At 45.0% G+C, this 144,179-nt stretch overlaps 3 protein-coding genes and 2 pseudogenes across 3 annotated transcripts; 2 read left to right on the top strand and 3 right to left on the bottom strand.

Annotated features, from left to right (window-relative positions):
* Window positions 1–32,902: 32,902 nt before the first annotated feature.
* On the bottom strand, window positions 32,903–34,951 carry LOC121441102 (PWWP domain-containing DNA repair factor 3B-like). The gene has a single exon (XM_041642230.1). The coding sequence runs from the start codon at window positions 34,949–34,951 to the stop codon at window positions 32,903–32,905; it is 2,049 nt and encodes a 682-aa protein (XP_041498164.1).
* A 21,340-nt stretch (window positions 34,952–56,291) lies between these two features.
* On the bottom strand, window positions 56,292–56,468 carry LOC121441164 (annotated as a pseudogene).
* A 4,026-nt stretch (window positions 56,469–60,494) lies between these two features.
* On the bottom strand, window positions 60,495–77,252 carry LOC121441127 (X-linked lymphocyte-regulated protein 3A-like). Its single transcript, XM_041642259.1, has 6 exons — window positions 77,099–77,252; window positions 72,989–73,106; window positions 71,093–71,105; window positions 62,132–62,230; window positions 60,636–60,731; window positions 60,495–60,551 (listed from the first exon to the last, which is right to left on the bottom strand). The coding sequence occupies exons 1-6, from the start codon at window positions 77,250–77,252 to the stop codon at window positions 60,495–60,497; spliced, it is 537 nt and encodes a 178-aa protein (XP_041498193.1).
* A 97-nt stretch (window positions 77,253–77,349) lies between these two features.
* On the top strand, window positions 77,350–93,206 carry LOC121441126 (X-linked lymphocyte-regulated protein 3C-like). The gene is made up of 6 exons (XM_041642258.1): window positions 77,350–77,455; window positions 80,589–80,706; window positions 81,565–81,661; window positions 91,471–91,569; window positions 92,970–93,065; window positions 93,150–93,206. Exons 1-6 carry the CDS (start codon window positions 77,350–77,352, stop codon window positions 93,204–93,206), a joined length of 573 nt encoding a protein of 190 aa, XP_041498192.1.
* A 4,040-nt stretch (window positions 93,207–97,246) lies between these two features.
* On the top strand, window positions 97,247–97,423 carry LOC121441163 (annotated as a pseudogene).
* The last annotated feature ends 46,756 nt before the right edge of the window (window positions 97,424–144,179 follow it).

Raw genomic sequence — 144,179 nt, 5'->3', positions numbered from 1 at the left:
TGTAGCAGAGAACAGTCATGATGGAAGGGGGATACTACATCTGAGGTTGACCACTGACCTCCACACTGACCTCACACATCTACAATGTATTTTAAGGAAACAAAGAACGCCCAGGAGCCTCCTTTTCTCACAGAGACCTTGGACAGAATTTTCTTTCTCTTTTTAATACACCTATAAATTGGGAAATACTAGGGCAGGGGGAGGCACATTCTGGCCAGGGATTTTGAAGGGACTGGACCTTCTGCTCTTTGAAGTAACCTGTCCACTGCCTGTCAGGATGGTGTGAAGAAGAAGGCAGCTGAGTGCCTGAAACGGGCGGAGACCCTCCAAGCACACTTGCCTTGATGGGGACCCTTCCTTGGATGTCAATTCCTGCACTGCCAGCCTCCTCTGCTCCTTTCCTTGGGACACGGTCGTTTTTCCCCTGCTCTTGTTACCCACAGACCTTATCAGTATTAACTGGATCAAGTATGAGAAAACCTAAGACTTCACAGCTCTGACCTGCCTGCCTCCTTGGAATCAGACTTGAACTTCTGGTCCTGCCTGTCTCTGCTTTATGTGAGTGGCATCTGGGCCACAAATCTGTCAGTTCACCCACGTAGACCCAGGGTCTGCAGCCTGTAGTCTGCACCAGACCTGGCACACTGTCTTTCTTTGTAAGACTGTCAAGATATGAGGGTTTTTTTCCTTTTTTTTTTGATATTTGCTTTTTTTTGTTTTAATGTTCATCAAGATGACAGGAGTAACTTCACAAGTTGGCACCCCACCTTACATGGCTCTCTAGATATTTTGGTGCAAGTGACTTGGAACAATCTTATTAAGAATATTAAATGTAATAAATTTATAAAATAACATTCTAAAATATGACTTTAAATTTATAGTACACATAATACACTTACCCTGAAAGAATACTGATTTATTTTAAATATTTTAGTGCCATTAAAATTGCATAATACTTGGTGATGTAGCCATTTAAGGATTTGGTTTTCTGTTCATTTATCTTTATTTTAAAACGGTGTTTCAGTTTATGAGTTGAAAGGCAGTCACAACTCAAAGATATTTCACAAAGTTTCAAAGATTTAATTAGAAACAGCCTATTATGTTTGAGTTTCTTAAATCATGCATATTTAATCCCAGTCAAAAACTGCAGGTATAACTTCTCTTTTATTTTCATATTATAATGTAATTTTACTCTCTCTCTCCCCCTTTTCTTTTCTTCAAACTTTCCCATATATCCCTTCTTCGTTGCTTTCAATCTTATGGTCTCTTTTTTTCCATTAATTGTTGCATCTGAAGTAGGTGTGTGTGTGTGTGTGTGTGTGTGTGTGTGTGATTTTTCTGAATGCAGAAGTACAACTTTACAACTTTATCGGTCTGTATAAGTGTTTCTTATGTTTCAGGGGTGACTGCTTGGTATTCGAAGCCAATTGGCGTGATATTTACTTGAGCAGAATATTTCTCCAATTCTCTGCATTCCTTAGTTTCTCATAGCTCTTTTTCTTTCCATAAATTTTTCCCATTCTGGCTCATGTTTTAGGGATTCATATTGGTATGGCTTTACAGTTGTAGCTTCTGGCATTTTAAGTAAAACTATAGTTAGTGAATTTTCTACTTCTTTGAACATTTTCATTATACTTGGCAATTTGCACTTCTACAAAGAAGTTGTTATATTTTGAGGTTCCTTATTTAGATAGATTTTGAAATATGCTTGAAATAAAGGTTCCAATGATGTTTTGTTCATGTGACAGTTTACATTATAATTGTTAGCATATATTCATCATTCAAAGGGATGGGTTTCATGTTGTTATATTATTACACAGATATTCTCTTTTTTAATTTTTTAAACATTTCTCTTTTACATTTATTAATGTATTTTATGTTTGTGAGTGTTCTATTGACTTTATTCCAGAAGAGATCAGATTCCATTATAGGTGGTTGGGAGCCACCATGTTGTTTCTGGGAATTAAACTCAGGACATCTGGAAGAGCAGCCTGTGCTCTTAACTTTTGAGCTAACACTCCAGCACCATGTAATACCTTTTGACAATGGAAAAGCTGTCTATGGTGGCACACATTTCTGATCCCAGCATTCAGGGAGTTAAAGGCAGGCAGATATGTGAATTCAAGATCAGCCTAGTCTACATAGCAAATTACAGAATAGCCAGGCCCACATTGATGTGATTGGAGCGGAGGGCTATGTTCCTGGCACCCGGCCGCCCACACAGCTAGCTTTACCTGAAATAATTACACGGAAATTGTATTCTTTTAAACACTGCCTGGCCCAGTTCTTCCAGCCTCTTAACCCATTTCTAATAATCTATGTAGCACCACGAGGTGTGTTTACCAGGAAAGATCCTAACCTGTTTCTGTCTGGAGAGGGAGAACCATGGTCACTCCCTGACTCAGCTTCTTTCTCCCAGCATTCTGTTCTGTTAACTCAACCCACCTATGTTCTAACCAATCAAATGGGCCAAGGGCGTTTCTTTATTGCTAAACCAATGAAATCGACAGATTGATATGTGACACTCCCACATCACTTACGAAAAGCAGGAAGTGATGTGGGAGTGTCATATATCAATCTGTTGATTTCATTTGTTAAGCAATAAAGAAACTGCTTGGCCCTGATAGGTTAAAACATAGGTGGGAGGAGTAAACAGAACTGATTTCTTGGAGGAAGAGTAAGTGAGCTCAGAGACTCTATGCTTCCTCTCTCGATGGGACAGACACCATGAAACAAGCTGCCAGGTCATACATGCTGAATCTTTCCCAGTAAGAATGATGCTACACAGATTACTAGAGATGGGTTGATCAGGATATAAGAATTAGCCTGTGAGTGCTAGAGATAATGGGCCAAGCAGTGTTTAAATGAATACAGTTTGAGTGTTATTTCGGGGCATAAGCAAGCCAGGTGGCCGGGGTGCTGGGGACGCAACCCTCCGCTCCAATTACAACACCACATAGTGAGATCCCATCTTTAATAAAACAAAAAGACAAACAAAAGGTGAAGTGGCACATGGCTGTATCCTTGCATAAGACAGACAGAGGCAGAAAGACCAGAAGTTCATGGCCATGGGTCATGAAGATGGCTCAGGTGTTAAAAGCACTTGTCTTGTAAGCCTAGCAACCTGAGTTCCATCACAGAATCCATGTAGCGTGGAAAAAAAACCCTCCCAAAACTTGTGCACCAACAGCACACCAATGCCTGAGCTTGCTTGTGTACGCAACGGCAATCATAAACCAAGCCCTTCCAAAAAGTTCCTCAGCCAAACCAATCAAACAGAACACCACTGTTTTCTCTATTGAAGTGAATTTTGTATTTTCAGGTTCTGGTCCCCTCAAGTGGGGTCAGTTTGGTAAACTAATGAACAAACTAAGCTTGGGCTGGACCCGGGGAAAGAAGGCCAGTCTGGCTTGAATCCTCCTGCTTTATTAAAGAAAGTACAGGCACCAGCCCCACCCAAACCAGTGAGCTAGCAGCCATGGAGGTAGAGTCCAAAAGGCTGAAACAGGAATCCTGGGAGCCAGGAGGACAGGAGAAAAGAGAGGCTGAAGATGGAGAACCTGCCCCAGCTTATCTGATCTAGGCCACAGAGCTCATCACTCAAGCGCTGCAGAAAGGGATGGCCGGTGCCTATGGCGCTGCGCTCAAGACTAACAAGATAGGGTGCCCATCCTTTTCCAGGGTGTCTCAGTGAGTATGGCAGTAAGGAAGACGGGGACAGAAGGGAAGATAGCTCGGTGTGTAAAGTGCTTGTCGTGTCAGCATGAGGGACTGAATTAGAGTGCCCAGAACCCACACAGAGGTATGCTGCAGCATGCTCAGGGACCAAGTGTTCCTATGGCAATGTCGGGCAGAGACAGAAACAGGACTGGTGAGCCAGGCATGTGTAGCAGAGAACAGTCATGATGGAAGGGGGATACTACATCTGAGGTTGACCACTGACCTCCACACTGACCTCACACATCTACAATGTATTTTAAGGAAACAAAGAACGCCCAGGAGCCTTCTTTTCTCACAGAGACCTTGGACAGAATTTTCTTTCTCTTTTTTTTTTCTTATAAAAGAAAACATTTAATTGGGCTAGTATGTTTTAGAGGTTTAGTTCATTATCACAGCAGGAAGCATGGTGGCATGCAGGCAGACATGGTGCTGGATAGGTTGCTGAGCGTTCTACATACGTATCAGCAGGCACTGGGGAGAGAGAGTGACACTGGCCCTGGCTTGAACATCTGAAACCTCAAAGCCCAGCCCCAGTAATAAATATACTTATTCCAAGCGTCATTAACAGTGCCCCTTCCTGTGAGCCTATGGGAGTCATTTTTATTCAAGTCATCACATTTGCAAAAGAGTCAACAGTCACATGAAATCTGAACTAATAACTTGATGGTTCTTTATAGAAAAACCCCCACTCTGGATTCAAACCATATGTATGAGGAAAATGCTATGCTTCTTTTTTTTTTTTTTTTCTTTTTTAAATTTATTTATTTATTTATTAAGGATTTCTGCCTCGTCCCCACAACCGCTTCCCATTTCCCTCCCCCTCCCCCCGATCAAGTCCCCCTCCCTCATCTGCTCGAAGAGCAATCAGGGTTCCCTGACCTGTGGGAAGCCCAAGGACTGCCCACCTCTATCCAGGTCTCGTAAGGTGAGCATTCAAACTGCCTAGGCTCCCACAAAGCCAGTACGTGCAGTAGGATCAAAAACCCACTGCAATTGTTCTTGAATTCTCAGTATTCCTCATTGTCCGCTATGTTCAGCTAGTCCGGATTTATCCCATGCTTTTTCAGACCTAGGCCAGCTGGCCTTGGTGAGATCCCAATAGAACATCCCCATTGTCTTAGTGTGTGGGTGCACCCCTTGTGGTCCTGAGTTCCTTGCTCGTGCTCCGTCTCCTTCTGCTCCTGATTTGGACCTTGAGATTTCTGTCTGGTGCTCCCGTGTGGGTCTCTGTCTCTGTCTCCTTTCATCGCCTGATGAAGGTTAATATTCCTGAGGATGCCTATGTGTTTGTCTTTGGATTCGCCTTATTTAGCTTCTCTAGGAACATGAATTATAAGCTCAATGTCCTTTATTTATTGCTAGAAACCAAATATGAGTGAGTACATCCCATGTTCCTCTTTTTGGGTCTGGCTTACCTCACTCAGGATAGTGTTTTCTATTTCCATCCATTTGTATGCAAAATTCAAGAAGTCCTTGTTTTTTACTGCTGAGTAATATTCTAATATGTATATATTCCATACTTTCTTCATCCATTCTTCCGTTGAAGGGCATCTAGGTTGTTTCCAGGTTCTGGCTATTACAAACAATGCTGCCATGAACATAGTTGAGCATATACTTTTGTTGTATGATAGGGCCTCTCTTGGGTATATTCCCAAGAGTGGTATTGCTGGATCCAGGGGTAGGTTGATCCCGAATTTCCTGAGAAACCGAAACACTGCTTTCCAGAGTGGTTGCACAAGTTTGCATTCCCACCAGCAATGGGTGATTGTACCCCTTTCTCCACAACCTCTCCAGCAAAGGCTATCATTGGTGTTTTTTATTTTAGCCATTCTGACAGGTGTAAGGTGGTATCTTAAAGTTGTCTTGATTTGCATTTCCCTGATCGCTAAGGAAGTTGAGCATGACCTTAAGTATCTTTTGGCCATTTGAACTTCTTCTGTTGAGAATTCTCTGTTCAGCTCAGTGCCCCATTTTATAATTGGGTTGATTAGCCTTTTACGGTCTAGTTTCTTGAGGTCTTTATATATTTTGGAGATCAAACCTTTGTCAGTTGCAGGGTTGGTGAAGATCTTCTCCCAGTCAGTGGGTTGTCTTTTTGTCTTAGTGACAGTGTCCTTTGCTTTACAGAAGCTTCTCAGCCTCAGGAAGTCCCATTTATTCAATGATGCCCTTAGTGTCTGTGCTGCTGGGGTTATACATAGGAAGTGGTCTCCTGTGCCCATTTGCTGTAGAGTACTTCCCACTTTCTCCTCTATCAGGTTCAGTGTGTTCGGACTGATATTGAGTTCTTTAATCCATTTGGATTTGAGTTTTGTGCATGGTGATAGATATGGATCTATTTTCATTCGTCCACAGATTGACATCCAGTTTTGCCAGCACCATTTGTTGAAGATGCTCTCTTTTTTCCATTGTATACTTTTAGCTCCTTTATCGAAGATCAGGTGTTCATAGGTTTGTGGGTTAATGTCAGGGTCTTCTATTCGATTCCATTGGTCGACTTCTCTGTTTTTATGCCAATACCAAGCTGCTTTCAATACTGTAGCTCTGTAGTAGAGTTTGAAGTCAGGGATGGTAATGCCTCCAGACAATCCTTTATTGTATAAGATTGTTTTGGCTATCCTGGGTTTTTTGTTTTTCCATATAAAGTTAATTATTGTCTTCTCCAGATCTGTGAAGAATTTTGATGGGATTTTGATGGGGATTGCATTGAATCTATAGATTGCTTTTGGTAGAATTGCCATTTTTACTATGTTGATCCTCCCAATCCAAGAGCAAGGGAGGTCTTTCCATTTTCTGGTGTCTTCTTCAATTTCTTTCTTCAAAGACTTATAGTTCTTGTCAAGTAGATCTTTCACTTCCTTGGTCAGGGTTACCCCAAGGTATTTTATGCTATTTGTGGCTATCGTGAAAGGTGATGCTTCTCTGATTTCCCTCTCTGCTTCCTTATCCTTAGTGTATAGGAATGCAACTGATTTTTTGGAGTTGATCTTGTATCCTGCCACATTACTAAAGCTGTTTATCAGCTGTAGGAGTTCTTTGGTAGAATTTTTGGGGTCGCTTATGTACACTATCATATCATCTGCAAATAATGAAAGCTTAACTTCTTCCTTTCCAATACGAATCCCCTTGATCTCCTTATGTTGTCTTATTGCTATTGCTAGAATTTCAAGCACTATATTGAAGAGGTATGGAGAGAGTGGACATCCTTGTCGTGTTCCTGATTTTAGTGGGATGGCTTTGAGTTTTTCTCCGTTTAATTTAATGTTAGCTGTTGGCTTGCTGTAAATAGCTTTTATTATATTTAGGTAGGACCCTTGTATCCCTATTCTCTCCAAGACCTTTATCATAAAGGGGTGTTGAATTTTGTCGAATGCTTTTTCAGCATCTAGTGAAATGATCATATGGTTTTTTTCTTTCAGTTTATTTATATGGTGGATTACATTGATAGATTTGCGTATGTTGAACCAGCCCTGCATCTCTGGGATGAAGCCTACTTGATCATAATGGATAATTTTTCTTATGTGTTCTTGGATTCGGTTTGCCAGTATTTTATTGAAGATTTTTGCATCGATGTTCATGAGTGAGATCGGTCTGTAATTCTCTTTCTTGGTTGGGTCTTTTTGTGGTTTTGGTATCAGGGTAACTGTAGCTTCATAAAAGGAATTTGGCAATGACTCTTCTGATTCTATATTGTGAAATACCTTAAGGAGTATAGGTATTAATTCTTCTTGGAAGTTCTGGTAGAATTCTGCATTGAAACCATCTGGTCCTGGGCTTTTTTTCGAAGGGAGATTTTTGATAACCATTTCTAATTCTTCGCGAGAAACCGGTCTATTTAGATCATTCACCTGGTCTTGGTTTAGCTTTGGTATATGATACTTATTTAAAAAAATGTCCATTTCTTTTGTATTTTCCAGTTTTGTGGCATACAGGCTTTTGTAGTAAGATCTAATGATTCTCTGAATTTCCTCTGTGTCTGTGGTTATGTCCCCCTTTTCATTTCTGATCTTATTTATTTGCGTGTTCTCTCTCTGTCGTTTAATTAGTTTGGATAGGGGTTTGTCGATCTTGTTGATTTTCTCCAAGAACCAGCTTTTTGTTTCATTGATTCTTTGGACTGTTTTCTGTGTTTCTATTTTGTTGATTTCAGCCCTCAGTTTTATTATTTCCAGTCTTCTACTTCTCCTGGGCGCGTCTGCTTCTTTTTTTTCTAGAGCTTTCAGGTGTGTTTTTAAGTCCCCAATGTATGCATTCTCCGTTTTCTTTAAGTGGGCACTTAGTGCTATGAACTTTCCTCTTAGCACTGCTTTCATTGTGTCCCATAGGTTTGAGTATGTTGTCCCTTTATTTTCATTAAATTCAAGGAAGACTTTAATTTCTTTCTTGATTTCTTCCTTGACCCAGGTGTGGTTCAGTAGTTGACTGTTCAGTTTCCATGAGTTTGTCGGTTTTTTGGGGGCAGCGTGGTTGTTGCCTTCTAACTTTAATCCGTGATGATCTGATAAGACACAGGTGGACACTGATATTTTTTTGTATCTGTGGAGGTTTCCTTTGTTTCCGAGTATGTGGTCAATTTTTGAGAAGGTTCCATGAGCTGCAGAGAAGAAGGTATATTCTTTCCTATTTGGGTGGAATGTTCTATAGATGTCTGTTAAGTCCATTTGCTTCATTACCTCCAATAATTCTCTTAATTCTCTATTAGGTTTCTGTCTGATTGACCTGTCCCTTGGAGAGAGAGGTGTGTTGAAGTCTCCTACTACTAGTGTGTGTGGTTTGATGTCTGCCTTGAGTTCTAGTAATATTTCTTTTACATAAGTAGGTGCTTTTATATTGGGGGCGTATATATTCAGGATTGAGACGTCCTCCTGATGAATTGTTCCTGTTATGAGTATAAAGTGACCGTCTCGGTCTCTTCTGATTGATTTTAGTTTGAAGTCATTTTTGTTAGAAATTAGTATGGCCACACCTGCTTTTTTCTTAGGACCATTTGCTTGAAAGACCTTTTCCCAACCCTTTACTCTGAGTAGGTGCCTGTCTTTGTGGTTGAGATGTGTTTCTTGCAAACAGCAGAATGTTGGATCCTGTTTTCGTATCCAATCTTTTAGCCTGTGCCTTTTTATAGGTGAATTGAGCCCATTAATATTAAGTGATATTAATGACCAGTGGTTGTTTACTCCGGTTATTCTTATTGCTTTTGGTAGTAGAGATTGTGTGTCTCCCTTCTTTGAGATGTGCTCGTGAAGGGTCATTAGATGCCTGGGTTATTGTAGGCAGTTTTGGCAGTGTTGGATTCCTTGGGTTGCGATTTTCCTTCTATTACTTTCTGTAGTGCTGGATTTGTGGCTACGTATTGTTTAAATTTGTTCTTATCCTGGAATGTCTTGTTTTCTCCATTGATAATGAACGATAGCTTGGCTGGGTATAGTAGTTTGGGTTTGCATCCATGGTCTCTTAGCTTCTGCAGAACCTCTATCCAGGACCTTCTGGCTTTCATAGTTTCCATCGAGAAGTCAGGTGTAAGTCTGATCGGTTTACCTTTATAAGTTACTTGCCCTTTTTCTTTTGCAGCTCTTAATATTCTTTCTTTAACCTGTATATTTTGTGTTTTGATTATTATATGGCGAGGAGATGTTTTTCTTTGATCCAGTCTGTTTGGTGTTCTGTATGCTTCTTGAATATTTAAATGAATATCTTTCTTTAAGTTGGGAAAGTTTTCTTCCATAATTTTGTTGAAAATATTTTCTGGGCCTTTGAGCTGTGACTCTTCTCCTTCTTCTATTCCTATTATTCTTAGGTTTGGTTTTTTTATTGTGTCCCATAGTTCCTGAATGTTTTGTGTTGAGAATTTGTTGGCTTTGCTGTTTTCTTTGATCTGTTCGTTTATTTTCTCTATGGTGTCCTCAGCATCTGAGAGTCTTTCTTCTAGCTCTTGTATTCTATTGATTATGCTTGTTTCTGTAGACTCTGCTCGTTGGCCTAGATTTTCCATATCCAGCTGGTCCTCAGTTTGTATTTTCTTCTTTGCCTTCATTTCAGTTTTCAATTCTTGAACTGTTTCCTTTACCTGCTTGATGGTTTTTTCTTGGTTTCCCAGGGTATCATGTACGTATTTACTCATTTCTTCAAACTTTTTGTTATACTTCTCATCCATTTCTATAAGGGCATTTTTTACATGTTGTTTAAGGGACTCTATTATCTTCATAAAGTCGATTTTTTCCACTTCTTCTGTGTTAGGTTGTTCAAATACTTCTGTTGTAAGATCATTGGGTTCTGATGTTTTCATGTTGTTTTTCGGATTATTGGGTGAATTCTTGCCTTGGCGCCTGCCCATTTCCTCCTATTGATCCTATCCAATGGGTCCTTTAAAAACCGGATCAGGTTTCCCTGCTGGCCAAGGGCTCCGCTTACAAAATGCCCTCACTCTCTTTCGTGGTTCCTGCTGCAGGCCAAGAACACTCTCACCCCTCCGAAGGACCTTCAGGACAGGACCAGGCTCCCCTTGTGCCAGTGACCTGGCCAACCAAAAGCCTACCTCTTTGATTCAATTGTAGTAGGGCGAACTGCTCTCCTTATTGCATGCCTGTCCCCGCCGCTTGGGTCTGCCGCTGTGCTGGTCCCCGAAAGCCTCTTCCTGTATGTGGTGTTGCTCGGCCGCATCTGGCCGCCGCGCCGCTCCGCCGCGTCTGGCCACCGCGCCGCTCCGCCTCTGCACGTCTGGCCGCCGCGCCGCTCCGCCTCTGCGCGTCTCTTCTTTCTCTTTTTAATACACCAATAAATTGGGAAATACTCAGGGAAGGGGGAGGCACATTTTGGCCAGGGATTTTGAAGGGACTGGACCTTCTGCTCTTTGAAGTAACCTGTCCACTGCCTGTCAGGATGGTGTGAAGAAGAAGGCAGCTGAGTGCCTGAAACGGGCGGAGACCCTCCAAGCACACTTGCCTTGATGGGGACCCTTCCTTGGATGTCAATTCCTGCACTGCCAGCCTCCTCTGCTCCTTTCCTTGGGACACGGTCGTTTTCCCCCTGCTCTTGTTACCCACAGACCTTATCAGTATTAACTGGATCAAGTATGAGAAAACCTAAGACTTCGCAGCTCTGACCTGCCTGCCTCCTTGGAATCAGACTTGAACTTCTGGTCCTGCCTGTCTCTGCTTTATGTGAGTGGCATCTGGGCCACAAATCTGTCAGTTCACCCACCTAGACCCAAGGTCTGCAGCCTGTAGTCTGCACCAGACCTGGCCCACTGTCTTTCTTTGTAAGACTGTCAAGATACGAGGGTTTTTTTCCTTTTTTTGTGTTTTTTTTTTGTTTTTGGGTTAATTGTTAGTTAAAAGGAAATGGATTCTTTGACCAATTTATAAATTTTAATGTGTGTGAATAAAGCGAGTCAGAACATAACCAATACCGTTTGCTTATACTGTCTATGGTTGAGTTTACATTGTACCAACTGAGTTGAGTAAGTTGTGCCTGGAAAATCCTGTCTGAGTGTTGTGGCCCATGCCTTTAATCCTGGTACCCAGAAGACAGGGGCAGGCAGATCTCTATTGAGTTAATTCAAAGTTAGTGAGCCAGGACTACAAAATGAGACCTGGTTTCAAACAAAACACAATGCTTAGCAAAGGTATCTCCAGGGAAACAAATAAAGAACAGGAGCAAGGAACTAACTAGTTTTGTTTGTTAAATGATAATGAGAGATAAACAAAGCAGGGTTACCTATTTTGAGAGCCCAAGTCCAAAAACCTGAAGTTTACTAAATTGCAGAAGATCCAAGAGGGTGTGGGCTCATCACTGGACTACAAACTGGTGCATCATGGGACGGCTTACGTGGACTGGAATTGGTGGATATGGGAGGCATTACAGAAGCCCGCCGAAACAGGAGATTTCCTGCATGCTTTGCCGGCTCTTGGAAACCTGAGTGAGCTGGGACAGGCCAGCCCCACTGTACCCAGTGTGTACCAGGTGAGTGTTCGCATATTCCCTGAGCAATAGGCAGAATGCTGCCCTTTGCTCTCCTACTATTTCCTTTTCTTCTAAATAGCCGCTTTCTGGATTCATGTCATCCATCTTCTGATTGTTTGTTTACCTACAAACTTTTGTGTTTATTCATAATATAAGTGTAATGGAAAAATTAAAAATCTTACAGGATCCCTGGTTGCAGTAGGCAGGAAGGCAGAAGAAATGCTGTAGGTACCGAAGCAGTGGTATCAGGCCATGTGGTGGCAGGCAGAGGGTCCTGAGAACAGCTAGTCCCAGGCAGAGACCGCTGCTGGTCTTCGAGCAGTGGCTGTTCCCAGGCATGGAGACACGTGGTGGGCGGGCAAGAGACAGAGACATGGATAGGTACGCCATGCCAAGTGAGGTTGAATATTTATTCAGGAGGTTCTGGAGGGGAAGGAAAAGGGGAGAAAGGGGAAGAGAGAGTTGAAAGAGGGGGAAGACAGAGAAAAGTTTGAGAGTAAAAGAGGGAGAGCGAGAGGGGGAGAAAGTTGGCAGCCTCTCTGAGAGAGGGGACAGGAAGAGAGAGTGGGGCAGAGGCTGCAAGAAGGAAGGGAATCAGTGTGGCTTGTCTCTTAAAGAGACAGAACATTATAATCCCATCTCTTTTTTATAACAAAATGCAGGAGATTAGCACCAAAGGTTAAAGAAATTGGGGCAGCAGTTTCTCAAGTCTGCTTATTTGTGGTTTTCATCTTTGGGGCAGGGGAACCTGAGAAGGCTGAGTGCTGGCCACATCCTGGCATAGCTGGTCTCTTTTGCACCTCTCTGGTGTTTGTGGCATGGAAATGTCTGGTTTCTCTTCCACCTAATAAAGGTATTGTCAGAGCGGAGGACAAAGTTAAATTAAGAAAAATAAATTAGGATCAGGGAATTGAGGGGGGTATATTTAACCTCTTTAAGGTGGGCCCTTCCATTCGGCTCCCTGGAACTAGTTTTAGACATATACATTGCATAAACAGTAGCAAATTTATGTCTGAATGACTGTGACAGGTATTTTTGCACAATGAAAAGTATTTTCACGATTATACAAAGCATCATGATAGAAATTTGAGCTGAAATTTGTTTGATGAGGTTGTATTTTTTTAAACTGACAAAACCTCTCAGCAATGAAACTGCATCAGAGATCTTTGAAAAAGATAATACTTTACTTGAATTACTGATTAGAAAATGGCAAAGAATTTACTTCGTTGGCACCCAGAGCACCCTCAGGGTCCTCCGTGGTTGCAGAAGGTTGCATTTGCCTTTTGCTATTTAGCGCAAGGCCTGCCGGGCTTCAGAAGATCCTATGGGTTGAGAAATCTGTAGGAAGACAAGCCTACATTGACCTGAGCAGATAGGCTGTTGATTCCAGTAATTCTGTTCATGTCAGGAGATCTTCAGTTTGATCTTCAGTTTGAGATCTTTCAGATGAAAGGCAGTTTGGCCCAGTGAAGATGGACATTGTTGTGTGCCCATTTGTCTTCAGTCTTTTTTTTTTGTGGAAGTTGAGTGCTGCTGCTTCTACTAGGAGCCAACGTGTCTCTTTTTGTTATGAAAAGTTTTTAATGATTAAATATTTAAATATCATACTCCCCAATCTCTTAGCAGTTTAGGGCATTTTATTAAGTTTAAATACAGTAAAGAATCTGCCTGGAAGGTTGGGTCTATGCTTGACTGTACTGGCTTTTAACAGGTAAGATTTGCACTCATAAAAAGGCAGAAAGAAGAAAAAGCTGCTTGCAATATAAGGTTAATGGCAGAACTGACAATAGAAAGAGAATAGCTTAATATATTTTAAATGAGGGTTGGAATAAATATAAGGTATTTTCTGAGAGACTTAAAAGTACATACCAGTTTAAAACATAAGACTTTTTTTTTCTGAAATGAGATGAAATGAACAATTATAACATTTAATAGAAACATGGGTTATTTAAGTTACATGTATGAAACACACACATAGAGTGAACAGGAATTGTGCAAAGTAGATGCTCTTTGTAGGCCCTACCAAAGGCATGCCAATGCAAAAAACATCATGTGAAAGAGTCAACAAGAGGGATTTAGTGAAAACTGGGGTCAAGGCAGGGTATACTTCAGTTAAGGTGGGAGATCATGGTCACCTGACCTAAATTGGCAGTAAGGTAACAGAGTTAACACTGGAGAACTAGGCAGGGAATACCTCAGTAAAGAGTCCGGAACTTGGTCTCCTGACCTAGCTCTCAGCCATGATGGTGGCAAAGTCACCTGACACCAATCAAAATGGCAGCAGTCACATATTGTATGAAAAAGCCACAACTTTTGAGCTGCAGGGATTTTAAGCTTAATAAGAGAGACAAAAAGGTGCAATCTGCACTTTTGCTGAGCTACCATGCCACAAACCGCAGAGTGGAGCAAAGGGCTAGAACCGAAAAAGATGCACCATGCCACAGCTGGAATTACAAAAATCCGGGGGACAGAGATGGGTGGCTGCTACCCACAGCTGAAATTGTGAAAACCCGCAAAACACCACTAGGCACACTCTGAGACATCTCTCGACTGTGGGCAGGATGTGAATCAGCATGTGACATTCAAGACTCATGGGGGAGCATCCCTCCAGGCCATGAGTGGTAAGGTAAGGCCTGGCTGGATCCAGTAGTGACTGGAAGCCAGAGAGGTCAGAAGCCATTCTCGGCGGCCTTTTACGGCAAAGAAAAAGAAAGAAAGAGAAGAAATGGGAAAAAAGACAAAGAATCTGAGAGATCCTGGGTCCCTAGTTGAATGTACTTCACAGAGTTTGCAGTGCTAGAGCGGGCTGACTGAGCCCAGGTCAGTCCAAACACAATTTTAGTTAAGGGAAACACCCATAGCAGAAACGGGGAGACTCACCAATGGAAGCAGGGAAGCTGGTGGTGGGAACAGGAAAAATAAACTGGTTCAGTACCCCAATCTCTGGAGAGCAACTGGAGTAGGAGAGTTACGACACCAAATGTAATGGAAAAATTAAAAATGCTGCAGGATTCTCAGCGGCAGCAGGGAGCAGAAATGCTGTAGGTCCCCAAGCAGTGGTAGCAGGCCATGCGGTGGCAGGCAGTGGGCCCTGAGAGCATCCAGTCTCAAGCAGAGAAGGCTGCCGGTCCCTGCACCGTGGCTGGTCTCGGGCAGGGAGACACATGGCAGGCAGGTAAGAGACAGAGACATGGATAGGCACAACATGCAGAGTGAGGTTAAACATTTATTCAGGGAATTATGGAGGGGAAGCAAAAGGGGAGAAGGGGGAGAGAGATAGATAAATAGAAAGAGGGGGAAAGAGAGATAAAAGAGAGAGAGAAAGAGAGAGGGAGGGGAAAGAAAGTTTGAAGCCTACCCAAGAGAGGGAACAGGAAGAGAGAGTGGGCCAGAGGGTGCAAGCAGGAAGGGAATCAGCGTGGCTTGTCTCTTAAAGAGACAGAACATTACAATAAGGATCCATAACTGAAAGAAAACATGGAACATTTTCTCTGAGGCTTATACTTTTACTTCTGCACTCTATAAACTTTATTATTCAGGACAAAATTATATGAGGAGAGAATAGATTCGACCCTTTGATTGAAAACTATCTAGTTCGTTTACGGTGATAAATTTATCAATTGCCAGTAAATTTCCAATGCTGAAATTAATCACACATATTTTGTAATTTTATATTGGAATTTTTAAGTGTATCAATGTATTATTGACACTAAATGGTAGGTCATCAAATTTGGAAAGATTATTTTTGTAAATATAAATACTGCAAATATCTTATATAAATTCAACCCCCGAAAAAGCAATATTAAGTGAATTGCAGTGGGTCAAAACAGCCTTATAATGCAATAAGATAGCCCATTTGTTTTATGGATTCTTCTCTACCTATATACAAAACTGACATTGAGATCTAGTGTAATGGTGTATCTGTTAGTTGAATATTGGCAAAATTATTTTTACTTTTAATACTAAGTAGCTTAATAGAGTCCCTGGTAAGCAATACATTGTATTGAGTTTCCTTGAATCAGCACAAAGGACACAAATTTTGTTTTGTTTATTGAGAAGTGGTCTCATGTACCCCAGGCTAACCTCAAACTCACTATGTGGCTGAGGATGGCCTTTAAATTCTAACCGTCCTGCCTCAGTTTTACAGGTCATGTGATATAGATGTGCATCACCACTCCTAGTTTTATCATGATGGGGATGGAATTCAGAGCTCCTGAATGCCATGGGAATGCTCTACAAACTGAGTTAAATGTCAGCCCAGTAACTCATATAAATTCTCATAATGATTCCCATAACGTATATAAGTCAATTAGTATCAGTAGTTAGAATACAAAGTGTTCATATACATTTGCATTCCAAATATTCACTGATTAACACTGTAGTACATATTGACAGGTTGATTTGTCCCATATGCCTACTAATAAAAAAAACTTTTTTATCTCTTAACACTTGTAGACACTTTTACAGGGTGGATAGAAATGTTTCCAGCCTCTGTGGAAACAGCAGATGTGGTGACGGAGGTACTCCTGGACCACATCATTCCTTGGTTTGGCAACCCCGTGGAGCATCCAGATGGACAATGGGCCAGCCTTCACTTCCAGGGTCATGGAGCTTGGGTCAGAAGCTCTCAACATCTCCTGGAAATTCTACACCCCCTACCACAATCCTCGGGAAAGGTGGAGAGGGCCAATGGACTCATCAAACAACCACAAACCAAACTCTCCATTGAAGTCAGGCCATCTTGGACCTCACTTCTCTCCAATGCCCTTACCTGCCATTTGAGCTCCTTTATGGCAGGCCCTTTCTTGTTAATCACCACCTCCCAGTCCATACTCTTCCACTGGCGTTGCACCTACCCTACCTCTCCCTTCTGAGTTCCCTCCTCCTTTCACATGCTGACAGTTGTCTCCCTGCCCTACACCAGTGGACCCTAATGCCTCTAAATATGCCCTGTTCTCTCCAGGGGCAGAGTATTCCTCAAACATCTAGCTCTGATGGAGGAGGGTCTTCTGTCTATCTGTTGCTTTCATTGGTTAATTAATAAAGAAACTGCTTGGCCTGATAGGTGAGAACATGGATGGGTGGAGTAGACAGAACAGAATGTTGGGAAGAAGGGAAGTGAGCCAGACGCCATGGAGCCCGCTGCCAGGTCAGACATGCTGAATCTTTCCTGGTAAGCCACCAGCTCGTGGTGCTACAAACATTAATAGGAATGGGTTATTCAAGATGTGAGAATTCGCCAATAAGAGGCTAGAGCTAACGGGCCAGGCAGTGTTTAAATGAATACAATTAGTGTGCTGTTATTTCGGGGGTAAAGCTAGCCATGCGGGAGCCGGGTGGGATGAAAAGCAGGCCCGCAGCTCCTTCTACATAGCTCCCAGTTCTCTTGGATGGACAGGACATCGCATGGTAATCCTCACGACCCCCTTGGCTGCCAAGCTTTTGAGACACCCATGCTGGTACCATCTCTCCAGACCCAAACGGGCACCTATTGTGGATACTTGATCTGTCTAGAAGTTAGGAACTTCCACCCTCTGGTTTTCCAAGATGCCATAATAAAGGGCCTATCTGCTCCTTGTCCTGGTACACACATCGCTGTTGGTACAAACAAGACAGGTAATAACAGTATTTTTTCTCCTAGCCACCTGCCTTCTTACCTCCCTCAAGAAACAGCTGCTGGAGGTCTCCATTAAGGCAGTATACTGGAAGCCTCTCCAGCCACACCTCTCTCTGAATGTGAGCCCACCAACTCTCAACTCTCCCCTCTCCCACATCAACAATGCCCGCAGGAAGTAGCTAAACTTGAACCAGAAGCCCTTTAACCAAAAAGACTGGAATGTTTAGCTGGGGACTTCACCCCAGCTCCCTGGTATTCATTTTGGAATGTTGAGGAGAAAACTCCATTTCAAGTCACCTTCCCTGGGAGTTGCCTCAATCCAAATTCCACCTCCAAGACAACCCACCAAACAGTGACCCTTCCCCAGAGATGCTCGAGGCCACTCCGACAATCTATTTACCCCCACCCCCAAGGAACACCTGGTCTTCCCTTTTCCCTCTCTGGTGTTTATTCCGGTTATCTTTTCTCCCTCTCCATGTTTTTCCTGGGTCCACCCAGGAAACCTGGCATCCATTAAACCTGGTTATTTTTATTTTTAATTCGATCTGATTTGCTCTAATTTGGATTATTGTGTCGGTAGAGACTCTTATTGTGCTGCTGAAAAACTTAACAACTTCTACTTTCCAGGTCTCTTTCAAACTGTGAAATTCCATATTCATCACTGCCCCCACAGAGTAAGCCGCTACAGCGATCAGTGGTATGGTTCTTGTCAAGCATGTAAGAAGGCCTTGGCTCCTGTCCTACCACTATCAAAAGTGTGGGCCATGTGCCTCATGTGCAAATATGTTCCTGGCGTTTCATATTCTGATTCTACATGCTGTGGACTTCTGATTCCTTCTGCAGCTCCTGTTCCTCATAGTTCCGAAAGAAAAGCATACTCCTCACTCACTGTCTAATATGTACATCATCATATTGCATCAGCCCAGGACTTGAAAAACAAAAAGGCCTACCCACAATTCCAAGCAGAGTTTGTTCTTATGTTTCCTGACTGCCCCGACCCGAATAATCACACAGAAACTATATTAATTACAACACTGTTTGGCCAAAAGCTTACGTGTATTCTTATCTATCTCTTATATCTTAAATTAACCCATTTCTTTTATTTTATATTTTACCTCATGGCTAGTGGTTTGTTAGTTGCTTGCTTCTTAGGCAACTACATGGCATCTGTCTTCTTTAGCAGCTACATGGTGTCTCTCTGACTCCGCCTACTCTCTCTAGATATCTCTTCCAGTCTGGCTATATTCTGCCCTGTCATAGGCCAAAGCAGCTTTATTCATTAGCCAATAAAAGCAACATATATCAAGGAAATCCCACATCACCTCCCCTTTTCTATCTAAACAAAAAAGAAAGTTTTAACTTTAACACAGTAAAATTACATATAACAAAACAAATATCAAGCAAGAATTATAGTGACAATATTTCTTTGTGAATCTAAAGTTTTATATCTAATTTATCTTTTATTATAATTGAGGAAAACTATATTCCTATTTGTCTTCAATTCCAGCAAAGACCCCAGGAGGATATAAGTGAACAGGAAGTGCATTGTAAGCAACTTGCAATACTCTAGAGCTGACAGAGATATCTCGCTGCCTGGACAGTCACCCAAAGTTCTTCTGTACCGTAATTGGGGCATCCATATTCAGTCTACAGGCCCATAGTACAGACTTTTCCATGAAGCAAGAAATTTGAATATCTGTTCTGTCTTGTAATGGCAAAGAGCATCAGTTGGTTTATTCTGTGTCCTGTAGAATGTCTGGCAGACTCTTTCATGAAGCAGAAACCCTGAAGGACTGCCTCACCTTCTTTAGTCAAGTTCAGCAATCATTTTTCTATGGGTCCTGCATGTCCAGTTCATACAGCATCCCATCAAGCAGTCCAGGCAAGAGCAGTTTCTTGCCCAAATGGCTATCCTTGTCACATTGAAGGCAAATTCCATGACGAGTTTCTTCAATGCCTATCAATGTCTCTGAAGCAATTGGTGCTGCCAGAAGCAGACATGTCTCACTATTGAGAAAAGTCTAAGTTCTTAAAACATTTTAAATGTCATATTCTGTAGTCTTTAAAGTGTTGAAGATTATCTATTTAACTGAATTATATCTCTATATATCTAGAAAATCTGAATAACATGACTACCAGTCTAACTATTATAAATGGCTAATAATCTGTAATTTTTAATTATACATTACTTTTTTAAATGAGCTGCACAAACACAATACCTTAAACAAGAGCAGAAATACATATATACACTGTAACAAAGTTGACCTTAAATTTGTATCAATAGACCAAGGTCCCTACCAATGCAAAGTATTCATCTCTATATCATATCCCCCTTCAAATGAAAACAAACATTTATAAACAATCATTTTGGGAATTTGGGAGTTGTTTTCTCCAAACTGCTTCCTGCTGTTTGTTGTGCAAAGTATTTTTAGGGTTTATGGAGACCTTTCAGGGGATCTATGTTCCATCATACTACATTAGCATGGAAGGAACTTAAGGTTCTCATCTTCTGTGGGAACAAATGTAGAATCTCTTTTCCAAAGTAACGTATCCTCAGACTCAAATTTTGAGGTCAAAATACCTTTAAGATATATATGTTGCTTTAGCTTAGTAGCCATACAATGAAATATCTCTCTGTTGTTAGTTTATTCACAGTCAAAAAATTTAAAGAAAACACAATAGTATACATAATTCAGACTCTCTGTGTATTTTCCAACCTCGTGTGGCTTTTTTACTCTTAGTTTTTAATATTTATTTTATTATCTTTTCTCCTTAAATCTATGACTGTCTGTATGTACTATTTATATTATTTAACTATCTATACTCTTTTCCCTCTCTTTCCCAAGCCTGTGTATGTTGTTAAACATGCTGTGGCCCATTCAGAGGTTCACTTTTGTCTGAGTCTGTCTTTATTGCATAGCTGTAATCATTTTTGACAAGGAGTACCTTTTTAAAAAAATGGTAAGTGGGCATGGCTAGGACCAACTCCATGGCACTACCCATTGGCTCTGCCCCATACAACATGGTGGAGCGATGTTCACTGCCTCTGCAAGCCATGCTCTCTACCCCAGCTCCAGGGATGCAACAGGTTTATGTTGCCATTAAGTAACTTGTAGCACTCTGTTCACAAACCCCATTTAAGTGTTCCATAGCCGGACCTCCCAAAAGAGCCAGAGACATTTGTACAACCAGCACAAACCAGGAAGATGGCTATGTTTTTTTTTTTTTATTTTTTCGAGACGGTTGTTTCTCTGTAGCTTTTTGGTTCCTGTCCTGGAACTAGCTCTTGTAGACCAGGCTGACCTCGAACTCACAGAGATCCACCTGCCTCTGCCTCCCGAGTGCTGGGATTAAAGGCATGTGCCACCACCGCCCGGCAGGATGCTGGCTTTTAAAAGAAGCTGTGCCTCTGCTTGCAGCCAGCTAACACAGCCTATCTGGAAAAAAAAATGCAGCTACCAAGAAGCTGCACTTGACTCTTGTTTTTGTGGATCTAGAAGCCCTCTTTTTTTCTTAAGTTTTTAAATGTCTTATATGAATTCATGCCCCAGATGGTGGGTGCCATTTTGTAAGTGGAGACTGTTTGTTTCCTGGCCACCCAGACCCTAATAATTACACAGAAGCTATATTAATTACAACACTGTTTGGTCAATGGCTCAAGCGTATTTCTAGATAGCTCTTATATCTTAAATTAACCAATTTCTATTAATCTGTGTATCACCATGAGGCTGTGGCTTACTGGGTAAGGTTCTGGGCATTCTGGCATCTTTTCCCTTTGGCAGCTACATGGTGTCTCCTTGACCAAGTCTGTTCTCTCTATATATCTCTTCCATCCTGGCTATATTCTGTCCTGACATAGGCCAAAGCAGTTTTCCTCATTAACCAATAAGAGTAACACATACACAGAAGAGCATTGCTTATATACAATGGGGTCTTGAGTCTTTCAAGATAAAACAAAGCATTTTTTGAAAAATACATATGAGAGAAGAGAGACAAATGAATACACTGAGTTAAATTTTGTATGTGAAATTTCCAAAATAAGAGCTTAGTTCTATATTCTAAAAATGAGAGTATCAATTTTCCATTCTGTCTTTTTTTGTGTCTGTTTCTGTCTCTCTTAGGTACACACACACACACACACACACACACACACAGAGAGAGAGAGAGAGAGAGAGAGAGAGAGAGAGAGAGAGAGAGAGCCATTACATTACTGTTTGATGGATACTTGGATTGATTCCATGGCCTGGTTATTGTGAATACTATGCAAGTGCACATGGGAACACGGTAATTTGAATGTGGTACTGATGTTACATGCTTTGCTCATAGACTCAAGAGAGGATTGCTGGGTCATATGATATATCTTGTTTTAACTGTCTGAAGGATGTTCATATTATTTCTCTATAGCATATAATATCCACAGAAGAGGTAAAAAAAACACCTTGGTTTTCTCCATAGCATGTCCAGCACTTGCTATTTCCTGTGATTTTTTTTAATTTTTACTTTAAAGCTTTTTCATATATTTTATCATATTCTTCCCCTCCCCCAACTCTTCCCAGAGGTGTCTCATGCCCCCCCTTAAAAAGAAAACAAAACCCAAACCCAAACAAAACAAAACAAAAACCCATAAACAAAGACCACACAGTCTGTTTTGTGTTGGCCATTTACTCTTGAGCATGGGGCCTGCCCTGCAGTGTGATTAATACACTCACTGTCACACCATTAATGAAAACTGATTTGTTTTTCCCAGCAGCTATAAATTGCAAACAGCTTTATAGTTAGGGGTGGGAATTTGTGCACTCTTCACCGTCTCCATCCTAGAATTTTGTCTGGCTTGAATTTGTGCAGGCCTTGTGCATGCTGTCACAATCCCTGTGAATTCATATGTGCATCAGCTCTGCTCTGTTGTGGTTTTTATATTTATTTATTTATTATCTATTTTTGATTTTCAAGACAGGGGTTTCTCGGTAGCTTTTGGTTCCTGTCCTGGAACTAGCTTTTCTAGACCAGGCTGGTCTCGAACTCACAGAGATCCGCCTGCCTCTGCCACTGCCTCTGCCTCCCGAGTGCTGGGATTAAAGGTGTGTGCCACCACCGCCCGGCTCTGTTGTGGTTTTTAAGAGTAGCCATTCAATCCATCTGGGGAAGTATCACATTGTGGTTTTGCTTTGCATTTCCTTATTGACTGGTGATGTTGAGTACATTTTCATATACTTGTTGTCTATGGAGCTCTTTTGTCCATTTTTAAATCAAATTATTTGGGAGTTTTTGTTTGTTTGCTTGCTTTTTGCTATTTAGTTGTGCTAATTCATTGATATTTGAGATATTAACCCCCTTGAAGTTTATAATTCACAAATGTTTTCCCCCAATCCAAAGATGGTGATTTTGTTTGTTTGAATATTTCCTTTTGCTATGCATAACATTTATCGTTTGAGGAAATCTTTTATGCTTTTTCTGTCTAAAGTTTTGATGTGATAACTAAAAGTGCTCCAAGAACAAAGTGAGGGTCAAAATTCTTACTTCTACACATAGATGCATAGCTTTCTGAGTGCTATTTGCTGAAAAGACCATACTTTCCCCAGTTTTTTGTGGGTGTGGGGACTGGTTTCTTATATGTTTTCCCCATCCCATTGATACACACCTTGATGCCAATGCCATACTTTTGTTTGTTTGTTTGAGACAGAGTCATTCTATGTAGTCCTGACTGTCTTGGAATTCAACATGTAGACCAGCTATGCCTTTAACTCAGAGATCTCCTGCCTCTGCCTCCCAACGCTGTGATTAAAAGCGTGCTCCACTATGTGTGGTACTCTTTTGATCATTATATCTGTGTAATATATTATGAAATCAGAAAATATAATGCCTCCAATTTTGGTTTTCTGTCTCAGGGGAGGGTTTTGTCAATTTGTGGCCCCATGGAATTTTTTTTTGGTTTTCTTTTTTCTATATTTTAGTAATCAAAATTGGCATTTAAACTCTGTGAGAACGCTTTCCTAACTGAAACACTCATCAGTCATGAATATTAGGTCCAAGGGCCTTGCTTACTGCTCCATAGCTTCACTTGAGCACATAACTGACGTATCCCTAACTCTTGTTATCCTGAAGTGCCTCCCCACTGAAACCAGATAGCCACTGCCCCCATACATATGGTCAGCCTGCTTTTACCAATTCAAGCCCCCCCCTGCCACCCCCACAGCCCTTCATGTTCTTGCCTTGTACGTAAATCTATCTTGCTCCAGTCCAGTCCAAGCCAAGAAAAAGCAGGATGCAATTGTAACATCCATAAAATTTATTGAACAAATACATTTACTGAAGTCATTGAAGGCAGGGGGATAACAGCACAGAACTTCCCCCAGCTGTTAGAGGCCACAGGCCCCACCTTTTCCTACTCTGGGATTCATTAGAAAGGATCTCATGTACTGGCCATACTGAGGCCTACTTGCCTCAGCTTCTTCCTTCCCAGGGACCCCTGATACACCGTCTCTACAGAATGATGGCATCTAGAAGTGTTCTTTCTTTTGGGGTAACTCTCTAGAAGAATCACCCACTGTAGGGTGATCCTGAATTATTCTGGACACTGGAAAGCACTGAAAGGAACATCTTGCCAAACTGAAGAACTGTTGTCACAAGTAATAACAAAAGTAACAACAAGAGTGGAACATTGAATCTTGGTTCTCCAAACCCATCCAACCTTAGTCCATGTCTTCGTGCCCACCCCAGATTGTAATCAGTCACAAGATGAGCATCAGCCAGTCACTGATTGCCATCACCCATACTTTTTTGCTGGTTCCAATGGCTTGTCTTGGCATCTCTGTAGACCACCTTCTCAGGTAAGAACACACACATCTGCAGGGAACAAGCAGCAAGTTGCTGGCCTGTAAGTATATCAAGAAAGCTGCCCAGGAATACACAACACGAGATAGGAGCAGAGCAAATAGGGCCTTGGCTGGCATGGAAGTTCACAACACAAGCTGGGCTACGGTAGTGGCTAGCAGGGTAAGTCAGGGACTGATATACTTTGCCTAGGGTGTGATGGATGGGAGAGCTAGTATTAAAGTGTGTATTCACTGAATACCTGGGTCACTGTGAGTAGAACAGATAAGGATGAGATTCCCAAGGCAGTGTCATAAACCTGCCTGGAGATGCTAACTGGGTAGAAGAGCCAGGCAGTCAGGACCCTTATAAGAGACTATTTCTCCCTAATCTCTCCCAGGCCAGGGGGTATAGCAGATATCTGCAGGCCCGCTCCTTTACTTTGGGGCTGACCCTTCAGCAATACTTCTAGGCTGGTACAGGATGGGGTCCTCTGCCTTATGTTCTCCTGCCCAAGCAAGGCTGCCCAGCACCCAGCCGGGCCCTCTTGGACACTCCCTAAGATTACTGCCCATCTGTGCTGGGGTGGGAGTCCCAGGGGGCTCATAGGGTCCTGTCTGGCTTGGGTCTACAGGGCCGTGGTCTGGGTTATGGTCTTCTATCTCCTCCTCAACCTTGTCCTTTGCCTGCTCCTCCACCTCATCTTCTGCCTTAGCACTGGCTCTGCCATCAGCCTGGACAGAAACCAGATCTCCAGCTTCATCCTCCACCTGGGCTACCATGTTGCTGGCTAGTCTTGCCTCCCATTCCTCAGATTCCTGTATGAGGCCCAACAACTCCAGGAAAGTTGGAGATCTCCCGATCGTTCTTAGCCTCCTCAGAGCTTCCTCCAGAGGCTCAGTCAGGTTAGTCCTGGTGAGCATCTGCCTCAGGCGCAAATCATCCGTGGAGGTTCTCTCGAGAGCCCCTTTCTGGATGGCTTTCTGCAGCAGGACTTCTAGCCTCAACACAAAGGAAGAGAGCTGCTCATCTGGCTGCTGTTTTGCAGTCAGACACTTGATTCAGATGGTGGCCTGAGACTCATTGTCTCCAAATACTCGGGTCAGAGCCTCTAGGCACTCCTCTGCAGTCTTTGCCGGATTCTCTGCTAACAGCCCCTGTACAAGGTACAAAGCAGTTCCCCGCAAGCCCTCCAGCAACCGTCTCCTCTTCTCCCTTTCTGGGACCCTTTGCCATACCCGAAACATGTCAGTGTTGTGGTCTAGCCAGGCCTCAAAGGATTCCTCCCCAGGGGCTGGCTGAACGCTCCCAGAAAACATACCCAAACGCTGATACCGCAAGGTATCCACCCAGGGCTGGATTGCCTGACGAATTGACTGGAGCCTGCACACTCTGTCCAGCTCCAGACCTGGGTCTCCAGGTACACTGTCCACTGTCTCCCCCTGTTGCTCCAAGAAGTGGAAAACACGATCAAGAAGCTCCTCGCTGGAGCAACTGGGCACAAAGACCACGTTCCAGGGCCCCCCAGTGCCTAGGATTTCCCTTGGGACCAAAGCATAGTTGACTTCCGGGTCGAGCTCAACCAGGGCTGCAGTGGCATTATCCTCTCACGAAACACTTTGCCAAGCACAGCAAAGTGGCCCATGGGCCACAGGGCAGCCTGCAGGGACCCTTGGAATTCAGCTTCACTGCAGTCCTCCAGGATGCCCAGGATAAGCAAGCCCCTATGAGCGCTGACACCCATCCACCTGCACCAGTCCTGGAGCATCTCCACCGCCATAATCTGAAAATTTAGCAAAGCTCACACTAGGGGCCGGAAACAGTTTCCCCAGAAGCACGTCAGGTTGGGATAGGAGCCTAGGCTAGGACTCAGGAAGATCAGCCTAGCTCTCCACAGCCAGGAAACAAAAAACGGAAAGAGGAGGTTAATGTCTTCCCCACCCCAGCCCCTTCTCATCCACTAGACCTAGAGCAGAGGTTCTCAACCTGTGCTTCGTGAACCTTCAGGGTCAAGCGACCTTTTCACGGGGATCTCCAAAGACCGCTGGGAAACACAGGTATTTACCTTATGATTTGCAACAGTAGCAAAATTACAGGTATGAAGTGGCCATGGAATTAAGTTTTATGGTTGTGTGAGGGGGTCACCACAACACAAAGAACTGTATTAAAGTGTCGTAGCATTAGGGGTATTGAGAACCACTGCCTTACATGATGCTTCTGTATCCTACCCCATGCCTCCAGACACAGGCCTTCCCCAGCACCTCCCTGCAGTCCAACCCAGGCAGGCTTGTGGGTTGAGAGGTGATGTGGGAGTGTCATATATCAATCTGTTGATTTCATTGGTTAAGCAATAAAGAAACTGCTTTGGCCCTCATAGGTTAAAACATAGGTGGGTGGAGTAAACAGAACAGAGTGCTGGGAGAAAGAAGCTGAGTCAAGGAGTCACCATGATTCTCCCACTCCAGGCAGACGCAGGTTAAGATCATTCCTGGTAAGCAAGCTCGTGGGCTACACAGATTATAAGAAATGGGCTAGTCCAGGTGCGAGAGTTAGCCGAGAAAAGGCTAGATATTAATGGGCCAAGCAGTGTTTAAAAGAATACAGTTTCCGTGTAATTATTTCGGGTAAAGCTAGCCGTGCGGGCGGCCGGGTGCTGGGGATGCAGCCCGCCGCTCCAAATACAACAGAGAGGGGGTTTGTCAGGGCCAGTAATACCCTCCCAGAATTTGGTACCTTCTAGGAGCAGAATCCTTTCTCCTTCAATCGCACAGCAAGGATTCCCCGGGCTGTTCTCCAGGTTCTCCCACCAGCCAGCTCCCTTGCTCTCTCTAGCCTTATAGCTGCACACTCACGCAGACCAGTGTGCAGATGCAAGATTAATGCTGCTCTCTGCAGTGTAGATTTAGCGCGGGGGTGTGGTGACGCTGGAGCGTGGATCCTCTACCTCCTAGTCCTCCAGAAGTGGACTAGCCAGGCCATTGGTGCAGGAGGGTCACGTGACAGGGCTGTCTCTGCCTGGGACCTCAGGTGACATTACCAGTCAGGTCACTGGTGACGTCATCGTCTACTGACCCCACCCCCCCCACACATACATCTGTGCCCCTGGCAGAGGGGACAGAGTGCTCAGGGGTCTCCACAGAAGGGCACCAAAAAATCTGTGTTGCCCCCTCCAGCTCTGTTTCCTGATCAAGGCCAGGGAGCAGGGACTCTGAGGGGTTTTGCCCTGGTGAGTCCCTATCTGGACCTAGTCTAGTGACAGAGCTGGGCAAGCAACACCTATTCTAGGTAGAGTCCCTGGAATAGATAGATAGCACATAAGCCCACACACCCCATCCCACCACTCCCCATGAAGCGTGCACCATCTGGGTGATGCCCATCCCAGTGGAAGGGGCTGCAGGCACTTTCACCACTGTGGGGCCTGCATGCCTTCCTGCCCTTGGTGCCAGTGGCCAGCTCATAGGAGGGTCCAGCACTGGCAGGCCTTTCCTGCTCTGCATGCTGTATATCCAGCTTCTTGAAAAGCTGCTTTTGAGATTTGAAGCCCAAACCCTTAGACTTGTATCTTACTGGCTGTCTTTGGGCCAGTCCCTACTGCTTCTTGTGGCAGAAGAGTTTAGAGTTTCCAGGAATTCTGCCTAAATTCATATAGGAAGCACTGTGATGGTGGTGAGGTGTTCAACTTTTCCCTGCTTCCTGTGTTGATAGCCTTCCGGGCTCTGGGGCATGACTCTTTCAGTGTGAGGGTGGCATAGGTGGCCGAGATCCCAGAAGCCTCCCTATGGTTTTAACATCAGTTAGTCCCCACCCCCACCCTCCATATCTTCTGCTGCCTGGGCTAGACATCCACTCAGAGCTGTGCTATCCTGGCTCAAAACAGTTTCAGACCCTGCCAGTCTCATCACTCTGACTCTCTGCAGTCACCAAGAGTCCAGGGCCACATGCACAACATTTCTGCCAGTGAGAGAGAGGGCAAGCAGGTTCACAGAAGGTTATTATGCCTCTGTGTATTCTTTCTTGGCCCCATTTTCTTTCTTTGGGCATCATACTCCGGCCACTTGACTTTCACTACTGTAAAGGTTTCCCCAATGGTGTCCATCTCACTCATACTGACTTGGCTTATTATCGGGGACTCTATTTAGGCTTTTGTCATGTTGGACATATCTGTATGCATCAGAGTGCCCATTTGGATGCCCCTCAGTACTGCCACCAGCATTCTACCTGCCTTCCTGAACCTCTGGCATGGAGGAAGGCTTTGGGGCATTTGACCAAACATGGCGTTGCTGAAACTTGAGCTGTATCCAAGTAGACATCCATTAATCTATTACTGCCATGAGGGGGGCAACCCATGACCTCTCCCATTAGCAGTGTGGGCGTGCTCATCTGTATCCTACATCCCAAGCAGCCTTTCAGCCTTGACCATTGAACACCCCAAGGGGAGAATTACTATCTCATGCATTGACAAGTGTTTGATATTTCCTTAATAGGTTATGATATTGTGCATCCTTTTACAATTTCATCTTCCACTCCTGGTTCAGCTTCTGTGAATCTCCTTTGCCCCTTCCTCATGCCCAGCTCTGTCCTACAGACGGGTCTTTGGCTTGTTTTCAGGAGAAAGTTTCTAGTGTCAAACCTGACGGTACTCTCATTGTGTACATGCAACCAATGCCCAAACAGGTTACTTGATCTCACACTTGGCCTTCAGTTTGTCGTGTGTGGTTCTCTTTCTTGCCCCTGGAATCTCTTCTTTGATTATATACAGCCTGAAGTCAAGTGCTTTGGGAACAAGAAAAAATTTTAAGTTTTCTGTTACAACCCAACTTTGTCAATTGGCCTAAAGTACCTAATCACTCCCTTACTCAGCCTCCAGAGCCCGCACTGTCTGTTCTCATACAGGCCAGTTACTGCTGTTAATGTCTGATATGAGAATTTCCGTCTAATGAAATTCCCTGTTTGACCTGTCATGGATCATACAATGAATACCTTGTCTTCTTTCTTGGTTTGGAGGTAATTTTCCTGTGGTCTTTCCTCAGAGAAGGCTCTCCCTTGGGAACATAAATATTCAGGATGGTCTAGTGTTACCAGCTGGCCCAGTGGGCTTACAAACAGATAATCAACACATTTCCCAGTTTTTAGGCTGGTCACTCCTTTCCCTCTTTCCTTCTCTCTGAGAGAGGACTTTGCTTCTTTATAGGGTCATTTTTCTCCCTCTGCTCTAGGACATTGGTAGTGACACCTCAGTTGTCTTCCTTTGTTTCTTCTTTGTACACAATGTCTCTATGTCTCAGCAGTTAGTAGCTTTTCCTTCTCTAATCTTTCCTTTCTTGGTTTCTGGGACACCCCTTCCTGCCTTTGAACTGACCTTCTGCCTCTTTTCCTGCTTCTCAGCTGAAGTTATTCTTCCACCTCTCCACCTCTTTTTTTTCCCTTCCTGTTCCTTTGTTGGAGCTCAGTATAGTGGGTGATTTCCTAACTGTAGTTCAGAGATGTTCTATGCTGGTAGTGATCCCTCCTCCAGATCTTCCCATGTGGATCAGAATGTCCATTTGGATGCCCCTCAGGCATTTAACAATTGAGATGTTTCAACTAGGGTGCTTCAAGCACCTTTGCATACCTGCTCTTTCCCTGTGCTTCACCCACCTTTACAGATGCCGTCTATCAGGTTACTTCAACAAAGGTGGCAAACATATTCCTTTCCTTTTCTCTCCTCTCCTCTCCTCTCCTCTCCTTTCCTTTCCTTTGTTTTTCCCCTCCAAATACTATTTCTCTCACTACCAAAGGTTATCAATTTTACGAACAAGGACAGCCCTTCTTTTCCATAGTTCCTAGCCTGGTGTCCTACTCTTCATGCCTGTACTCTGACCCCTCTACCTGCTCATCCTTCTTAGTAGCACTTATTTCCATGTCATCACCAGATAAATTATGGAGAGCTCTCTGCTTTTGAGCATTGAGAACTCCCTCCTGGAAAGCAAGCAGGTGCCCTTACTAAAAGGAGCCTTTCCAGTCAAAAATCAGCTTCAAGAAAACTTGTACATTCCAGGGTAGGAGCATGAGGATTAAAATTATTAGGCAAAAGGAACAGAGATATAGGAGAAATAAGAGACAGAAATAGAACAGCATCGGGAGGAACAGTCAGGGAATACTGAATCCACCTCACTTATTTTCTACAGGCTTATAATTTAGTCCAAAGGTGGAGAGGGGAGATAACAGACTATATTAGCATGACACAAGGAATAGACTTGAATTTTCTGACTTTGGTAGAGGTATCTACTTCAACACTCAAAATACTAATTAACCATACCACAGGTCAGCATGTCTCCTTTGTGGACACACCTGCTGTCAACAACTTTGAGAAAGCAAAAATAAGCTCAAACTCTCTGGCCTTCAGAAAAAGTGGAATGGGCTGACATCTATGTGTGCCCTGACATTTTCAGGATCACATTGCCTTAGATGGCAAGTGAGTCTGTCTTCTGGGTTGTAAGAGCCAGTGGCAAACAAACAAACAAACAAACACACAGACACACACACACACACAGAGAGAGAGAGAGAGAGAGAGAGAGAGAGAGAGAGAGAGAGAGTTGCTCTGAGCATGGGACCCTCATGAGTTTCTAAGAACAAGGAAGTGGTTTCTGGTGGGCTTGCAGTAGAAAATCCTGAGAGCTAGGACATAATCACTAATCAAGGAGAGCACTATATAAGCTGCCCTGGAACACAATAAATTAGCATTCTTGTTTCAAGAGTGACCTACATCTCCATGTGTTCTTTACTCCCCAGACACTTGCCCGACTGCAGTTCTAAGTGCAGGTGCTATGGTGTGTGTGTGGGAACAGTGGGAAATGAAGACATGTGAGAGATAAAATGATGATACAATTTAGCTAGCTTCAAGCTCACTGGAAATCAGTGGTGGATTGATCTTGCCTTGAAGACCATCTGGCTAGTTTCTCAGCCTAAACAGGGGTGAGTGACCCAACACCCAGAGATGGGAGAGGTAAATTTACAGTTTTCATGTAAGTTAAATCTGCGTTAGGTATTTTGTTACAGCAGCACAGATGGACACAGCAGCCTGATTGTCCAGCCTGGAGTTATGAATATGTAACCCAAGGGCACTTGTTCCTTCTAGCTCAAATTACCAGCCTACATGGTCTGCCTGGCTTGCCCTTTTGTCTTGTGGGGTTCGGTGATAGCTACTTTAGGAGTCAACCAACATTCATGAACAAGTCAACATCTTGCAAGAAAGAGGTCTTTATTCAAATGCACTTCTGTGCTAGTCACCTCATGGAGACTCCAGGGACCTGGATTCCTGGGTGATGTAGATTCAATTTTCCACAAATCCACACTCATAAGAGGAAGGCTCTGGCTCTTGTTACCTCAGGATGTAACCTTATTGGGAGAGGGTTGCTGGACACTTAATTTAGTTTAGATAGTTTAGATGCGGTCCTACTGGAAGAAGATGGGTACCAGAGCAGATAGGAATTTTGGTCTTGACACCTCACAGCAGCAGAGGCAGCTGTTGACCCAGAATAAGGACAGGAAAACCCTACGTGAGGGGAATGCACATCTTGTTGCTGCTTCAAAGGAAGCTGCGGACCCACAGGAGGGACCAGATTTGACACAGGGCAAGACCCAAAGGAACATAGATTCTAAAACCTACGGGAGTGTTCAGAGAAAGGCTAGACATAGAGCCTCTGGTCTAAATCCCCGTGTCATAGAGGAAAACAACACTGCAAAGTTATTATGACTTTAGTCCTCTTGTAAACATTGTAATTATTCCCAGTGAAAGAAGAAAGGAAATGAGAATTTAAAAAAGAAAAGAGAGAAACTCAGGAAACAAACCAAGTCCAGCACAAAACCAAATAAATAACAACAACAAAAATAATATACTTTCTCCAAAAATTGCTGATCTCAGAGTAAAGTTTCTCATTAAGAACAATTTGCAAGAACTTATAGGCAAAGAATTAAAAACTATATTTCAATAACAGAAAGAAATTAATAATGTAAAATCTGCCTTCATCATCCAGTACTCATTTGAAAAAAAGGTATGTGGACAGGTATGTTTAATCTCAGCACCAGGGAGACAGAGACAGGAGGATCAAAAGGAGCACACACACACACACTCACAAACATGCACGTGTTCAAGCGTGCTCACACACAGAGAGATAAATAGAGAGACAGAGAGAGACACACGCAGAGAGACACACACAAAGAGAGGGGGAGGGTCCTTTGAAATCAGGCTATCCCTAGGGTCACAACATTTCCAACCCCTTCTTTGGCTTCAAAGCACAGCCTCAAAGCACACATGTGTTCCTCTCCTTCAACGTGAGTGAGCAAAGAGGGAGGTAATGGAGATAGCAATGGGACCTGCCACATCCAAGGCACCCTAGAGAGGACAGGGAGTATGGGGAAGAGTCGGAGACACACAGAGAGACACAGTGTCATCAGGAACCTGGTGTGCTGTCTGGGTGTGTGGGGTCCATGCAGAGAGGGCAAGTCTGCACATAGCTAGCTAATACTCCACCCATAGCTGGTCCAGAGAGGAGACCCCACGGGACTTCTCCACGCTTGGGCACAGGCCACAGAGGGCTAGGCCCGGCCTGAAGCTAACAGGAATTGCCGAATCCATGTAGACAATCTGAAACGTCAAGCACGTTCGTGAACGTTTAATTGGGGGGGGGGGGTTCTGTGTGTGGAGAAACACGTATGCAGTGAGGAGCGGTCATAGCAAGCCCCACAGTCTCCCAGATGGTTCTCTTTTGGAGGTGGAGCTGCAGGGGGTGATGGCAGAAAGGAGGAGGCTCCCTTCTAAGGAGTGGGCGCAGGAGGGTCCCTGCCAGCCCCAATCCTGGCTGCTGACCTCTTCCGGGCTGCCTTTAGGATGGTCTTCTCAAAAAGCTCTTTTTCACGATAGTGCACAGGTGGGCCACGCAGGTACTTCTCTTCTGCCTCCTTGTAGCTGAGGTCATCCAGGGCAGCGATGGAGCAGATGATTGCCTCTGGAAGAAGAACCTCCATGGTGAGCCGGACTTGGTCTCCTCTTGCCAGCGAGAGCAGGGCCTGGTCTGCTTCCTTGGATATTTCTTGCAAATGTCTGGTCATGAGATACAACTGGTCCTCATCCTCCAGATAGGTCTCAATGCAGAAGACTTCCCTCTTTGACTTCCAGAGGTCGTCCAGCCACCGGGACGGTTTCCTGCCCTTCACGATGTCCAGCAGGTGCAGGTCGGCACCCTTTCTCTTCACGATGAAGTCTACGAGCTTCTGGTTGGCTCTGTCCCAAGCGGCTCTCATGCGGTCAGGCAGGAGTTTCTTGTGGGGCCTCTTCCCACTGGGGGCGGTCTCCTCCTCCCAGTCTTCCAAGTCGGCATAGCTCACCTTGGGGAAATCAATGCGCAGGTCGCCCTCTTGAATGGCTCTCCTCAGCGGGTAACTGGCTCGGGCGGTGTAGTAGTCCATAAAGGAGCCCTGGAAGGAGCCACAGGCGAGGTCCTCTCTGTAGCGGTCGATCACCGAGAGGCACCAGTTGATGCCCTGGCCGTACACTTTGCTGGCTCTCCGCAGGAGGGAGAATCTCTCCCCACAGTCCAGGAGCTTTAGCTTGCGGAGAGGGACGCGGACACCCCTGCGCTCAAACTGCATGTTGCCCTCGATCAGCAGCACCCTGGCCGTCTTGTCGTTCTTGCTGACACTCTTGACCACCGCCGGCCAGAAAGGGTGGTCCTGGAATTTGAACCAGACCAGCATCCCTCGTTCGATGGTATCCGTCTCCTGGGCAGAAGCCACACTGGTGGCTTGGCAGTCTTCCTGAACTCCAGGGGCTCTCCCCTTGACCCTGGCCTTAGTCACCTTCGAGTGCACTCGAGTTTGCAGTCCCGAGAGCCCGCAATGTGCACACAGCACATGGATCTTCCTTTTCCTGCCAGCAATGCGGACTGATCTTCGCAGGATCGGGAGTGGAGGCGCGCAGGCTGCCGATGCCCCCTCTGAGTGTGGCCTCGGGGTCGGCGGGCCGGGATCCTCCTTGTTCTCCGGGAGGGTGGTCTTCCTTTGGGCTAAAATGGCCCGGATCTCTAGGCCGCCACACCGTACTTGCTGCTTGAGAGCTTTGGGCGAGGTAGAGGCGTGCCTCCTCGGTGGCCCAGAGGCAGGTCTATGCTCATTAGCACGGGCACCCTCCCTAGAGGCCCGGGTGCTCAACTTTCTCTTGCCAGGATTATCACCAGCATTTCCTGTTGGCGTCTTGCAGGAACTTGGCCGCGCTCTGGTGCCCCTTAATGTGTTCCCTTGCATTTCAGAGTAAGGGGACTCTACAGCGGCGTGGGCCTGGGCTTCCCCCCCTTGCACTGCAGGCTCATTCCCTGAGCCCATCAACACAGGTCCTGGGCGGCCTCGCTTCCCAGGACTCCTGTGGGAGAGCCCTTGGCCTTTCTGGTTGCGCCCTTGGGAGCGCGGGCGCTGGCATGGGCTGGAGCTGGTCTCCTCTTTTGGAACCTTGGGAGCCACTGCGCTGGTTCTTCGGCCACCTGCCCTTTCTCCCTGATACAAGCGGGTTCCCTCGCCCAGAACATCCAGGGCCACCTTGAGGGCTCTTCTGTATGCCCTGGTCTGACCTGGTGGGCCACTGCCCTGTGACTCCTTTCCGGCCAAGGAGGCGATGGTTACGATTTCAGACTTGGTTAGGGGCCTCGCCTCTGTGCTCCTCACTCTGGTCTTCTCACCAACAGAGAGAATTTGGACCTCCAGGAAAGAGGCCCCTCTCCTCTTACTATGGGCCGAGGTCCTGGGTCTGGTCAACACTCTTGCAGGCCACAGCTGGCCCTTCCAGCCACAGAGCACATACTCTGCAGAGTCCATGGCGATGGAACTCTGGGGCTGTTCTGATCAGGGCAGGGTGACCCCCTGCGTTGTGGTGGGCACTGCTCCCTGCTGGTCGTCTCTGTCTGGCCTGGCTCCCCTGCCTGCGGTGCTGTCCTCCCTCCAGAATCTGGTAGACAAGCTCAACCTGAGGGCCTCTCTCAGGGTGATGTGGGCCTGCCCTGTAAGTATGAGAGAGGGAAGCAGAGCTGCCTTAGGACGGAATTAGCCTTTAGTGGATACTGAAGCAAGAGCTCAGTGAGGTGAGGAGAGAGAAAGCAAGGGGGTGCCCAAAGTCTGTCGTTCCACAGGGATGAGGGTGTGTGCCTGATAAGATATGGAAGGATCCAGAGCAGATGTGTGACACACGGTCGCCCACCCTAAGGCTGGGGTGGTGAACTTCCTCCCGGAGAGGTGAGTGTCTTTACTTGGCTTGTGTATTTTCCTGCCCATCCAATGCCTTGGGGGCTCCCTGGGATTCCGTCCGAGTGGGGGGAGCCTCATTGCTTTCTTTCCTAGGGAGCTAACCCCCCCTGTGCTCCACCCCAGGAAGCCTGTGCACACCTAGTGCACCTTGTCTTCTGCACCAGTATGATACCAGGTTGAGGAACGGTGTGTGTGTGTGTGTGTGTGTGTGTGTGTGTGTGTGTGGAAATCTTCATGGCGATTTGCATAACATGGCAGGTAAGGATGGTTGCTGTCACTGTCATAGCTTCTGGCCTCCCTCCCCTTCCCCCGCCCCCTCATAGTTTGGTTCTGACCTCTTTTGCTCCCAACTCCGTGCTGGACCTCGCTATGGGATCAAGTGCACGCTTGGCACAAAGGAGAGCCCCCCGCCCCCCCAAGGAAAGCACTTCACCGTGGAGAAATGCTTTCTAAATGGCATGTTAAGGGAGGTCCTCCCACTCCTCCAGCCTATCGCCGCTGAGATACCAGCCCATTGGGGCGTGGTCTCTCTCCCTTTAAAAAAGCGGCCACTTCCCTCTCCTCTCTCTCTTCACTTCCTGCTCCGGTGGCAACTAGACTCCCTTCCTGGTTGTGCAGAGGGCTGAGGGTGATCTGTAAATATTTTCCCCTTTAAATAAATACCACGCTATTAATCATAATTCCAAACTGGTGTGGCATTGTTTATGACTTACACCTTCATTGGCAGACTCAGTAGTGTCAGATGAGAGCAACAGGGTAAGTGTCGCCATTGGTATTGCCCACTCTCCTGCTGCTGCCTCAAGTCCATGGGCCCTGCACACCCATATCTGCTGGCGATGGGCACTGTTCTACCATCAGATCCCAGGCCACAGAACTCTCCTGCCCACAACCTCTGTGCCATAATGTCAATCCACAGGGTCGTCTTAGACAGACAGGAAATCAAAGCGGCTGTTTGAAGCCCTGGATGGTCACTTGCCCATCCCCTAAGTCCAGAAGGCATGCTTTGAATCTTAAGTGGTGTCCAATCTCATCTGTAGCGTAGCTCTCCCGTCCATGTCCCTCCATTCTCTGCCTCTCCACACAGGGCCTCCCCCGTGCTTCTCCGTGGAGTCTCGTCCCTTTCTGCTTACTGTGAGTGGGTGTGTGTCAGGGGTCTACTCCTTTCCTGACTGCTCTTGCCTTGGGTCCGCGCTTTCCTATCAGCAGTGAGCATGCCATGCATGTCGTGCATGCACTCTGGAAACAAAGCCCACATCTGTCTGATCCTCAGGAGTGGCCCACTGAGGGTGCCGATGACCACACACGGAAGAACCACGGATGGCTCACAAGCCACAGTAGCTCACTGTTCCTGCCAAGACGCAGGCGGCTTCTGTCATTACCGGGCCAGCACCAGGCACAGCGCCTCAGAGCACTGTGGACCCGGGGCTCCTGACGCAGTTCCCTGAGGACCCTGGTCATTTTGGGGACTCCTGTTAGCCCACGACCCCTTCGGTGAGTGTGGGCACCCCGACCTCTCCCTTAGGGACTCCAGGCCTTGCCTTACCCATGGGAATTCCCGACCGGACAGAAATATGGGAGGCAAATGATATTCGCTTCAGTCCCTCAGCCCTCCCCTTCCCACCCTCTGTATCCATAAACACCCGTCGGTAATTCTAGCACCAGATCCCTATTCACTGCTCAAATGTGCAGTGTCCCCTCTGCTGTATTCCCGTTCAAGTCTTACCGACTTCCAATCTGATCTCACAGTGCATAAAGTGGCTCTCAACACGCAGGAGTCTAGGTCTGGCCCAGGCCACACCTGCTGGGTGATGCAATAGTAAATGTGGACTGTGCAATCTGGGGCTCAATTTAGGGATCACCCGCAGTAGTTCTTCCTCCGAGAAATCTGTGTGACCTCACAGGGTTGGCCTGCTGTGATCCAGCCTCCTTGGAGTCCTTGGCCACAGGTATCTATCTGCTGAGGACACAGAGGAAAACACAGGCACCTCAGTTACTTCCGGCTGCCCTCTGCTGGACCGTCTGAGCACATGCTCACCAGCAAGGCTGACTGAGCACCATCTAGCCCAAGGAACCATGCCACCATCCATATGCGGGTACCACACCTCGGGCACGAGAGAGCCCACTGCTCACTCGGTGCCCTTAGCAATCACGGAGGCCCGCGTTATAGTTATAGAATGCAAGCTTTCCACCCCAGGCTGGGGTGCCTGCAGGAGCTTCTGCTTCCCTCAGGCGTGATGTTCTCAGCCTCACACACTTCCTGAGTTAGAAAACATACCCGGGAATATCAAGTTTGTGTTCAAGCCCACATGCCAGGACATCCAGGCAGCATCTGTAACTCAGTCACAGAGAAAAGCGTCTGCACCCATATCAGGCCACGCTCTCCCCGGCATGTGTAGTCCATCTGTGCAGGCCTACTGTGCCATGCGTTAGAAAAGCCCTCCGTCTTCTACAGCCTGCTTAAATATTGTCAGTTTTGCCACCCGGCTCCATCGATTCAGGCATCACCTCTAGTGCACTACCTTCGACAGTTACCTTTGCAATGAAAGCAGCAAAGTCTTCCCCAGAGGTGCACGGAGAAGGGTGCAAGATGGAATCCTGAAATCCCTGTCTCAACACATGCTTTGGCCCCGTGCCCTAGGCCTTCTGTCAAGAACTCGCACACGGTCTCCGTGTGCGACGTCCATTCACGTTTTGTCCAGATGGGAACTTCCAGATGGCTTCCCTCCCTGTGGTGAGACAAACAGACGGGGCCCAGTCTGACGAGAGGGTGCGAGAAGGGCACAGAGCATATTGTTCACACGCAGGGGCCGAGATACAGGGAGAGATGCCGATGATGGGCTGCTGGGTCAGAGGGAAACCCCAGCTGTACACCCTGTAACACAGCCCAGCTGATGCTTAACCCATCTGTGAGCAGAGCAAAGACTCCGACCCGGGCACAAACTAACAGCCGTCGAGGGAACAAACGCTGCCCCTTCTTCAGGTGCTCTCATACCGCACTGACTTTTTTTTCTTTTTTCTTCTTTTTTTGCCTCAGTCTGCCTAGCTGCGATTAGTGGCCACTTTAGAGGCGGCTGTCTTTTGGAGGCATTTCTTCCCTTCTTGTGTCAGGTCTCCAGGCCAAGAGATCTGGAGACCTCGGCTTCTATCCTCCAAGGGAACTGCCAGTCCTCATCCACGTTTACCTCCTCCTTAAATGCCTTCTAGCTTCTCTCTCTCAGACAACACAAGCTACAACTCTCTCGGGTAAGGTGCCATCGCACCAACACGGCCATTCTGTCAAGAGCACATGTGACAATCATTGCCAAACAGCGACGAGGCAGCCATTTACGTAGGTTGCCGAGCTATCCTTTCAGGGCCTGAAAGGATAAAGCTGGCACCAACGCGGTGAGGTGTCACCCGAGGACAAAGAGACAGGGCTGGCTGAGCACCAGTCCTTGGGGCTTCGCGTCAAACAGTAATAGCCAGAACCTTTCCTGTCCCACGAAAGAGCCAGCACATACCCACGGCACACTCACGGGCCCAGCTCACATTCACTCAGGATGGCTGCAGGTACCTACCTGTGTGCCTCGCGTGTCTGTCTAGTGATCCCACTTCTCCACTCTGTGAGTATCTTTCGCTAATGTATCTGTAACCAGGAAAGAATGGCTTGTCCCCATTGTCATGGCAACCACAGTGTCATCGGAAAAACGTTCTCCCCTAGTAAGTAGCCAGTTCTCTGTAGAAATCAGGAAGGAGGCTGCCTGACTGTTCACTTACATCTCTGTCACCTAGTTCCCCCGCCATCCCCTGCAGCTGCACGCATGAAAAAGAGTAAGCATGCACACAACAACAGAAGAAGATGCTGCCTGCCATTCCAGGGTGCAGGGGCCTTGGCGCTGGGCTTTGACAAGGGGCCGGGACAAGGCAAGACAAGAGCTGACAGGCTCCGTTCTACCTTCTACTATAATAAGATCGGGCAGGGGCCAGGTCTGAGATGGACACCTTTTCACCTGACAGAATTTGGAAGGCAGGCACTTTGTCTCTCCAGCTGGAAATAAGTGTTCTAGGTCACTTTGCAACAAATATGGAGGACCGTGAACCTCCAGGAAATCAGGTGGCAGCATCATTCCCCCCACCCCTGTCCTCACAAAAAAAAAATACATGGTGACTCTCAAGCAGAAAGGAGAGAGAACCCACTTCAAATGGCAGGAAGCTTTGGAAACCTCAAAGCCATGCACAGTGACATATTTCCTGCAGCAGTGGCACACCCCAAAACAAACCCAAACATCAGCCATCTAGGAGAAAAGAAGTATTCAATATCCCCATGTGGTGGAGGCTATCTCATTTAAATCACACACACACATACCACACACCACACAAACACACTCATACACAGACACACTCTCACACAGACACCAAACAATACACACACACACACACACACACACACACACACACACCACACCACACCTCTTACACCTGTTTAAGGTAATGGCAGAACAGAGGACAAAGTTAAGTTTAGGGAAAAAAAAATTAGGACCAGGGAATTGAAGGGGGTATTTCTGACTGTTTTTTCCTGGAACTCACAAGAATTCTTAGGGTTTGTGAAAAAAGAAGTTTCAGACATATACATTGTATAAACAGTAGCATATTTATGTCAGAATGGCTGTGACAGATATTATTGCACAATGAAAAGTGTTACGACTGTGGAAGACAGCGTGTGAGAGAAATTTGATAACTTGTGTTTATAAAAGTTCACACCTTTATAACCTGCAGATCTTGTATTTGTATTTTACTGGAATTTGTTTGGTGAGGTTGTCCTTTTAAACTGACAAAATCTCTCAGCTGTCAAACTACATCAGAGATCTTTGAGAAGGATGAAAGTTTACTTAAATTACTGATTAAAAAACGAACAGAGAACTTACTTGTTTAGCACCTAGACCTCAGGGTTCTCCGTGGTCACTGAAGGTCGCATTTGCCTTTTGATGTTTAGAGCAGGGCCTGGCAGGCTCCAGAAGATCCTGTGGGCTACGAAATATGTAGGCAGACAAGCCTACCTTGACCTGAGCAGCTAGGCTGTCGATTCCAGAGATTCTTTTCATGTCTGGAGATCCTCAGTTCAGATGAAAAGCAGTTTTTCTCAGTGGTCAGCGCTCGGCAGTCGAAGCAAAGTGTGGATGGACGTTGTTCTGTACCCATTTGCTTTCTGTCTTCTTTGAAGGAAGTAGAGTGCTGCTGCTAGGAGCCAACCTGTCTCTTTCTGTTATGAAAAGTTTTTTTAATAATTAAATATTTAAATGCCATGTCTCCCCGATCTCGGAGCAGTTGTGGGCCGTTTATCAGGTGGAACTACAGTATAGAATCTGCCTGGAGAGCCGGGCCTGAGCTTGACTGTACCGGCTCTTAATTTATCAGGCAAGATTTAAATTTGTAAAAGGACAGAAAGAAAAAAAAAACTGCTTGCAATAGAAAGTTAACGGCAGAACTGACAATAGTAGAGAACATCTTAATGCATTTTAAGTGAGGTTTGGATCAAATATAAAGTGTTTTTGTAAGAAACTTAAAAGTACATGCCAGCATAAAACATAAGACTTATTGTTTCTGTAGTCTGAAATGAGATGCAATGAACAGACAATTATAACATTTAACGGTAAACATAGGTGCACCTAAGTTACATGTATGAACATACACATAGAGGGAACAGGAATTGGGCAAAGTGGATGTTCTTGGTGTGGCCAACCTAAGGTGTGCCACTGCACAAAACACACAAGCAACAGAGTCAGCACTGGGCGAGCAGACAGGGAAAACTTCAGTAAAGATGACAGGACTTGGTCATCTACCTGGCTCTCAGTTAAGATGGCAGTGAAATCATCTGATCTCAGTTAAGATGATGGTAAGTTCACCTGACCTCAGTCAAAATGGCAGCGGGACATATAGTGTATGGAAAAGCCATGAAATTTGAGCTGCAGGGATTTTAAGTTTAATAAAAAGAGAGACCCAGAGGCGTGATCCGCCCTGTACTGAACCACCATACCACGAGCCGTGGTGGTAGCAAAAGGCTGGAATTGAGAACAGCCGCCTCATGGATCCGACCAATCTTGTTGGCAGCAGTAGCGGTGGCAGGGACAGTTTGAGGAATCTCCTTCCGTTTGTTTGTATGTTGACAGTAGTTAGAAAGCTCCCATAAAAGTGGAGCCTGGGGGACACTGGCGGAGTGAGGGAAGGAGCTGAAGAATTAGGACATTAAGGCCTGGGGTCTGAGGGCCTCTAAAAGGCACTCATCCCAGGGAATGGCTGGATTGACGGACATGGATGAAAGCCTGTGAAAATGGTGACGCCACAAGGCCTATAGGGGGACATCTCCCATCTAAAGGCGGGTGACTACGCTTCAGGGCCCGCGAGGTGATCATGGGCCTCGCTTCCACCCTGGAGTGGACAAGGCCCAGAAGGGCTGCCTGGGAAAGCTTCCTGAAGGTGCTAGGGACCCCGAGGCATGAGCAGGACCGCTTGTATGCCCCTGCAGAGACTCGGGGCCTTCCACATGGCTCGTTCAGTACCCTTTGAGCATTCCCACCATTCCGCACAGGTCCTTACTTCCACATGTGGGAGCATTGCAAACAGGGAGCAGAGGTGTTCCAGGCACTTTCAGCCCTTCCTAGGTGAGTTTCCACTTTGTGCATGCACAACCGAAAGCTCCAAGTCAAGTATGCTTCATTGCAGGGTCGGTCTCAAGATGGACCAGCGCCAGCCTGGCTCACATATGCTGACATGGTTTTCTATAGAGGTAGAACACTTCCCCATAGTGAGGCCGACCTGGGATGCCGCCCCCTCCCTCGCCCACCCGGAGGACAAAGAGCTAAGGGAGTCTGAGGATTGTGGAGAGCTGCGTCCCTCTGGGTGAGTGAGTAGTTACTGAAACCCAGGTTAGTCTCTGAGATGACGTCCTGAGCCCAAATTCCCCAGTGGAGTGGAGGAGGCCTGGAAGGGCTGTGTGGAAAGCTCTGATAGGAAGCAGGGACTGAGAAGAGTGGGCGGGACGATATGTGTGCTCACAAAGGACCAGGGACCTACCACATGGCCCTTTCTGATGTCTGGGCCAGTGAGACATTCATCCGGGTCCACAGGTCCACAGTTGTGCTGAGTCAAAACACGAGTGTGGGTGTTTAAGGTCCTCCCGAGCCTTAAAGGGAAATTTCCCCTCGACGTGTGCATACGTGTGTGCATGCCTGCGTGCATACGTGCTTGTGCGTGGTTGTGGGCGGGCCTAAAGACATTGGACAGGAGCACGCATGCTCACGCGCCCACGCTTTTCCACAGAGGCCGACGATTTACCGGAAGTGAGAACTAACTGGCTGTGACCACTGCCGAAGGGAAGCCGGGTTTCGGGTCGCCCTCCCGAGGCCATTCCTCTAGGTGAGTGACCAGGTGTTAGGACCCAGGATCTTCCCTGAGGTGGTTGGTGCCTGGCTCCTGAATTCCACACCACATCTCCTCTCCTCATGGCCCAGGTTCCCGGAGGAAAGTCTAGGAATGCTTTGTGAGGGACGCGGGACTGAGAAGAGCGGACCAGAAACAGGGGTGCTTGGGGAAAGACTTAGGGACCTCCCCATGGCCCGTTCCGAGGTTTCTGGGCACTTTCCGGGACATCCGTGGAGGGCGGGCCTAGGTGAAAGGGGCGGTGGGTGTTCAGGTCCTCGCAAGCCTTAATCCGCTCTATTCCGGGACACGCGTGTGCCACCCCAACACTCAAGTCACGTATGTGTCATTGCCCCGTGGGCCTAGCTAGGTGTGACGCACCTTCGTGGGTGAGGAGGGTCTGTGGGGATCAACGTGAATCCTGTCCTCCTAGGTTTGTGACGAGGTATGGGGCCCCAGGAGAGCCCGTGATGTCCAGAGCCTTGCTTCTGAATGTGACTGGAGGAGGCCAGATTGAGCAGTCTGAGAAAGCTGTGCTGGGGCCCCAGGGCCCGAGGGCACTGGGCAGGGCAGTTTTGCCTGCTGCTGGAGGGACTAGGGACCTTCCAGGAGGCACCTTTTGTACCTCTTGGGCATTTTCCAGATTGGTCCAGGGCAGAGAGCTAGACGGGCGGGCACACCGAGAAGAGGAGGTGCTCTGGGCCTTTCCCACCCTCGATAGTGGGGTCCCGTTTCAGCCATGTGTGACTGCAAGCCCAGAGTCCCTAGACATGATTTCTAGGTGAATCTTACCATGGAAGTGGAAGAGCCTTGGTTAGACCCTTGCCTACCCTCCTTTCCGCTCTTCCAGAATCAGGGATTCTTAGGTTCAGGAAGTGAGGACGAACTAGGTGTGATCCCCCTCGAGTGAAAGGACAGTCTCAGAGGATGGTGGTGAAGCAGGTCCACCTTGGCGAGTGACTGGTCACTAGGGCCCGCCATGTGATGTCTGGAGCCTCCCTTCTGCATCAGACTGCAATCAAGGACAGAGGGGAGATCTCAGAAAGCTCTGTCAGGACCGCAGGGCCCTGAAGGAGTGGGCAGGACAGCATGTGTTCTGGTGAAGGAAGTCCTGTCCCTTCGAGCCCCCGTTACTGCAGTTCCCGGACCAGTCGTGTGCACCTTCAAGTCGAGGTCAACACACAAGCTTCCTTACTTGCATGGGTCTAGTCCTTTAGCTCCTTGCAGCAGGCTCATCCATGCATGCCTGCATGCTTCTCCACCTGATCACACATCATCCCATTCGGGGATGTGGGGCCCACTCAGGTGGGACAAGCTTCCCAAGGGAAGAGAACTCTCAGGGAAATGTGGCTGAAGTGTGGTCACGTTATCTGGGTGGGTCCCTCTTCTGAAGATCTGGTGGTTCCAAAATCAGAGTCAGCCTGGATCCACAGTACTTGGTGCTGTATCACCTACCACACACGCCAGGCACTACCCCACCCCCATTCTGCCACACACACACACACACACACACACACACACACACGCACACACACAGACAAACACACACACTCTCCTCATGTCTGTGCACCAGCTGGGCCCACATGCGAGGCATCTCTCATGCATAGGAGTTGTTCCAGCCAGTAGGAAAGCATGCTTGTGGAGGCAGGCAATGTCTAGGTGTTACCTTCCTCTAAAGAGAAAGAGGTTTCTGAGGGAAAGGTCTTGGAGTAGGCTCCTCTTGGTGGGTGACTGCTTATTCAAAGAGAAACTGTGTCAGAGTGTGCGGAGGTGATCAGGCTTGTGCCTGGAAGATCCAAACTTGGCCTGTGAGGTGACTTGTCGAGGGGCAGATAGAAGGGCCCCCGGGGGCTGCACTTCATCACAGAGGGGTGTGGATCGTCATGGGGCTCCCTACAAATGCCACGGTGAAAAGTGTAACGATCCCCAAGAGATCAAAATGAAATCTGTCTGCAAATACCTTAGTTATTTAGCAGATGTTGGTTCAAACTTCTAGAGACTGACCCCAGGTGGGTTGTTTTTGACACGATTAAATAAAGCACAATTTGGGGGAAAAAAATCCTGGTAACGATGATCTCAGTAACATGTGCAGGATGAATATGGAGGCCTGACTACATAGAAACTCTCTTTTTTTTCACTTTTATAAGACCATATTTATTATTTCTCTGGTGTAAACAAAGCATCCATTGTTTCTTTGTCAGCATGTGATCTTGTCACTGTATCTACCTAGAACAGGCTGGTGACAGCCACTCCCACTGTCACCAAACACAGTGTGAGCAAGGGGAGGGGGAGGGGATGTTGGAAAGTACCCTGAGATCGTTCAGAACTAAGACTCACAAACACAGTGTGACAATAAAATAAATTACAAAATTAAATAATATTGAATTAAATTAGAATTCAAGTTGAAAGTCCCTGAGTGTAGCTACTTGGCAGCAAACAGTTTACAGGAGATGGAGCTGTGGAGGTGGCTGGGATTTTCTGAAACTCAGGAAACTGCTCCACACAGGGCCCACGAATGTTTCATGGTTCCTCACTACTTCCAAGCCTCTCAGGCATTCAGCTCCAGGTCAGTCATGTATTCTTGCACCCAGGTTTCTTTGGGGTCAGCGCAGATCTGCCGGTTTCTCTTAGTTAGGAAAATGACATCTTGCAACGTACATGTGACCTCTACCACGAAGATGGGTTCTATAGCTTAGGGACCTGGGGTCTGGTGTGGCTCAGTCACGCGGATAGCGTTGAGGTCACCAGGCCGTAACGTCCATGGGCCATCTCCCCTAAGGATGGGCTCTGTTGACCGAGAAACCAAACTAAAGGTGAAGGACTAGGGAGGGAGAGTCAAACATAATAATCTGGGAGATCCGGGTGTGGCCTGGCTCTGCAGGCAGCACAGATCACCAGGCTGTTAACAGCATCCTCTCCAGGTCTTCTGGTTGGAAAACAGACGTAGGCATCCCTTCTGTTGACGAGACAAGCCTGGGTGCTTACCGTTCCTAGTTCCCATAGTGCTTGTCTGTGAGCGCAGGGGCCTCATGCCCGCTTACAGGCTGTGTGTCACTCCCTGTGCGTGGGTATATTGGCGAACCTCTGCATTTGCCTCCATTGGGTCCTTCAAGGATGTTGGAGTCCATGTGTTGCTTCTGAGACATGCAGACTCAGAGTGGGTAGGGATTTCAGCTGAGTGTTCAGCAGGACTCAAGCGTGAAGTGCAGGGACTTGGCTCCAGTGACCCCATTGGCCGTCAGTGGGCTGGTGTCTGGGTTAATGGCCACTTGGTTTGGGGGCCAGCCCAAGCAGTCCTATCCTGGGGGCAAGAAGTCAGCAGAAAGGGCCGAGACTGAGGGCTACAGGGCTGTGGAGAGCTCTGCATTCAGACAGAAAATTGGGACAGAATGTGATTGGATGTTGCGGGATATCGGTGTCATCCTCCTATCTCCTCTTGGCTGCAGCACAGAGAGTGCCAGGACTCATGGCCACAGCCTGTGCAGTCCGGGTCCCTGTTTCCATTGCGACCACGACATTCTTCTCGGTGTCTTTACTGTCTGTGTGCACCAACATTTCAGGAGTCGTCCCCAGCCCCGCAGAGCCCCAGCCATGTCAAGCAAGGAGCAGAAACATACAGAGAGAAGTGCCAAGCGCCCTAGGGTTGATCAGAATCTCCCACCAGATGACTTTCAGAACCCAGGTCGAGTCACCCCCGGTAACAACTGATATGGGGCATATGGGTGGGGGGATCCTAACCGAGGGGGGACATTCTGCTACTCCTCGACGGGTGGAGCACCGGGGTGGCCTAGTACTCACCGGGTCTTTCCACGGAGTTCCAGGTGTGGGTGTGGGGATTCGCGTGCTGAGAAGTGATTCTCAAGCACGCTCTGGGTTTCTGTCCCCACCCGATGTTCTTCCCCGTGGCTGGGGTGCAAGGGAGTTGGCCTTGGCCAACAGGCCTCTGAAGAACCCGTGGGCCATGGTGGTTTTCCTTGCAAGGCTTGTACAAACACAAGTACCTGCTGTCCCCAGACTCAGGCCTAGTTGAATTTCACCTGGGTGGGACTGGGGTGGGTCATGAGTTCCTGGAAGAGTACTTTAAAACTGCCCTCGGCGATGGACTCTGTGGACCCCAGACTGAAGCTGTTTCCCACGTGGGACCATGAGAACAGCACACTTCATTCACAAAGGTTTATCCTTTCTTCTCGGTGCAGCAAACAATCCGGCGGCTGATACCAGTGAGATGGGCAGCTGTTCCTCAGGATCAAACGTGCAGGAGGCCAGGTGATGTCTTAAAGCAACTTTGGCCTGACCCAGGAGGTAGTTTCAGTGTGGTTTTGTGCAGAAACTTCTGCCCTTTTCTGGGAGACGGCTACAAACGGAGAGTTTGGTGTTTCGTGAAATAAGCCAGCACCAGAGACGACAGTCAGCTGTTTTCTCTCATTTGAGGATCCCAGATTATAAATAGGTCCATAAAATGATATCACCCGAACTCAGAAGGGAGACTGGGGAGAGGCAGGCAATGGCCAATAGAGGGGAAGGTTTGAGGAGTGGAGGCCGACTCTGGAGGTGGAGTGTGGTCACGTGGCATGAAGGTTGAAGAGACACTGCTGGGTAATAGAGGAGGAGTAAGTAGCGGGAGGGGATTGAGGATGGAGGAGAGTGAATACGGCTGTAGTTCACGAAAGACGGCTGGGCACACCTTTATGAAACCCATCAGTGCTGTACAGTGAATGGGCTCCGGTCAGCATGTAGTATACCAACCCCTAGGCTGTCACAACATAACACAAAGCCGCTGCTTGCGGAGAGGAGACTCTTTGTGGAGCCCAGTGCAGTTGGGCTGGGAAGGCCAGGGATGCAGTTTTCCTGAGTCATCCAGCACCCAGCCTGAGGTTGGTTTCCTGGGGATATGGCTGACTTTGAGTCACCCACGCTCCAGTAAGTAACCCTTAACCGTGTGCCCATATGTATCTGCAGTGAGCTCTTTGGTTCACTGTGAAAACCTGAATAAAGGAGTAAGACCAATGACCCGGGAGAGGCAAATCCGACTTTGCCTCACATGAGCGCTGGTCTCTCCGAAATCGCGTGCCTCGCCTGCCTTTCCTTCAGAGCGAAGTTAGGATGTTTGTCCTCAGTTAAGGATTCTTGTGTGCATTTTTCCACAGGGAGCCTGTTCAGAAGAGGATACGGGATTTCAAAGGTGTGTTTGAGCAGGTCTTGCTAGTCCAGGAGCTTTCTTTCCGACCCTACAACTCAAGCGTGGTGAGAACGTGGTCGCCTGTCAACAGGACAACAGGAGTCTGTTAACAGTTCTGTCGCTCAGGGGATGGATTTTTATCATCATTATTATTAATTTTTGGAAGAGTAAATTGCCATTGTCGTCTAGGGGCTACCTTTAGCTTAACTTTTCACTAGCTGCTCTGAACAGGGGGATGTTGCAGCTGTCACTGAGGCGGGGAGGGGGGGGGGGAGAGTGTCCTGCTTCCTGCATTGCACTGGAGATGATGGGCAAGCAGGTTGATCTCTGCTTTTTATCTTACTGCACGAATGGTATGTGGCATTTCGGCAGCTGTTTTTCACCTTCTGAATTAAGTCACTTTTCTGGCTTTCCAAAGTTGCCCTCCTCCAGGAACCCCTGCCCAAGAAGGGCTTGGAGAGCAGCATTTAGGCCGTACACACCTGTGAGCCTGTCAGGGAATGGTGAAGGCAGCCAGGCCGTGGCCCGGCAAGAAGAGTGTCATGGCGTGCGAACGAACATCAGCATCACGCATGCCACACTAGCTTATGGTCTGTCGTCCACGGTAACCAAGTCAGAGTACCACACGCCCCTCAAGCTGAGACAGCTTTTTTTTATTACTTGTGTAGGTGACCCTAAAACAGCATTACAAGAGAGACATCGTCAATTCTTTGCCGGTGTATAGAGTCAGTTCATGCAAGCAAGGATGTCCGACAGCATTCCTTCTTTGTGGTACAAATGAACTGGTTGGTTTTTGAGGTTTCCAGAAAACGGTTTGTCAGTGGTGGTCACTCGTCAAAGCACGATGCCCCCGTTTCTGTATTGCTAGCACAGAGGAGGTAGAGGCGGGAGAATCCAGAACTGGAGGTCGTGCTCGCTTACCTCTCAGGTTTGAGACCGGCCTGGGCTACGCAAGAGGCGGTCTAAAATTTAAGAAAAGAAAAATAGAACAAAGAACAAAATGAACACCAGATCTGTACATACTCCTTCCTGTTACCGTGTAGGTGGTATGTCAGGGATGAAAGAGCGCCTCTTCCTGTGGATACTTGATTTAAAGTGATACCATTTCCTTTGTCGACTAGGGGACATTACCCGGTCCTTCCTGGCAAAGAGGAAGCAGTTTGAAAAGGATATACATGCCTCTTTCAGAATCCTGAATGCAAACCTCCACAGTATTTTCAAAGCGCAGCAGAAGTCATGGTAAAGTTGTGACCGACCCTCTGTAAAGGAAACCTGTACCGCTTTCGCTCTTCCTTCCAAAGTCACTCCCGCCTGCCATTGTGACACTGTGCTGAGTGGAGTCGCTAATGGGACCTAGGTAGCACTGCATTTTCTCTGTGAGCTAGTCCTGTCCATAGCTGGAAGACCGCCCCCCTCGTTTATGCCGCTCAGGTGTGTTAGCTGCAGCAGGACTGGTAAGAGAACAGTTCCTCACCTGTCAGATGACAATACAGATAATGTCCTGTGAGGAAGGCCAGGCCTCTGTGGTCCTCAAAACTGTACCTTTTAGGATGTGCCATCGGCGCTCTCTTTGGTAAATCGTCGTCCCCGCGTGGGGAAATGGTTCTGTGCACTCTTTGTGTATGTGACTCCGAGAAGATGAAGGGTATGTTGCCTTCAGTACATGGACTTGGGCTTTCAGGATCTCTAGGTTACTCCATAAGGGGAAGGGAAGATGAATCTAATTTTAAGCCGGAAATGCAATCTTGGGAAACGTATGCCTCCGAGCATCCTCGGCGTGCGAGAGGGAAGACGCACAAAGTGATGACACTGGTAGCAAATTAAGACAAGTTCTTCTGGGACGAGAGTGATATTTCCGCCTCTCAGGAGACAATTTAATTCATGTCCCCTTTCTCTTTTGCGCCTGGCTCTTGTCTCAAAATGTGAAGTGTGTGCGTCCTTGCCGTAGCCTCACACAGCGTGGCAGTGCTCAGTAATTGTGACTGTGTTTCACAGGCAAGAGCTTCACGCCATGCACTCCCAGATGTTTGAGTCGCTGCATCAGGGGTGGCTGGACGATGTGGAGAGTTCAAGGAAGCAAGAAGATCACCTCGCTGTGAGTGTCGCTCTTAGCTTGGAATAGAGCCACCTTGTCTGTTTCCGAAGTGGCAGGGCTTTGATGCTTTGATGCTGCATATCGCCACGGAAAGGGACCCGACAGGACAGGACAGGACATGAGCATCGGGAGACAGGGAGGGTGGTGCTTGTGTCCCCGAGAGACTGGCCGTCCTCTCCAGCTTGCTTCTTTTTCTGTGGAGGGGTGGTGTGGTCATGGCTTAGGAGCCAGCATAGGAGGGAGGCGGAGTAGGCACTGTTTGGAGAGCGCAGGAGAAGGTGTGGGCTTGGGTGCTCAGAGGGAAAGCTATACCATCCATGCAGTGCAGATGCCAAAGGTGCAGGACAGGGTGAGGGTGCGGTCCCAGGTAGACTTCTGACACAGTGACGAGGGAGGCAGAGTGAGAGCAGTCCCTGTGGCTGTGGCAGAGCAGGTGGAGGCTTAGCGTTCAGAGGTAGCTAAGTGTTCATGGACACAGAGTAGTGCTGTCTTTGAGGAGTCTTTCGTCCTGATGGATGACAGGGCGGTACTCCCAAAGATGCTGACTTCCAAAAGTAGTGAAGCAGAACCTAGAATCTGAGGGAGATGGAGACAGATTCCAGTCTGGCGGTGAGGATCATGTTCTCCGGACCCCACTGATTGCCATGCAGCCATAGTCCTGCTGCTTGCTCCTTATGAAAGCTCAGAAAATGAGTCACCTCCCTGCCTCAGTTTCCTAGGAGGGTGAAAGCAGAGCCATGAAGAATCCCTGCCTTTCTAGACTTTGTGTATCGAGTGCTTGCAGTTTTTGACATGTTGCTGTGGAATGTTTGACCACAGGAGCTGCAGTATGTTTGCTATTCGTCTTCCCTGCCCTTCTTATTAGGTCGATAATACAGTTGATGGGATGATGTCACACTCCGGGGAATGACTGATTGATGAAGAACTTTGGCGGGGGGGGGGTTGGGAGAAGGGATTCCTTGGAAGCTAGTCCGTGCCCTCGGTGTCTTAAAAATACTTTATGAATAAACAAAGGAACGTTTTGTGCTTAATTTTGGCAAGTGAGGTGGGAATCCACAGATGAGGTGGGGCTTATGTTAATTTCAAACTGAATAACGATTTTATAGTATTTTTGCACCAGCTAGACGGACTATCTCCCTCTGTGACAGGTCAGGTCTTGTTATGTTGCTTTTGGCACTGAAGGGCATGTCTCAAACGCGTTCTTGAAATGTCAGCACACAAAACATCACGGGAAGCGATTTCTGTGACTGGCAGCAGGGTTGGATGTTCAGTTGTACTGACATTTTGTCATTATTCTCCTACGTTTCAGCTTATAACTTTGAAGCAGATGAAGATTTTACAGAAAGCTATAGGCGATCACGAAACCACGATTGGAAACGCTAAAGATTTATGTGACACATTTTTGAAGGTCTGGTAGATTGCACTTGTCAACAGAACACACCCCTATGCCATGCCACGTGTCTATAAAAGGAGAAGACAGATTGGCCCTTTCTCAGCTTGTGGGAGAAGTAATTAGTTTTGCAGAGCATGATCACACTCTCTTGGGAAAATTTTCCCCACACCTAGGAGCGATGCTAAGGTTTGTTTGACCTGGGAAGCCGATGACAGTGTCGGGGGCAGCTTTCTAGCACAGGAGCTGGTGACGAGAGCTCTGCTTAGAGAGGATCACAATGCATCGCAGTGATGAGTTATGGACCTCCGGTGACATTGCGATGGAGATTGGCACGTCTGGGGATCCTTCTGGTTTTCTCTGACTGTTTGGATTGGACAGATCAGTGAAATACACAATGGGCAAGGGTAGCTTTTATTTTCTTTCATACATTTATAGTCTTCCGACATTAGCATTGTTCTCCAGTGTTGGTGGTCATGCGTTTCAGCATCTCCCCAAGAGATGTGGGAAATGAAAAAACTGGTAGAGGGTTAATCCTCTTTGAACTGCGAGCTGGCAGTTCTACCCTTGCTGAAGCTCCAGGTCCTAAGTGACCTCTGTATATCCAGGGATTGAAGCAGCGCTTCAATGGGAATTCTTTTTGATGCTCTCATTAAAATGCTCTGTGAAAGATCTCTCCTCAGACCCGACTCAGATGCCCTATCTAAAGTGCTCCATGTGTCATAGTAAATTGAATGTTTTCAGGATGCTGGTGAGGAGCTAGGTCTGTCTTCTCTGAGCAAGTGTGAGTACCCCTGTTGGTACCCTAGTGAATATTCCTAGCACCCCCGTGTACTCCAGGAATGTGCCTATAAGCCCAGAGTGGTGAGGATAGAGACAAAAGGATCCCTGGGGCTTGTGGGACCACCAGAACAGTCAAACTGTAAAGCCTCATGTTTCGTGAGAGACCCTGCCTCAAAACTTGATGTGGTGAGGAGTTCTGGAAGGTGCAGGTATTCCCGAGTGCACACGTATGCTTGCAGACATGTACACGTGAAGGAAATCACTTTGAATATTTATGACCTCTGGTCGCCATACTCAAACACACGTACATGCACACTCTCCTGCACCCCCATGCACGCAGAAATATAAGTTAGTATTCAAGACCTTGAGAGCCACCTACATACATCTAGGCCTTTAGGAAGAGCTTAAGAAAGGGAACATGCAGCTCTAATGCAGCTGAATATTGCCTGGGAGTCTGTTGGAAGAGCCACCCAGAAAGGCTCACTTCTCACTGTGGGTGCTCAGTGTGAGCAGCAGCAGTAGCTCAGAGGGAGCCTTGTGACTGGGTTTCTCTGGCTTCCCAGGTGGTCCCTTCTGCCCTATGCTCTTCTGCCTCTCTCGCTCTCCCTCTGCTTCTCCACCCAGGATTCCCTCCTTTCCAAGTCCTCAGTTCTGCCTCTGAGAGACTGTTGTCCTGAAACACGGCCTTTCCCTCTCCCAGATTTCCCGGTGGCCTTCTTGCTTTGTTCTCTCTGTTTCCTGTCTCCTCTGCACAACACCCTCTGCCACACACACACACACACACACGCACACACACACACACACACACCCCCCACACACAGACCTTCTTGATAGCTTCACTGGATGCTTGCTTCTGTCTCTCTGTCTTCACTCCCAGAGTACCAACTTCCCCTGAAGTGACTCCCATTCCCTGCCCATGCTTTGCTTCTGTTTTGTGCCCAGAAAGCACCATGTGCACTGTCTTCCCTAATGTTTTTACTGCTTTCAGTCGCCATCTGTGTCCTTTTCAGCCGCCAGCCCAGCAAGCTCCCCTTCCATACCTGTGTTCAGCTAGTGTGCAGGTCATCTGTTCCTAAGCTGCTCTGGACCCTGGGAATAGGGCAGGGACTGGACAGGCATTTTGCCCTTTTCTGGACAGAGGGCGACACACTTCTTTCTCCTCTGTGTCCACCCCTACAGTGTCCTTTGAGAGAACAGAGGGATTTGAGTCCTGGCTTGAGCTTTCCTTAGACCGAAGGGTCGTGGGATTGCACACTGTGTGTTCTTCGGTGAAAATCACATTCTATGGGCATGGCAAATGGCTCCTTCCTCTGAGCAGCCTTGGGGGTGTCCAGTGTGGGAATCCTTGGGGAATCTCCAATGTGGGCCCATGCCTGGCCTCCCAGGTCTGCCCCACGTGAGGCCTTTAACATATCTCCACCCATTTTGCAGATAAGTCCCTTTGCTCTTCTTGTCCCACAATGATACCACCTTAAAATGGGGGACTGGAAGGTTTCCTGAAGTGGAGTAACTCTTTATGTGCTGAAGTAGCCACTGTTCTTACTCTGCATTCCTAACAAGCATCCGTTGGATATGCAAAGTCGGTTCTTTTAAAATTACATGAGGTGAGGTGTCAAGCCAGACTCAAGTGGAGATTTGTTCGTTTGTTTGTTTCAGAAAGCCAAGGACTTGCATGAACATGGCAAAGCTTTCATTGGTGGCGAAGAAAGTGAAGTGAAGAAAGAAATCTCCAAGGCGCAGGACAGAGTTATCATGGAAAGTGTAAGTCGTGGGTCTGTAATGCTGTGTGCCTCGGGATGGCTTCCTAAGGGCAGAGATGGAACAATGATCCCCTAACTCTCCGTTTTCCCACAGCAAGAGCAGGATGTGTCCGTAGTTGAAACGTACCTTCAGTCCCTGGTCCTTACAGCTGTGAAGAAACCTTCTGAAGCTCACCTGGAGGAGGCACAGGGAGCAATAGCCGTGCCCAGAGGGTGTTAGTAGTAGTCAGTGCAGCTCCTTTCTCTTTACTTTGTTGGTTAGAAATCAGACTGAGACTCTGTTGACCATGAAGTGAACCCCAACAGTTCTGTGAGTAGCAACATTTAAGTGTGGACCCTCCTGACCCTGACATTCTCCCCAGCAGGGCCAGTTACATTCAGGAAGCAAATGTCATTTGATTTTACGACAGGCTGCTTTGGTTCTCTGTCACCTGCCCAAAGTGAATGTTACCTTGCTTATTTCAGGAAGAAATAAATAACGGTGGGATCCGCCTTTCCGTGCTTGCTTTCATTCATTCATGAGGTCACAGAGCCAACTGCATTGCAAATGGGCCTTTACAGGAAAACCAGCCCCACCTGCTCACTCAGACGTACAGTAGAGCACAACTCGTAGTTTCGTGCTCAGATGCACTAGACTGTTAACATGGTTCCCGAGGCAGAGCCAGATCTTCACGTGTTGGCTTAGAGCTTGCAGTGGGGCTCTGGCTTTTCCCAAAGACATCCAGACTCATTTCTGGCATTATTCAACACTGGCTGGAAGATCCCTGCCCTTCCCTTTGGTCAAAAATATTTTATCTGTGAGTGTGTGCATAGGCACTTACAGTTTCAGTATTTTAGGTGGGTGTTCCACGAGCATTTTCTAGTGTTCTCTTTAGAGTTTAATTTTACTCACGTAGTTCTGCGTGTGCGTGCTTGTGTGTTTGTCTGACTCTTGTGTCATTCTCTTACTCTTGTCCTGTGCTGTATCTTTTGAAGGAATCCCGAGAATCTGTGTTCAGTACATTTGACATTTATCTTCCTGGGTGTGTACTTGTTGAGTCTTTGCGAGCATATTCCGAGTGTGTGTCGGTACCAGGAAGGTCAGACTTTAGGCTCAGTTCCCCTAGGGCTTGAGTTACAGGGGGTTGTGAGCTACCCAAAGTCGGCGGTGGCTAGCTGAATCCCAGTCTTCTGGAACCACAGATGGAGCTCTCAACCATGGAGCCATCTCTCCAGCCCTGTTCAGCACACTTGAAATTGCTTGACCTTTTACCCCGGAGTTTGTGAGCTAAGCCTATTCTTTGTGTAGATTACAGAAATGAATCTATGATGGAGAACAAAAGCCTTCTGGGAGGGGAGAGAGGAAGGATGATCACATTCTCCTGTCCTTTCCGTCCTGTGGCTCTGCCTACCACTCTTTGTCCCAAATTTTCATGGTGAATTCTTTTCGAGTCTTCTTTTGAAGGCCAACCTGATGGATTTTTTATTTACAAAAATGTTACGTGTGTGTGCACGTGCACACGTACACAGATAGGACAGAGGATAGACCTTGGGAGTGAGTCCTGAAGGTGTCGGACCTGGAGATTGGACCCAACTCATCAGGCCTGGAGGAACGTGCCTGTTCAGCCATCTTACTAGCCCATTGACTTTACTACCACATACATCCCTCCATCCCTCCTCCCTCCATCCCTCCTCCCTCCCTCCATCCCTCCTCTCCCTCCCTAGTATTCCCTTCCTCCTCTTGTGTTTCACCCTCACCCCTGCCGTGTGTGTGAGTGTGTAGGGCAAAGTTTGACACTGCGTATCATCTGTAACCCCTCTTTTCCCAGACAGGATGTGATATTTATTACTGAACATGATTTAGTAGGGTAGAGGGTAGCACCGCAGTAGAAGCCCTGAGGAGTGTGGGGCCCGCCAATGACCATGGGACCAGGATTGGTGATGCAGCTGACCCCTCGGCCATCAGGAACGAGTCACTTCTCAGCGACTGTGTCCTTCAGATCAATCTACATTCGGTTTAGTGAAGCTTCACCTCTTTGAGAGAGACAGACAAAGAAGAACTCAGTGAGGAGAACCAGGGCAAGAAAGTGGGAGGAAGGGGCTTAATAACACCATTTGCCTCTGGCAGCACGGAGAGCTTGAACTTGGCTTTATGTAGGGCCTCCATCCGATGTTCCTTATTCTGAGGCATGATTCAGGTGGACGTGATGGCCTGGACAGTGAGACCCCTGGCCGTGGTGACCTGAGGCTTCCTTCCCTAGGGCACAGCGAATACCTGTCTGGGGCCAAGATTGGAGGCGACATTGAGGTCAGAGCTCGAAGAGCCTTCAGAAGATTGTTTCCAAGGTCCCTTTCGGGGAGCCCATACAGGCAACAGGGTGAGGTCACTCCAAACGAGTGTGCTGTTGGCAAGCATTGCACACCAGGCCCCAGTGAGAAGCTGCTGGCAACCATTGCACAGTGGGCCCCGCTGAGAAAGGGGACCTCCCGTGCAGCTTAGTTGGCTGAAGATTTACCTTATCTTTTAAGACACAGTCTCTCAGTGAACATGAAACTCACTGATTTTGTCAGGCGGAGTGGCCAGAGAGTTTTGCGGATGGATCCAGCACTCTGTCCTCCACGCCAGACATGCTGGCTCTAGGGTTTAAGAGTATTGCTGTGCCTGGATTTTCCGTGGGCGCTGGTGATCTGAACTCAGGTTCTCATGCTTGCATGGGAAAACCTAACCCACTGAGCCATGATCCTTGCCCATCTTTAATTTTATGGTCAGTAACATTAGTGTTAGAAATGAATGACATCTGCGGTGCCATTTCGTCCCACGTACACATGTGCATGGATGGTGTGCAGCCTCACCATACTGCTACCTTCTCCCTGCTCTCAGATGCTACATCTCACAAACCTTTCTCTCTTCTCAAGGGCTGGTATTACAGACACTCACCGTTGGCCGGAGATGTGGTATGTGTATGTAACTGTGCGTGTGTGTATGTGTCCGTGTATGTATGTGCAAATGTGTTCATTCAGGTTCCCGTGGAGGGTGTCCGACACCCCAGAGGGGGAGTTATCAGTCAGTCTTGGGACACCAGACAGGGTTCCTGGGATTTGATCTCGGGTCTTCTGGAAGAGCAACAAATGCTCTTAAACTGAGTCGTCTCCACAGCACCCTGTGCTGAGGTTTTCAAAGGTTCTGGGGATCTGAACTCAGGTCTTCATGCTAATTCAGCAAGCATTTTACCCGCTGAGCCATCTCCCCAGCTCCATGTACATATTTGTTTCATAGGCTTTGAACTCAGAAATTTTATCCGTTCCTTGTCCACACTGATGATGCATACAGAACACATTCTGTGACAGTTCTCATTATTTCACTGTGTGGCATCTACACTTTGCAAATGTGGGTCTGCCTCCGGGGGCACATTTCAGCTCCTATCACAGTGTCCCAGTCTGTGGGGAGCAGGAAGATCCTTGTGCTCACAGATCTCCTGGGAAACCAGGAACGTTAAGCATGCAGTAATGTCTTCTCAATGGAAAAGATGTGAGACCTGTTCTTCCATCCAGAAGGCTGGGGATTGGAGGTGATTAATAGCCTGGTGATCTTCACTATCTGTCGGACCAGGCCATATCAAGCTCCTACAACCAGGACCGGAAGGCAGATAGTAATCTAAATGGCTCCTATGAGCAGGGGCTTCCTATACTCCACAACCAGGACCGGGGATACCTAAGAGTCTAAATGACTCTAACATACTTTGTACAGCCAGTGGCTCCCCCAAGCTCCCACAACAATTACCAAAGATACCAAATAGCCCAGATGATGAGTTCAGGTCCCCAGAACCTTTGGAAACCTCAGCACAGGGTGGTGTAGAGACAGCTCGGTGTTTAAGAGCACTTGTTGCTCTTCCAGAAGACCCGAGTTCAAATCCCAGGAACCCTGTCAGGTGACTGATAACTCCCCCTCTGGGGGGTTTGACACCCTCCTTGGGAACCTGAACGAACATATTTGCACATACATACATATACACATACATACACATGCACAGATACATACACATACCACATCTAAGGCCAATGGTGAATGTCTATAACACCAGCACTGAAGAAGAGAGACAGGATAGAATCCTGGCACTCAATGGCCTAACGCTCTAGACCAATCAATGAGCCCCATGGTCACAGCGTTACCCTGTGTCAAAATAAGTTAGGTGCCTGGAGTATGTCTGGCTTCCACATGCAAAATCACATCTGCCGGCATATGCACATGCAGTTGTGAACACACGCACACATGCATGCACATGCATTCACGCACATGAGTTCTACATACATGTGATGTGGGAATCCCCTCTGTATGCTCTGAATAGGTTTAATACCGTTGGTTAATAAAGAAGCTTCTTTGGTCAATGACAGGGCAGAATAAAGTTAGGTGAATGCAGGGAGAAAGACGGCAGAGTCAGGCAGATGCCATGCACCTGCCGAAGGAGAAAGACACCGGAAACTTACCTGTAAGCCACAGCCTCGTGGTGATAAACAGATGAGTAGAAATGGGTTAATTTAGGATGTAAGACATAGCTAGGAATGTGCCTGGGCTGTCGGCAAAACTGTGTTGTAATTAATAAAGTTTTTGTTGTGAATATTTGGGTCTGATTGGCCAGGAAATGAACATGAAGTCTCCACTTACACATATGATCACATAAACATACGTAACACATACCAAAAGATCTGCACACTCTCACACACACATATCCACACATGTGTGCTACACATATGAACACATATATATGAACCACATATCAAAAGATTTACATTTGCAAACATACACAGAGGTGGACACATGCATTCAAAAGCAAGTGTGTCTACACATAGAACACATATATATGAAGCACATACCAAATGATTTACACACATCTGCAAACACGCAGAGATGCACACATGCACTCACACACAGGTGTGCCTACACATATGAACACATTTACACATGTACTGCATACTAAAAGATTTATGCATAAACCTGCATACACCATACACGTGTATTCACACACACATGTGCTACACATAGGAACACATTTACACATGTACCACATACCAAAATATTCTCTCTCTCTCCCTCTCCATCCCTCTCTGTCTCTTTCTGTTTCTCTGTCTCTCTCTTTCTCTCATACACACAGGAGTACACACTAGAATAATACAAGATTCAATGATAGGGTAATAGATTTTTCATCTACTACTGATAGAATATCTCAAGTAGGAGATACTCAGTGCTGGAAGCATTACTGAAGGTCCATACAATCACAGATATTTTGAACAAAGGGGGAAGTTCCCCTAGATGATTCACAGTTTAGGAAGTACCATGATTCTGGCCAGAGGGGAAGTTCTCTCATTGACTGTGGAGAAATGAATTCTGCTTGTAGAAAATGAGAGATGCCGAACGCACACTTGTTTTTAATGCTTCTGCACCACAGGACACAATGAGACAAGTGGTCAGGACGAGGAGAGGCCCCATGCAGAAACGTGAGTTAGCATAGGACCATTTTTGTTTAAAAAGGCATGAAACGTTGGGAAGGGAGCGCAATTACATGACTCATACCAGCAAGTCTGAAACAATTCCATATTTATGAAACCAAATGTTTCCAAGTAATGATTTCCCATGGAATATTTATATATATATATATATATATATATATATATATATATATATGTGTGTTTGTGTGTGTGTGTGTGTGTGTGTGTGTGTGTATGAAGGAAACCACAGGATAAGAGTCTTAAGTGTACAGAAGACCTTGTCTATCACTGATGTTCACATACTACGTGAACAATAATTTTGAAACACAAAACATTCTCAGTTCCCGCTATCCATACAAAGGAGGAAATACATAAACCACGAGGAAGTGAGCTTAGGCATACTAAGGATCAACTCTTAATGTGACAGGCAGTTGACATCAGGTAGCAGACCACATTGCATTGAAAGACCTTATAAATTTTGTCGGGAAGTGACATTTTCACATACTCGTCACAATACTTACATCTTTTTTTCTTCAGGAGTTTTAATGAATTCTACCAATTTCACTACTTCTGGGGCACAGTCTTTTCAAGTCTACAGGACGCATTCTCTTTGCAGGGTTATCGTCATTCCCATAGGCTCCATGACTGAACAAATGTAACAGCAGTATGCAATGGCAAGAGTGTGCCTCCTTTAACTATTTCTCTGAAGATGACGAGGATGGACCACTCTTGTGCCTTCTAATTTGGTCAAGTTATACTGAGGTACAAGACCCCACTGTATCGACACCAATGCACTGCTAACCATTAATTACGACGCTACCAAGAAAAACTTGCCATTACGACCCGTGGGCTGGAGGATGCTATAGACATTTCTGGACTGCTGTCACACAAATCCTTCGGTTTACTTGGGTTTTAGCAGAAAGGGGTATCTTTAGGAACAGGAGAACACAAGAAGACGTAGTCACTGAAGCCGCAAACCACAAGCAGCTTCTCTCAGAGAATTTCCATGAGAGAATCGCTCCCCTTGTATCGACTTTCATTTCTTCAGAGTATTATGAGAATAACAGATCCAGGAGAGACAGTTGACCAGCAGCATTCTCTTTCTGGCACTGTGAAGCACAAGGACATATTAAACGGACATAATAAACAGTGTTCATCAAGCCTCAGTTTGCCCTGAAAGGCTCAGTACTTACATTCAGCATCAGAAGTTTTATTTTCAAGGTGGCTATTAGACGTCTCAGCTCTTCAATGAGGGAATCTCCCCGAGAATCCCTCAGTATTACAAGTTTCTAAAGTGAAAGAGACATGGGCAGAAATCAGCCCTGGTCATTTTGTTTACAAATGCGAACAGCAATATTTAAAAGGGACTAGATGTGGTGAAAAGACATGGTTTCATTATTCCAAAACAAGCATACAGCATGTGCGACATGGAGATCCATCACCCACCAAAGAAACACAGGCGTTACCACTCCACAACCCACTGCTGAAAGTTCAACCTTGTGGCATTAGTGGGGGGGGGGGCTCAGGGGAAGGGTGCTTTGCCTACCTAGCATGTGGGAGAGCCCAGGGTCCCACTCCCCGCAAATCAAGAATGAAACCCAATGAAAACAGAGAGCACGAGGCATGAGCTCATTGACTGCCACTCACTCATTTCTTTGGGAGCTGGAGTAGCTTGTCGTGTACCACTGAACACCATGAAATTAAAACTCAAGGTTTCCACCCCCACAGTGCCTTCAGTAGTGTGTGAAATAGCACATGCCACATCTAAATGCTTGTGTGAAATGCTGTGGGGGGGGGCTTATAAAACTTCCCAAGACCTCTTCCCTTGGGCACGCCACCCCTGTGACCTGGTGAACAGCCAGCCTAGCCACAGGGGCAAGCGAGTTGCAGGTTCAGTGAGCCATCCTGTCTCAAAAAGATACGAAGGAGAGTTACTGAAGATACACACGGCTGGCTTATGACCTTCACACACACACCCAGAGGAACGTACACGTGCGTGTGCCTCAGTGCACATACACACCCAAGGGAAAATGCACTGTGAGACAAGAACAGACAGTCTGAAAGGCATCAATGCCCTGTACAATACGAACAACTCTGGATGAAATCGCCAAGACAGCAATTCCTCCTTCAAAGGACTCTACCCACCGTAATGTGAACTCTAAAAGTAAAAACTTATTTTGTACTTAGGTTTACATGGAACCTTGACACCATGAGGAAAATGCTGGAAGATGCTCTGGTACCATGGTCTTGCACTGTTTCAGTAAAACCCTGACTGGCCAGTAGCCAGGCAGGAAGTAGAGGCAGGGCCAAGAGAACAGGAGAATTCCAGGAAGAGAAAAGGGTCAATCTTCAGTTGTAACCCAGTCCAAAAGGAAACAAGATGAGAATGCCTCGCTGATAAAAGGTCCCAAGCCATGTGGCTAACACAGACAAGAATTGTGGGTTGAGATGTAAGATATGAGAGTTAATGAGAAGACTGAGCCAATAGGCCAAACAGTTTATAAATAAAATGTAGGCCTCTGTGTGCTTCTTTGGGAATGAATGACTGCGGGACCAGGCGGGACAGAAACCTCTGTTGACAGGAAGATGTTTACAGCTAACTTTCCTAAGGAATAATCCAAAGCTTGGAAGGAACGCCAGAGTATTCAATGTCCGTGTGTGTGGATTGCTTTCAGAATGTACAACAGACCTCCAAATACTGTTCACACAGATCTTTAAATTCTTCCATCCTCTTCTTCTGAATACCCAGAAACTGACGAATAAATTTTTGCTGCTCCTTGAAGATATTCTGTGACACAGACAGTAAAAGATGTAAGAACAATACAGGAAAACTCAGAAATATTACAAAAACGCGACTCTGTATCATATTTATGCAAAACATATACAAGGAAATCACTAGTAATTTTTCAAGCACAATGACCACTTCACACGAGTTATCTAATACTAAAAAATTACCATAGTGATGAGAATCTCATTCATTTAATGGAACGTTTTCCTATGTAACTGTAGCGGCGTAAATAAATGCAGGCAGATTGTAAAGAATATATACAGCTTTAATGAAGAAATAAACTTACAGGACCAAGGTTCCCACGGAGCACAGGAAGCAGAAGGGGCGCACGGATTCCCGAGCGCCCGATTTATAAGTAAACATTCGCCCGAGGCAAGCCCGCCCCCTAAGGGGCTGGCTTAACACTACATCTCCCCCTTTTGTCTAAATAAGACAGAACTAAACCAAATACAACTATAAACAATAATAACAAATGATAAATATAACAAACAATATTGAGAACAAAAGTTTTGCTATACATTCTATCTCAAGGAGTCTAAATAATGTAGAGAGTAACTAAAATTATATAATCTTCAACTGCATCAAAGATCTGAGAAGGGAATTAATATTACTTAAAAAATGAGAGATATCCGAAATGTGCAACAAATGACAGAGACAACTGACTACCTGGGCAAACACCCAAAGTCTCGTTTGCAATGTTGAGTCAACCAACTTTGGCTAATGCCTAACATAGCTAACATACCATTATTAAAGGCAAGGAACTTTCTTAGAACCATCTTACCCTGTCTTGGCAGGATAAGACAATCCTGTTTCATCCACTTAGGGATATTCTATATCTTTGTCAGTAGATGAGGTATGGGCTTTTCTTAACCCAAAGGCCAGTTCTGCCAAGAAGACAAGCTCCCAGTGGAGTGTCTTTGATGCTCAACGTTCTCTCGGGAGTAGAGTGGCATTACAAGGAGTAATTGTGTCTCATTGGCACAGAATTCTCGGTTAGATTAAAGGCCATTTTCTACAGCTCTTCGAAGAGGCTGAAGATTATACTATCTATACTAAATATAATCTCTATGTATCTAAAATACCTGATTAACCTAAAAATAAATATGGCAAGCATATAATTCTCAATACCTATCTAACTTGAAGACTAAAATAATAAACAACTGTGCAATATATGAAGACAATGATCTTCAACTGTAAACAATGTCATTACATATCAAATGTAAACAATGTTATTACATAAATAGGATCAGAGGTAGAAATGTACATTGTGATATGGTAGATGTATCAATACAATATAAGCATACTCTTATACAAAAATAGAGGTAGGCACCCTCACATTCAATATTCAATATAACAATGTACAAGAAACAGTACCAATATAATTTTCTAAAAACAGTAAATCACAAATACCAATCATCCCATTAAACCAGTTAATCCCCCCCCCTTTTTTTGAAAATACCCCTAATTCCATAAAGTATCTCCCCATCCCCTCAACCCTAAATCAACCACTAAAAGATGTCCCTAATCCTGCGGGCAAACTCTGTTGGTAGGGGGGACGTCGTCCTCTTAGATTGCTTCTAGCTGACATGGGGGCGACGTTCTCCTTAGGGGACCCTGTGAAAGAAAATGATGGTAAAATTCCCCAAATAACCTTTGACCTAAGAAAATTATAACTAGTCTCTGAGCGTTTTGAGAAGGTCCAGCCAGAGTGTTGTCAAAAATGTGCACCATTCAAAATTGTCTCATGCAGTTGGCACCAAAAAACAGGTCTAATATTAGTGCTTAAAGATATTCATGACGTCATAAAAACCAGATTGAGTTGATGTTGTGGGGCCCCATCTTCATCCTGGAAACTTCAAATATTACTGTAGAAAAATTTGTTGCTTGTTATGGGAAGTTTAAACATTAACAATAAAGACATATACTGACATATAAAGAAAGACACAGATATGAGGAAAGGCAAAGAAAGTTTATCAAGTATACAATTATTCTTATTCTGTCCCATTTCATGGCTCCTGAACTGAGACAGAAACTCTGAAATATCTCTTATCAACAGGCTTGGAATTGAAGAGGGACTGAGCCATAGTACAACTCCAGAACCAGCTCTACATATTCATAAAGAAGTGTTCGATAAAACATATATAAATACAAAAATCAATACTTACAGAATATGTAGAATTTTACTGTTGATCCTTAGTGGGTCATAACTAGTTTCCATCCATCAGTAATTAAATATTCAGGGTCCCTTAAAGTCTTTGAAGATGAGTATTTTCCTGTGGAGATAAGAAAAGGACCCTGCCCCCAACCTAACTGTATTTCTTACCATCAACATGTTCGCCATCCTTGTGAATGAATTGTTATTTATCTTTTCCACGTAGCTTCTCTTCTTCAAACCGAACCTTTATTAATTTTGACGGTATCCACAATTTTTCCTCACCTGTTGAGATAAGGGCAAAACCCCTTTCCCAACGCAGCACATCTCCTGGCTTCCATTGTGAGGTCAGCACATCCTTGAAATAAACTGGTTGATTTAGTTCAGTAGACTTTTCCATTATCCAATGTCTTTCTGCAGCCGTTGTTCCCTTCTCATTAGCATTGAGAAAATTCAAGGTTAAAAAAGCATTATGTAACCTATTTCTGGGGGTGTTTTCCAGCCCTTTCTGTTTGTTCAACATATCCTTTATAGTTCAATTTGATCTTTCTATGACTGCTTGACCTGTAGGATTGTATGGTATACCTGTAACATGTTGATATTGTAATAATCAAAAAACCGTTTCATTTTCCTAGAGACATAAGCAGGACCATTATCTGTCTTTATTTGTGTAGGTATACCCATGATAGTCATGACTTCTAATAAATGAGTGATTACTGAATCAGCTTTTTCTGAACTTAAAGCAGTTGCCCACTGAAAGACTGAATAAGTGTCAATGGTGTGATGAACAATGAACATACTTCATTTGCCAAATTCTGCAAAGTGGAACACATCCATCTGCCAGATTTCATTCCTATGGGTGCCCTTCGGATTATCCCCTGCTGGCAGTGGCGTTTGGTTATAGAAAGAGCAAGTAGGGCATTTCTTTACAATCTCCTTAGCTTGTTGCCATGTAATAGAAAACTCTTTCTTCAAACCTTTGCTATTAACATGATGTTTTTTATGAAATTCAGAGGCTTGTAGCACACTACCAATCAATAATTGATCAATTTCTGCATTGCCTTGTGCTAGAGGACCTGGCAAACACATATGGGATAGGATGTGTGTTATGTCCATAGGGCAAAGCCTGTTCCTGATCAAATCTTGTACCTGGATAAACAATGAGGGTAGTTCTGTATCATCAGGTATAAATTCAGCAGTTTCAATATGTAAAATAACTCTTTCTGTGTATTGTGAATCATTTATTATATTAATAGGTTCTTTAAAATCTCTTAGTACCATAAGAATGGCATATAATTCTGCCTTCTGGACAGAATCATAAGGACTTTGTTCCACCTTACCTAAGTCTTCTGATTTGTAATCTGCCTTCCCTGATTTATTGGCATCAGTATAGAATGTACAGGCTCCTGTTATTGGAGCATCACGGACGATTCGAGGAAGGATCCAAGAAGTTCTCTTTATGAAGTTAAGCCTCTTGCTTTTTGGATAGTTGCTATTAATGTCTCCCAAAAAATTAGCACAAGCTCTTTGCCATGGTTCATTATCTTCCCATAATTTCTTTAGTTCATCAGCAGTGAAAGGCACTATAATTTCTTCTGGGTCTATGCCTGCTCATTGACGAAGTCTCAGCTTGCCATTTATAATTAACTCAGAGACTTTTTCCACATAAGTTTTCAGTTTCTTACTTGGTTTATGTGGTAAAAAGAACCATTCCAAGATAATATCATCTCTCTGCATTAAAATTCCTGTAGGAGAAATTTTTATGGTAATATGAAGAGAATATAATCGAGCTCTGGATTCACTCTGTCCACATGTGCCTGTTGTAATTTCTCCTCAATCATTGTCAGTTCCTTTTCTGCTTCAGCTGGTAATTATCTGGGACAGTTTCAATCTTTATCACCATCCAAGGTTGTGTTCAAATAAATTTTTAGATCATGTGCTATCCCAATAGCTGGTCGTAGACTGGAATTGTCTCCTAACAGTCTTTGAAAGTCATTAAGAGTCTGTAGGCAATCTCTCCTAATTTGTGCCTTTTGTGCCTTAATTTTTTGCAAACCTATTCTGTAACCTAGATAATTAACAGAATCTCCCTTCTGAATCTTTTCAGGAGCAATTTGCAATCCCCATTTAGGTAAAAGTATCTTTATTTCTTCAAACAATCTGTTCAAGGTATCCATGTTTGAGTCGGATAACAAAATGTTGTCCATGTAATGATATATTATCGATTTGGGAAATTTCTTGCAGATCATTTGCAATGGTTGATTCACAAAATATTGGCATAAGGAGGGGCTATTTAAAATACCCTGGGGGAGGACGGCCCAGTGGTACCTCCTGGAAGGTGGAGAATTGTTGTAAGTATGCACCGTGAAGGCAAATTTTTCTCTATCTTCTTTATGTAAAGGTATAGTGAAAAAACAATCCTTTAAATCAATAACTATGAGAGGCCATCCTTTTGGTAATAAAGAAGGCAAAGGGATTCCAGATTGCAGATGGCCCATAGGTTAAATAACCATGTCGATAGCTCTGAGATCTGTCACCATTTTCCATTTACCTGATTTTTTCTTAACCACAAATACAGGAGAATTCCAAGGGCTGGTAGATTCTATATGTCCAGCATCTAATTGCTCTTGTATCCGCTGTTCTTTATATATATATATATATATATATATATATATATATATACATACATACATATATATATATATTTTTTATTGAGAAAAGGAAGAAAAAAAACAAGTTTCCACCTCCTCCCAGGCTCCCATTTCCCTCCCCCTCCTCCCACCCTTCTCCCCCTCCTCCCATCCGTCTCTCCCTCCTCCCACTCCTCTCCCCCTCCCTCTCCAGTCCAAAGAGCAGTCAGGGTTCCCTGCCCTGTGGTAACAGAAGCACAATTCTTAGTTAAGGGAGCCACCTTAGGGTTGGCAAGAGACTTGAACCTAGAGTGGCTCCCAGGAGCCCAAGCCGAGGTCCCCAGTTAGTTCCTTGGGCAGCTGAGGATAGGGAACCAGAAATGACCCTAGCCTATAGCAATACCGACGAATATCTTGCATATCATCATAGAACCTTCATCTGGTGATGGATGGAGATAGAGACAGAGACCCACACTGGAGCACTGGACTGAGCTCCCAAGGTCCCAATGAGGAGCAGAAGGAGAGAGAACATGGGCAAAGAAGTCAGGATCACGAGGGGTGCACCCACTCACTGAGACAGTGGAGCTGATCTACTGGGAGCTCACCAAGGCCAGCTGGACTGTGACTGAAAAAGCATGGGATAAAACTGGACTCTCTGTATCAGCTGTTCTAAAGCCATTAACTTTTCCTCAGCTAGAGGCCATTGCTTTGTCCATATTGGTTTCTCAGTCAACCATTTTGGAGGCAAGGCTGTTGGTATCTCTGAAGGGACATCAATTGCTTGTTCTTGTACAGCCTGAATGGCCGGTTTTCTCCGTTTGTAATATCTTTTAATATTATTCTCAGAAATATAGGCTCTAGAAGTAGCAGGAATGCTAATTTCAGTATTCCATTGTTGTAATAGGTCACGACCCCATAAATTCATTGCGATACTGGCTACATATGGCCTTAATTTTCCTATTTGTCCCTCTGTCCCTATACATTCAACCCATCTCGTACTCTGCCTTTCTCGACATAGGGTTCCAATTCCCAGGAGCTGAATATTTACATTCTGAAGAGGCCAATATGGATGCCAAGATTCTGGGGTAATGATACTTACATCAGCACCATTGTCCAGCAGGCCAGTAATAAAAATGCCATTCACGCACACTCTCAGCTTAGGTCTTTGATCATTTATAGAAGTATGCCATAACACACATAACTCAGCTTTTTGATCATTATTTTTTGTAACAGCCGGCATGGGGCTTCCTAATTGTCCTGACGAGGCACGTTCTCTGTAGAAACTGGAAATGACTGAACCATGTTTGCCATGGGGGACTGTGAGGCCGGTCTCTCACGTCTCCCGTCTGTATCAGGTTGCCTTGTCTATCTCTTGTAGACCTGCATTCATTCGTCCAATGTCTGCCTTTTCCACATCTTCTACATAAACCTGAAGGCTGAGTCCTCCTATTTCTGTTATTTCTAGAAGATGCATTATTATTATTTCTGAAAATCGTTGTTTACAATTCCTTTTCAAATGACACATTTTGCCACAATTAAAACATTTGGTATTCTGGTGTCTCCTTTTACCATTGGAAATTGCTTCTTCTACCCATGCTTCAGTGCCATAGTCAAATGTACCAACATTCAGTGTATGCAAGACCCATTCTTCTAAGGGTGCTTATTTGAGCTTTAAATGCCCCAAAATCTTTTTGCATTCCACATTTGCATTTTCATAAGCCAAAGACTCAATCATTATACATCTTGCTTCTGGGTCAGATATCCCTATTTGTACAACCTTAGTTAGTCTTTGTAAAAAGTCACTAAAGGGTTCTCTCTGACCCTGTTTAACTCTGACAAATGATTCCATTCTCAGTCCTGGGTCTTGTACCCTGTCCCAAGCCCCGAAGGCTGCTGTAGTACACACTGAGAGTGTGTTTTCATCCAAATTAGCTTGTTCCTGAGGGTCGGAATAAAGCCTTCCACCTAGAATTTTATTTAGGGAAATGTCAATTCCCTTCACTTTTCCTGCTGTTCTAAAAGTCTAGCCTCTTGACTGAATAAACATTTCCATTTCAATTGTGGGCCACTCTCAAGGACCGCAGAGCTCAGCTGAAGCCAATCCGAGGGGGTTGCTCTGCTTGTTGTGGCCCAAGATTTTAGCCTCTCTTTAACAAAAGAGGCGTTCATCCCAAAAGTCATGACAGCATGTTTAATTTCTTTGAGATCACTCATACAGACAGGCTCCCATGTATCTTCCTTGATGACCCTAGAGTTTCTGGAACCAATCACCTTCTCTGTTGTTATTACTGGAAAGGCAGGTAGATCTGTAGGTAGAGCTTTGTGGAAATTGTCCCGGAGGGATTTACCCACAGATGTAGTTAAAATTTGCCTTTTTACCCTTTGCTCTTCTTCATCAGAATTTAAAAATTCCTCAATCTTTTCAATTCTATTCACCATTGCCTTCTGCAATGTCTGAATCTCCTGTCCAGAATTATGTTCCAAAGCCTTCATTGAGGCTTCTAAAGTATGAAGTTTGTCCATTAGTGATAACTTCTCATCTTTGGACATAATTTTTATGTCATAAACCGTGCCTTCTTTTATTGACAATCTTGCCGCCAATCTGTCATAAGCTTTAGACAAAATTCGATTGTCACATTCAGCAGTTTTGATTCTCTCAGTTAATGTTTCAGTTCCTACAGAAAGGGACTGCTGAAGTTTACGATACAAATCAGCTGTACCTTCTTCCATAGTAATGAATTTCTCCTTAACATCAGCCTGTACCTTTTCTAAATTTTGCTCAGTTAACTGAGTCATGTTAAACAAAGATCTGTTCTCTTCCTGGAGAACTTCAAACTGATTCTTGAGAAGATTGTTGTCGTTCTCAATAGTTTTTAAACATTCAACCTCTGCCTGGATTCGTCTCTTAAAGACTTTATCACATTTATATTATCAAACCTTATAGTACCAAGGAAAACTACGAATCCCAGAAATATCCATAGATGCGGGGTGATAGATACCTCTTGTAAAATCTCCCACATGGTACACTCAAAAAGGCTGTTAAAATCTTGAATAGTAACGTTCTCAGACATTTTATTTATAAAAGAAAAAATTTTTTTTTTACCTGCAATGACCGGTTCCTGCCAGTGGTGGCGAAAGAGTCCACTTGAGTCCACGTGGCCTAAGTCTGAAATAAGTGACTCAAAAACAAAAGTTGGAGCAGACACCAGGCTGAGAAAGAGCAATTGGGGTGGAAGGGGAAGAGAGAGAAAGCCGCCAAAGTGAACAAGTCAAAGGGACGCATGGCGCAGCGCCGGCTTGCAGGGACTGCAGGGCCTCCCTGCTGCCATCAAGTGACAGGAGCGCTGGGCAGAGGTGGGAGGGGAACAGAGCAGCACTGTGTACTGATGACGCTGTTACAGATGCACTTGTACCACTGTCGGGCAGGGTGGGGCGCACAGACTCGTGGTGCGAGGCCAAATCCAAAGCTGGGGCTAAGTCTCCCGTCCTGTTTGCCAACCTGTGATTCAGAATCTCAGCTGCTTCTAGGAGCAGTGCTGAGAGGGTACAATCTGCGTGAAGAGAGAGACCTCCAGAGGGGATGGTGCTGCTGGCTACCTGCGGTTGCCCCCAGGTGCCCCCGATTCAGAGCGGGTATTCGTAAAGCCTCACTGGGCTCCACAAATGTAGCGGCATAAATAAATGCAGGCAGATTGTAAAGAATATATACAGCTTTAATGAAGAAATAAACTTACAGGACCAAGGTATGCGAGGAGCACAGGAAGCAGAAGGGGTGCGACGGGTCCCCATGCGCCCGATTTATAAGTAAACATTCGCCCGAGGCAAGCCCGCCTCCTAAGGGGCTGGCTTAACCCTACGCGTAACAGTATCTAAAACATTGCTGTTAGTTTCTGAAGACTTGAAAACCCATCCATTAGAGGCTGTCATAGCTGGTGAACCCTCTGTGTTTATAGAAATCTCCCTGAGATGGCCCCAGTGTCTCTCACTCCCTACATAGGAACCCACTCCCTTTTGTTCTTGCCAGTAAGAGTAGAGTCCAAAGCTGGCCTGCTTAACAGGCAAGGATTCTGTAAGACTTACGTCGGATACTGTCCTGGACCAATATAAGAATGCACATCTAAGAGTCTTTTGAAACCAATTCTGTGAGATGGGGACCTTAAGTATCTCTCCTCTCACACCTAGCAATCTGAGACACAGAGGTAAATTATTTTCCCCAGTGAGCGTGACTAGCAAGGGACTGAACCATGACTGCGTTCCAACTGGTGGGATTACAGAATGCAGGGGCCATACTTCTGCCCACTGGACTGGACGGGGGTAGGGGTCCCCTCCATCTCCCTCCACATCCCAGCCTCGGCCTCCCCACCTTTGGACGTCAGAATCTCCAGGGGGGCAGCTCCATCCTACACCAGGAAGGAAGATTCCCTCAAAGATGGCACTGTTCGGTGTCAGGCATTTATTTGTGCCCCAAAACTCATAAAAACCTCACTCAAATCTCCAGGTTAAAGGAGAGTCAGTCATCCCATGGCCATCACAAATTGAAGCCTTGCCTTCCTCACCTCTGGGAGTGGGCTGGTCTGAACTCCAAGCACTGAAGACTAAGCCTCCACCTGCTCTGCCACAGCCACAGGGACTGCTCTCACTCTGCCTGCCTCTTCACTGTGTCAGAAGGCTCTGGTGGGCCTCCTGCTCCTGGTGTCTGCACTTCTTGGGTGGATCAGAAAGGGCTCCCTCTTAAGATACAATCCCATACCTTCTCCTGCACTCTCCAGGCAGTGCCTGCTCACCCGCCCACCCCACCCCCCACCTTGATGGCTGCTAACCATCACTGACCTTGTCATCTCTCTGCGTGTAAAGGAACAAACCAGGGGGAAACAGTCAGTGGGCAGTCTCTTGTCACCACATCTACCACCCTGCTTGCCTCCCTAAGTCCTTGTCTCGTTCCTTCCCTCCAGACTTGCTGCAGGAAGCCCTGCTACTTCTGATGCTGACACAATGGATTCCTTGAAAGCTAAGCTGCTTGACACTCACAGTGAGGTTTTTTTTTTTTTTTTTTTTGCATGTTTCTTGACTTCAGCTGCATCCTCGGATATCTTTCTTTTCAAAGTCTTCATCTGAAGAGAATATTAATGATAAAGTTTCTGCCTGTGAATGATATAGCAAGGAACAGTGTGATACTCCATCCCAATAGGAAGAAAGTACATTCGAAGCACGACTGACTTGCCCTCACTAACGCTATTGGTGGAGGATGGGGAAATGGCCTCTAAACTATGCAGACAGGGAAAAGGAAGCTGATTGGATTATTTCATTCTACATCACAGCATTTGCTCCTCCCTGCTGAGAGAGAAGTACCTTCCCACGCCTTTGTGCCAGAAAGCTCAGGAAGAACTATTGTTTTACTATCATTCCACAAATATTCATCTGTCTGACAGACACAACTTGTGGTTAGTTCTCTCTTTCTGAAGAACAGGTCCAAATAGCATGCACATTCGCTCCCATCAGAGAATTCTGTGGTGGCCTACCTGCTTGCTCTTCCTCACGCTGTGCCAGTGTGAATCTCGGTACAGTAGCATAGAGAACACTGCTCCTGATAGCTATACGGCTTTGGACGCATGGGATTTTCATTTCTATGGCACCGAACAGAGGCTCAACTGACTGTGGGATGAATGCTTTGAGGATTTCAAGCTCCAGGTGCCCAGCACGTTCACGTGATGCATCCTGTTCCACTGACTCAACAGCAATGTGTCAAAACGGTCATCGTAATTCATGCCTAGGAAATGCAGCTGACTTCGGTGATGATGTGAGGCTATAACATGCCTAAAGAAGTCTACCCTATACACAAATGCCAAGCCAAACACGTTATCCAACTGAGCTTCTGGCCCGTGGGGGTCACGGCTATTCCTCAACCTCTAGCCATCGTGCTTACTAACCAAATGTCAAAGCGTCTGGGATAACAGCACCAAGAAGCAACAACCGTACCTATGCTCGCCCTGGATTTTTAGAATATCCTCAAATTTCAGCTCCAAGGTTTGGAAAGACTCCGTGATGATCGCTGTGAATCTTTCGCTGTTGCCCTGAAGACAGTTCTTATTGGGCTCTGTATAGAAACACATTCTTGAAACCATTACTGTAAAGTTCCGTCAACTTTAGTTTTCTACTTAGAAAACCACTTGCTATTAATAGAGGGAAACAATCTGTCAATGGCAAGAATATCTGCCTCCTTTCTTTCAGTCAAGAATTTCAGTATTTATGACCTTGATGTGAGATTGGAGAGCTGGACTTCAGTGTCTATATATTACAGACAAAACACAGTGAAGGGAACTTAGCAAAACTGGCAAGAAAGGGTTTCAAATCGCTGTGTAATTTCCTCATGGGGCATCATTAAAAGGTAAAATTCAATCAATGTACATATTTATGCTCCAGTTCAAGGACACATTCTGAGGGACTGTTGGGCCGCTTTGTGCAAAACACAACAGTAGTCCGTTTACAAAGATCTCCAAAGGCTCAGAGATTATTGCACAGTCAGATGAAAATACTGTAACTATTGTAGCCATTGGAGCTTTTAGGCAAATTTGACAGGGTAGACACCCTGAATATTCTAACGGGGGAACCACACTGATCGATAAGTCTGTGGTACTGGGGATGGAACCCAGAGCCTTAAGCATAGAAGGTGAGTGCTCTCCCACTCAGCTACCTCCCTATCCTGATTCCTGAAGTTTCCAGAATCGATTCTCTGTCAGAAACCTCTACAGAGCTCCTAGAACGTTCTCAGATTGTAATGTTTTTTTTTAACTGTTTGTGTGACTGACTTCTGACAGAGAAATTTAAAGCAGGACTCAGTCTGCGCATACAATGGTCCCAGTGCTGACTTCAGCTCCCCACTGCATGTGCCATTCTTTACACATTAAACAGTGGTCAGGTATTTAAGGGAGGCTAGCCACCACCCCTACTCACACACACGCAATGCACACGCACATACGTACAAACACACAGGGAGAGAGAGAGAGAGAGAGAGAGAGAGAAAGAGAGAGAGAGAGAGAGAGAGAGAGAGAGAGAGGAGACAGAGAGCTGGACTAAAATACAAACAAGTAAAGTAATATGTGGTATTTTGTTTGGATTGTTTTTCGAGACAGGATTTCTCTGTGTAGCTTTGGTGCCTGTCATGGAACTAGCTCTTGTAGACCAGGCTGGGCTCGAATTCACCGAGATCTGCCTCCCTCTGCCTCCCAAGTGCTGGAATTAAAGGCATGTGCCACCACTGGCTGGCTTCAAATGTGATATTAGAAACAGACATATCACTTGTGCGAATCAAAACCTTGAAGACAGATAATTACATCTAATTTTCAAAGATCCCACTGTTAGTAAGTAACAGCATCCACACCACAGGTGTCATGTTCTCAATATTGGCAATTAACGTGAAGTAGAGAGTTGGTAATCTAATAAATACTATTTGACACTGTTTGAGAACAAGGCAGTAAACACACTCTCTTGTCTGCCAAGCGATACCTCCCTCGCCTTGCACTTCTTTGGTTGAAACAATTTTCTCAAATTCCTGATATCTCCTAGAATGTACCTTCAAATTCTTCAAATAAATTCTGTATTTTCTTCCTGCAAAGAAATTACCTTTTTACTTCGATGTACATAAAAGGCCATTCTTGTAGTGAGTGGAAGAAGTGGAGGGTGCCACACAGCCTACATACAATTCACATTTCAAGAACAGGCCACCTTATTCCTGTCAGACAGGCTCTATGACAGGACCCGTACTTTGTTGGAGGCATGAGATTTTCATTCCTTACCACATTGAACATCTGATCTACTGTAGGATGCTGCTTTGAGATCCTTAAGCTCAATGCACCCAAGTACATCCACGTGGTGCATGCGCCTTAGTTGCTGCATTTACTTACTTACTTACTATCTCCGTTTATTCTGTTAGTCTGGCAATCAGCAAGGACCCGCAATATCCCCCAGGTTCTTCCATGCCTCAGCCCTCACTTCTGGGCTTAAAAGCTGGGCGTGGCCACGCATGGCTTTATCTGTGGGTGCTGAGGGCCTGAACTCAGGCTCCTGTGTTTGCACCTTAAGCACTCTTCCACTGAGCCCTCTCTCCAGCCAGACTTTTCTAAATTTATTTCGTGAAAACATGAAAACGTATCACCTGGCCTCTTGCCCTTCTGTTCCAGAGGAAGTACCGTCCTCACCACTGACATCAATGACTTCTCTTCCTGGTGTTTTAAAACAAAAGAGGAAAACTATTTTGAAACAAAGTGTGCTGTTCTCATCATCCCCCACGGAAAGCAGTGTCATTATAGTGTTTCTAGATTCCATAGCCAGCATCTGTTCCTTACACTTTTTCAATAGTCATCCGTGAAATCATGAACACACACACATACATGTCACATATACATCACACACAGAGACACAGACATACAGACACACAGACACACACATACATATCACATATACATCACACACAGAGACACAGACACACAGAGATACAGAGATACGCGCACACACACACACACACACACACACATACACACACACCACTTTAGGCTTGACTCTCAGACCAGTTGGTCCAGGCACCTGTACAGGCCTTCCAGAGAGTCACTGTGACCCATGTGCTCCCGGAGAGGCATGTTGACTAGGCATGTGGCAGGTTTCCTGTGTGGCAGAAATTTCAGGTGGGGGAACCTAAAGGCCCCAAGAAGCTTGAACAAGAGTTATTAGCATCTGAAACCTCCTGCTATTCCAATAAAAGTTCATGCACATAATCCACTCAGTGCTCCACCCACCAAGAGATTTTAGGATGTCCCCCGGGGTGGACACAGCCCTACAGGGCCCTTCTGTTTTTGTTGTTGTTGTTTGATTTTTTTTTAACCTTGGGTGATGAAATCTGGGGTCTTGGTGTCATGCAATATGATATGCATGAGCCTTGGATGTGTGCCAGCACTGGCAGGAACTTTCCCACCCACCAAGAGATTTTAGGATGTCCCCTGTGGTGGACACAGCCATATGGCAGCCCATCTTGTTTCTTCAAACCTGGAGTGATTGAATCGGGGTTCCGGGTGTCATCTGACATGAGAATCAGACCTGCCTCGGATGCGTTTCAGAACTCTCAGGGGCTTTCCCACCCACCAAAAGACTTTAGGACGTTACCCAGGTGGACAGAGACCTACAAGGGCCTATCTGGCTTGTTGTTGTTGTTGTTATTGTTTCTGGTTTTGTTTTTTACCTGGGGTGACTGCATCTGGGTTCTTGGTGTCATCCCACGTGGGATTCGGATCCAGCCTCGGGTGGGATTCGGATCCAGCCAGGGTGGGAGAATACCTGCATGGATGATTTGCCATTGAGTAACTCTGCTATGAGTCTCCCCAGTTGTGATAGGGATCCGAGAGGAACCTTCCTTTGCTCATGCACCAGGACAGTGGGATCTCAAAGAGGCAGGACCGAGGGAAACCTGTGGGGTGATCTCAGGAGCTTTGCTTCTAAATGGGACTGAGCAAGGCCCCAGAGTGCAAGGTTGGGGAGGGGTCAAGAGGGCTACAGGGATTGGGCAGGCTGAGTGGGACAGCTTATGAGCTGGGAGACGTGACCCAGGTGACTGAGAAGGCCCTCAATGCATTGGCGTTCCCAACCAGACACGGGCATTTCGTGCCTTGCTTTGCAGGCGGGAGGCAGTGTGTAATGATGAGGCAAGCTGGCCTGCTTTTGTCCCGCCCGGCTCCCACATGGCTAGCTTTACACCCGAAATAACAACACACAAATCGTATTCATTTAAACACGGCCTGTCCCAGTAGTTCCAGCCTCTTATTGACTAATTCTCACTTCTTGATTAACCCATTTCTAATAATCTGTGTAGCACCATGAGGTGGTGGCTTACTGGGAAGATTCTAACCTAAGTCCATTTCGGGCCGGAGCTTCATGGCATCTGCCTGACTCTGCTTTCTTTCTCCCAGCATTCTGTTCTGTCTACTCCACCCACCTAAGGGATGGCCTATCAAAAGGCCAAGGCAGTTTCTTTATTAATCAATGAAAGTAACACATAGACAGATGACCCTCCTACACCGGCAGTGCCCAGGATTTTCCTACCCAAGGGTCGGGAAGGTAGCAGAGGACCAATCTTGAGAGGTAGTTTGTCTGAGAGCTCCACGTTCAGATAGAGATATGGTGCAGAACTGAACTGTGGTGACATCCTCTTGCCTTCTCCTTGCTGCAGTACACGTGCCAGGGCATCTGGCCACATCCTGTGGAGTCCAAGTCACTGTTCCCATTGCCATCCTGTAATTCCTCCTGGTATCTGTAGTGACCGGAGTCCTGTCTAGCCCAAGAAGATTCTAGCCATGTCAAGCGGGGAGAAGAAAGCCCGTGAGAGTGCTGGTGCTCGTCCAAGGCTGGATCCGAATCCCACGTGGGATGACACCAAGAACCCAGATGCAGTCACCCCAGGTAAAAAACAAAACCAGAAACAATAACAACAACAACAACAAGCCAGATAGGCCCTTGTAGGTCTCTGTCCACCTGGGTAACGTCCTAAAGTCTTTTGGTGGGTGGGAAAGCCCCTGAGAGTTCTGAAACGCATCCGAGGCAGGTCTGATTCTCATGTCAGATGACACCCGGAACCCCGATTCAATCACTCCAGGTTTGAAGAAACAAGATGGGCTGCCATATGGCTGTGTCCACCACAGGGGACATCCTAAAATCTCTTGGTGGGTGGGAAAGTTCCTGCCAGTGCTGGCACACATCCAAGGCTCATGCATATCATATTGCATGACACCAAGACCCCAGATTTCATCACCCAAGGTTAAAAAAAAATCAAACAACAACAACAAAAACAGAAGGGCCCTGTAGGGCTGTGTCCACCCCGGGGGACATCCTAAAATCTCTTGGTGGGTGGAGCACTGAGTGGATTATGTGCATGAACTTTTATTGGAATAGCAGGAGGTTTCAGATGCTAATAACTCTTGTTCAAGCTTCTTGGGGCCTTTAGGTTCCCCCACCTGAAATTTCTGCCACACAGGAAACCTGCCACATGCCTAGTCAACATGCCTCTCCGGGAGCACATGGGTCACAGTGACTCTCTGGAAGGCCTGTACAGGTGCCTGGACCAACTGGTCTGAGAGTCAAGCCTAAAGTGGTGTGTGTGTATGTGTGTGTGTGTGTGTGTGTGTGCGCGTATCTCTGTATCTCTGTGTGTCTGTGTCTCTGTGTGTGATGTATATGTGATATGTATGTGTGTGTCTGTGTGTCTGTATGTCTGTGTCTCTGTGTGTGATGTATATGTGACATGTATGTGTGTGTGTTCATGATTTCACGGATGACTATTGAAAAAGTGTAAGGAACAGATGCTGGCTATGGAATCTAGAAACACTATAATGACACTGCTTTCCGTGGGGGATGATGAGAACAGCACACTTTGTTTCAAAATAGTTTTCCTCTTTTGTTTTAAAACACCAGGAAGAGAAGTCATTGATGTCAGTGGTGAGGACGGTACTTCCTCTGGAACAGAAGGGCAAGAGGCCAGGTGATACGTTTTCATGTTTTCACGAAATAAATTTAGAAAAGTCTGGCTGGAGAGAGGGCTCAGTGGAAGAGTGCTTAAGGTGCAAACACAGGAGCCTGAGTTCAGGCCCTCAGCACCCACAGATAAAGCCATGCGTGGCCACGCCCAGCTTTTAAGCCCAGAAGTGAGGGCTGAGGCATGGAAGAACCTGGGGGATATTGCGGGTCCTTGCTGATTGCCAGACTAACAGAATAAACGGAGATAGTAAGTAAGTAAGTAAATGCAGCAACTAAGGCGCATGCACCACGTGGATGTACTTGGGTGCATTGAGCTTAAGGATCTCAAAGCAGCATCCTACAGTAGATCAGATGTTCAATGTGGTAAGGAATGAAAATCTCATGCCTCCAACAAAGTACGGGTCCTGTCATAGAGCCTGTCTGACAGGAATAAGGTGGCCTGTTCTTGAAATGTGAATTGTATGTAGGCTGTGTGGCACCCTCCACTTCTTCCACTCACTACAAGAATGGCCTTTTATGTACATCGAAGTAAAAAGGTAATTTCTTTGCAGGAAGAAAATACAGAATTTATTTGAAGAATTTGAAGGTACATTCTAGGAGATATCAGGAATTTGAGAAAATTGTTTCAACCAAAGAAGTGCAAGGCGAGGGAGGTATCGCTTGGCAGACAAGAGAGTGTGTTTACTGCCTTGTTCTCAAACAGTGTCAAATAGTATTTATTAGATTACCAACTCTCTACTTCACGTTAATTGCCAATATTGAGAACATGACACCTGTGGTGTGGATGCTGTTACTTACTAACAGTGGGATCTTTGAAAATTAGATGTAATTATCTGTCTTCAAGGTTTTGATTCGCACAAGTGATATGTCTGTTTCTAATATCACATTTGAAGCCAGCCAGTGGTGGCACATGCCTTTAATTCCAGCACTTGGGAGGCAGAGGGAGGCAGATCTCGGTGAATTCGAGCCCAGCCTGGTCTACAAGAGCTAGTTCCATGACAGGCACCAAAGCTACACAGAGAAATCCTGTCTCGAAAAACAATCCAAACAAAATACCACATATTACTTTACTTGTTTGTATTTTAGTCCAGCTCTCTGTCTCCTCTCTCTCTCTCTCTCTCTCTCTCTCTCTCTCTTTCTCTCTCTCTCTCTCTCTCTCTCTCTCCCTGTGTGTTTGTACGTATGTGCGTGTGCATTGCGTGTGTGTGAGTAGGGGTGGTGGCTAGCCTCCCTTAAATACCTGACCACTGTTTAATGTGTAAAGAATGGCACATGCAGTGGGGAGCTGAAGTCAGCACTGGGACCATTGTATGCGCAGACTGAGTCCTGCTTTAAATTTCTCTGTCAGAAGTCAGTCACACAAACAGTTAAAAAAAAACATTACAATCTGAGAACGTTCTAGGAGCTCTGTAGAGGTTTCTGACAGAGAATCGATTCTGGAAACTTCAGGAATCAGGATAGGGAGGTAGCTGAGTGGGAGAGCACTCACCTTCTATGCTTAAGGCTCTGGGTTCCATCCCCAGTACCACAGACTTATCGATCAGTGTGGTTCCCCCGTTAGAATATTCAGGGTGTCTACCCTGTCAAATTTGCCTAAAAGCTCCAATGGCTACAATAGTTACAGTATTTTCATCTGACTGTGCAATAATCTCTGAGCCTTTGGAGATCTTTGTAAACGGACTACTGTTGTGTTTTGCACAAAGCGGCCCAACAGTCCCTCAGAATGTGTCCTTGAACTGGAGCATAAATATGTACATTGATTGAATTTTACCTTTTAATGATGCCCCATGAGGAAATTACACAGCGATTTGAAACCCTTTCTTGCCAGTTTTGCTAAGTTCCCTTCACTGTGTTTTGTCTGTAATATATAGACACTGAAGTCCAGCTCTCCAATCTCACATCAAGGTCATAAATACTGAAATTCTTGACTGAAAGAAAGGAGGCAGATATTCTTGCCATTGACAGATTGTTTCCCTCTATTAATAGCAAGTGGTTTTCTAAGTAGAAAACTAAAGTTGACGGAACTTTACAGTAATGGTTTCAAGAATGTGTTTCTATACAGAGCCCAATAAGAACTGTCTTCAGGGCAACAGCGAAAGATTCACAGCGATCATCACGGAGTCTTTCCAAACCTTGGAGCTGAAATTTGAGGATATTCTAAAAATCCAGGGCGAGCATAGGTACGGTTGTTGCTTCTTGGTGCTGTTATCCCAGACGCTTTGACATTTGGTTAGTAAGCACGATGGCTAGAGGTTGAGGAATAGCCGTGACCCCCACGGGCCAGAAGCTCAGTTGGATAACGTGTTTGGCTTGGCATTTGTGTATAGGGTAGACTTCTTTAGGCATGTTATAGCCTCACATCATCACCGAAGTCAGCTGCATTTCCTAGGCATGAATTACGATGACCGTTTTGACACATTGCTGTTGAGTCAGTGGAACAGGATGCATCACGTGAACGTGCTGGGCACCTGGAGCTTGAAATCCTCAAAGCATTCATCCCACAGTCAGTTGAGCCTCTGTTCGGTGCCATAGAAATGAAAATCCCATGCGTCCAAAGCCGTATAGCTATCAGGAGCAGTGTTCTCTATGCTACTGTACCGAGATTCACACTGGCACAGCGTGAGGAAGAGCAAGCGGGTAGGCCACCACAGAATTCTCTGATGGGAGCGAATGTGCATGCTATTTGGACCTGTTCTTCAGAAAGAGAGAACTAACCACAAGTTGTGTCTGTCAGACAGATGAATATTTGTGGAATGATAGTAAAACAATAGTTCTTCCTGAGCTTTCTGGCACAAAGGCGTGGGAAGGTACTTCTCTCTCAGCAGGGAGGAGCAAATGCTGTGATGTAGAATGAAATAATCCAATCAGCTTCCTTTTCCCTGTCTGCATAGTTTAGAGGCCATTTCCCCATCCTCCACCAATAGCGTTAGTGAGGGCAAGTCAGTCGTGCTTCGAATGTACTTTCTTCCTATTGGGATGGAGTATCACACTGTTCCTTGCTATATCATTCACAGGCAGAAACTTTATCATTAATATTCTCTTCAGATGAAGACTTTGAAAAGAAAGATATCCGAGGATGCAGCTGAAGTCAAGAAACATGCAAAAAAAAAAAAAAAAAAAAACCTCACTGTGAGTGTCAAGCAGCTTAGCTTTCAAGGAATCCATTGTGTCAGCATCAGAAGTAGCAGGGCTTCCTGCAGCAAGTCTGGAGGGAAGGAACGAGACAAGGACTTAGGGAGGCAAGCAGGGTGGTAGATGTGGTGACAAGAGACTGCCCACTGACTGTTTCCCCCTGGTTTGTTCCTTTACACGCAGAGAGATGACAAGGTCAGTGATGGTTAGCAGCCATCAAGGTGGGGGGTGGGGTGGGCGGGTGAGCAGGCACTGCCTGGAGAGTGCAGGAGAAGGTATGGGATTGTATCTTAAGAGGGAGCCCTTTCTGATCCACCCAAGAAGTGCAGACACCAGGAGCAGGAGGCCCACCAGAGCCTTCTGACACAGTGAAGAGGCAGGCAGAGTGAGAGCAGTCCCTGTGGCTGTGGCAGAGCAGGTGGAGGCTTAGTCTTCAGTGCTTGGAGTTCAGACCAGCCCACTCCCAGAGGTGAGGAAGGCAAGGCTTCAATTTGTGATGGCCATGGGATGACTGACTCTCCTTTAACCTGGAGATTTGAGTGAGGTTTTTATGAGTTTTGGGGCACAAATAAATGCCTGACACCGAACAGTGCCATCTTTGAGGGAATCTTCCTTCCTGGTGTAGGATGGAGCTGCCCCCCTGGAGATTCTGACGTCCAAAGGTGGGGAGGCCGAGGCTGGGATGTGGAGGGAGATGGAGGGGACCCCTACCCCCGTCCAGTCCAGTGGGCAGAAGTATGGCCCCTGCATTCTGTAATCCCACCAGTTGGAACGCAGTCATGGTTCAGTCCCTTGCTAGTCACGCTCACTGGGGAAAATAATTTACCTCTGTGTCTCAGATTGCTAGGTGTGAGAGGAGAGATACTTAAGGTCCCCATCTCACAGAATTGGTTTCAAAAGACTCTTAGATGTGCATTCTTATATTGGTCCAGGACAGTATCCGACGTAAGTCTTACAGAATCCTTGCCTGTTAAGCAGGCCAGCTTTGGACTCTACTCTTACTGGCAAGAACAAAAGGGAGTGGGTTCCTATGTAGGGAGTGAGAGACACTGGGGCCATCTCAGGGAGATTTCTATAAACACAGAGGGTTCACCAGCTATGACAGCCTCTAATGGATGGGTTTTCAAGTCTTCAGAAACTAACAGCAATGTTTTAGATACTGTTACGCGTAGGGTTAAGCCAGCCCCTTAGGAGGCGGGCTTGCCTCGGGCGAATGTTTACTTATAAATCGGGCGCATGGGGACCCGTCGCACCCCTTCTGCTTCCTGTGCTCCTCGCATACCTTGGTCCTGTAAGTTTATTTCTTCATTAAAGCTGTATATATTCTTTACAATCTGCCTGCATTTATTTATGCCGCTACATTTGTGGAGCCCAGTGAGGCTTTACGAATACCCGCTCTGAATCGGGGGCACCTGGGGGCAACCGCAGGTAGCCAGCAGCACCATCCCCTCTGGAGGTCTCTCTCTTCACGCAGATTGTACCCTCTCAGCACTGCTCCTAGAAGCAGCTGAGATTCTGAATCACAGGTTGGCAAACAGGACGGGAGACTTAGCCCCAGCTTTGGATTTGGCCTCGCACCACGAGTCTGTGCGCCCCACCCTGCCCGACAGTGGTACAAGTGCATCTGTAACAGCGTCATCAGTACACAGTGCTGCTCTGTTCCCCTCCCACCTCTGCCCAGCGCTCCTGTCACTTGATGGCAGCAGGGAGGCCCTGCAGTCCCTGCAAGCCGGCGCTGCGCCATGCGTCCCTTTGACTTGTTCACTTTGGCGGCTTTCTCTCTCTTCCCCTTCCACCCCAATTGCTCTTTCTCAGCCTGGTGTCTGCTCCAACTTTTGTTTTTGAGTCACTTATTTCAGACTTAGGCCACGTGGACTCAAGTGGACTCTTTCGCCACCACTGGCAGGAACCGGTCATTGCAGGTAAAAAAAAAATTTTTTCTTTTATAAATAAAATGTCTGAGAACGTTACTATTCAAGATTTTAACAGCCTTTTTGAGTGTACCATGTGGGAGATTTTACAAGAGGTATCTATCACCCCGCATCTATGGATATTTCTGGGATTCGTAGTTTTCCTTGGTACTATAAGGTTTGATAATATAAATGTGATAAAGTCTTTAAGAGACGAATCCAGGCAGAGGTTGAATGTTTAAAAACTATTGAGAACGACAACAATCTTCTCAAGAATCAGTTTGAAGTTCTCCAGGAAGAGAACAGATCTTTGTTTAACATGACTCAGTTAACTGAGCAAAATTTAGAAAAGGTACAGGCTGATGTTAAGGAGAAATTCATTACTATGGAAGAAGGTACAGCTGATTTGTATCGTAAACTTCAGCAGTCCCTTTCTGTAGGAACTGAAACATTAACTGAGAGAATCAAAACTGCTGAATGTGACAATCGAATTTTGTCTAAAGCTTATGACAGATTGGCGGCAAGATTGTCAATAAAAGAAGGCACGGTTTATGACATAAAAATTATGTCCAAAGATGAGAAGTTATCACTAATGGACAAACTTCATACTTTAGAAGCCTCAATGAAGGCTTTGGAACATAATTCTGGACAGGAGATTCAGACATTGCAGAAGGCAATGGTGAATAGAATTGAAAAGATTGAGGAATTTTTAAATTCTGATGAAGAAGAGCAAAGGGTAAAAAGGCAAATTTTAACTACATCTGTGGGTAAATCCCTCCGGGACAATTTCCACAAAGCTCTACCTACAGATCTACCTGCCTTTCCAGTAATAACAACAGAGAAGGTGATTGGTTCCAGAAACTCTAGGGTCATCAAGGAAGATACATGGGAGCCTGTCTGTATGAGTGATCTCAAAGAAATTAAACATGCTGTCATGACTTTTGGGATGAACGCCTCTTTTGTTAAAGAGAGGCTAAAATCTTGGGCCACAACAAGCAGAGCAACCCCCTCGGATTGGCTTCAGCTGAGCTCTGCGGTCCTTGAGAGTGGCCCACAATTGAAATGGAAATGTTTATTCAGTCAAGAGGCTAGACTTTTAGAACAGCAGGAAAAGTGAAGGGAATTGACATTTCCCTAAATAAAATTCTAGGTGGAAGGCTTTATTCCGACCCTCAGGAACAAGCTAATTTGGATGAAAACACACTCTCAGTGTGTACTACAGCAGCCTTCGGGGCTTGGGACAGGGTACAAGACCCAGGACTGAGAATGGAATCATTTGTCAGAGTTAAACAGGGTCAGAGAGAACCCTTTAGTGACTTTTTACAAAGACTAACTAAGGTTGTACAAATAGGGATATCTGACCCAGAAGCAAGATGTATAATGATTGAGTCTTTGGCTTATGAAAATGCAAATGTGGAATGCAAAAAGATTTTGGGGCATTTAAAGCTCAAATAAGCACCCTTAGAAGAATGGGTCTTGCATACACTGAATGTTGGTACATTTGACTATGGCACTGAAGCATGGGTAGAAGAAGCAATTTCCAATGGTAAAAGGAGACACCAGAATACCAAATGTTTTAATTGTGGCAAAATGTGTCATTTGAAAAGGAATTGTAAACAACGATTTTCAGAAATAATAATAATGCATCTTCTAGAAATAACAGAAATAGGAGGACTCAGCCTTCAGGTTTATGTAGAAGATGTGGAAAAGGCAGACATTGGACGAATGAATGCAGGTCTACAAGAGATAGACAAGGCAACCTGATACAGACGGGAGACGTGAGAGACCGGCCTCACAGTCCCCCATGGCAAACATGGTTCAGTCATTTCCAGTTTCTACAGAGAACGTGCCTCGTCAGGACAATTAGGAAGCCCCATGCCGGCTGTTACAAAAAATAATGATCAAAAAGCTGAGTTATGTGTGTTATGGCATACTTCTATAAATGATCAAAGACCTAAGCTGAGAGTGTGCGTGAATGGCATTTTTATTACTGGCCTGCTGGACAATGGTGCTGATGTAAGTATCATTACCCCAGAATCTTGGCATCCATATTGGCCTCTTCAGAATGTAAATATTCAGCTCCTGGGAATTGGAACCCTATGTCGAGAAAGGCAGAGTACGAGATGGGTTGAATGTATAGGGACAGAGGGACAAATAGGAAAATTAAGGCCATATGTAGCCAGTATCGCAATGAATTTATGGGGTCGTGACCTATTACAACAATGGAATACTGAAATTAGCATTCCTGCTACTTCTAGAGCCTATATTTCTGAGAATAATATTAAAAGATATTACAAACGGAGAAAACCGGCCATTCAGGCTGTACAAGAACAAGCAATTGATGTCCCTTCAGAGATACCAACAGCCTTGCCTCCAAAATGGTTGACTGAGAAACCAATATGGACAAAGCAATGGCCTCTAGCTGAGGAAAAGTTAATGGCTTTAGAACAGCTGATACAGAGAGTCCAGTTTTATCCCATGCTTTTTCAGTCACAGTCCAGCTGGCCTTGGTGAGCTCCCAGTAGATCAGCTCCACTGTCTCAGTGAGTGGGTGCACCCCTCGTGATCCTGACTTCTTTGCCCATGTTCTCTCTCCTTCTGCTCCTCATTGGGACCTTGGGAGCTCAGTCCAGTGCTCCAGTGTGGGTCTCTGTCTCTATCTCCATCCATCACCAGATGAAGGTTCTATGATGATATGCAAGATATTCGTCGGTATTGCTATAGGCTAGGGTCATTTCTGGTTCCCTATCCTCAGCTGCCCAAGGAACTAACTGGGGACCTCGGCTTGGGCTCCTGGGAGCCACTCTAGGTTCAAGTCTCTTGCCAACCCTAAGGTGGCTCCCTTAACTAAGAATTGTGCTTCTGTTACCACAGGGCAGGGAACCCTGACTGCTCTTTGGACTGGAGAGGGAGGGGGAGAGGAGTGGGAGGAGGGAGAGACGGATGGGAGGAGGGGGAGAAGGGTGGGAGGAGGGGGAGGGAAATGGGAGCCTGGGAGGAGGTGGAAACTTGTTTTTTTTCTTCCTTTTCTCAATAAAAAATATATATATATATGTATGTATGTATATATATATATATATATATATATATATATATATATATATATAAAGAACAGCGGATACAAGAGCAATTAGATGCTGGACATATAGAATCTACCAGCCCTTGGAATTCTCCTGTATTTGTGGTTAAGAAAAAATCAGGTAAATGGAAAATGGTGACAGATCTCAGAGCTATCGACATGGTTATTTAACCTATGGGCCATCTGCAATCTGGAATCCCTTTGCCTTCTTTATTACCAAAAGGATGGCCTCTCATAGTTATTGATTTAAAGGATTGTTTTTTCACTATACCTTTACATAAAGAAGATAGAGAAAAATTTGCCTTCACGGTGCATACTTACAACAATTCTCCACCTTCCAGGAGGTACCACTGGGCCGTCCTCCCCCAGGGTATTTTAAATAGCCCCTCCTTATGCCAATATTTTGTGAATCAACCATTGCAAATGATCTGCAAGAAATTTCCCAAATCGATAATATATCATTACATGGACAACATTTTGTTATCCGACTCAAACATGGATACCTTGAACAGATTGTTTGAAGAAATAAAGATACTTTTACCTAAATGGGGATTGCAAATTGCTCCTGAAAAGATTCAGAAGGGAGATTCTGTTAATTATCTAGGTTACAGAATAGGTTTGCAAAAAATTAAGGCACAAAAGGCACAAATTAGGAGAGATTGCCTACAGACTCTTAATGACTTTCAAAGACTGTTAGGAGACAATTCCAGTCTACGACCAGCTATTGGGATAGCACATGATCTAAAAATTTATTTGAACACAACCTTGGATGGTGATAAAGATTGAAACTGTCCCAGATAATTACCAGCTGAAGCAGAAAAGGAACTGACAATGATTGAGGAGAAATTACAACAGGCACATGTGGACAGAGTGAATCCAGAGCTCGATTATATTCTCTTCATATTACCATAAAAATTTCTCCTACAGGAATTTTAATGCAGAGAGATGATATTATCTTGGAATGGTTCTTTTTACCACATAAACCAAGTAAGAAACTGAAAACTTATGTGGAAAAAGTCTCTGAGTTAATTATAAATGGCAAGCTGAGACTTCGTCAATGAGCAGGCATAGACCCAGAAGAAATTATAGTGCCTTTCACTGCTGATGAACTAAAGAAATTATGGGAAGATAATGAACCATGGCAAAGAGCTTGTGCTAATTTTTTGGGAGACATTAATAGCAACTATCCAAAAAGCAAGAGGCTTAACTTCATAAAGAGAACTTCTTGGATCCTTCCTCGAATCGTCCGTGATGCTCCAATAACAGGAGCCTGTACATTCTATACTGATGCCAATAAATCAGGGAAGGCAGATTACAAATCAGAAGACTTAGGTAAGGTGGAACAAAGTCCTTATGATTCTGTCCAGAAGGCAGAATTATATGCCATTCTTATGGTACTAAGAGATTTTAAAGAACCTATTAATATAATAAATGATTCACAATACACAGAAAGAGTTATTTTACATATTGAAACTGCTGAATTTATACCTGATGATACAGAACTACCCTCATTGTTTATCCAGGTACAAGATTTGATCAGGAACAGGCTTTGCCCTATGGACATAACACACATCCTATCCCATATGTGTTTGCCAGGTCCTCTAGCACAAGGCAATGCAGAAATTGATCAATTATTGATTGGTAGTGTGCTACAAGCCTCTGAATTTCATAAAAAACATCATGTTAATAGCAAAGGTTTGAAGAAAGAGTTTTCTATTACATGGCAACAAGCTAAGGAGATTGTAAAGAAATGCCCTACTTGCTCTTTCTATAACCAAATGCCACTGCCAGCAGGGGATAATCCGAAGGGCACCCATAGGAATGAAATCTGGCAGATGGATGTGTTCCACTTTGCAGAATTTGGCAAATGAAGTATGTTCATTGTTCATCACACCATTGACACTTATTCAGTCTTTCAGTGGGCAACTGCTTTAAGTTCAGAAAAAGCTGATTCAGTAATCACTCATTTATTAGAAGTCATGACTATCATGGGTATACCTACACAAATAAAGACAGATAATGGTCCTGCTTATGTCTCTAGGAAAATGAAACGGTTTTTTGATTATTACAATATCAACATGTTACAGGTATACCATACAATCCTACAGGTCAAGCAGTCATAGAAAGATCAAATTGAACTATAAAGGATATGTTGAACAAACAGAAAGGGCTGGAAAACACCCCCAGAAATAGGTTACATAATGCTTTTTTAACCTTGAATTTTCTCAATGCTAATGAGAAGGGAACAACGGCTGCAGAAAGACATTGGATAATGGAAAAGTCTACTGAACTAAATCAACCAGTTTATTTCAAGGATGTGCTGACCTCACAATGGAAGCCAGGAGATGTGCTGCGTTGGGAAAGGGGTTTTGCCCTTATCTCAACAGGTGAGGAAAAATTGTGGATACCGTCAAAATTAATAAAGGTTCGGTTTGAAGAAGAGAAGCTACGTGGAAAAGATAAATAACAATTCATTCACAAGGATGGCGAACATGTTGATGGTAAGAAATACAGTTAGGTTGGGGGCAGGGTCCTTTTCTTATCTCCACAGGAAAATACTCATCTTCAAAGACTTTAAGGGACCCTGAATATTTAATTACTGATGGATGGAAACTAGTTATGACCCACTAAGGATCAACAGTAAAATTCTACATATTCTGTAAGTATTGATTTTTGTATTTATATATGTTTTATCGAACACTTCTTTATGAATATGTAGAGCTGGTTCTGGAGTTGTACTATGGCTCAGTCCCTCTTCAATTCCAAGCCTGTTGATAAGAGATATTTCAGAGTTTCTGTCTCAGTTCAGGAGCCATGAAATGGGACAGAATAAGAATAATTGTATACTTGATAAACTTTCTTTGCCTTTCCTCATATCTGTGTCTTTCTTTATATGTCAGTATATGTCTTTATTGTTAATGTTTAAACTTCCCATAACAAGCAACAAATTTTTCTACAGTAATATTTGAAGTTTCCAGGATGAAGATGGGGCCCCACAACATCAACTCAATCTGGTTTTTATGACGTCATGAATATCTTTAAGCACTAATATTAGACCTGTTTTTTGGTGCCAACTGCATGAGACAATTTTGAATGGTGCACATTTTTGACAACACTCTGGCTGGACCTTCTCAAAACGCTCAGAGACTAGTTATAATTTTCTTAGGTCAAAGGTTATTTGGGGAATTTTACCATCATTTTCTTTCACAGGGTCCCCTAAGGAGAACGTCGCCCCCATGTCAGCTAGAAGCAATCTAAGAGGACGACGTCCCCCCTACCAACAGAGTTTGCCCGCAGGATTAGGGACATCTTTTAGTGGTTGATTTAGGGTTGAGGGGATGGGGAGATACTTTATGGAATTAGGGGTATTTTCAAAAAAAGGGGGGGGATTAACTGGTTTAATGGGATGATTGGTATTTGTGATTTACTGTTTTTAGAAAATTATATTGGTACTGTTTCTTGTACATTGTTATATTGAATATTGAATGTGAGGGTGCCTACCTCTATTTTTGTATAAGAGTATGCTTATATTGTATTGATACATCTACCATATCACAATGTACATTTCTACCTCTGATCCTATTTATGTAATAACATTGTTTACATTTGATATGTAATGACATTGTTTACAGTTGAAGATCATTGTCTTCATATATTGCACAGTTGTTTATTATTTTAGTCTTCAAGTTAGATAGGTATTGAGAATTATATGCTTGCCATATTTATTTTTAGGTTAATCAGGTATTTTAGATACATAGAGATTATATTTAGTATAGATAGTATAATCTTCAGCCTCTTCGAAGAGCTGTAGAAAATGGCCTTTAATCTAACCGAGAATTCTGTGCCAATGAGACACAATTACTCCTTGTAATGCCACTCTACTCCCGAGAGAACGTTGAGCATCAAAGACACTCCACTGGGAGCTTGTCTTCTTGGCAGAACTGGCCTTTGGGTTAAGAAAAGCCCATACCTCATCTACTGACAAAGATATAGAATATCCCTAAGTGGATGAAACAGGATTGTCTTATCCTGCCAAGACAGGGTAAGATGGTTCTAAGAAAGTTCCTTGCCTTTAATAATGGTATGTTAGCTATGTTAGGCATTAGCCAAAGTTGGTTGACTCAACATTGCAAACGAGACTTTGGGTGTTTGCCCAGGTAGTCAGTTGTCTCTGTCATTTGTTGCACATTTCGGATATCTCTCATTTTTTAAGTAATATTAATTCCCTTCTCAGATCTTTGATGCAGTTGAAGATTATATAATTTTAGTTACTCTCTACATTATTTAGACTCCTTGAGATAGAATGTATAGCAAAACTTTTGTTCTCAATATTGTTTGTTATATTTATCATTTGTTATTATTGTTTATAGTTGTATTTGGTTTAGTTCTGTCTTATTTAGACAAAAGGGGGAGATGTAGTGTTAAGCCAGCCCCTTAGGGGGCGGGCTTGCCTCGGGCGAATGTTTACTTATAAATCGGGCGCTCGGGAATCCGTGCGCCCCTTCTGCTTCCTGTGCTCCGTGGGAACCTTGGTCCTGTAAGTTTATTTCTTCATTAAAGCTGTATATATTCTTTACAATCTGCCTGCATTTATTTACGCCGCTACAGTTACATAGGAAAACGTTCCATTAAATGAATGAGATTCTCATCACTATGGTAATTTTTTAGTATTAGATAACTCGTGTGAAGTGGTCATTGTGCTTGAAAAATTACTAGTGATTTCCTTGTATATGTTTTGCATAAATATGATACAGAGTCGCGTTTTTGTAATATTTCTGAGTTTTCCTGTATTGTTCTTACATCTTTTACTGTCTGTGTCACAGAATATCTTCAAGGAGCAGCAAAAATTTATTCGTCAGTTTCTGGGTATTCAGAAGAAGAGGATGGAAGAATTTAAAGATCTGTGTGAACAGTATTTGGAGGTCTGTTGTACATTCTGAAAGCAATCCACACACACGGACATTGAATACTCTGGCGTTCCTTCCAAGCTTTGGATTATTCCTTAGGAAAGTTAGCTGTAAACATCTTCCTGTCAACAGAGGTTTCTGTCCCGCCTGGTCCCGCAGTCATTCATTCCCAAAGAAGCACACAGAGGCCTACATTTTATTTATAAACTGTTTGGCCTATTGGCTCAGTCTTCTCATTAACTCTCATATCTTACATCTCAACCCACAATTCTTGTCTGTGTTAGCCACATGGCTTGGGACCTTTTATCAGCGAGGCATTCTCATCTTGTTTCCTTTTGGACTGGGTTACAACTGAAGATTGACCCTTTTCTCTTCCTGGAATTCTCCTGTTCTCTTGGCCCTGCCTCTACTTCCTGCCTGGCTACTGGCCAGTCAGGGTTTTACTGAAACAGTGCAAGACCATGGTACCAGAGCATCTTCCAGCATTTTCCTCATGGTGTCAAGGTTCCATGTAAACCTAAGTACAAAATAAGTTTTTACTTTTAGAGTTCACATTACGGTGGGTAGAGTCCTTTGAAGGAGGAATTGCTGTCTTGGCGATTTCATCCAGAGTTGTTCGTATTGTACAGGGCATTGATGCCTTTCAGACTGTCTGTTCTTGTCTCACAGTGCATTTTCCCTTGGGTGTGTATGTGCACTGAGGCACACGCACGTGTACGTTCCTCTGGGTGTGTGTGTGAAGGTCATAAGCCAGCCGTGTGTATCTTCAGTAACTCTCCTTCGTATCTTTTTGAGACAGGATGGCTCACTGAACCTGCAACTCGCTTGCCCCTGTGGCTAGGCTGGCTGTTCACCAGGTCACAGGGGTGGCGTGCCCAAGGGAAGAGGTCTTGGGAAGTTTTATAAGCCCCCCCCCACAGCATTTCACACAAGCATTTAGATGTGGCATGTGCTATTTCACACACTACTGAAGGCACTGTGGGGGTGGAAACCTTGAGTTTTAATTTCATGGTGTTCAGTGGTACACGACAAGCTACTCCAGCTCCCAAAGAAATGAGTGAGTGGCAGTCAATGAGCTCATGCCTCGTGCTCTCTGTTTTCATTGGGTTTCATTCTTGATTTGCGGGGAGTGGGACCCTGGGCTCTCCCACATGCTAGGTAGGCAAAGCACCCTTCCCCTGAGCCCCCCCCCCCACTAATGCCACAAGGTTGAACTTTCAGCAGTGGGTTGTGGAGTGGTAACGCCTGTGTTTCTTTGGTGGGTGATGGATCTCCATGTCGCACATGCTGTATGCTTGTTTTGGAATAATGAAACCATGTCTTTTCACCACATCTAGTCCCTTTTAAATATTGCTGTTCGCATTTGTAAACAAAATGACCAGGGCTGATTTCTGCCCATGTCTCTTTCACTTTAGAAACTTGTAATACTGAGGGATTCTCGGGGAGATTCCCTCATTGAAGAGCTGAGACGTCTAATAGCCACCTTGAAAATAAAACTTCTGATGCTGAATGTAAGTACTGAGCCTTTCAGGGCAAACTGAGGCTTGATGAACACTGTTTATTATGTCCGTTTAATATGTCCTTGTGCTTCACAGTGCCAGAAAGAGAATGCTGCTGGTCAACTGTCTCTCCTGGATCTGTTATTCTCATAATACTCTGAAGAAATGAAAGTCGATACAAGGGGAGCGATTCTCTCATGGAAATTCTCTGAGAGAAGCTGCTTGTGGTTTGCGGCTTCAGTGACTACGTCTTCTTGTGTTCTCCTGTTCCTAAAGATACCCCTTTCTGCTAAAACCCAAGTAAACCGAAGGATTTGTGTGACAGCAGTCCAGAAATGTCTATAGCATCCTCCAGCCCACGGGTCGTAATGGCAAGTTTTTCTTGGTAGCGTCGTAATTAATGGTTAGCAGTGCATTGGTGTCGATACAGTGGGGTCTTGTACCTCAGTATAACTTGACCAAATTAGAAGGCACAAGAGTGGTCCATCCTCGTCATCTTCAGAGAAATAGTTAAAGGAGGCACACTCTTGCCATTGCATACTGCTGTTACATTTGTTCAGTCATGGAGCCTATGGGAATGACGATAACCCTGCAAAGAGAATGCGTCCTGTAGACTTGAAAAGACTGTGCCCCAGAAGTAGTGAAATTGGTAGAATTCATTAAAACTCCTGAAGAAAAAAAGATGTAAGTATTGTGACGAGTATGTGAAAATGTCACTTCCCGACAAAATTTATAAGGTCTTTCAATGCAATGTGGTCTGCTACCTGATGTCAACTGCCTGTCACATTAAGAGTTGATCCTTAGTATGCCTAAGCTCACTTCCTCGTGGTTTATGTATTTCCTCCTTTGTATGGATAGCGGGAACTGAGAATGTTTTGTGTTTCAAAATTATTGTTCACGTAGTATGTGAACATCAGTGATAGACAAGGTCTTCTGTACACTTAAGACTCTTATCCTGTGGTTTCCTTCATACACACACACACACACACACACACACACACACACACACACAAACACACATATATATATATATATATATATATATATATATATATATATATATAAATATTCCATGGGAAATCATTACTTGGAAACATTTGGTTTCATAAATATGGAATTGTTTCAGACTTGCTGGTATGAGTCATGTAATTGCGCTCCCTTCCCAACGTTTCATGCCTTTTTAAACAAAAATGGTCCTATGCTAACTCACATTTCTGCATGGGGCCTCTCCTCGTCCTGACCACTTGTCTCATTGTGTCCTGTGGTGCAGAAGCATTAAAAACAAGTGTGCGTTCGGCATCTCTCATTTTCTACAAGCAGAATTCATTTCTCCACAGTCAATGAGAGAACTTCCCCTCTGGCCAGAATCATGGTACTTCCTAAACTGTGAATCATCTAGGGGAACTTCCCCCTTTGTTCAAAATATCTGTGATTGTATGGACCTTCAGTAATGCTTCCAGCACTGAGTATCTCCTACTTGAGATATTCTATCAGTAGTAGATGAAAAATCTATTACCCTATCATTGAATCTTGTATTATTCTAGTGTGTACTCCTGTGTGTATGAGAGAAAGAGAGAGACAGAGAAACAGAAAGAGACAGAGAGGGATGGAGAGGGAGAGAGAGAGAATATTTTGGTATGTGGTACATGTGTAAATGTGTTCCTATGTGTAGCACATGTGTGTGTGAATACACGTGTATGGTGTATGCAGGTTTATGCATAAATCTTTTAGTATGCAGTACATGTGTAAATGTGTTCATATGTGTAGGCACACCTGTGTGTGAGTGCATGTGTGCATCTCTGCGTGTTTGCAGATGTGTGTAAATCATTTGGTATGTGCTTCATATATATGTGTTCTATGTGTAGACACACTTGCTTTTGAATGCATGTGTCCACCTCTGTGTATGTTTGCAAATGTAAATCTTTTGATATGTGGTTCATATATATGTGTTCATATGTGTAGCACACATGTGTGGATATGTGTGTGTGAGAGTGTGCAGATCTTTTGGTATGTGTTACGTATGTTTATGTGATCATATGTGTAAGTGGAGACTTCATGTTCATTTCCTGGCCAATCAGACCCAAATATTCACAACAAAAACTTTATTAATTACAACACAGTTTTGCCGACAGCCCAGGCACATTCCTAGCTATGTCTTACATCCTAAATTAACCCATTTCTACTCATCTGTTTATCACCACGAGGCTGTGGCTTACAGGTAAGTTTCCGGTGTCTTTCTCCTTCGGCAGGTGCATGGCATCTGCCTGACTCTGCCGTCTTTCTCCCTGCATTCACCTAACTTTATTCTGCCCTGTCATTGACCAAAGAAGCTTCTTTATTAACCAACGGTATTAAACCTATTCAGAGCATACAGAGGGGATTCCCACATCACATGTATGTAGAACTCATGTGCGTGAATGCATGTGCATGCATGTGTGCGTGTGTTCACAACTGCATGTGCATATGCCGGCAGATGTGATTTTGCATGTGGAAGCCAGACATACTCCAGGCACCTAACTTATTTTGACACAGGGTAACGCTGTGACCATGGGGCTCATTGATTGGTCTAGAGCGTTAGGCCATTGAGTGCCAGGATTCTATCCTGTCTCTCTTCTTCAGTGCTGGTGTTATAGACATTCACCATTGGCCTTAGATGTGGTATGTGTATGTATCTGTGCATGTGTATGTATGTGTATATGTATGTATGTGCAAATATGTTCGTTCAGGTTCCCAAGGAGGGTGTCAAACCCCCCAGAGGGGGAGTTATCAGTCACCTGACAGGGTTCCTGGGATTTGAACTCGGGTCTTCTGGAAGAGCAACAAGTGCTCTTAAACACCGAGCTGTCTCTACACCACCCTGTGCTGAGGTTTCCAAAGGTTCTGGGGACCTGAACTCATCATCTGGGCTATTTGGTATCTTTGGTAATTGTTGTGGGAGCTTGGGGGAGCCACTGGCTGTACAAAGTATGTTAGAGTCATTTAGACTCTTAGGTATCCCCGGTCCTGGTTGTGGAGTATAGGAAGCCCCTGCTCATAGGAGCCATTTAGATTACTATCTGCCTTCCGGTCCTGGTTGTAGGAGCTTGATATGGCCTGGTCCGACAGATAGTGAAGATCACCAGGCTATTAATCACCTCCAATCCCCAGCCTTCTGGATGGAAGAACAGGTCTCACATCTTTTCCATTGAGAAGACATTACTGCATGCTTAACGTTCCTGGTTTCCCAGGAGATCTGTGAGCACAAGGATCTTCCTGCTCCCCACAGACTGGGACACTGTGATAGGAGCTGAAATGTGCCCCCGGAGGCAGACCCACATTTGCAAAGTGTAGATGCCACACAGTGAAATAATGAGAACTGTCACAGAATGTGTTCTGTATGCATCATCAGTGTGGACAAGGAACGGATAAAATTTCTGAGTTCAAAGCCTATGAAACAAATATGTACATGGAGCTGGGGAGATGGCTCAGCGGGTAAAATGCTTGCTGAATTAGCATGAAGACCTGAGTTCAGATCCCCAGAACCTTTGAAAACCTCAGCACAGGGTGCTGTGGAGACGACTCAGTTTAAGAGCATTTGTTGCTCTTCCAGAAGACCCGAGATCAAATCCCAGGAACCCTGTCTGGTGTCCCAAGACTGACTGATAACTCCCCCTCTGGGGTGTCGGACACCCTCCACGGGAACCTGAATGAACACATTTGCACATACATACACGGACACATACACACACGCACAGTTACATACACATACCACATCTCCGGCCAACGGTGAGTGTCTGTAATACCAGCCCTTGAGAAGAGAGAAAGGTTTGTGAGATGTAGCATCTGAGAGCAGGGAGAAGGTAGCAGTATGGTGAGGCTGCACACCATCCATGCACATGTGTACGTGGGACGAAATGGCACCGCAGATGTCATTCATTTCTAACACTAATGTTACTGACCATAAAATTAAAGATGGGCAAGGATCATGGCTCAGTGGGTTAGGTTTTCCCATGCAAGCATGAGAACCTGAGTTCAGATCACCAGCGCCCACGGAAAATCCAGGCACAGCAATACTCTTAAACCCTAGAGCCAGCATGTCTGGCGTGGAGGACAGAGTGCTGGATCCATCCGCAAAACTCTCTGGCCACTCCGCCTGACAAAATCAGTGAGTTTCATGTTCACTGAGAGACTGTGTCTTAAAAGATAAGGTAAATCTTCAGCCAACTAAGCTGCACGGGAGGTCCCCTTTCTCAGCGGGGCCCACTGTGCAATGGTTGCCAGCAGCTTCTCACTGGGGCCTGGTGTGCAATGCTTGCCAACAGCACACTCGTTTGGAGTGACCTCACCCTGTTGCCTGTATGGGCTCCCCGAAAGGGACCTTGGAAACAATCTTCTGAAGGCTCTTCGAGCTCTGACCTCAATGTCGCCTCCAATCTTGGCCCCAGACAGGTATTCGCTGTGCCCTAGGGAAGGAAGCCTCAGGTCACCACGGCCAGGGGTCTCACTGTCCAGGCCATCACGTCCACCTGAATCATGCCTCAGAATAAGGAACATCGGATGGAGGCCCTACATAAAGCCAAGTTCAAGCTCTCCGTGCTGCCAGAGGCAAATGGTGTTATTAAGCCCCTTCCTCCCACTTTCTTGCCCTGGTTCTCCTCACTGAGTTCTTCTTTGTCTGTCTCTCTCAAAGAGGTGAAGCTTCACTAAACCGAATGTAGATTGATCTGAAGGACACAGTCGCTGAGAAGTGACTCGTTCCTGATGGCCGAGGGGTCAGCTGCATCACCAATCCTGGTCCCATGGTCATTGGCGGGCCCCACACTCCTCAGGGCTTCTACTGCGGTGCTACCCTCTACCCTACTAAATCATGTTCAGTAATAAATATCACATCCTGTCTGGGAAAAGAGGGGTTACAGATGATACGCAGTGTCAACCTTTGCCCTACACACTCACACACACGGCAGGGGTGAGGGTGAAACACAAGAGGAGGAAGGGAATACTAGGGAGGGAGAGGAGGGATGGAGGGAGGGAGGAGGGATGGAGGGAGGAGGGATGGAGGGATGTATGTGGTAGTAAAGTCAATGGGCTAGTAAGATGGCTGAACAGGCACGTTCCTCCAGGCCTGATGAGTTGGGTCCAATCTCCAGGTCCGACACCTTCAGGACTCACTCCCAAGGTCTATCCTCTGTCCTATCTGTGTACGTGTGCACGTGCACACACACGTAACATTTTTGTAAATAAAAAATCCATCAGGTTGGCCTTCAAAAGAAGACTCGAAAAGAATTCACCATGAAAATTTGGGACAAAGAGTGGTAGGCAGAGCCACAGGACGGAAAGGACAGGAGAATGTGATCATCCTTCCTCTCTCCCCTCCCAGAAGGCTTTTGTTCTCCATCATAGATTCATTTCTGTAATCTACACAAAGAATAGGCTTAGCTCACAAACTCCGGGGTAAAAGGTCAAGCAATTTCAAGTGTGCTGAACAGGGCTGGAGAGATGGCTCCATGGTTGAGAGCTCCATCTGTGGTTCCAGAAGACTGGGATTCAGCTAGCCACCGCCGACTTTGGGTAGCTCACAACCCCCTGTAACTCAAGCCCTAGGGGAACTGAGCCTAAAGTCTGACCTTCCTGGTACCGACACACACTCGGAATATGCTCGCAAAGACTCAACAAGTACACACCCAGGAAGATAAATGTCAAATGTACTGAACACAGATTCTCGGGATTCCTTCAAAAGATACAGCACAGGACAAGAGTAAGAGAATGACACAAGAGTCAGACAAACACACAAGCACGCACACGCAGAACTACGTGAGTAAAATTAAACTCTAAAGAGAACACTAGAAAATGCTCGTGGAACACCCACCTAAAATACTGAAACTGTAAGTGCCTATGCACACACTCACAGATAAAATATTTTTGACCAAAGGGAAGGGCAGGGATCTTCCAGCCAGTGTTGAATAATGCCAGAAATGAGTCTGGATGTCTTTGGGAAAAGCCAGAGCCCCACTGCAAGCTCTAAGCCAACACGTGAAGATCTGGCTCTGCCTCGGGAACCATGTTAACAGTCTAGTGCATCTGAGCACGAAACTACGAGTTGTGCTCTACTGTACGTCTGAGTGAGCAGGTGGGGCTGGTTTTCCTGTAAAGGCCCATTTGCAATGCAGTTGGCTCTGTGACCTCATGAATGAATGAAAGCAAGCACGGAAAGGCGGATCCCACCGTTATTTATTTCTTCCTGAAATAAGCAAGGTAACATTCACTTTGGGCAGGTGACAGAGAACCAAAGCAGCCTGTCGTAAAATCAAATGACATTTGCTTCCTGAATGTAACTGGCCCTGCTGGGGAGAATGTCAGGGTCAGGAGGGTCCACACTTAAATGTTGCTACTCACAGAACTGTTGGGGTTCACTTCATGGTCAACAGAGTCTCAGTCTGATTTCTAACCAACAAAGTAAAGAGAAAGGAGCTGCACTGACTACTACTAACACCCTCTGGGCACGGCTATTGCTCCCTGTGCCTCCTCCAGGTGAGCTTCAGAAGGTTTCTTCACAGCTGTAAGGACCAGGGACTGAAGGTACGTTTCAACTACGGACACATCCTGCTCTTGCTGTGGGAAAACGGAGAGTTAGGGGATCATTGTTCCATCTCTGCCCTTAGGAAGCCATCCCGAGGCACACAGCATTACAGACCCACGACTTACACTTTCCATGATAACTCTGTCCTGCGCCTTGGAGATTTCTTTCTTCACTTCACTTTCTTCGCCACCAATGAAAGCTTTGCCATGTTCATGCAAGTCCTTGGCTTTCTGAAACAAACAAACGAACAAATCTCCACTTGAGTCTGGCTTGACACCTCACCTCATGTAATTTTAAAAGAACCGACTTTGCATATCCAACGGATGCTTGTTAGGAATGCAGAGTAAGAACAGTGGCTACTTCAGCACATAAAGAGTTACTCCACTTCAGGAAACCTTCCAGTCCCCCATTTTAAGGTGGTATCATTGTGGGACAAGAAGAGCAAAGGGACTTATCTGCAAAATGGGTGGAGATATGTTAAAGGCCTCACGTGGGGCAGACCTGGGAGGCCAGGCATGGGCCCACATTGGAGATTCCCCAAGGATTCCCACACTGGACACCCCCAAGGCTGCTCAGAGGAAGGAGCCATTTGCCATGCCCATAGAATGTGATTTTCACCGAAGAACACACAGTGTGCAATCCCACGACCCTTCGGTCTAAGGAAAGCTCAAGCCAGGACTCAAATCCCTCTGTTCTCTCAAAGGACACTGTAGGGGTGGACACAGAGGAGAAAGAAGTGTGTCGCCCTCTGTCCAGAAAAGGGCAAAATGCCTGTCCAGTCCCTGCCCTATTCCCAGGGTCCAGAGCAGCTTAGGAACAGATGACCTGCACACTAGCTGAACACAGGTATGGAAGGGGAGCTTGCTGGGCTGGCGGCTGAAAAGGACACAGATGGCGACTGAAAGCAGTAAAAACATTAGGGAAGACAGTGCACATGGTGCTTTCTGGGCACAAAACAGAAGCAAAGCATGGGCAGGGAATGGGAGTCACTTCAGGGGAAGTTGGTACTCTGGGAGTGAAGACAGAGAGACAGAAGCAAGCATCCAGTGAAGCTATCAAGAAGGTCTGTGTGTGGGGGGTGTGTGTGTGTGTGTGTGTGCGTGTGTGTGTGTGTGTGTGTGGCAGAGGGTGTTGTGCAGAGGAGACAGGAAACAGAGAGAACAAAGCAAGAAGGCCACCGGGAAATCTGGGAGAGGGAAAGGCCGTGTTTCAGGACAACAGTCTCTCAGAGGCAGAACTGAGGACTTGGAAAGGAGGGAATCCTGGGTGGAGAAGCAGAGGGAGAGCGAGAGAGGCAGAAGAGCATAGGGCAGAAGGGACCACCTGGGAAGCCAGAGAAACCCAGTCACAAGGCTCCCTCTGAGCTACTGCTGCTGCTCACACTGAGCACCCACAGTGAGAAGTGAGCCTTTCTGGGTGGCTCTTCCAACAGACTCCCAGGCAATATTCAGCTGCATTAGAGCTGCATGTTCCCTTTCTTAAGCTCTTCCTAAAGGCCTAGATGTATGTAGGTGGCTCTCAAGGTCTTGAATACTAACTTATATTTCTGCGTGCATGGGGGTGCAGGAGAGTGTGCATGTACGTGTGTTTGAGTATGGCGACCAGAGGTCATAAATATTCAAAGTGATTTCCTTCACGTGTACATGTCTGCAAGCATACGTGTGCACTCGGGAATACCTGCACCTTCCAGAACTCCTCACCACATCAAGTTTTGAGGCAGGGTCTCTCACGAAACATGAGGCTTTACAGTTTGACTGTTCTGGTGGTCCCACAAGCCCCAGGGATCCTTTTGTCTCTATCCTCACCACTCTGGGCTTATAGGCACATTCCTGGAGTACACGGGGGTGCTAGGAATATTCACTAGGGTACCAACAGGGGTACTCACACTTGCTCAGAGAAGACAGACCTAGCTCCTCACCAGCATCCTGAAAACATTCAATTTACTATGACACATGGAGCACTTTAGATAGGGCATCTGAGTCGGGTCTGAGGAGAGATCTTTCACAGAGCATTTTAATGAGAGCATCAAAAAGAATTCCCATTGAAGCGCTGCTTCAATCCCTGGATATACAGAGGTCACTTAGGACCTGGAGCTTCAGCAAGGGTAGAACTGCCAGCTCGCAGTTCAAAGAGGATTAACCCTCTACCAGTTTTTTCATTTCCCACATCTCTTGGGGAGATGCTGAAACGCATGACCACCAACACTGGAGAACAATGCTAATGTCGGAAGACTATAAATGTATGAAAGAAAATAAAAGCTACCCTTGCCCATTGTGTATTTCACTGATCTGTCCAATCCAAACAGTCAGAGAAAACCAGAAGGATCCCCAGACGTGCCAATCTCCATCGCAATGTCACCGGAGGTCCATAACTCATCACTGCGATGCATTGTGATCCTCTCTAAGCAGAGCTCTCGTCACCAGCTCCTGTGCTAGAAAGCTGCCCCCGACACTGTCATCGGCTTCCCAGGTCAAACAAACCTTAGCATCGCTCCTAGGTGTGGGGAAAATTTTCCCAAGAGAGTGTGATCATGCTCTGCAAAACTAATTACTTCTCCCACAAGCTGAGAAAGGGCCAATCTGTCTTCTCCTTTTATAGACACGTGGCATGGCATAGGGGTGTGTTCTGTTGACAAGTGCAATCTACCAGACCTTCAAAAATGTGTCACATAAATCTTTAGCGTTTCCAATCGTGGTTTCGTGATCGCCTATAGCTTTCTGTAAAATCTTCATCTGCTTCAAAGTTATAAGCTGAAACGTAGGAGAATAATGACAAAATGTCAGTACAACTGAACATCCAACCCTGCTGCCAGTCACAGAAATCGCTTCCCGTGATGTTTTGTGTGCTGACATTTCAAGAACGCGTTTGAGACATGCCCTTCAGTGCCAAAAGCAACATAACAAGACCTGACCTGTCACAGAGGGAGATAGTCCGTCTAGCTGGTGCAAAAATACTATAAAATCGTTATTCAGTTTGAAATTAACATAAGCCCCACCTCATCTGTGGATTCCCACCTCACTTGCCAAAATTAAGCACAAAACGTTCCTTTGTTTATTCATAAAGTATTTTTAAGACACCGAGGGCACGGACTAGCTTCCAAGGAATCCCTTCTCCCAACCCCCCCCCCCGCCAAAGTTCTTCATCAATCAGTCATTCCCCGGAGTGTGACATCATCCCATCAGCTGTATTATCGACCTAATAAGAAGGGCAGGGAAGACGAATAGCAAACATACTGCAGCTCCTGTGGTCAAACATTCCACAGCAACATGTCAAAAACTGCAAGCACTCGATACACAAAGTCTAGAAAGGCGGGGATTCTTCATGGCTCTGCTTTCACCCTCCTAGGAAACTGAGGCAGGGAGGTGACTCATTTTCTGAGCTTTCATAAGGAGCAAGCAGCAGGACTATGGCTGCATGGCAATCAGTGGGGTCCGGAGAACATGCTCCTCACCGCCAGACTGGAATCTGTCTCCATCTCCCTCAGATTCCAGGTTCTGCTTCACTACTTTTGGAAGTCAGCATCTTTGGGAGTACCGCCCTGTCATCCATCAGGACGAAAGACTCCTCAAAGACAGCACTACTCTGTGTCCATGAACACTTAGCTACCTCTGAACGCTAAGCCTCCACCTGCTCTGCCACAGCCACAGGGACTGCTCTCACTCTGCCTCCCTCGTCACTGTGTCAGAAGTCTACCTGGGACCGCACCCTCACCCTGTCCTGCACCTTTGGCATCTGCACTGCATGGATGGTATAGCTTTCCCTCTGAGCACCCAAGCCCACACCTTCTCCTGCGCTCTCCAAACAGTGCCTACTCCGCCTCCCTGATCTGATAAGACACAGGTGGTTACTAATATTTTTTGTAACTGTGTAAGTTAGCTTTGTTACCAAGTATGTGGTCAATTTTCGAGAAGGGTCCATGAGCTGCAGAGAAGAAGGTATATTCTTTCCTCTTTGGGTGGAATAATCTATAGATGTCTGTTAAGTCCATTTGCTTCATTACCTCCATTAATTCTTTAATTTCTCTGTTAGGTTTCTGTCTGATTGACCTGTCCATTGGTGAGAGAGGAGTGTTGAAGTCTCCTACTATTAGTGTGTGTGGTTTGATGGCTGCCTTGAGTTTTAGTAATGTTTCTTTTACGTACGTGGGTGCTTTTATATTAGGGGCATAGATATTCAGGATTGAGACTTCTTCCTGATGAATTGTTCCTGTTATGAGTATAAAATGTCCCTCTCCATCTCTTCTGATTGATTTAAGTTTGAAGTTAACTTTGTTAGAAATTAGTATGGCCACACCTGCTTGTTTCTTAGGTCCATTTGCTTGATAAGCCTTTTCCCAGCCCTTTACTCTGAGTAGGTGCCTGTCTTTGTGGTTGAGGTGTGTTTCTTGTAGACAGCAGAATGTTGGATCCTGTTTTCTTATCCAATCTCTTAGCCTGTGCCTTTTTATAGGTGAGTTGAGCCCATTGATATTAAGTGATATTAATGACCAGTGGTTGTTAACTCCGGTCACTTTTTTAGTAGTATGGTTTGTGTGTTTTCCTTCTTTGATTTGCGCTGGTGAATAGTCTCTAGATGTCTGAGTTTTTGTGGTCATTATTGGACTCCTTGGTTAGTGATTTTCCTTCTATTATTTTCTGTAAGGCTGGATTTGTGGCTACGTATTATTTAAATTTGTTTTTATCCTGGAAAATTTTGTTTTCTCCATTTATAGTGAATGAACGTTTGGCTGGATATAGTAGTCTGGGCTTCCATCTATGGTCTCTTAGTTTTTGGAGAACATCTATCCAGGACCTTCTGGCTTTCATGGTTTCCATAGAGAAGTCAGGTGTAAGTCTGATAGGTTTACCGTTATAAGTAACTTGGCCTTTTTCCTTTGCGGCTCTTAATATTCTTTCTTTATTCTGTATATTTTGTGTTTTGATTATTATATGGCGAGGGGATGTTTTCTTTTGATCCAGCCTATTTGGTGTTCTGTATGCTTCTTGAACCTTTATAGGTACATCTGTCTTCAGGTTGGGAAAGTTTTCTGCTATAATTTTATTAAGTATATTTTCTGTACCGTTGAGCTGCACTTCTTCTCCTTCTTCTACTCCAATTATTCTTAGGTTTGGTCTTTTTATTGTGTCCCATATTTCCTGAATGTTTTGTGATGAGAGTTTGTTGGACTTGCTGTTTTCTTTGATCAGAGTGTTTATTTTCTCTATGTTATCCTCAGAATCTGAGATTCTTTCTTCTATCTCTTGTATTCTGCTGGTTATACTTGATTCTGTAGTCTCTATTCGTTTACCTAGATTTTCCATGTCCAGCCGGCCCTCTGTTTGTGTTTTGTTCTTTGCCTCCATTTCAGTTTTCAAGTCATGAACTGTTTCCTTTATCTGCTTGATTGTTTTTCCTTGGTTTCCTAGGGTATCATTCACTGATTTACTCAATTCCTCGAACTTTCTATTATACTTCTCATCCATTTCTATAAGGGCGTTTTTTATATGCTGTTTAAGGGTGTCAATCACTTTCATGAAGTCAGTTTTTTCTACTTCTTCTTGATTAAGGTGTTCATGTCCTCCTGTTGTGGGGTCACTGGCTTCTGGTGGTTTCGTGTTGTTTTTCAGATTGTTGGGAGAATTCCTGCATTGGCGTCTGCCCATCTCTTCCTCCCAATACTCCCCTTTGGATCTTCTTTTATAGGATCAGGTCTTCTTGCCCACTGTTGTACCTTCCCAGTGATGTCACTCCCCAGAGATGTTTCTCCACAATGATGTTTCACTCGGTGCCCAGAACGAAACTCCACGCTGCTTGGTTAGCTCGCAAACAAAGGGCCCACCCCGCTCGCTGCGGGCAGGCTATGGGAACAAAGGAGCTACCGGCCACCCCTATGTCCTCCCGGTTCAGATTCAGTCCCAGCGCCCTAGCAGGCTGGGCAGGGAGGCGCTATGCCCCAAAGGAGGGAGGGAGACAGGGGGTGTGGGGATCTGGATGTAAGCTGAGTGGGATAGGAAGAGAGAGGGGGTTTGGGCAGTATAGCCCCTGTAGGATGGCCAGGAAGTGTGGGCGGGCTGAGGTATGATCCCAGCTGCCGCAGCACTCACTCACCACAATGATGTTTCACTCGGTGCCCAGATCGAAACTCTGCGCTGCTTGGTTAGCTCGCGAACAAAGGGCCCACCCCGCTCGCTGTGGGCAGGCTATGGGAACAAAGGAGCTACCGGCCACCCCTATGTCCTCCCGGTTCAGATTCGGTCCCAGCGCCCTAGCAGGCTGGGCAGTGAGGCGCTATGCCCCCAAAGAGGGAGGGAGACAGGGGGTGTGGGGATCTGGATGTAAGCTGAGTGGGATAGGAAGAGAGAGGGGGTTTGGGCAGTATAGCCCCTGTAGGATGGCCAGGAAGTGTGGGCAGGCTGAGGTATACGAAAAGCAGGAAGTGATGTGGGAGTGTCATATATCAATCTGTTGATTTCATTTGTTAAGCAATAAAGAAACTGCTTGGCCCTGATAGGTTAAAACATAGGTGGGAGGAGTAAACAGAACTGATTTCTTGGAGGAAGAGTAAGTGAGCTCAGAGACTCTGTGCTTCCTCTCTCGATGGGACAGACGCCATGAAACAAGCTGCCAGGTCATACATGCTGAATCTTTCCCAGTAAGAATGATGCTACACAGATTACTAGAGATGGGTTGATCAGGATATAAGAATTAGTCTGTGAGTGCTAGAGATAATGGGCCAAGCAGTGTTTAAATGAATACAGTGTGAGTGTTATTTCGGGGCATAAGCAAGCCAGGTGGCCGGGGTGCTGGGGACGCAACCCTCCGCTCCAATTACAACACCACATAGTGAGATCCCATCTTTAATAAAACAAAAAGACAAACAAAAGGTGAAGTGGCACATGGCTGTATCCTTGCATTGACAGACAGAGGCAGAAAGACCAGAAGTTTATGGCCATGGGTCAGGAAGATGGCTCAGGTGTTAAAAGCACTTGTCTTGTGAGCCTAGCAACCTGAGTTCCATCACAGAATCCATGTAGCGTGGAAAAAAAACCCTCCCAAAACCTGTGCACCAACAGCACACCAATGCCTGAGCTTGCTTGTGTACGCAACGGCAATCATAAACCAAGCCTTTCCAAAAAGTTCCTCAGCCAAACCAATCAAACAGAACACCACTGTTTTCTCTATTGAAGTGAATTTTGTATTTTCAGGTTCTGGTCCTCTCCAGTGGGGGCAGTTTGGTAAACTAATGAACAAACTAAGCTTGGGCTGGACCCGGGGAAAGAAGGCCAGTCTGGCTTGAATCCTCCTGCTTTATTAAAGAAAGTACAGGCACCAGCCCCACCCAAACCAGTGAGCTAGCAGCCATGGAGGTAGAGTCCAAATGGCTGAACCAGGAATCCTGGGAGCCAGGAGGACAGGAGAAGAGAGAGGCTGAAGATGGAGAACCTGCCCCAGCTTATCTGATCTAGGCCACAGAGCTCATCACTCAAGCGCTGCAGAAAGGGATGGCCGGTGCCTATGGCGCTGCGCTCAAGACTAACAAGATAGGGTGCCCATCCTTTTCCAGGGTGTCTCAGTGAGTATGGCAGTAAGGAAGACGGGGACAGAAGGGAAGATAGCTCGGTGTGTAAAGTGCTTGTCGTGTCAGCATGAGGGACTGAATTAGAGTGCCCAGAACCCACACAGAGGTATGCTGCAGCATGCTCAGGGACCAAGTGTTCCTATGGCAATGTCGGGCAGAGACAGAAACAGGACTGGTGAGCCAGGCATGTGTAGCAGAGAACAGTCATGATGGAAGGGGGATACTACATCTGAGGTTGACCACTGACCTCCACACTGACCTCACACATCTACAATGTATTTTAAGGAAACAAAGAAGGCTCAGGAGCCTCCTTTTCTCACAGAGACCTTGGACAGAATTTTCTTTCTCTTTTTAATACACCTATAAATTGGGAAATACTAGGGCAGGGGGAGGCACATTCTGGCCAGGGATTTTGAAGGGACTGGACCTTCTGCTCTTTGAAGTAACCTGTCCACTGCCTGTCAGGATGGTGTGAAGAAGAAGGCAGCTGAGTGCCTGAAACGGGCGGAGACCCTCCAAGCACACTTGCCTTGATGGGGACCCTTCCTTGGATGTCAATTCCTGCACTGCCAGCCTCCTCTGCTCCTTTCCTTGGGACACGGTCGTTTTTCCCCTGCTCTTGTTACCCACAGACCTTATCAGTATTAACTGGATCAAGTATGAGAAAACCTAAGACTTCACAGCTCTGACCTGCCTGCCTCCTTGGACTCAGACTTGAACTTCTGGTCCTGCCTGTCTCTGCTTTATGTGAGTGGCATCTGGGCCACAAATCTGTCAGTTCACCCACGTAGACCCAGGGTCTGCAGCCTGTAGTCTGCACCAGACCTGGCCCACTGTCTTTCTTTGTAAGACTGTCAAGATATGAGGGTTTTTTTTCCTTTTTTTTTTTTTTGATATTTGCTTTTTTTGTTTTTTTGGGTTAACGGTTGGTTGAAAGGAAAAGGATTCTTTGACCAATTAATCAATTTTAAATGTGTGTGAATAAAGAGACTCAGAACATAACCAAGACCGTTTGCTTAAACTATCTGTGGTTGAGTTAACATTGTACCAATTGAGCTGAGTAAGCTGTGCCTAGAAAATCCTGTCTCAGTGTTGTGGCCCATGCCTTTAATCCTGGTACTCAGAAGGCAGGGGCAGGCAGGTATTTATTGAGTTAATTCAAAGTCAGTGAGCCACGACCACAAAATGAGACCTGGTTTCAAAACAAACAAAAAAAAATGCTTAGCAAAGGTATCTCCAGGGAAACAAATAAAGAACAGGCCCAAGGAACTAACTAGTTTTGTTTGTTAAAGAGATAATGGAGAGATAAGCAAAGCAGGGTTACCTATTTTGAGAGCCCAAGTCCCAAAAGCTGAAGTTTACTAAATTGCAGAAGATCTGAGAGGGTGTGGGCTCATCACTGGACTACAAACTGATGCATCATGGGACGGCTTATGTGGACCGGAATTGGTGGATATGGGAGGCATTACAGAAGCCTGCCGAGCAGGAGATTTCCTGCATGTTTTTCCTTGTCTGGGAAACCTGAGTGAGCTGGGACAGGCCAGCCACACTGTGCCCAGTGTGTGCTCGGTGAGTGTTCGCGTGTTTCCGGAGCATAAGGCAGAATGCTGCCCTTTGCTCTCCTACTATTTCCTTTTCTTCTAAATCGCTGATTTCTAGATTCATGTCATCCATCTTCTGATTGTTTGTCTACCTACAAACTTTTGTGTTTATTCATAATATAAGTGTAATGGAAAAATTAAAAATATTACAGGATCCCCGGTTGCAGTAGGCAGGTAGGCAGCAGAAATGCTGTAGGTCCCAACGCGGTGGTATCAGGCCATGTGGTGTTAGGCAGAGGATCCTGAGATCAGCCAGTCCCAGGCAGAGGTTGCTGGTCCTCAAGCAGTGGCTGTCCCCAGGTATGGATACACGTGGCAGGTGGGCAAGAGACAGAGACATGGATAGGTACGTCATACCAAGTGAGGTTGAATATTTATTCAGGGGATTATGAAGGGGAAGGAAAAGAGGAGAAAGGGGGGAGAGAGAGAGAGAAAGGGGGGGGAGAGAGAAACGAACGAGTGTAAAAGAGGGAGAGCGAGAGGGGGAGAAAGTTGGCAGCCTCTCCGAGAGAGAGGACAGGAAGAGAGAATGGGGCAGAGGCTGCAAGAAGGAAGGGAATCAGTGTGGCTTGTCTCTTAAAGAGACAGAACATTATATTCCCATCTCTTTTTTATAACAAAATGCAGGAGATTAGCACCAAAGGTTAAAGAAATTGGGGCAGCAGATTCTCAAGACTGCTTATTTGTGGTTTTCATCTTTGGGGCAGGGGAATCTGAGAAGGCTGAGTGCTGGCCACGTCCTGGCATAGCTGGTCTCTTTGCACCTGTCTGGTGTTTGTGGCATGGAAATGTCTGGTATCTCTTACACCTGGTTAAGGTATTGGCAGAACAGAGGACAAAGTTAAATTAAGAAAAATAAATTAGGATCAGGGAATTGAGGGGGGTATATTTAACCTGTTTAAGGTGGACCCTTCCATTCGGCTCCCTGGAACTAGTTTTAGACATATACATTGCATAAACAGTAGCATATTTATGTCTAAATGACTGTGACAGGTATTTTTGCACAATGAAAAGTATTTTCACGATTATACAAAGCATCATGTGAGAGAAATTTGAGCTGAAATTTGTTTGATGGGGTTGTATTTTTTTAAACTGACAAAACCTCTCAGCAATGAAACTGCATCAGAGATCTTTGAGAAGGATAACACTTTACTTGAATTACTGATTAGAAAATGGCAAAGAATTTACTTGGCTGGCACCCAGAGCAACCTCAGGGTCCTCCGTGGTTGCAGAAGGTTGAATTTGCCTTTTGCTATTTAGCGCAGGGCCTGCCAGGCTTCAGAAGATCCTGTGGGTTGAGAAATCTGTAGGAAGACAAGCCTACATTGACCTGATCAGCTAGGCTGTTGATTCCAGTAATTCTGTTCATGTCAGGAGATCTTCAGTTTGATCTTCAGTTTGAGATCTTTCAGATGAAAGGTACTTTGGCCCAGTGAAGATGGACTCTGGAGGTAGAGACCGACATTGAGGTTAAGGATTGCCTAGGAGCTAGTCCCAGGCTAGGCTGTTAGTATTCATGCATCTGTACTGGCCTGCTCTCAGCATCTTGACAGGACATGTCCTCAGCTACAGGCACATAGAGCATCTTCAGTTCACATTCACTTTCTCCCCCTCTCTCTCTCTCTCTCTCTCTCTCTTTCTCTTTCTCTTTCCCATCCTGCCTCTGACTCTCTCTTCTCCTCTGCTACCCCTGTCCCCAGAATTGGTCACTCAGACCTTTCACCCTTTTACCATTCCATTTCCCCTAATAAACAACCCCCCCTACACGAAAAAAAGGAATCAAGTCAGAGAAGAATTCAGATTAAATCTTTACCTTCTATTGTTTATTTTAAATCTCATCCAGTGTGGAAGGATTCCTTTTCTGTATTTCCAAACTTATTTCTCTTGAACACCCCAATACCCTACTACTTATAAGACAATAGGCAGCTTATAGTTTGAAAATTTTTTTTCAAGTTAATTACCCATATAAATTATTTCTAAATTAAAAACCTATATTCTAAAATTTTCAAATACATTTCTGGTAAAACAAACCAATCGTTTTAAAGAAATCTTCAAATCTCAATATTTTTATTTTAAAGGATTAATGTCCAGTTATAAATGAAAAGTAAAATTTTGTTCATCTTCTAAGTATCACATATTACTTTATTTATGAATGGATGAAGTTCTACAACATGCCCTGAAAATGTATTAGGGAAATTTTAAAGAAAAACAGGAGAGGGAATCACCCAGCAAGGTTCTTTACTATGCAACAGCAAATATTTATTACAATTTGAAGTGCAGTTTTCCATTGGCAAAAAAAAATCAGTAAATAATAACTGATTGCCTTTGTTTGGCCTTGGTACACAAATAAAGAAATAAAAGATGGCAGTTTACAATCTCTGCTCTCAAATCACTTATAAGAGAGTTGGAACCATACATGCAAGCAAAAGAACTACACAGATGTGTAGCAAAACTATAATTTGCGGAATGAACCTGCATAATCTCTATAAACAAAAATTTGACTATTTTGTATATCTAACTCACAAGTAATTCTTTTCAGCAATTTAGGTTTGGTACTGAACAGCATGTAGTTTGTCAACACCAATCCAAAATACATGTCAGATGTTTAGGGAAAAGGAAACGTGGCTCAATACCAATCCTGGGCTAACCTATCCTGGCCAGTTTTGAGGAAGGCCTGGCTGCTTTATCATTCTCAGTATTCTCACCTAAGAACAAGTCCAATGCACCTGTAGAGCATCCCACTACCTCTGTTAATGTGAATGGCAAAGTTCTTCACTCAGACCTATCTTTTTTAATCCCCAGCTCCTCTATTGGAAAATCATACAGCATTGTCACAATCACATAGTATTACCTTTAGAGGCACAGAATGAGAGGCTTTGGTAACGCACATATTCCACTTTTAAGTAAGAAAGTTTGAAGTTCACAAAATGAAATCTAATTAATTTGGAGCTTATAAAGAGGGGCGTTTCTTTCACAGTGAGCTAGATGGGCTCATTTTCTTTCTTTGCATTTTTTTTCTTTTAACTTAAATTATAGGCAGATTTTTGAAAGTTTATACATGCTCAAATATAACATTTGTGAGGAAAAATAGCAACAGCAAAAATATCCAGTCTATACCTTAGAGCAGTGTGTTTTCTGCCCTCTCGCCTATACATTCTACACTTATACTTAATATCCCTGCATCGAATGATGGCACTGAAACTCTGTGTAAGTTACTCCAACCACAAACATTCAAATATATCCACAAGTCTTGACAGTACTAAGGCAAGAAGTGAAAACAAGTACATTCTTTGATTAGTAAGAAGACAGAGCATAAAACTAAGATAAGGCTTGAAAGAAAAATACCGATTTTTGGATTAATTTTGAAAGTTCAAATTAGCAGAATACTTGACCACTTGAATACCTAAACCTTCCTCATCAACTGAGATTCTGATACACAAGATTCTATGACATAATAAACTTTTCAGAAAAGTGTGTTTTTCACCAACAACATACGAACTATATACACCATGATCACAGTTCACGAGTGACATATTTCCAAAAGAACGCAATCTGCAACATGGAATGCATGTTATAATGGGAACAATGCAATAAAACTATGGTTAGCGCTCCAGAAGAAATGTCTAAACTCTGTTTATGAGAAAATCTTGTTCATATATCACACACACGTGATGAAAATTAAAAGCAGTGTCTTTAAACCAGCTAATAGTAAAATAACACAACACATACAAGCGTCTAACATTATAACAGGGGTTTTCTTCCACATAGAGACTATATGGATCACTCACTCAGAGACGGCACAGCTAATAATTAGTGGAAAGTATTTGTATGAACAGTTCAAAGAATGGTGGAGAGGTGCAGAAAATTTCTCAAAGCGACTTCTGTCAGCTCCATCTGTCTTCTCCTCTCTTTCTGCTAAGAAATACACCGGTTAATCAGGGCCCGCTCTGCCTGAAAGAAAAAAAGAGAGAGAAACAGAGTTAAAACAGCATGTGGAAAACGAAAACGGCAGCGTTCAGTTAGATTGACCAGAAAGATAAATGCATACTGTGAGTTCAGCTAACCTTAGCTCCAGAGGCCTGCATAGTTGCCATGGAGGCCTGAGGCCAGTGGGCCCCCACCCACGAAGAGCTTCATCTCTGGCCAGTTGTAGCAGTGAGTGTAGAGTGCGTTGGGGAAATCTACACCAGCAGCGTAATTCTCTAAGAAATCATTCTGGTTGATCCAGCCGCTGCCACAGGTGAGCTTGAGCTTCCTTCCAGAGGGCACAGGAAACATGTCTGGACTGGCTACAGATCTTTGCTCGAGGAACTTCTGGGCACGGATGTCATAGAAGAGCAGAGAACCGTGACCTGTTCCCACGGTGACAATATGCTGGTGGACACTCAAGGAATGCACACCAATGCCTCCTTCTCGGGAGCAGAATGGCCGGATGTTCTGCTGGCTTTGGCGAGTATCCAGGAATGAAACATGACACTGGGATCCGACAGCATAGAGGCACAACTCATCACAGTAGGTGAGACACATGTTCTCCCTGGAGTAGGGCAGCTTTAGGGACATCAGCCTGTACAGGGAGCTCCTGGCTTTCCACAGGTGGAAGTAGCCATCCAGAGACACTGCTCCCAGCTCCTGGTTTTGGTTGCTGTAAGCAAGGGCTCGAACTTTGCGGTTACCAGGATTGGTAGTGACTTTAGGGATGGCCTCTATATCTGTAGGACGGATGTGAGCATATACTGGAAGGCCCGCATCCTCGTGCCCAGCAATGCTGCTATTGAACATGTTCGGATCCACCAGCCAGAGTGCCAAGGTGCCATCGCGGGAACCACTCACAGCCACAGTGTCACTCATCCAAGCTATGGCAAAGATCCAGTCCCTGTGGCCTTGGCAATCTCCTAGGCACATGGGGTCCAGCTTGGGCAACTGGTAGACGGCCAGGCTGTTGGGGTTTTCCCCTCCAGTGGCCATGAGGGTCTTGGAGGGATTCAGCTCCACAGCATGAATGCCACAGGACGGCGAGCCACGGAATTGGTCGGGCCCCCTGTCACTAATCAGAGGAATGCACCTGATATGGTCGGTCTTGACGTCGACCACAAAAAGCGTGTTGCACTTGGTGCCACACACCACCTGCCTGGCATTTAGCCACTGCGATGCGAACACTTTGTTGAGGGGGCCAAGTGCCAGCTGGCGCTCCCTCAGCAGCTCCGGCAGCCTGAGGGCCCTGTAGCTGCTCAGGTCGCCCTCGAAGCCCGCCAGCCTCGGGTGGCCCTCGTAGCCCAGGGCCCGGCCCTTCAGGTAGTGCACCAAGGAATGGCGAGCCATGGGCCGCTGTGGCCTCTTGACCAGCAGCAGCGACCCCTCGGCTTGGCCTGCTTCGGCTGCAGCCATCGCCACCACGGAGGGGACTGGAGACGAAGAGCTCCCCGCGCCCTCCTTGGAGGCTTTCAGCGTACTGCTACCTATTTGCTGAGGGGCCATGGTGGTTGGCGAGCGGTTGGAGGGTCCTGCTGCGGGCTTTGGCATCTCCTGTGCCGCTGGAGAAGGCAGTGCCGCGGTGTTGGCCTGAAACAGCGAATCGCTGGGAGCCTGAGGCTAGGCAACCGAGCCTCAGAGAGCCTCTGGAGTCCAGAGCTCCTGGGCAGCAATGGAGGCGAAAGCTGCGTGACCCAGCAGGCATTGCGCGGTCTGGCGGAAAGAGCCAAGACTGAGCTGCTAGAGCCGAGGGTGCGGTGCCGCAGGAGCTAGAGGGAGCAGCAGATTCCAGCCAGCTCAGCTTGTGGACTTCTGGGTCTTGAGCAACAAGTCTCTGGAGGATAAGGACAGCAGGCCAGGAGGGGCAGGTTCTGAGGGTGGTGTTGGAAGAGCTGGCGGGCGGTATGGGCTGACTATCAATGGCAGAAGTGATGGGAGGTGTTGAAGGGTTGGGAGATCATGGCAATAGGGAGTTGCTCGTTCCCAGCCACAAGGGGATGGTAGGTAGTAGAGTAGTAAAGCCAAGAAGATAGGAAAGCGATACAAAAGCTAGAAAGGAGCTTGGAGGAACAGGGAGACATCACTCTAGGGCCAGTAGTCCAGCACCTTCCGGATCCAACAAGTCAAACTCAGTCACCTTCTCTTCGGCAGCCAAAATCCTTTAAATCTCTACTGCAATATAATCTGAAACCCAATATGTCGTCAATCATGGGATAGACAGAGCCGTGATCTTTCCTGTCTGTGGAAGAACACAAAAGTGTGCTCATAGGAGTCTTTACTAAGGTCTTATATTGAACTTGACAGAAAATAAAAGTGTTTGAAACTAGCAGTCCCTGTTCCTTTTAACAGCCCTTCTGCTGTTGGTAATTTATTTTCCACGAATCACTTTCCCCCTCCTCAAATGTTCTGTCCTTCTGCAACACAATCATCGGAGCAGACTGTGTCAAATGACAGAACATTGCGCCTCACATCCTGCCAGCCTATGATGATGCCCAGGCCTTGATGACTGACCACAGTCTTTAACGTCAAGTGGATTGTGCGAATTGGCTAGGAAGAAGTGAAGTTGGGTATTTTGGAGATACCATCATCTCTTTTAGCTATGAGAACTAAGGAAGTGGGGGTAGAAAACTGCAAGTGAGGACCTGGGGATACAAGTTCCCATCATTAGTTTAAGAGGTCCATGGCCTTAGAGAACTCTGAATCTCTGAGTTAGGAATACGAAGGATGGTCATGATTTTAAGGACATGCGGAGACAGAGAATATTCCAGAGGAAAATGAGCATGTGAACACAGTGGAAAGAACTATGGTCTTCTAGCTCATAGAAGCTCAGGAGTCAGAGAGGAAAATTTTATATCGTTTATTTTATTTTATTTCTTTTTGCTTCAAGATCTCACATCCCATGACCGACATATACTTGGTAGTTTAGTCAAGTGTGACTTTAATTAATTAGGGATGCATTCCATAGACGCTCTTGCATAATACGGACTCTAAATATCTTATTTCCCCTCCACAAAATGTAGTTTATTGAGAATGGGAGCCATGAATTCACTTTTCTGATTAATCATGCAGTTTAAGAACTATTTTGTCCAAATAGACTAGGGTCCCAGATAGCCAGTACATGCAGTAGAAACTAGTCCCAGTGCCTTTATCAATGGCTGCTCAGTCAGCACCCATTGTCAGACAAATTCAGAGAGTCTGGTTTGATCGCATGCTCCTTCAGTCCCGGTCCAACTGGATTTGGTGAGCTCCCATTCCAACAGGCACGTTGAGGAAGTGTAATTTTTTTGAATGGAAAATAAATTAGAAAACCTGAAAAATAAATAAATAAATAAATAAATAAGACATTTAAGAATAGAAAAAAAGAACTATTTTATAGTGTTCCCACTCCCAAATGCCCCAAAACAGTTTGCTAATTTTATTTCTACTACTTTTTGCACTTTCGCTTCAAGGGTAAATTCCATGTACAAGCCATGTGTTGTTCTTTCCCACCATCTCAGTTAATCTGTCTCATCTTTGTACTCCCTAACATGCTCCAGTCTCAGAGTTCTGACCCTTTTCTACGTTATCCTTTTTATGGCAAAGGAAAAGGTGAAATAGGTTGCTCTGCTCAGTGAGAAACTATAGATAGTGCCTCATGGAAGAAACACAGAGACTCCGTTTGTTCCATTGTTACCTATGCGATGAACAAACATTTCAGAAATAAGTAAGCTATGTGAACAGGTTCAAGTGGTGTATATGAGTAACTCCTGGATTTTAATGTTCATCAAGATGACAGGAGTAACTTCACAAGTTGGCACCCCACCTTACATGGCTCTCTAGATATTTTGGTGCAAGTGACTTGGAACAATCTTATTAAGAATATTAAATGTAATAAATTTATAAAATAACATTCTAAAATATGACTTTAAATTTATAGTACACATAATACACTTACCCTGAAAGAATACTGATTTATTTTAAATATTTTAGTGCCATTAAAATTGCATAATACTTGGTGATGTAGCCATTTAAGGATTTGGTTTTCTGTTCATTTATCTTTATTTTAAAACGGTGTTTCAGTTTATGAGTTGAAAGGCAGTCACAACTCAAAGATATTTCACAAAGTTTCAAAGATTTAATTAGAAACAGCCTATTATGTTTGAGTTTCTTAAATCATGCATATTTAATCCCAGTCAAAAACTGCAGGTATAACTTCTCTTTTATTTTCATATTATAATGTAATTATACTCTCTCTCTCCCCCTTTTCTTTTCTTCAAACTTTCCCATATATCCCTTCTTCGTTGCTTTCAATCTTATGGTCTCTTTTTTCCATTAATTGTTGCTTCTGAAGTAGGTGTGTGTGTGTGTGTGTGTGTGTGTGTGATTTTTCTGAATACAGAAGTACAACTTTACAACTTTATCTGTCTGCATAGTGTTTCTTATGTTTCAGGGGTGACTGCTTGGTATTCGAAGCCAATTGGCGTGATATTTACTTGAGCAGAATATTTCTCCAATTCTCTGCATTCCTTAGTTTCTCATAGCTCTTTTTCTTTCCATAAATTTTTCCCATTCTGGCTCATGTTTTAGGGATTCATATTGGTATGGCTTTACAGTTGTAGCTTCTGGCATTTTAAATAAAACTATAGTTAGTGAATTTTCTACTTCTTTGAACATTTTCATTATACTTGGCAATTTGCACTTCTACAAAGAAGTTGTTATATTTTGAGGTTCCTTATTTAGATAGATTTTGAAATATGCTTGAAATAAAGGTTCCAATGATGTTTTGTTCATGTGACAGTTTACATTATAATTGTTAGCATATATTCATCATGCAAAGCGATGGATTTCATGTTGTTATACTATTTCACAGATATTCTCTTTTTTAATTTTTTAAACATTTCTCTTTTACATTTATTTATGTATTTTATGTTTGTGAATGATCTATTGACTTTATTCCAGAAGAGATCAGATTCCATTATAGGTGGTTGGGAGCAAACATATTTTTTGGGAATTAAACTCAGGACATCTGGAAGAGCAGCCTGTGCTCTTAAATTTTGAGCAAACACTCCAGCACCATGTAATACCTTTTGACAATGGAAAAGCTGGCTATGGTGGCACACATTTCTGATCCCAGCATTCAGGGAGTTAAAGGCAGGCAGATATGTGAATTCAAGATCAGCCTAGTCTACATAGCATATTACAGAATAGCCAGGCCCACATAGTGAGATCCCATCTTTAATAAAACAAACAGACAAAGAAAAGTTGAAGTTGCACATGGCTGTATCCTCGCACTAGACAGACAGAGTCAGAATGACCAGAAGTTCAAGGCCATGTGTCAGTAAGATGGCTCAAGAGTTGAAAGCACTTGTCTCGTGAGCCTGGCAACTTGAGTTCCATCACAGAATCCCTGTAGGGTGAAAAAAAAACCTTCCCAAAACTTGTGCACCAACAACACAACAATGCCTGTGCTTGCTTGTGTATGCAACGGAAATGATAAACCAAGCCTTTCCAAAAAGTTCCTCAGCCGAATCAAGCAAACAGCACAACACTGATTTCCCTATGCAAGTGAATTTTGTATTTCCAGGTTCTGGTCCTCTCCAGTGGGGGCAGTTTGGTAAACTAATGAACAAAATAAGCTTGGTATGGACCCAGGGAAAGAAGGCCAGTCTGGCTTGAATCCTCCTGCTTTATTAAAGAAAGTACAGGCACCAGCCCCACCCAAACCAGTGAGCTAGCAGCCATGGAGGTAGAGTCCAAATGGCTGAACCAGGAATCCTGGGAGCCAGGAGGACAGGAGAAGAGAGAGGCTGAAGATGGAGAACCTGCCCCAGCTTATCTGATCTAGGCCACAGAGCTCATCACTCAAGCGCTGCAGAAAGGGATGGCCGGTGCCTATGGCGCTGCGCTCAAGACTAACAAGATAGGGTGCCCATCCTTTTCCAGGGTGTCTCAGTGAGTATGGCAGTAAGGAAGACGGGGACAGAAGGGAAGATAGCTCGGTGTGTAAAGTGCTTGTCGTGTCAGCATGAGGGACTGAATTAGAGTGCCCAGAACCCACACAGAGGTATGCTGCAGCATGCTCAGGGACCAAGTGTTCCTATGGCAATGTCGGGCAGAGACAGAAACAGGACTGGTGAGCCAGGCATGTGTAGCAGAGAACAGTCATGATGGAAGGGGGATACTACATCTGAGGTTGACCACTGACCTCCACACTGACCTCACACATCTACAATGTATTTTAAGGAAACAAAGAAGGCTCAGGAGCCTCCTTTTCTCACAGAGACCTTGGACAGAATTTTCTTTCTCTTTTTAATACACCTATAAATTGGGAAATACTAGGGCAGGGGGAGGCACATTCTGGCCAGGGATTTTGAAGGGACTGGACCTTCTGCTCTTTGAAGTAACCTGTCCACTGCCTGTCAGGATGGTGTGAAGAAGAAGGCAGCTGAGTGCCTGAAACGGGCGGAGACCCTCCAAGCACACTTGCCTTGATGGGGACCCTTCCTTGGATGTCAATTCCTGCACTGCCAGCCTCCTCTGCTCCTTTCCTTGGGACACGGTCGTTTTTCCCCTGCTCTTGTTACCCACAGACCTTATCAGTATTAACTGGATCAAGTATGAGAAAACCTAAGACTTCACAGCTCTGACCTGCCTGCCTCCTTGGACTCAGACTTGAACTTCTGGTCCTGCCTGTCTCTGCTTTATGTGAGTGGCATCTGGGCCACAAATCTGTCAGTTCACCCACGTAGACCCAGGGTCTGCAGCCTGTAGTCTGCACCAGACCTGGCCCACTGTCTTTCTTTGTAAGACTGTCAAGATATGAGGGTTTTTTTTCCTTTTTTTTTTTGATATTTGCTTTTTTTGTTTTTTTGGGTTAACGGTTGGTTGAAAGGAAAAGGATTCTTTGACCAATTAAGCAATTTTAAATGTGTGTGAATAAAGAGACTCAGAACATAACCAAGACCGTTTGCTTAAACTATCTGTGGTTGAGTTAACATTGTACCAATTGAGCTGAGTAAGCTGTGCCTAGAAAATCCTGTCTCAGTGTTGTGGCCCATGCCTTTAATCCTGGTACTCAGAAGGCAGGGGCAGGCAGGTATTTATTGAGTTAATTCAAAGTCAGTGAGCCACGACCACAAAATGAGACCTGGTTTCAAAACAAACAAAAAAAATGCTTAGCAAAGGTATCTCCAGGGAAACAAATAAAGAACAGGCCCAAGGAACTAACTAGTTTTGTTTGTTAAAGAGATAATGGAGAGATAAGCAAAGCAGGGTTACCTATTTTGAGAGCCCAAGTCCCAAAAGCTGAAGTTTACTAAATTGCAGAAGATCTGAGAGGGTGTGGGCTCATCACTGGACTACAAACTGATGCATCATGGGACGGCTTATGTGGACCGGAATTGGTGGATATGGGAGGCATTACAGAAGCCTGCCGAGCAGGAGATTTCCTGCATGTTTTTCCTTGTCTGGGAAACCTGAGTGAGCTGGGACAGGCCAGCCACACTGTGCCCAGTGTGTGCTCGGTGAGTGTTCGCGTGTTCCCGGAGCATAAGGCAGAATGCTGCCCTTTGCTCTCCTACTATTTCCTTTTCTTCTAAATCGCTGATTTCTAGATTCATGTCATCCATCTTCTGATTGTTTGTCTACCTACAAACTTTTGTGTTTATTCATAATATAAGTGTAATGGAAAAATTAAAAATATTACAGGATCCCTGGTTGCAGTAGGCAGGTAGGCAGCAGAAATGCTGTAGGTCCCAACGCGGTGGTATCAGGCCATGTGGTGTTAGGCAGAGGATCCTGAGATCAGCCAGTCCCAGGCAGAGGTTGCTGGTCCTCAAGCAGTGGCTGTTCCCAGGTATGGATACACGTGGCAGGTGGGCAAGAGACAGAGACATGGATAGGTACGTCATACCAAGTGAGGTTGAATATTTATTCAGGGGATTATGAAGGGGAAGGAAAAGAGGAGAAAGGGGGGAGAGAGAGAGAGAAAGAGGGGGGGAGAGAGAAACGAACGAGTGTAAAAGAGGGAGAGCGAGAGGGGGAGAAAGTTGGCAGCCTCTCCGAGAGAGAGGACAGGAAGAGAGAATGGGGCAGAGGCTGCAAGAAGGAAGGGAATCAGTGTGGCTTGTCTCTTAAAGAGACAGAACATTATATTCCCATCTCTTTTTTATAACAAAATGCAGGAGATTAGCACCAAAGGTTAAAGAAATTGGGGCAGCAGATTCTCAAGACTGCTTATTTGTGGTTTTCATCTTTGGGGCAGGGGAATCTGAGAAGGCTGAGTGCTGGCCACATCCTGGCATAGCTGGTCTCTTTGCACCTGTCTGGTGTTTGTGGCATGGAAATGTCTGGTATCTCTTACACCTGGTTAAGGTATTGGCAGAACAGAGGACAAAGTTAAATTAAGAAAAATAAATTAGGATCAGGGAATTGAGGGGGGTATATTTAACCTGTTTAAGGTGGACCCTTCCATTCGGCTCCCTGGAACTAGTTTTAGACATATACATTGCATAAACAGTAGCATATTTATGTCTAAATGACTGTGACAGGTATTTTTGCACAATGAAAAGTATTTTCACGATTATACAAAGCATCATGTGAGAGAAATTTGAGCTGAAATTTGTTTGATGGGGTTGTATTTTTTTAAACTGACAAAACCTCTCAGCAATGAAACTGCATCAGAGATCTTTGAGAAGGATAACACTTTACTTGAATTACTGATTAGAAAATGGCAAAGAATTTACTTGGCTGGCACCCAGAGCAACCTCAGGGTCCTCCGTGGTTGCAGAAGGTTGAATTTGCCTTTTGCTATTTAGCGCAGGGCCTGCCAGGCTTCAGAAGATCCTGTGGGTTGAGAAATCTGTAGGAAGACAAGCCTACATTGACCTGATCAGCTAGGCTGTTGATTCCAGTAATTCTGTTCATGTCAGGAGATCTTCAGTTTGATCTTCAGTTTGAGATCTTTCAGATGAAAGGTACTTTGGCCCAGTGAAGATGGACTCTGGAGGTAGAGACCGACATTGAGGTTAAGGATTGCCTAGGAGCTAGTCCCAGGCTAGGCTGTTAGTATTCATGCATCTGTACTGGCCTGCTCTCAGCATCTTGACAGGAATGTCCTCAGCTACAGGCACATAGAGCATCTTCAGTTCACATTCACTTTCTCCCTCTCTCTCTCTCTCTCTCTCTCTTTCTCTCTCTCTTTCCCCTCCTGCCTCTGACTCTCTCTTCTCCTCTGCTACCCCTGTCCCCAGAATTGGTCACTCAGACCTTTCACCCTTTTACCATTCCATTTCCCCTAATAAACAACCCCCCCTACACGAAAAAAAGGAATCAAGTCAGAGAAGAATTCAGATTAAATCTTTACCTTCTATTGTTTATTTTAAATCTCATCCAGTGTGGAAGGATTCCTTTTCTGTATTTCCAAACTTATTTCTCTTGAACACCCCAATACCCTACTACTTATAAGACAATAGGCAGCTTATAGTTTGAAAATTTTTTTTCAAGTTAATTACCTATATAAATTATTTCTAAATTAAAAACCTATATTCTAAAATTTTCAAATACATTTCTGGTAAAACAAACCAATCGTTTTAAAGAAATCTTCATATTTCAATATTTTTATTTTAAAGGATTAATGTCCAGTTATAAATGAAAAGTAAAATTTTGTTCATCTTCTAAGTATCACATATTACTTTATTTATGAATGGATGAAGTTCTACAACATGCCCTGAAAATGTATTAGGGAAATTTTAAAGAAAAACAGGAGAGGGAATCACCCAGCAAGGTTCTTTACTATGCAACAGCAAATATTTATTACAATTTGAAGTGCAGGTTTCCATTGGCAAAAAAAAAAATCAGTAAATAATAACTGATTGCCTTTGTTTGGCCTTGGTACACAAATAAAGAAATAAAAGATGGCAGTTTACAATCTCTGCTCTCAAATCACTTATAAGAGAGTTGGAACCATACATGCAAGCAAAAGAACTACACAGATGTGTAGTAAAACTATAATTTGCGGAATGAACCTGCATAATCTCTATAAACAAAAATTTGACTATTTTGTATATCCAACTCACAAGTAATTCTTTTCAGCAATTTAGGTTTGGTACTGAACAGCATGTAGTTTGTCAACACCAATCCAAAATACATGTCAGATGTTTAGGGAAAAGGAAACGTGGCTCAATACCAATCCTGGGCTAACCTATCCTGGCCAGTTTTGAGGAAGGCCTGGCTGCTTTATCATTCTCAGTATTCTCACCTAAGAACAAGTCCAATGCACCTGTAGAGCATCCCACTACCTCTGTTAATGTGAATGGCAAAGTTCTTCACTCAGACCTATCTTTTTTAATCCCCAGCTCCTCTATTGGAAAATCATACAGCATTGTCACAATCACCTATTATTACCTTTAGAGGCACAGAATGAGAGGCTTTGGTAACGCACATATTCCACTTTTAAGTAAGAAAGTTTGAAGTTCACAAAATGAAATCTAATTAATTTGGAGCTTATAAAGAGGGGCGTTTCTTTCACAGTGAGCTAGATGGGCTCATTTTCTTTCTTTGCATTTTTTTCTTTTAACTTAAATTATAGGCAGATTTTTGAAAGTTTATACATGCTCAAATATAACATTTGTGAGGAAAAATAGCAACAGCAAAAATATCCAGTCTATACCTTAGAGCAGTGTGTTTTCTGCCCTCTCGCCTATACATTCTACACTTATACTTAATATCCCTGCATCGAATGATGGCACTGAAACTCTGTGTAAGTTACTCCAACCACAAACATTCAAATATATCCACAAGTCTTGACAGTACTAAGGCAAGAAGTGAAAACAAGTACATTCTTTGATTAGTAAGAAGACAGAGCATAAAACTAAGATAAGGCTTGAAAGAAAAATACCGATTTTTGGATTAATTTTGAAAGTTCAAATTAGCAGAATACTTGACCACTTGAATACCTAAACCTTCCTCATCAACTGAGATTCTGATACACAAGATTCTATGACATAATAAACTTTTCAGAAAAGTGTGTTTTTCACCAACAACATACGAACTATATACACCATGATCACAGTTCACGAGTGACATATTTCCAAAAGAACGCAATCTGCAACATGGAATGCATGTTATAATGGGAACAATGCAATAAAACTATGGTTAGCGCTCCAGAAGAAATGTCTAAACTCTGTTTATGAGAAAATCTTGTTCATATATCACACACACGTGATGAAAATTAAAAGCAGTGTCTTTAAACCAGCTAATAGTAAAATAACACAACACATACAAGCGTCTAACATTATAACAGGGGTTTTCTTCCACATAGAGACTATATGGATCACTCACTCAGAGACGGCACAGCTAATAATTAGTGGAAAGTATTTGTATGAACAGTTCAAAGAATGGTGGAGAGGTGCAGAAAATTTCTCAAAGCGACTTCTGTCAGCTCCATCTGTCTTCTCCTCTCTTTCTGCTAAGAAATACACCGGTTAATCAGGGCCCGCTCTGCCTGAAAGAAAAAAAGAGAGAGAAACAGAGTTAAAACAGCATGTGGAAAACGAAAACGGCAGCGTTCAGTTAGATTGACCAGAAAGATAAATGCATACTGTGAGTTCAGCTAACCTTAGCTCCAGAGGCCTGCATAGTTGCCATGGAGGCCTGAGGCCAGTGGGCCCCCACCCACGAAGAGCTTCATCTCTGGCCAGTTGTAGCAGTGAGTGTAGAGTGCGTTGGGGAAATCTACACCAGCAGCGTAATTCTCTAAGAAATCATTCTGGTTGATCCAGCCGCTGCCACAGGTGAGCTTGAGCTTCCTTCCAGAGGGCACAGGAAACATGTCTGGACTGGCTACAGATCTTTGCTCGAGGAACTTCTGGGCACGGATGTCATAGAAGAGCAGAGAACCGTGACCTGTTCCCACGGTGACAATATGCTGGTGGACACTCAAGGAATGCACACCAATGCCTCCTTCTCGGGAGCAGAATGGCCGGATGTTCTGCTGGCTTTGGCGAGTATCCAGGAATGAAACATGACACTGGGATCCGACAGCATAGAGGCACAACTCATCACAGTAGGTGAGACACATGTTCTCCCTGGAGTAGGGCAGCTTTAGGGACATCAGCCTGTACAGGGAGCTCCTGGCTTTCCACAGGTGGAAGTAGCCATCCAGAGACACTGCTCCCAGCTCCTGGTTTTGGTTGCTGTAAGCAAGGGCTCGAACTTTGCGGTTACCAGGATTGGTAGTGACTTTAGGGATGGCCTCTATATCTGTAGGACGGATGTGAGCATATACTGGAAGGCCCGCATCCTCGTGCCCAGCAATGCTGCTATTGAACATGTTCGGATCCACCAGCCAGAGTGCCAAGGTGCCATCGCGGGAACCACTCACAGCCACAGTGTCACTCATCCAAGCTATGGCAAAGATCCAGTCCCTGTGGCCTTGGCAATCTCCTAGGCACATGGGGTCCAGCTTGGGCAACTGGTAGACGGCCAGGCTGTTGGGGTTTTCCCCTCCAGTGGCCATGAGGGTCTTGGAGGGATTCAGCTCCACAGCATGAATGCCACAGGACGGCGAGCCACGGAATCGGTCGGGCCCCCTGTCACTAATCAGAGGAATGCACCTGATATGGTCGGTCTTGACGTCGACCACAAAAAGCGTGTTGCACTTGGTGCCACACACCACCTGCCTGGCATTTAGCCACTGCGATGCGAACACTTTGTTGAGGGGGCCAAGTGCCAGCTGGCGCTCCCTCAGCAGCTCCGGCAGCCTGAGGGCCCTGTAGCTGCTCAGGTCGCCCTCGAAGCCCGCCAGCCTCGGGTGGCCCTCGTAGCCCAGGGCCCGGCCCTTCAGGTAGTGCACCAAGGAATGGCGAGCCATGGGCCGCTGTGGCCTCTTGACCAGCAGCAGCGACCCCTCGGCTTGGCCTGCTTCGGCTGCAGCCATCGCCACCACGGAGGGGACTGGAGACGAAGAGCTCCCCGCGCCCTCCTTGGAGGCTTTCAGCGTACTGCTACCTATTTGCTGAGGGGCCATGGTGGTTGGCGAGCGGTTGGAGGGTCCTGCTGCGGGCTTTGGCATCTCCTGTGCCGCTGGAGAAGGCAGTGCCGCGGTGTTGGCCTGAAACAGCGAATCGCTGGGAGCCTGAGGCTAGGCAACCGAGCCTCAGAGAGCCTCTGGAGTCCAGAGCTCCTGGGCAGCAATGGAGGCGAAAGCTGCGTGACCCAGCAGGCATTGCGCGGTCTGGCGGAAAGAGCCAAGACTGAGCTGCTAGAGCCGAGGGTGCGGTGCCGCAGGAGCTAGAGGGAGCAGCAGATTCCAGCCAGCTCAGCTTGTGGACTTCTGGGTCTTGAGCAACAAGTCTCTGGAGGATAAGGACAGCAGGCCAGGAGGGGCAGGTTCTGAGGGTGGTGTTGGAAGAGCTGGCGGGCGGTATGGGCTGACTATCAATGGCAGAAGTGATGGGAGGTGTTGAAGGGTTGGGAGATCATGGCAATAGGGAGTTGCTCGTTCCCAGCCACAAGGGGATGGTAGGTAGTAGAGTAGTAAAGCCAAGAAGATAGGAAAGCGATACAAAAGCTAGAAAGGAGCTTGGAGGAACAGGGAGACATCACTCTAGGGCCAGTAGTCCAGCACCTTCCGGATCCAACAAGTCAAACTCAGTCACCTTCTCTTCGGCAGCCAAAATCCTTTAAATCTCTACTGCAATATAATCTGAAACCCAATATGTCGTCAATCATGGGATAGACAGAGCCGTGATCTTTCCTGTCTGTGGAAGAACACAAAAGTGTGCTCATAGGAGTCTTTACTAAGGTCTTATATTGAACTTGACAGAAAATAAAAGTGTTTGAAACTAGCAGTCCCTGTTCCTTTTAACAGCCCTTCTGCTGTTGGTAATTTATTTTCCACGAATCACTTTCCCCCTCCTCAAATGTTCTGTCCTTCTGCAACACAATCATCGGAGCAGACTGTGTCAAATGACAGAACATTGCGCCTCACATCCTGCCAGCCTATGATGATGCCCAGGCCTTGATGACTGACCACAGTCTTTAACGTCAAGTGGATTGTGCGAATTGGCTAGGAAGAAGTGAAGTTGGGTATTTTGGAGATACCATCATCTCTTTTAGCTATGAGAACTAAGGAAGTGGGGGTAGAAAACTGCAAGTGAGGACCTGGGGATACAAGTTCCCATCATTAGTTTAAGAGGTCCATGGCCTTAGAGAACACTGAATCTCTGAGTTAGGAATACGAAGGATGGTCATGATTTTAAGGACATGCGGAGACAGAGAATATTCCAGAGGAAAATGAGCATGTGAACACAGTGGAAAGAACTATGGTCTTCTAGCTCATAGAAGCTCAGGAGTCAGAGAGGAAAATTTTATATCGTTTATTTTATTTTATTTCTTTTTGCTTCAAGATCTCACATCCCATGACCGACATATACTTGGTAGTTTAGTCAAGTGTGACTTTAATTAATTAGGGATGCATTCCATAGACGCTCTTGCATAATACGGACTCTAAATATCTTATTTCCCCTCCACAAAATGTAGTTTATTGAGAATGGGAGCCATGAATTCACTTTTCTGATTAATCATGCAGTTTAAGAACTATTTTGTCCAAATAGACTAGGGTCCCAGATAGCCAGTACATGCAGTAGAAACTAGTCCCAGTGCCTTTATCAATGGCTGCTCAGTCAGCACCCATTGTCAGACAAATTCAGAGAGTCTGGTTTGATCGCATGCTCCTTCAGTCCCGGTCCAACTGGATTTGGTGAGCTCCCATTCCAACAGGCACGTTGAGGAAGTGTAACTTTTTTGAATGGAAAATAAATTAGAAAACCTGAAAAATAAATAAATAAATAAATAAATAAATAAATAAGACATTTAAGAATAGAAAAAAAGAACTATTTTATAGTGTTCCCACTCCCAAATGCCCCAAAACAGTTTGCTAATTTTATTTCTACTACTTTTTGCACTTTCGCTTCAAGGGTAAATTCCATGTACAAGCCATGTGTTGTTCTTTCCCACCATCTCAGTTAATCTGTCTCATCTTTGTACTCCCTAACATGCTCCAGTCTCAGAGTTCTGACCCTTTTCTACGTTATCCTTTTTATGGCAAAGCAAAAGGTGAAATAGGTTGCTCTGTTCAGTGAGAAACTATAGATAGTGCCTCATGGAGGAAACACAGAGACTCCGTTTGTTCCATTGTTACCTATGCGATGAACAAACATTTCAGAAATAAGTAAGCTATGTGAACAGGTTCAAGTGGTGTATATGAGTAACTCCTGGATTTTAATGTTCATCAAGATGACAGGAGTAACTTCACAAGTTGGCACCCCACCTTACATGGCTCTCTAGATATTTTGGTGCAAGTGACTTGGAACAATCTTATTAAGAATATTAAATGTAATAAATTTATAAAATAACATTCTAAAATATGACTTTAAATTTATAGTACACATAATACACTTACCCTGAAAGAATACTGATTTATTTTAAATATTTTAGTGCCATTAAAATTGCATAATACTTGGTGATGTAGCCATTTAAGGATTTGGTTTTCTGTTCATTTATCTTTATTTTAAAACGGTGTTTCAGTTTATGAGTTGAAAGGCAGTCACAACTCAAAGATATTTCACAAAGTTTCAAAGATTTAATTAGAAACAGCCTATTATGTTTGAGTTTCTTAAATCATGCATATTTAATTCCAGTCAAAAACTGCAGGTATAACTTCTCTTTTATTTTCATATTATAATGTAATTATACTCTCTCTCTCCCCCTTTTCTTTTCTTCAAACTTTCCCATATATCCCTTCTTCGTTGCTTTCAATCTTATGGTCTCTTTTTTCCATTAATTGTTGCTTCTGAAGTAGGTGTGTGTGTGTGTGTGTGTGTGTGATTTTTCTGAATACAGAAGTACAACTTTACAACTTTATCTGTCTGCATAGTGTTTCTTATGTTTCAGGGGTGACTGCTTGGTATTCGAAGCCAATTGGCGTGATATTTACTTGAGCAGAATATTTCTCCAATTCTCTGCATTCCTTAGTTTCTCATAGCTCTTTTTCTTTCCATAAATTTTTCCCATTCTGGCTCATGTTTTAGGGATTCATATTGGTATGGCTTTACAGTTGTAGCTTCTGGCATTTTAAATAAAACTATAGTTAGTGAATTTTCTACTTCTTTGAACATTTTCATTATACTTGGCAATTTGCACTTCTACAAAGAAGTTGTTATATTTTGAGGTTCCTTATTTAGATAGATTTTGAAATATGCTTGAAATAAAGGTTCCAATGATGTTTTGTTCATGTGACAGTTTACATTATAATTGTTAGCATATATTCATCATGCAAAGCGATGGATTTCATGTTGTTATACTATTTCACAGATATTCTCTTTTTTAATTTTTTAAACATTTCTCTTTTACATTTATTTATGTATTTTATGTTTGTGAATGATCTATTGACTTTATTCCAGAAGAGATCAGATTCCATTATAGGTGGTTGGGAGCAAACATATTTTTTGGGAATTAAACTCAGGACATCTGGAAGAGCAGCCTGTGCTCTTAAATTTTGAGCAAACACTCCAGCACCATGTAATACCTTTTGACAATGGAAAAGCTGGCTATGGTGGCACACATTTCTGATCCCAGCATTCAGGGAGTTAAAGGCAGGCAGATATGTGAATTCAAGATGAGCCTAGTCTACATAGCATATTACAGAATAGCCAGGCCCACATAGTGAGATCCCATCTTTAATAAAACAAACAGACAAAGAAAAGTTGAAGTTGCACATGGCTGTATCCTCGCACTAGACAGACAGAGTCAGAATGACCAGAAGTTCAAGGCCATGTGTCAGTAAGATGGCTCAAGAGTTGAAAGCACTTGTCTCGTGAGCCTGGCAACTTGAGTTCCATCACAGAATCCCTGTAGGGTGAAAAAAAAACCTTCCCAAAACTTGTGCACCAACAACACAACAATGCCTGTGCTTGCTTGTGTATGCAACGGAAATGATAAACCAAGCCTTTCCAAAAAGTTCCTCAGCCGAATCAAGCAAACAGCACAACACTGATTTCCCTATGCAAGTGAATTTTGTATTTCCAGGTTCTGGTCCTCTCCAGTGGGGGCAGTTTGGTAAACTAATGAACAAAATAAGCTTGGTATGGACCCAGGGAAAGAAGGCCAGTCTGGCTTGAATCCTCCTGCTTTATTAAAGAAAGTACAGGCACCAGCCCCACCCAAACCAGTGAGCTAGCAGCCATGGAGGTAGAGTCCAAATGGCTGAACCAGGAATCCTGGGAGCCAGGAGGACAGGAGAAGAGAGAGGCTGAAGATGGAGAACCTGCCCCAGCTTATCTGATCTAGGCCACAGAGCTCATCACTCAAGCGCTGCAGAAAGGGATGGCCGGTGCCTATGGCGCTGCGCTCAAGACTAACAAGATAGGGTGCCCATCCTTTTCCAGGGTGTCTCAGTGAGTATGGCAGTAAGGAAGACGGGGACAGAAGGGAAGATAGCTCGGTGTGTAAAGTGCTTGTCGTGTCAGCATGAGGGACTGAATTAGAGTGCCCAGAACCCACACAGAGGTATGCTGCAGCATGCTCAGGGACCAAGTGTTCCTATGGCAATGTCGGGCAGAGACAGAAACAGGACTGGTGAGCCAGGCATGTGTAGCAGAGAACAGTCATGATGGAAGGGGGATACTACATCTGAGGTTGACCACTGACCTCCACACTGACCTCACACATCTACAATGTATTTTAAGGAAACAAAGAAGGCTCAGGAGCCTCCTTTTCTCACAGAGACCTTGGACAGAATTTTCTTTCTCTTTTTAATACACCTATAAATTGGGAAATACTAGGGCAGGGGGAGGCACATTCTGGCCAGGGATTTTGAAGGGACTGGACCTTCTGCTCTTTGAAGTAACCTGTCCACTGCCTGTCAGGATGGTGTGAAGAAGAAGGCAGCTGAGTGCCTGAAACGGGCGGAGACCCTCCAAGCACACTTGCCTTGATGGGGACCCTTCCTTGGATGTCAATTCCTGCACTGCCAGCCTCCTCTGCTCCTTTCCTTGGGACACGGTCGTTTTTCCCCTGCTCTTGTTACCCACAGACCTTATCAGTATTAACTGGATCAAGTATGAGAAAACCTAAGACTTCACAGCTCTGACCTGCCTGCCTCCTTGGAATCAGACTTGAACTTCTGGTCCTGCCTGTCTCTGCTTTATGTGAGTGGCATCTGGGCCACAAATCTGTCAGTTCACCCACGTAGACCCAGGGTCTGCAGCCTGTAGTCTGCACCAGACCTGGCCCACTGTCTTTCTTTGTAAGACTGTCAAGATATGAGGGTTTTTTTTCCTTTTTTTTTTTTGATATTTGCTTTTTTTGTTTTTTTGGGTTAACGGTTGGTTGAAAGGAAAAGGATTCTTTGACCAATTAATCAATTTTAAATGTGTGTGAATAAAGAGACTCAGAACATAACCAAGACCGTTTGCTTAAACTATCTGTGGTTGAGTTAACATTGTACCAATTGAGCTGAGTAAGCTGTGCCTAGAAAATCCTGTCTCAGTGTTGTGGCCCATGCCTTTAATCCTGGTACTCAGAAGGCAGGGGCAGGCAGGTATTTATTGAGTTAATTCAAAGTCAGTGAGCCACGACCACAAAATGAGACCTGGTTTCAAAACAAACAAAAAAAAATGCTTAGCAAAGGTATCTCCAGGGAAACAAATAAAGAACAGGCCCAAGGAACTAACTAGTTTTGTTTGTTAAAGAGATAATGGAGAGATAAGCAAAGCAGGGTTACCTATTTTGAGAGCCCAAGTCCCAAAAGCTGAAGTTTACTAAATTGCAGAAGATCTGAGAGGGTGTGGGCTCATCACTGGACTACAAACTGATGCATCATGGGACGGCTTATGTGGACCGGAATTGGTGGATATGGGAGGCATTACAGAAGCCTGCCGAGCAGGAGATTTCCTGCATGTTTTTCCTTGTCTGGGAAACCTGAGTGAGCTGGGACAGGCCAGCCACACTGTGCCCAGTGTGTGCTCGGTGAGTGTTCGCGTGTTCCCGGAGCATAAGGCAGAATGCTGCCCTTTGCTCTCCTACTATTTCCTTTTCTTCTAAATCGCTGATTTCTAGATTCATGTCATCCATCTTCTGATTGTTTGTCTACCTACAAACTTTTGTGTTTATTCATAATATAAGTGTAATGGAAAAATTAAAAATATTACAGGATCCCCGGTTGCAGTAGGCAGGTAGGCAGCAGAAATGCTGTAGGTCCCAACGCGGTGGTATCAGGCCATGTGGTGTTAGGCAGAGGATCCTGAGATCAGCCAGTCCCAGGCAGAGGTTGCTGGTCCTCAAGCAGTGGCTGTTCCCAGGTATGGATACACGTGGCAGGTGGGCAAGAGACAGAGACATGGATAGGTACGTCATACCAAGTGAGGTTGAATATTTATTCAGGGGATTATGAAGGGGAAGGAAAAGAGGAGAAAGGGGGGAGAGAGAGAGAGAAAGAGGGGGGGAGAGAGAAACGAACGAGTGTAAAAGAGGGAGAGCGAGAGGGGGAGAAAGTTGGCAGCCTCTCCGAGAGAGAGGACAGGAAGAGAGAATGGGGCAGAGGCTGCAAGAAGGAAGGGAATCAGTGTGGCTTGTCTCTTAAAGAGACAGAACATTATATTCCCATCTCTTTTTTATAACAAAATGCAGGAGATTAGCACCAAAGGTTAAAGAAATTGGGGCAGCAGATTCTCAAGACTGCTTATTTGTGGTTTTCATCTTTGGGGCAGGGGAATCTGAGAAGGCTGAGTGCTGGCCACGTCCTGGCATAGCTGGTCTCTTTGCACCTGTCTGGTGTTTGTGGCATGGAAATGTCTGGTATCTCTTACACCTGGTTAAGGTATTGGCAGAACAGAGGACAAAGTTAAATTAAGAAAAATAAATTAGGATCAGGGAATTGAGGGGGGTATATTTAACCTGTTTAAGGTGGACCCTTCCATTCGGCTCCCTGGAACTAGTTTTAGACATATACATTGCATAAACAGTAGCATATTTATGTCTAAATGACTGTGACAGGTATTTTTGCACAATGAAAAGTATTTTCACGATTATACAAAGCATCATGTGAGAGAAATTTGAGCTGAAATTTGTTTGATGGGGTTGTATTTTTTTAAACTGACAAAACCTCTCAGCAATGAAACTGCATCAGAGATCTTTGAGAAGGATAACACTTTACTTGAATTACTGATTAGAAAATGGCAAAGAATTTACTTGGCTGGCACCCAGAGCAACCTCAGGGTCCTCCGTGGTTGCAGAAGGTTGAATTTGCCTTTTGCTATTTAGCGCAGGGCCTGCCAGGCTTCAGAAGATCCTGTGGGTTGAGAAATCTGTAGGAAGACAAGCCTACATTGACCTGATCAGCTAGGCTGTTGATTCCAGTAATTCTGTTCATGTCAGGAGATCTTCAGTTTGATCTTCAGTTTGAGATCTTTCAGATGAAAGGTACTTTGGCCCAGTGAAGATGGACTCTGGAGGTAGAGACCGACATTGAGGTTAAGGATTGCCTAGGAGCTAGTCCCAGGCTAGGCTGTTAGTATTCATGCATCTGTACTGGCCTGCTCTCAGCATCTTGACAGGAATGTCCTCAGCTACAGGCACATAGAGCATCTTCAGTTCACATTCACTTTCTCCCTCTCTCTCTCTCTCTCTCTCTTTCTCTCTCTCTTTCCCCTCCTGCCTCTGACTCTCTCTTCTCCTCTGCTACCCCTGTCCCCAGAATTGGTCACTCAGACCTTTCACCCTTTTACCATTCCATTTCCCCTAATAAACAACCCCCCCTACACGAAAAAAAGGAATCAAGTCAGAGAAGAATTCAGATTAAATCTTTACCTTCTATTGTTTATTTTAAATCTCATCCAGTGTGGAAGGATTCCTTTTCTGTATTTCCAAACTTATTTCTCTTGAACACCCCAATACCCTACTACTTATAAGACAATAGGCAGCTTATAGTTTGAAAATTTTTTTTCAAGTTAATTACCTATATAAATTATTTCTAAATTAAAAACCTATATTCTAAAATTTTCAAATACATTTCTGGTAAAACAAACCAATCGTTTTAAAGAAATCTTCAAATCTCAATATTTTTATTTTAAAGGATTAATGTCCAGTTATAAATGAAAAGTAAAATTTTGTTCATCTTCTAAGTATCACATATTACTTTATTTATGAATGGATGAAGTTCTACAACATGCCCTGAAAATGTATTAGGGAAATTTTAAAGAAAAACAGGAGAGGGAATCACCCAGCAAGGTTCTTTACTATGCAACAGCAAATATTTATTACAATTTGAAGTGCAGGTTTCCATTGGCAAAAAAAAAATCAGTAAATAATAACTGATTGCCTTTGTTTGGCCTTGGTACACAAATAAAGAAATAAAAGATGGCAGTTTACAATCTCTGCTCTCAAATCACTTATAAGAGAGTTGGAACCATACATGCAAGCAAAAGAACTACACAGATGTGTAGTAAAACTATAATTTGCGGAATGAACCTGCATAATCTCTATAAACAAAAATTTGACTATTTTGTATATCCAACTCACAAGTAATTCTTTTCAGCAATTTAGGTTTGGTACTGAACAGCATGTAGTTTGTCAACACCAATCCAAAATACATGTCAGATGTTTAGGGAAAAGGAAACGTGGCTCAATACCAATCCTGGGCTAACCTATCCTGGCCAGTTTTGAGGAAGGCCTGGCTGCTTTATCATTCTCAGTATTCTCACCTAAGAACAAGTCCAATGCACCTGTAGAGCATCCCACTACCTCTGTTAATGTGAATGGCAAAGTTCTTCACTCAGACCTATCTTTTTTAATCCCCAGCTCCTCTATTGGAAAATCATACAGCATTGTCACAATCACCTATTATTACCTTTAGAGGCACAGAATGAGAGGCTTTGGTAACGCACATATTCCACTTTTAAGTAAGAAAGTTTGAAGTTCACAAAATGAAATCTAATTAATTTGGAGCTTATAAAGAGGGGCGTTTCTTTCACAGTGAGCTAGATGGGCTCATTTTCTTTCTTTGCATTTTTTTCTTTTAACTTAAATTATAGGCAGATTTTTGAAAGTTTATACATGCTCAAATATAACATTTGTGAGGAAAAATAGCAACAGCAAAAATATCCAGTCTATACCTTAGAGCAGTGTGTTTTCTGCCCTCTCGCCTATACATTCTACACTTATACTTAATATCCCTGCATCGAATGATGGCACTGAAACTCTGTGTAAGTTACTCCAACCACAAACATTCAAATATATCCACAAGTCTTGACAGTACTAAGGCAAGAAGTGAAAACAAGTACATTCTTTGATTAGTAAGAAGACAGAGCATAAAACTAAGATAAGGCTTGAAAGAAAAATACCGATTTTTGGATTAATTTTGAAAGTTCAAATTAGCAGAATACTTGACCACTTGAATACCTAAACCTTCCTCATCAACTGAGATTCTGATACACAAGATTCTATGACATAATAAACTTTTCAGAAAAGTGTGTTTTTCACCAACAACATACGAACTATATACACCATGATCACAGTTCACGAGTGACATATTTCCAAAAGAACGCAATCTGCAACATGGAATGCATGTTATAATGGGAACAATGCAATAAAACTATGGTTAGCGCTCCAGAAGAAATGTCTAAACTCTGTTTATGAGAAAATCTTGTTCATATATCACACACACGTGATGAAAATTAAAAGCAGTGTCTTTAAACCAGCTAATAGTAAAATAACACAACACATACAAGCGTCTAACATTATAACAGGGGTTTTCTTCCACATAGAGACTATATGGATCACTCACTCAGAGACGGCACAGCTAATAATTAGTGGAAAGTATTTGTATGAACAGTTCAAAGAATGGTGGAGAGGTGCAGAAAATTTCTCAAAGCGACTTCTGTCAGCTCCATCTGTCTTCTCCTCTCTTTCTGCTAAGAAATACACCGGTTAATCAGGGCCCGCTCTGCCTGAAAGAAAAAAAGAGAGAGAAACAGAGTTAAAACAGCATGTGGAAAACGAAAACGGCAGCGTTCAGTTAGATTGACCAGAAAGATAAATGCATACTGTGAGTTCAGCTAACCTTAGCTCCAGAGGCCTGCATAGTTGCCATGGAGGCCTGAGGCCAGTGGGCCCCCACCCACGAAGAGCTTCATCTCTGGCCAGTTGTAGCAGTGAGTGTAGAGTGCGTTGGGGAAATCTACACCAGCAGCGTAATTCTCTAAGAAATCATTCTGGTTGATCCAGCCGCTGCCACAGGTGAGCTTGAGCTTCCTTCCAGAGGGCACAGGAAACATGTCTGGACTGGCTACAGATCTTTGCTCGAGGAACTTCTGGGCACGGATGTCATAGAAGAGCAGAGAACCGTGACCTGTTCCCACGGTGACAATATGCTGGTGGACACTCAAGGAATGCACACCAATGCCTCCTTCTCGGGAGCAGAATGGCCGGATGTTCTGCTGGCTTTGGCGAGTATCCAGGAATGAAACATGACACTGGGATCCGACAGCATAGAGGCACAACTCATCACAGTAGGTGAGACACATGTTCTCCCTGGAGTAGGGCAGCTTTAGGGACATCAGCCTGTACAGGGAGCTCCTGGCTTTCCACAGGTGGAAGTAGCCATCCAGAGACACTGCTCCCAGCTCCTGGTTTTGGTTGCTGTAAGCAAGGGCTCGAACTTTGCGGTTACCAGGATTGGTAGTGACTTTAGGGATGGCCTCTATATCTGTAGGACGGATGTGAGCATATACTGGAAGGCCCGCATCCTCGTGCCCAGCAATGCTGCTATTGAACATGTTCGGATCCACCAGCCAGAGTGCCAAGGTGCCATCGCGGGAACCACTCACAGCCACAGTGTCACTCATCCAAGCTATGGCAAAGATCCAGTCCCTGTGGCCTTGGCAATCTCCTAGGCACATGGGGTCCAGCTTGGGCAACTGGTAGACGGCCAGGCTGTTGGGGTTTTCCCCTCCAGTGGCCATGAGGGTCTTGGAGGGATTCAGCTCCACAGCATGAATGCCACAGGACGGCGAGCCACGGAATCGGTCGGGCCCCCTGTCACTAATCAGAGGAATGCACCTGATATGGTCGGTCTTGACGTCGACCACAAAAAGCGTGTTGCACTTGGTGCCACACACCACCTGCCTGGCATTTAGCCACTGCGATGCGAACACTTTGTTGAGGGGGCCAAGTGCCAGCTGGCGCTCCCTCAGCAGCTCCGGCAGCCTGAGGGCCCTGTAGCTGCTCAGGTCGCCCTCGAAGCCCGCCAGCCTCGGGTGGCCCTCGTAGCCCAGGGCCCGGCCCTTCAGGTAGTGCACCAAGGAATGGCGAGCCATGGGCCGCTGTGGCCTCTTGACCAGCAGCAGCGACCCCTCGGCTTGGCCTGCTTCGGCTGCAGCCATCGCCACCACGGAGGGGACTGGAGACGAAGAGCTCCCCGCGCCCTCCTTGGAGGCTTTCAGCGTACTGCTACCTATTTGCTGAGGGGCCATGGTGGTTGGCGAGCGGTTGGAGGGTCCTGCTGCGGGCTTTGGCATCTCCTGTGCCGCTGGAGAAGGCAGTGCCGCGGTGTTGGCCTGAAACAGCGAATCGCTGGGAGCCTGAGGCTAGGCAACCGAGCCTCAGAGAGCCTCTGGAGTCCAGAGCTCCTGGGCAGCAATGGAGGCGAAAGCTGCGTGACCCAGCAGGCATTGCGCGGTCTGGCGGAAAGAGCCAAGACTGAGCTGCTAGAGCCGAGGGTGCGGTGCCGCAGGAGCTAGAGGGAGCAGCAGATTCCAGCCAGCTCAGCTTGTGGACTTCTGGGTCTTGAGCAACAAGTCTCTGGAGGATAAGGACAGCAGGCCAGGAGGGGCAGGTTCTGAGGGTGGTGTTGGAAGAGCTGGCGGGCGGTATGGGCTGACTATCAATGGCAGAAGTGATGGGAGGTGTTGAAGGGTTGGGAGATCATGGCAATAGGGAGTTGCTCGTTCCCAGCCACAAGGGGATGGTAGGTAGTAGAGTAGTAAAGCCAAGAAGATAGGAAAGCGATACAAAAGCTAGAAAGGAGCTTGGAGGAACAGGGAGACATCACTCTAGGGCCAGTAGTCCAGCACCTTCCGGATCCAACAAGTCAAACTCAGTCACCTTCTCTTTGGCAGCCAAAATCCTTTAAATCTCTACTGCAATATAATCTGAAACCCAATATGTCGTCAATCATGGGATAGACAGAGCCGTGATCTTTCCTGTCTGTGGAAGAACACAAAAGTGTGCTCATAAGAGTCTTTACTAAGGTCTTATATTGAACTTGACAGAAAATAAAAGTGTTTGAAACTAGCAGTCCCTGTTCCTTTTAACAGCCCTTCTGCTGTTGGTAATTTATTTTCCACGAATCACTTTCCCCCTCCTCAAATGTTCTGTCCTTCTGCAACACAATCATCGGAGCAGACTGTGTCAAATGACAGAACATTGCGCCTCACATCCTGCCAGCCTATGATGATGCCCAGGCCTTGATGACTGACCACAGTCTTTAACGTCAAGTGGATTGTGCGAATTGGCTAGGAAGAAGTGAAGTTGGGTATTTTGGAGATACCATCATCTCTTTTAGCTATGAGAACTAAGGAAGTGGGGGTAGAAAACTGCAAGTGAGGACCTGGGGATACAAGTTCCCATCATTAGTTTAAGAGGTCCATGGCCTTAGAGAACTCTGAATCTCTGAGTTAGGAATACGAAGGATGGTCATGATTTTAAGGACATGCGGAGACAGAGAATATTCCAGAGGAAAATGAGCATGTGAACACAGTGGAAAGAACTATGGTCTTCTAGCTCATAGAAGCTCAGGAGTCAGAGAGGAAAATTTTATATCGTTTATTTTATTTTATTTCTTTTTGCTTCAAGATCTCACATCCCATGACCGACATATACTTGGTAGTTTAGTCAAGTGTGACTTTAATTAATTAGGGATGCATTCCATAGACGCTCTTGCATAATACGGACTCTAAATATCTTATTTCCCCTCCACAAAATGTAGTTTATTGAGAATGGGAGCCATGAATTCACTTTTCTGATTAATCATGCAGTTTAAGAACTATTTTGTCCAAATAGACTAGGGTCCCAGATAGCCAGTACATGCAGTAGAAACTAGTCCCAGTGCCTTTATCAATGGCTGCTCAGTCAGCACCCATTGTCAGACAAATTCAGAGAGTCTGGTTTGATCGCATGCTCCTTCAGTCCCGGTCCAACTGGATTTGGTGAGCACGTTGAGGAAGTGTAATTTTTTTGAATGGAAAATAAATTAGAAAACCTGAAAAATAAATAAATAAATAAATAAGACATTTAAGAATAGAAAAAAAGAACTATTTTATAGTGTTCCCACTCCCAAATGCCCCAAAACAGTTTGCTAATTTTATTTCTACTACTTTTTGCACTTTCGCTTCAAGGGTAAATTCCATGTACAAGCCATGTGTTGTTCTTTCCCACCATCTCAGTTAATCTGTCTCATCTTTGTACTCCCTAACATGCTCCAGTCTCAGAGTTCTGACCCTTTTCTACGTTATCCTTTTTATGGCAAAGGAAAAGGTGAAATAGGTTGCTCTGCTCAGTGAGAAACTATAGATAGTGCCTCATGGAAGAAACACAGAGACTCCGTTTGTTCCATTGTTACCTATGCGATGAACAAACATTTCAGAAATAAGTAAGCTATGTGAACAGGTTCAAGTGGTGTATATGAGTAACTCCTGGATTTTAATGTTCATCAAGATGACAGGAGTAACTTCACAAGTTGGCACCCCACCTTACATGGCTCTCTAGATATTTTGGTGCAAGTGACTTGGAACAATCTTATTAAGAATATTAAATGTAATAAATTTATAAAATAACATTCTAAAATATGACTTTAAATTTATAGTACACATAATACACTTACCCTGAAAGAATACTGATTTATTTTAAATATTTTAGTGCCATTAAAATTGCATAATACTTGGTGATGTAGCCATTTAAGGATTTGGTTTTCTGTTCATTTATCTTTATTTTAAAACGGTGTTTCAGTTTATGAGTTGAAAGGCAGTCACAACTCAAAGATATTTCACAAAGTTTCAAAGATTTAATTAGAAACAGCCTATTATGTTTGAGTTTCTTAAATCATGCATATTTAATCCCAGTCAAAAACTGCAGGTATAACTTCTCTTTTATTTTCATATTATAATGTAATTATACTCTCTCACTCCCCCTTTTCTTTTCTTCAAACTTCCCCATATATCCCTTCTTCGTTGCTTTCAATCTTATGGTCTCTTTTTTTCCATTAATTGTTGCTTCTGAAGTAGGTGTGTGTGTGTGTGTGTGTGTGTGTGTGTGTGATTTTTCTGAATACAGAAGTACAACTTTACAACTTTATCTGTCTGCATAGTGTTTCTTATGTTTCAGGGGTGACTGCTTGGTATTCGAAGCCAATTGGCGTGATATTTACTTGAGCAGAATATTTCTCCAATTCTCTGCATTCCTTAGTTTCTCATAGCTCTTTTTCTTTCCATAAATTTTTCCCATTCTGGCTCATGTTTTAGGGATTCATATTGGTATGGCTTTACAGTTGTAGCTTCTGGCATTTTAAATAAAACTATAGTTAGTGAATTTTCTACTTCTTTGAACATTTTCATTATACTTGGCAATTTGCACTTCTACAAAGAAGTTGTTATATTTTGAGGTTCCTTATTTAGATAGATTTTGAAATATGCTTGAAATAAAGGTTCCAATGATGTTTTGTTCATGTGACAGTTTACATTATAATTGTTAGCATATATTCATCATGCAAAGCGATGGATTTCATGTTGTTATACTATTTCACAGATATTCTCTTTTTTAATTTTTTAAACATTTCTCTTTTACATTTATTTATGTATTTTATGTTTGTGAATGATCTATTGACTTTATTCCAGAAGAGATCAGATTCCATTATAGGTGGTTGGGAGCAAACATATTTTTTGGGAATTAAACTCAGGACATCTGGAAGAGCAGCCTGTGCTCTTAAATTTTGAGCAAACACTCCAGCACCATGTAATACCTTTTGACAATGGAAAAGCTGGCTATGGTGGCACACATTTCTGATCCCAGCATTCAGGGAGTTAAAGGCAGGCAGATATGTGAATTCAAGATGAGCCTAGTCTACATAGCATATTACAGAATAGCCAGGCCCACATAGTGAGATCCCATCTTTAATAAAACAAACAGACAAAGAAAAGTTGAAGTTGCACATGGCTGTATCCTCGCACTAGACAGACAGAGTCAGAATGACCAGAAGTTCAAGGCCATGTGTCAGTAAGATGGCTCAAGAGTTGAAAGCACTTGTCTCGTGAGCCTGGCAACTTGAGTTCCATCACAGAATCCCTGTATGGTGAAAAAAAAACCTTCCCAAAACTTGTGCACCAACAACACAACAATGCCTGTGCTTGCTTGTGTATGCAACGGAAATGATAAACCAAGCCTTTCCAAAAAGTTCCTCAGCCGAATCAAGCAAACAGCACAACACTGATTTCCCTATGCAAGTGAATTTTGTATTTCCAGGTTCTGGTCCTCTCCAGTGGGGGCAGTTTGGTAAACTAATGAACAAAATAAGCTTGGTATGGACCCAGGGAAAGAAGGCCAGTCTGGCTTGAATCCTCCTGCTTTATTAAAGAAAGTACAGGCACCAGCCCCACCCAAACCAGTGAGCTAGCAGCCATGGAGGTAGAGTCCAAATGGCTGAACCAGGAATCCTGGGAGCCAGGAGGACAGGAGAAGAGAGAGGCTGAAGATGGAGAACCTGCCCCAGCTTATCTGATCTAGGCCACAGAGCTCATCACTCAAGCACTGCAGAAAGGGATGCCTGGGGCCTATGGCGCTGCGCTCAAGACTAACAAGATAGGGTGCCCATCCTTTTCCAGGGTGTCTCAGTGAGTATGGCAGTAAGGAAGACGGGGACAGAAGGGAAGATAGCTCGGTGTGTAAAGTGCTTGTCGTGTCAGCATGAGGGACTGAATTAGAGTGCCCAGAACCCACACAGAGGTATGCTGCAGCATGCTCAGGGACCAAGTGTTCCTATGGCAATATCGGGCAGAGACAGAAACAGGACTGGTGAGCCAGGCATGTGTAGCAGAGAACAGTCATGATGGAAGGGGGATACTACATCTGAGGTTGACCACTGACCTCCACACTGACCTCACACATCTACAATGTATTTTAAGGAAACAAAGAAGGCTCAGGAGCCTCCTTTTCTCACAGAGACCTTGGACAGAATTTTCTTTCTCTTTTTAATACACCTATAAATTGGGAAATACTAGGGCAGGGGGAGGCACATTCTGGCCAGGGATTTTGAAGGGACTGGACCTTCTGCTCTTTGAAGTAACCTGTCCACTGCCTGTCAGGATGGTGTGAAGAAGAAGGCAGCTGAGTGCCTGAAACGGGCGGAGACCCGCCAAGCACACTTGCCTTGATGGGGACCCTTCCTTGGATGTCAATTCCTGCACTGCCAGCCTCCTCTGCTCCTTTCCTTGGGACACGGTCGTTTTTCCCCTGCTCTTGTTACCCACAGACCTTATCAGTATTAACTGGATCAAGTATGAGAAAACCTAAGACTTCACAGCTCTGACCTGCCTGCCTCCTTGGAATCAGACTTGAACTTCTGGTCCTGCCTGTCTCTGCTTTATGTGAGTGGCATCTGGGCCACAAATCTGTCAGTTCACCCACGTAGACCCAGGGTCTGCAGCCTGTAGTCTGCACCAGACCTGGCCCACTGTCTTTCTTTGTAAGACTGTCAAGATATGAGGGTTTTTTTTCCTTTTTTTTTTTTTTGATATTTGCTTTTTTTGTTTTTTTGGGTTAACGGTTGGTTGAAAGGAAAAGGATTCTTTGACCAATTAATCAATTTTAAATGTGTGTGAATAAAGAGACTCAGAACATAACCAAGACCGTTTGCTTAAACTATCTGTGGTTGAGTTAACATTGTACCAATTGAGCTGAGTAAGCTGTGCCTAGAAAATCCTGTCTCAGTGTTGTGGCCCATGCCTTTAATCCTGGTACTCAGAAGGCAGGGGCAGGCAGGTATTTATTGAGTTAATTCAAAGTCAGTGAGCCACGACCACAAAATGAGACCTGGTTTCAAAACAAACAAAAAAAATGCTTAGCAAAGGTATCTCCAGGGAAACAAATAAAGAACAGGCCCAAGGAACTAACTAGTTTTGTTTGTTAAAGAGATAATGGAGAGATAAGCAAAGCAGGGTTACCTATTTTGAGAGCCCAAGTCCCAAAAGCTGAAGTTTACTAAATTGCAGAAGATCTGAGAGGGTGTGGGCTCATCACTGGACTACAAACTGATGCATCATGGGACGGCTTATGTGGACCGGAATTGGTGGATATGGGAGGCATTACAGAAGCCTGCCGAGCAGGAGATTTCCTGCATGTTTTTCCTTGTCTGGGAAACCTGAGTGAGCTGGGACAGGCCAGCCACACTGTGCCCAGTGTGTGCTCGGTGAGTGTTCGCGTGTTCCCGGAGCATAAGGCAGAATGCTGCCCTTTGCTCTCCTACTATTTCCTTTTCTTCTAAATCGCTGATTTCTAGATTCATGTCATCCATCTTCTGATTGTTTGTCTACCTACAAACTTTTGTGTTTATTCATAATATAAGTGTAATGGAAAAATTAAAAATATTACAGGATCCCCGGTTGCAGTAGGCAGGTAGGCAGCAGAAATGCTGTAGGTCCCAACGCGGTGGTATCAGGCCATGTGGTGTTAGGCAGAGGATCCTGAGATCAGCCAGTCCCAGGCAGAGGTTGCTGGTCCTCAAGCAGTGGCTGTTCCCAGGTATGGATACACGTGGCAGGTGGGCAAGAGACAGAGACATGGATAGGTACGTCATACCAAGTGAGGTTGAATATTTATTCAGGGGATTATGAAGGGGAAGGAAAAGAGGAGAAAGGGGGGAGAGAGAGAGAGAAAGAGGGGGGGAGAGAGAAACGAACGAGTGTAAAAGAGGGAGAGTGAGAGGGGGAGAAAGTTGGCAGCCTCTCCGAGAGAGAGGACAGGAAGAGAGAATGGGGCAGAGGCTGCAAGAAGGAAGGGAATCAGTGTGGCTTGTCTCTTAAAGAGACAGAACATTATATTCCCATCTCTTTTTTATAACAAAATGCAGGAGATTAGCACCAAAGGTTAAAGAAATTGGGGCAGCAGATTCTCAAGACTGCTTATTTGTGGTTTTCATCTTTGGGGCAGGGGAATCTGAGAAGGCTGAGTGCTGGCCACGTCCTGGCATAGCTGGTCTCTTTGCACCTGTCTGGTGTTTGTGGCATGGAAATGTCTGGTATCTCTTACACCTGGTTAAGGTATTGGCAGAACAGAGGACAAAGTTAAATTAAGAAAAATAAATTAGGATCAGGGAATTGAGGGGGGTATATTTAACCTGTTTAAGGTGGACCCTTCCA

The sequence above is a fragment of the Microtus oregoni genome, unplaced genomic scaffold, assembly GCF_018167655.1.
Source record: "Microtus oregoni isolate MIOR12 unplaced genomic scaffold, Mior012 000073F_ref0000255, whole genome shotgun sequence".
NCBI lineage: Eukaryota > Metazoa > Chordata > Mammalia > Rodentia > Cricetidae > Microtus > Microtus oregoni.
The sequence above is the reverse complement of the archived record's forward strand: the minus strand, read 5'-3'. Positions and strand labels throughout refer to the sequence as shown.

Bases quoted from the DNA above. Each gene is read 5' to 3' on its own strand.
- LOC121441102 (XM_041642230.1), bottom strand. From the start codon at position 34,951: ATGGACTCTGCAGAGTATGTGCTCTGTGGCTGGAAGGGCCAGCTGTGG.
- LOC121441127 (XM_041642259.1), bottom strand. From the start codon at position 77,252: ATGTGGCCAGATGCCCTGGCACGTGTACTGCAGCAAGGAGAAGGCAAG. The intron at 60,732-62,131 runs GTCTGTTGTACA...CTTTCACTTTAG, and splicing joins TGTGTGAACAGTATTTGGAG to AAACTTGTAATACTGAGGGA. The intron at 60,552-60,635 runs GTAAGTACTGAG...TGTGCTTCACAG, and splicing joins TAAAACTTCTGATGCTGAAT to TGCCAGAAAGAGAATGCTGC.
- LOC121441126 (XM_041642258.1), top strand. From the start codon at position 77,350: ATGTCAAGCGGGGAGAAGAAAGCCCGTGAGAGTGCTGGTGCTCGTCCA. The intron at 77,456-80,588 runs GTAAAAAACAAA...GTTTCTATACAG, and splicing joins CCCAGATGCAGTCACCCCAG to AGCCCAATAAGAACTGTCTT. The intron at 80,707-81,564 runs GTACGGTTGTTG...TCATTAATATTC, and splicing joins AAAATCCAGGGCGAGCATAG to TCTTCAGATGAAGACTTTGA.